At 37.7% G+C, this 134986-nt stretch overlaps 1 long non-coding RNA gene across 1 annotated transcript; it reads left to right on the top strand.

Moving 5' to 3' along the window:
* Window positions 1-43068: 43068 nt before the first annotated feature.
* On the top strand, window positions 43069-111994 carry LOC123951155. Its single transcript, XR_006820356.1, has 4 exons — window positions 43069-43156; window positions 100845-100992; window positions 103327-103444; window positions 111319-111994. It is a non-coding gene; the product is annotated as an uncharacterized LOC123951155 (long non-coding RNA).
* Window positions 111995-134986: the final 22992 nt, after the last annotated feature.

Raw genomic sequence — 134986 nt, 5'->3', positions numbered from 1 at the left:
GGGAAGACAGATCCCATGAATCATTTTGCTCTTCCTCTCATTCTAATGTCAGAGCCAATGGAATTGCCTGAAACAATTTCTGGAACACTCAGATTTGCGGACTTTCCTAAAATATTGCATTAGGGCTGACCACCCTCTATATTTCTACCCTTCAGCCTTTCCACACAACCCCTCCCCCACACCCCCCCCCCCCCGCTCATGTCACAAAGATAGAACTACCACAATTCATACGAGTTCATTGATCTCTAAGTAGAATTTGTTAAGAAGATTCCAACACCAAATCGCCTTGTCCTTTTTATTGTGTATGAAACTGTTGTCAACATGATTGAACACAGACCAAAAGAAAACAATAAATAATTGAGAAATAGGTGAATACAAGGTCTGATTTTACCCTGTTTAGAAAAAGAAGCTTTGTCCCCAAAGCTACAAATTGCCCTAACTCAATATGATCAAAACACAACAGCAATCATTCCCTATGATTCTTTGTTATTTGAAGAATTAATTGGCTATAAAATGGTACACCTATATTTTAAATACAGGAAAAATGCTGCACATCCGATTATGGTTTGTGGTGCTCTTTTCAGCTTAAAAAAAATAGCTTGTTTTTCTTAAAGTAACTGGCCTTTGAAATCATATTTTGCAGGCCACAAATTGGTGTTCGTTTACGTATAAGCCAGACTTCCAATGCTGACTTCAGAGGTTAACTATTGAAGGGTGAGTCAACAGAAGCCTGCATATAAGAACATTGTAATAAAAAGCAAGACACAGAGATCAGATTCTCATTAGGAAAACCTCCGTCTCTTTATAATTTCTGTGAAACATTGTTTTGAGTAACCTTTGAAATCCTGATGGGGAAAAAACAAACCAGGCTTTGGCTGACATTTACAGCAAAATCGGATCCTTCATCGCAACTGGAGGGTGGATCATGAGTGGGCGTTTTAGCGTAGACAATGGAGGGAGTTCTTCAAGTCTGTTTTACATCAGCTAATGTTGGCAGGTAATGCCCTTATTGCTGCCACTGTTTTGTTAAGCAGGAAGAATGTGGTGTAAATCCCCTTAAAATTAAAAATAAGGCACCAGCTCTCCCACCCCACAACATGAGTTCATTCCACTAAAATGACTTCTTTTAGAATGGTTAAGGAAGGTTTCAGACCCACACCTTGCTCCACCCAATTACTGGAAGTCTTTTATTTTTTTTCTCCCCCCCCCCTGTGGGCTTCATGGTGACAACCTCAGAGTGGAATGTGAATGCCTTTTCTATAACCTAAGTAATGAATCATACCAGATTTGTGAATAATGCCTAGGCTCAATTTGAGACAGAGGCAAACAAGCCAGAAAAACCAGTGTCAAGAGAACTTGAACTGAATCAGACAAGGTTATTTACTGTCAACATTTGAATCAAAGGCAGCCAAAAATCCAAGGTGAAAGCATGCCATCCCTAAAGATTACAGTTAGACACTGAATCAAAACCAATTCCTTGTACTTCTAAATCAATGTAGTTGTTATGCTATCTATTTGACTTTTACAAATGTTTGCCCGGCTCCTATCAGGAGAGCATAAGTTTACACTGAAAATAGAAGAGATAATAATCAATAGCTTTTGGACTGAGGAATGAAATCCTCTATACAGCAAGCTGCTGCCATTCTAAAACCACCTCCAAAGAATTCCAAGGACACAACAAGAAAAGCAATTGCCATTCAAAACAAATACAATAGATGCCACCCCGCCAATTTTAAAGAGCTAAGAAAATTTAATAATGATCTCTAAGTAATTCAAATTTTACAAACTTTACACAAGAATATTTTGGTGCTGGGGCGCCTGGGTGGCTCAGTGGGTTAAAGCCTCTGCCTTTCGCTCAGGTCATGATCCCAGGGTCCTGGGATCGAGCCCCGCATCGGGCTCTCTGCTTGGCGGGGAGCCTGCTTCCTCCTCTCTCTCTCTCTGCCTACCTCTCTCCCTACTTGTGATCTCTATCTGTCAAAAAAAAATAAAAAATAAAAAATAAAGAATATTTTGGTGCTAAAGCAAATGGTTACTTGTTTTTAGAAATTTATGCAACAATTGTCTTCGTTTGCAAAATAGCCTTCAAAAGGCAATTCCAACTTTAGACATTGAGCACGTAAAATTTTTTATAATGATCATAAATGAAAAAGCAAATGTATGGAGGTAATCACTAATTGACTTCTGGTTTCTAGTTTTTTCTTCAGACTTTGATGAGTTGATAAATTATTGATTTCCCATCATTGCAGTTACTCTAAAGAACATACAAAGTGGTCAAGAAGCCAAAGGAAGGAACATTAACCATGCCTTCTGCTTTACTCTATGTCCTTGCAGTCATTTTTATTATCCTAAAGTGGGTATTTGTGAGTTAATTTGTCTCAGAGATCCTTGGCTCATGCCACTTAAAAGGATAGAAAAGTCCTCTAAAACAACCATCTCTAACCTAATAATGACTACCATTTACTGGATCCTTCATATCCTTAAAACAAAATTTGCATACATGGTTGCATATATCTCACAAGTGTCCTAAGAGGTGGATCTTATTATTATCTGCAGATGATGAGGAGGAAACAAAATTAAGTAAATTACCCAGAAACAGAAAACAACATGATGAATAAGAGACAAAGTTAGGATCCAAACTCAGGCCCGTCTACTTGAGGGCCCACAGTTTTAACAATTACACTATTGACTGTATATTGCTATAGTATTTCTTTGCTTGGGGTGACCACAAAAATGGTGTATATGAAATGTGTATACTCTAGACACAAGGTATATTTGAGACAATAAGTATAATCTAATTTGATGAGATTGGAAGTAATAGAATATATAGAAGAAAGAGGAAAAAAAGAAAAAAGAAAGGGTTTTGATATCTAAGGTAAGAATGATTAAAGTAATGCATAAGACTATGAAGATCTGACCATGAATCAGCTATCCAATTTTTTCCAACCACAAATAACTGAGCATTTATTAACTCCTGTGTGTTTTATGTCACCATGGAAGATATAAGGACAGGTCTAACAAGGTCACTGCCTAACCTTCAAGCACAAGGGTGTAGGAGATAATTCGCTAATGCTTCAGAGGGGAGTAGTAAAGCACAGTGATAGCAAGAAACCACTTCTGAATGTGAAATGTGGTGTGTGTGGCCTCCACTGAACAGACGTTAGGTAAGAAAGAAGAGACTACAAGCAAAGAGAATCAGTACACTAAGACTGATGAATCCAAGCATGAATGGAATGGAGGACCCAGAAAGAGTTGCTGGCAAGAGAGTCACTTAACATGGAAACATATGTCCGGTACTCAAGTAGTGGGTCTTAGACATGCCGGAAAAAGATAAAGAAGCAATTGTCATTTAGTCATTCCTATACAGGCTTTATAAAGAGCTGCAATCAGAACAGCATAATTTCTGTGCTGTTTTATCTAATTTCCTATTTATGTGAACCAAAATAAGTAAGGCAATGGATTGGAATTAATTGTTCAACAAACACTTCTATTTATTTATTTGTTTGTTTGTTTGTTTATTTATTTATTCGACAGACAGCGATCATAAGTAGGCAGAGAGGCAGGCAGAGAGAGGGGGAAGCAGGCTCCCTGCTGAGCACAGAGCCAGATGTGGGGCTCGATCCCAGGACTTGGGATCATGACCTGAGCCGAAGGCAGAGGCTTTAGCCCACTGAGCCACCCAGGCACCCTCCAACAAACACTTCTTGGCTGAGCATATTTCTAGGCACTGTGGGCCACGCTAAAATGAATGCATTGCACAACGTAGTATCAAAAAACAACCTGATTAAAAAATGAGCAGAGGCCTTGAATAGACACAGTCTGTATCTTCAGGAGGTCCCATTCCTGTAAGAAAGATATGACCAAATAATACAAATCATTCTTCAGGGCATAATGGAGAAAGTGTCACAGACAGGTAGGAAGTATACTGGATGCTCAGAATTATTGGCCAAGACAACCGGAAGGTAACATAAAAGGGCTGATATTTGAGCTGTGCTTGAAAGTAAGGGCAAGATTAAAGAGCCAGAGATGATAAGAGAGTTTCCAGGTAGAAAAAATCAATAAAGTCAGAAACACCAGAAGGAACAGATATTTTGAGTGAAACACAATTCTGAGAACATAAAATACATGTTGGGAAAAAGCAGTCCAAGTTGGAAGAGAATGGTAGAAATTGGTTTGGAAGTGCCTTAAATACTACCCAACTTCCTTTGGCAAATAATTGCCTAAAGTCCTTCCTTAACCTGAGGTGGAAGAGGTAAGTTTAGCAGAGAGTAACAAAATCCAATTTATACTTGCAAATAATTAACGAAGACATGCTTTTCAACTACAGAAGCAATTCTGAATGTTTTGATCTGTGTGACTATGGAAATTTTAAGTGGATCCCAGTTGGTGACAAATAGGTAATGCTAGGCAGCAACTAGATTAGGCTTTTAGGAAATTAAAGTGTGAAAAATACAGTTCTGAAAACTGAAACGTGTTAATTAATACGTACAATGTAGTGTCATGTCATGTGTAGACTCAGAGAATGATGAAAAAATATTCGGTAAGAGATGGCTCTCCCTGCCCCCCTGAAAAAGGTGAAGAAATTTATTTTCAGTCCAGTTCTAGACTACTAGAATCACAGGAATCTCAAAGTGAACACAAGTAAAACTGTAGTCCAAATAGGATTTTCAGTGTATAGTGAAGAAAACAGGCAGCTCTGTTTTAGAAGTATATGGGAGTCTGTAGAGGTGTTTCTACGTGTATATGAATACACCCTCCCACAGCAGTATTTCTCCATATGCTGAAATTGTTTTATTTTGTACTAACCATCTGACTGTGGATAAATAGCATGGAGAGAATGGAAGCCAGATGTTTACATGAAGTCCAGCCAAGAAAAGATGTCCATAACCAATTCTTTTGACTGCTTATATATAAGAAAATATAAATTGTCTTCTGTAAGATAAGACTCACGGTTAATCGATTTAAAAAAATTATCTAACCATGTAATCCTAGAAACTAAACAGATAGTTCCCTTTGTGATTGCCTTAACAAAATCATCTGTATTATAATTTTAAATTTTATGCAAAAGCCATTGTTAGCAAACATTTTAAAGCTATATTCTAGACATAAGATAGTCTTTCAATAACCATTCTGTAAGTTAAGCCTGGGGGTCCTATTATTGAAATTAAAACTAAATTTACCAAACTTCAAATTAGAAGTCTAAATCTTACCAATGCTCAATTGAAAATTAGCTCAATTTTATTCTTCAGGTTTATTTTGAAAGCAAAAGATGACAGTGTGGATTAATTGACATCAGTAATACTTTTTTCTCTAGAGATGTTATACTATCTTCACAATGTTTTTTTTTGGGGGGGGGATTCCTCAAAAGATGTCATATTCAGCCAAAAAGAAAAGCTATTGCGTTAGCGTGGGCATACCATAGCAACAAACACGGGGTATTGTATCATTGCTTTCATTGCTCTTTGATGCTGAATAACATTTGTTGATTCAGAAATTGCAATGAATATGTCTTATGGGCAAAAAGGGGGAATATATTTTTTTTAAAGATTTTATTTATTTATTTGACAGAGAGAGATCACAGGTAGATAGAGAGGCAGGCAGAGAGAGAGAGGGAAGCAGGCTCCCTGCTGAGCAGAGAGCCCAATGCGGAACTCGATCCCAGGACTCCGAGATCATGACCTGAGCCGAAGGCAGCAGCTTAACCCACTGAGCCACCCATTTTGGGAGAATATTTTAATAGCAATGTGTTGGCCCCTCAGTACAACATATATCCTGTCAGATCTTATTTTAAAAAATCATGCTTTGTTTCATATACCAAGTGATGTGTTGGATCACAGCAACGACAACCAAAATTTTTTTAGTTCTTTGTCTCTCTGAACAATGGACCTACAATATGGATGAAACTAGAGGGCATTACACTAAGTGAAATAAGACAGTCACAGAGTCAAACACTGAATGATTCTACTTATACAAAGTATCTAACATAGTCAAACTCATAAAAGAAGAGAATAGAATGGTGGTTGCCAGGATCTGGCAGGGAGGGGAAAATAGGGAATTAAGTCTCAATGGGTATAAAGTTTCAGTTACACAAGATGAATACATTCTAAAGATCTGCTGTACAACAGAATACTTATAGTTAATAATATGGTATTGTGTACTTTAAAATAATTTAAGAGGATTGATTTCATGTCAAATGTTCTTACCACAGGCAAATAAAAGGACACAAGGAAATTTTGGAAGGTGATTGATATGTTTAGTACCTGGTTTGTAGTGATGGAATCATGGTTGTTTGCAATGTCCAAACTCATCAAAATATTAAATATGTGCAATTTTTGTATATTGATCATACTTCAATAAAACTTTTTTAAAAAACAAATTATCTTTTTTTATTTAATTTTTTATTTATTTCTTATTTTTTCTATAAACATATAATGTATTTTTATCTGTGAATTGCCAGGTTTACACACTTCACAGCCCTCACCATAGCACATACCCTCCCCAATGTCCATAACCCCCCTCCCCCTCTCCCAACCCCACCTCCCCCCAGCAACCCCCAGTTTGTTTTGTGAGATTAAGAGTCATTTATGGTTTGTCTCCCTCCCAATTCCAAAAAACAAATTATCTTCTGGATTCTGAGATTTTAGCAAAATTGCAGAAAACATAAAACAAAAAACTACTGTTTTCTTGTCAAATACAAACTAAACTTTGCCAATTTACTGCATATTTGATGGATAGTGTAAATGTAAATTTTGGCCATTTCCATTTAGTCTATAAACTTCTTACTAAAGAGTAAGAAAAAAAGATTTTACTTGCAAATGCCTTTATACCTAGCATACAACATTGCTGGAAAGAGATGTGAGTTGCTTACTGATGATATTTAAGTTTACATAATGAAAGTTTTGGATCACTTTTCAGTTTCTTCAAAATGTGCAGAAGCAATTTTTTAAAAGATTTCATTTATTTATTTGAGAGAGATAGCACCAGAGAGAGAGCACAAGAGGGGGAGGGGCAGAGGGAAAGCAGACTCCCCACAGAGCACAGATCCCAACATGGGGCTTGATCCCAGGTCTCTGAGATCATGACCCGAGCCAAAGGCAGACGTGTAACAAACCAAGCCACCCAGGCACCCTTGTACAAAAGCAATTAATAAAATTTTGACTTTACAGAAATGAAAGAAGATACCTTCCTTAGACATATGCCTAAAAGATGGCTCTCATTGCTAGATATAAAAAGGATGTTTAAATGTGGGCCTGCTGTTGTCAAAATATGGGACAAAAAGTTGTTCTCTAATTTGGAAACATATTGAGAATGAGAATACAGAAAAAGATAATATTAAAACATAAATCAATATGCTGAATCTCCAAAATTGTTTGTTGATCTTCGAAGTGGGCATAAGGAGCTTAGAAAATTATGAACTGATTGCACTTGAGTTGTTCAATATTATCTGGAAGTTGTTGAACTCACATGGCAAAAAGTTACTTGTTTTGAGCAAAAAAGACTGCTTCAAAATTCAAAAAAATAATGTAAGCAGTGCAGGGCAGTCAAAATAAACAGGAGTTTTTCAACTTCTTTGCTCAAACTCCAACTTCATTTCACAAGCTTAAATTATGTATGTAATAAAAATAATAATAAATATTTTCCCTGAGAAAGAAAGTTATAACTTAGGATGACATTCCTGTGCCTCCCAGGATTTAAAAATTATGCACATTTTAGACATTGGGAGCCTACATGATGTATTTGCAAACCCAAAGGCCCCAAATGACAAATGACTGGTCTACCAAAATGAGGTATAGATACAAAGTGGATAGGCATTTTTTGAGATCTAAAAACTAATTTTACACAAATCTCAAATTACCTGCTGTTGCTATGAAGTCAAATGCTAAGTATTCCATGCTCGAATGGTTTTTTCATTGAGAGGTGATTCAGCTTGACATCATCGCATTGGAAGGACACCAGAAATCAGTGTAATCTGGGCTTGATTAGAATAGAAGTGCAAGTCAACACGCATTTTTTTTTACCATGTTCAATTTACCACTACATAAAAGAGAAGAAGAATGTCCTAAAGGTTTCAGGCAATTCAAAGACTATTTTTGGCAGAAGAAATAGAAATAATGGAACTATCCTAACGTACCATGAATATGAAAAAAATATTAAAGTATTGTTACAGTTTTCACACACATATCACTTTTAATAAGTCCTAATACTAATTACTCCTAATTGCCACTGTTTACTAGTCTTACTATAGCTTTGTTTAAACAATAGCATTTACATAAAGGAAGAACAAATAAGAAATAATGCTTAGTTTCAAGTAAATGCCAATTGTAATCATACATATGTGCCCGATTATTTATTACATATTATATTGTTATGTTCTTTCTTGTTTGATATGACTGTGTTCCAGACAGGCTCTCTAACAAGTTAGTTTCCCTAATGCAATTCTAAAGATTTTATTTTTTTTTTTTCTACAGAGATCACAAGTAGGCAGAGAGGCAGACAGAGAGAGAGAGGGAAGCAGGCTCCCTGCTGAGCAGAGAGCCTGATGTGGGGCTTGATCCCAGGACCCAGAGACCATGACCTGAGCCGAAGACAGAAGCTTAACTTACTTAGCCACCCAAGCGCCCCCTCCCTAATGCAATTCTGAATTCTGGTTTAGCTGTTTCTGAGCAATGTAACCATGGGAAAATCATATAACTTTCCTCAGTCAAACATCCCTCATCTTACAAAATTAATAAAACAGTAATAGCCTTTTAGATGTTGTCAAGGTGGTTAGAGATGGTAGATTGTCCTTTAGTAAGTGGTAAATAAATATTAGCTCTTTTTTTCAGTATAATTGTCCCATCTGAAACTATAAATCCATGGGGAGTTCTGCAATCGGGGTTTTGTGTTTTTCCATTATAAAGTTCATCTTTCTTGACTCTGTGGCCTCATGGTATTCAGCTGGCTTCTCATTCAAGTCCTTCTCCTTTGAGGTTCTGTAATGCTTTTTGTGCCGATTTAAATTTGGACATTTCTCTTCCTCTGATTCGTTTTTTTTTTTTTTTTTTTGTCCATTGGCACAGTTTAATCGTCCAAATTTATGTACTTCTTTTTATATTTCTGAGCACCTTCCATTCACATCAGTTCCTTCCAGAAACAAACAAACAAACAAACAAAAAACTATCATCTACTTCTGATTCTATGACTTTGGATACTCAGTTTGCTCTATCCTGTCAACCAAAGTTGAATATAAAGGAAATCTGTACATCATAGGCAGGAAAGCACAAAGTCTGGGAATTACCAAATGGCTTCTCTTCAGGAAAAGTAGTGATTTGGAGGAATATTTTTTTGAAACATGGCTTTTGTTTCTTAAGTGTGCTTGCAAGAAACATTTCTAAGTGGAGAAACAGGAAAACACCAGAAAGAGATTGTCAGTTTGTTTCCTAAAGGGATAATTTTCTAGCGGCATTGTGCCAGCAACTGTTTTTTCCCATAGACCTTTCCCACCCCTTTAACACAGTCACAGACTGTGTGTAGGGTCAGTGCAAACTGTGTCATCAGTCAGAGAAGCCAAACTGGAGAGAAATGTGAGGTTCGGCTTGTGGTTAGTTTGACCATGAGGCCAGACTGGTTGGTGGAGCCAGGGGCTGCAGTGTGGTGTAATCAGAGGAAGACAAGGATATGACCAATGCAACCATTTGCTTTATGACTCGCAGGCTAACACGGGGGTTAGAAGACGAGACACTCTGAAACCTCTCTTAAGGGAGGATGTGGATAAAATTTTTTTAAAAAGTAAACTTTGGAGAGATCAAGTAGAGTACGCTGCACAGTAACAGCATCTCATACAAAAAAAAAATAGAAAGAAAAGAGACCTGAAACAAACAAATATAATGCAAAAAATAGCTAGTAAGAAAAAAAGTATCATGTGAATTACTAACCCATGTCCTCTTGCAATTTTAAGTATGTACAATCAATGGAAAAATACCCAGGACACAGGGAGAAACTTTAGAATGTTAAGTCATTATTCATTAAGAGAAAGTAGGTTCTTCCAGAGGTGTTGCTAGCTTAAGAACTTACAGGGTGTTGGGGGGTGTCCTCCTCTGGGAGTGGGGGTGGGGGGCAGTGGTTACAAGTCTCATTGACCAAAGAATGAATGTATATTGGATACTATGTTTTTGAAGACTTAAATTCCCAGGCCTTGGAATTTGAATTTGGCAGGGATGGGTAGGAAATAAGATAGAGAATCCCAGTCCATGAGAGACTACAGACTTACTTACTGCTCCTCGAACCACCTGCTTCCTTAGGTATTTGGTTGATAGTGGTATAGAAGAGGGTAAATAGAGGGACGTACAATATGTAATCTAAAGGGGTTCAACATTGGCAGTTGGGATTTAAAGAACCCAAGCATGGGACACCTTCGTTAGAAGTTAGTCTGAAAGGAAAGGGATTATACTTGATTTTGAGGAAAGAGAGAGAGGACAAATGAGATCTTGTCTTGTGGGTATCAAACCATGGAAGGCCACCATTGTTGCATCATGCAAGACCAGTTTCTAAAAATGACACCATGTGACAGCAAGAGGCAGATGCAATAATAGATTGAGAGACTGTTACACTAATCTGACTTTGATACAGAAGCCAATTATTACCTCTTTTTCCATTTGGGATTGTGTAATACGATTTGGTTCATGGAAAATCCAGGGGGAGAAGGAACTAGAATTCTTTCTATCAAAGTAAGTATTGAATCCATTGATTACATTGAAAATTAATAGAGACAGGACTATATTCTCATGCCAAGTAGGAGAGCATATATTCAGCCTGCAAAAAGTACAAATTGTTTATTTTTAGAGAAATCTATATTTTTAATGAACTCACTTTTGAAGATATCACTAGATCCCCTAGTGTTTCACTGGAATATGAATTTCATGAACATAAGGAATCCAGTGCTATATTTTCAGAACTTGGGAATATAGTAAGCTGTCAATAAATACTTATCGTGTAAATGAATAAAAGTTCTAGTCATTAAAATATCTTGAGTTTCTTAAATACTAATTAAATATATAGGTTGCTAAAATGAACAGAGAAAAAATACAAACACACAGGTTGATTTTTTTGCATATCAGAGATAATTAAATATTTTAAATTTATTTGGGCTTAAGAAAATAAAATATAACTCAAGTATAACAAATATTTATTGGATATTTATATTATGTGAGATATTATTCTAAAATTTAATGGAAAGAGCATGTTCCTATTTTTAAGCAATTTACTGAAGGAGATGTACAATCCAAAGAGACATTGCAAGTCACTTTAACAGTGGAATATGGACAGTGATTGAATTAGAGCAAACGGAAATGAAAGGGCTTATGACAGGCTCTATGGAAGTGGTGACTGAGCTAACTTTTAAACAATAGAATAAAGAATAGTCAGCAAAGAACAGGAAAAGATCCAGGTACAAAGTATGCTCAAACCATGGATAGAAAGAGCACCTGGTGTTTTAGGAAAGCTAAGAGTAGTTTGATATAGCAAGAGAAAAGTACATAAGTGAGGGTGTATCAGTCAGAAGAAGAACCACTAGGAGGTAGGCAGATGATAGATGATGATAGATGGACAAATGATGGCTCAATGGTAGATTAGATAGATAGATGATAAACATTAGATAGATAATAGATAGACAAATGTAAAATTTAATAGTTACTTGACCTAATGCAAGTGTTGGAACTGATCAAGCAGTTTCTGCCATGCTGAGGTCTTTACTGACAAAGGTTTCCTCCTGCTTCTGCCACTGGTGTACCACCATACTCGTTCATCATATCAGCAGACCTTTGTCAGCAGCTGGGTTTTGCCTCAGCTACAGCCACATGTTCTTTCTCTGATGCTCGTGTCATTTGTCTCAACTCTGTGTCTTCCATCCCCTCCTCTTACTGTTCTACTTTTTCAGACTAAAATGTCACTGCTTTGAATCTGCTGCTGTTTCGGGGGGTGCGGTTCTCATCATTCCCAGCTCTTTCTCATCATTCCCAGCTCTTTATTAAGAGTTACAGTGGTTCCTAAGGAATTTGGAATATATTCTACATGGAACAAAATTTGAAGGAAAATAGGTGAGTGCCTCAAAAGCATTTATTCCCACCAATAATTACTAGTGGATTGATAAAGGCATATGTGTTTCTGGTTTGTCATACAATAGAGGAAATATCCTTTTGTATTAGGATACTTGTCTCCCCATCTAACACTCACTGTCCACCCCACTCCTGCCAGCTCCCCTGGCATTGGAGTAACTACCTATCCCTTTGCTGAGGATGCTACTCCCAATACCAAAAGTCTATGATTTATTCCCCCAATACCTTACAACCTTTTGGTAGGTTCTTTTTGAGTTGTTGGTTCCTGAGGTAAATAGGTATGCAGATTAGCCCAAGTCTTACCACTCACCACCTGCCACCATCAGACATTAAATACACAGATATTTCCATTAGCTCCCTAAATCTTTATTCTTCAAACCAGAGCCACAATATGAAAATAAGAATTACTCTTTTATACATAAAAACTCTAAGTTTTGAAACTTTTGTTTTGTACTTTTAGACCTCTCTTTCAGAATTTCAGTAAAATAACTAGATTTATCCCCTTCCACCATCTAGCTTGTTTGTCCTCAAAGGCCAACTATTCAAGATTAACTTTAAAGAACAAATTAATTGTCCTACTGTTACTCAGTTTTTTGCTGTGGGTTCTTCTTTTTAATTATATTATCATACTGTGTCATTGTGATAAATGTTATTTTTCAGTATTTTGTGGCAAATACAACCTAGCCAGGAAACACAATCTGGTATGGGAAATCTCTGGGAAGTATATTTCAATATCTAGACAACTCTAACAAACTTTTGTTCCAATCTTCTTGTAATGTGACTATTTTCTGCAGTCTTTAGGAGACTATATAAACTAATACCTGAGAAACTCTTAAAATGTTAATACACACTGAGATTTTCCTATTATCAGATAAAAAATGGTGATATTTTAAGAGGGGAGTCAAAATTTGAGTCCTAATTAAAACAAGAGTAAAAAGACAGTTTTATAAATAGTAGTATTATCAAGGAATTTTGGATTGAAGGAAATTTCCATGTATTTCAACTATTCACTACGTGAAAAATTTCCTCTGCAGCATAGAAGATGCTCAATTAATGTTTTGGATGAAAAGACTGGATTGAAAGAGATGAATAACTGAACTTCTAAAACTAATGATACATTATTATGTTAATTAAATGAATTTAAATATAATAATTTTTAAAAAACTATGTTGAAGGTGACCTGAATTATTGATTGATATTTATTAATACAAGTTATTTTTACCCATAAACTCTATTATATTTTATTTCCTGAACAATTTTGTTGAGTCTTATGAGATAAATCAATATGACCAAATACACGCACACACATATACACACACTTCTAGACTTCTGTGTAATAGATAAAATGTGCCTCTTTTTTCCAATAAGTAATCTGTATAAGGATAAAATTCTTAAATCTCCTAACTAAAGTTAAATAAAATTTAGACTGATTTTTCAGAAAAGTAAACATAACCCTAATGTAAAAATATTTTAGATTATAGGAATAAACAATTTCTATTTTTAAAAAAGAGCTAGAGCCCTTTAATTTCTTTAAACATAGCATTTCAAGTATGATCAAATCCAGGTTTTTACCACAAAGAAAAGATATCCAAAGTATAAAACAAATAACTTTTTATATATTCATAGCCATTTTAACAATCTTCCTTTCAACTTTTCAATATATGATTCTTCTGGAATGTAAAGCCAGGAACTCCAAGCCATTTTGACATAAATCCAGGAAGTGCTGTATATTCTAGATTAAAATGGAGTCAAAAGCCTTTGATACATCATCAAAGTATTTCAGAATCATACACTTCTTCTGTGAACATTTATGTCAAACTTAAAGTAGCATGAAAATGGCTCTTTTTCTCAGTACTACCTCAAAGTCAACTGCTACAGAACACAGATTAAAGAAAATTTGAGAAATAATTTCACTTTCGTGTTTGGATATTGCATCATTCTTAGTTCACTTTTTGAAGTGTAGTGCTTATATTCCTTCCAGACATCAGTTTCAGCAGGCACTCTAGAATTGTGAGACACTTGAAAAATTAGCCATAACTACTTCTTATTTTCAATAATTAATAGGATCTTAGGTATGCTTGACAGTTTCTCAGAAAGATCTGAAATTACAGGCTTAATTTACTTACTTCTCTTTTTTTTCCCCCCTAACTTCCTGTTTTTTGACAGCTGGAGCCAGAAACATGGGATGCTTCTCTTCAGCTGTTTTTCAAACTGTACAAGTGAAAAAATAAACGACAAGGGAGGTTTAGCCCCATAAACAGCCTCCATTTCAACTTACTCTTTTAAATCCATTTATTGGATATAGACACACCAAATGGGCCTTCAAGACTGTATAATTTATTTTATGAGTGTAGGCTTGTTTTTTGGATATGTTAACTTTTGCTCCTGGCAGAACATACCATGCCAACTATGTGCAAAAGTAAGTTTGGATCCTAGTACGTTACCAGACAACATGTGGGAAATTTATTTTATTTTCCTTTGGGAAACTCTTTGGGACAGTATCATCACTATGAGAACTTAGGTGAAGTTTGATTTTATATTGGATCATAATATGGTTAAATCTAATCTCTTCTTAGTTGTGCTTACCTATATGGAGATGGATAAAAGTAACAAAATGTTCTTTAAAGCCTGAATATTTAACACAACTCCACTTCTAATCATTTATTTTAAGGACAAAAATATGAATAAGAGTTTTTTCAAGTCAGGTTTATCATAACATCATTAATCATAAAGATAATTCTTAGTAATCCAAATATCCGGCAATGGATCACATAACCGTACTAACGTTTGAGAAGCATGACTCAGGATTCTTAGGAAATCAGGAGGCCCATCTGCTACTGCAGCCTTATTAGTCCCAGTATCTTAGTATTCCATCAGGGAAGAAAAGGAAAATTTTGTTCAATCAAGGAAATAAAATTAACCATTATACCATCCTTCATTTTTATTTTATCAATTCTCCCTCTAGATTTTTACCTTTCCAAATCATGTATCTATTTAATGTCAAACTCAATTCTTCTCTACCTTCTACATCAAGACAAAGGGAAGAAAATTTCGCTTACTGCAGTCTGCATGACCCAAGAGCAGAAAGAATTGTTGATGCTGTTTTTGTTTTACCCAAAAGTCATCAGACAATGCATACAGGCATGAATTCTTTTTTGCTGCAACTTCCTGTCCTAGGAACATTCTGCCATCATGAATCTCTTGGTGGGAACGACATTGCTGCACAAAAGGCCATACATGAAGGCTTTGGACACACACAGTTTCAGTCATAGTTTAAGGATTCCTAATGTGGGCGGTTTTACTTGTCTGAGAACAACTTTTTTGTTGTTGTTTATTTTCAGCGTAACAGTGTTCATTGTTTTTGCACCACACCCAGTGCTCCATGCAATACACGCCCTCCCTACCTCCCTATTACCCACCACCTGGTTCCTCAACCTCCCACCCCCCCCCCCACCCCTTCAAAACCCTTTGGTTGTTTTTCAGAGTCCATAGTCTCTCATGGTTCATCTCCCCTTCCAATTTCCCTCAACTCCCTCTCCTCTCCATCTCCCCATGTCTTCCATGTTCTTTGTTATGCTCCACAAATAAGTGAGACCATATGATACTTGACTCTCTCTGCTTGACTTATTTCGCTCAGCATGATCTCTTCCAGTCCCGTCCACGTTGCTACAAAAGTTGGGTATTCATCCTTTCTGATGGAGGCATAATACTCCATTGTGTATATGTACCACATCTTCCTTATCCATTCATCCGTTGAAGGGCATCTTGGTTCTTTCCACAGTTTGGTGACCGTGGCCATTGCTGCAATAAACATTGGGGTACAGATGGCTCTTCTTTTCACTACATCTGTATCTTTGGGGTAAATACCCAGCAGTGCAATTGCAGGGTCATAGGGAAGCTCTATTTTTAATTTCTTGAGGAATCTCCACACTGTTCTCCAAAGTGGCTGCACCAACTTGCATTCCCACCAACAGTGTAAGAGGGTTCTCCTTTCTCCACATCTTCTCCAACACACGTTGTTTCCTGTCTTGCTAATTTTGGCCATTCTAACTGGTGTCAGGTGGTATCTCAATGTGGTTTTAATTTGAATCTCCCTGATGGCTAGAGATGATGAACATTTTTTCATGTGTCTGATAGCCATTTGTATGTCTTCATTGGAGAAGTGTCTGTTCATATCTTCTGCCCATTTTTTGATATGATTACCTGTTTTGTGTGTGTTGAGTTTGAAGAGTTCTTTATAGATCCTGGATATCAACCTTTTGTCTGTACTGTCATTTGCAAATATCTTCTCCCATTCCGTGGGTTGCCTTTTTGTTTTGTTGACTATTTCCTTTGCTGTGCAGAAGCTTTTGATCTTGATGAAGTCCCAAAAGTTCATTTTCACTTTTGTTTCCTTAGACTTTGGAGACATATCTTGAAAGAAGTTGCTGTGGCTGATATCAAAGAGGTTACTGCCTATGTTCTCCTCTAGGATTCTGATGGATTCCTGTCTCACGTTGAGGTCTTTTATCCATTTCGAGTTTATCTTTGTGTACGGTGTAAGAGAATGGTCGACTTTCATTGAGAACAACTTTTTACCTAAGTTGCTTGCATTCTTCCTTCCTTGTCAATGTCTTCTCAACCCAATGAGAATAGTGACTTTGAGTTGTGAAAGGAGAGAAAAAAACCAACTCTGAGTTCAACTTGTAGCAACCCTAACTTCCAGAACTGAAAAAGATTTCCTCGAAATGCAGAGTCAACTGAAAGATTAATTATTTAATAAATTATTCGAGGAGGGGATTATGCATTTTTTGTTTTTGTACTTGCATAAGAGCTGTTGTCATTTAAAGACTGTTCATGTCAATGACACTAGGAACTGCAAGGAACCAGTACTGGTGGACTGGCTGTAAATTGCTAGCATCTATTTTGATTGGTTGGTATTTGAGCCATTGTGAAATGTTTCAAATCTTACTTTTGCATTTAAACCAAATCCAAATCATATTAAGGATACAGTTTAGCTAAGTCCTTTATGGGACTTCTCTGGAGCAATGTTATGCATTTTTTTCTTCCTGAAATATTGCTACTTAAATTTATTACATGTATATTTTGCTAGCCATGTGACAATTTGATAGTTGTAAATCTATTTTGCTTATACTGCTTCACAATTTAGAAAAGACCCTGCTGAGAAACCCTTATTTTAATTGTGTATTACTTGACAGAGTGGAAAAATAAGAGTTTAAGTACCAATTCAAAGGGTAAGTCTCAGTTTGCTTTTCTAAATGGCATTTAAGTTTGTCTCCCTCATTATAAGGTCAACGGCAATCATTCCTTTATTTTGAGAAATATCCCAATCTATTTGACCTTCTTACCTTATAATACTGTGGTTGTTATGAAGACATAAATTTGTTGCCTAATCTAATTTTTAAAGAGCTTTTATAAATTATAGTACAATCTGTGCATGTTGTAAAACCATCACACACACACACACACACACACACACACACACACGCACACCAGTACTTAATTGTATAAAGTATAAAGTAAAATCTCCCATTCATTTTTTTTGTCCACTATATATTCCCCAGAAGAAGGTCACTGCACTAAAGGGAAAATCTGGTAATGCAATGCTTATAAAAAAATGCTGCTTTACTTGTATTTTTAGGTGACTTTAAAGGTAGCCACATAGGCCATGCAGAAGCTAGTCTTAGCAGGAAATGTTGTGATTCTCCTGGACCACATGAATATAAGAGGCTTGTGAGGAGCTACCAGGAAGCTGTCTCCCACTCATTCCCTCTCTCCCCTGGGAGGTTGTTATGAAATTTCTCATCCCATCCCAGGTTTTGAAGGTGTAAATTGTTCTTGTCCACCCCGCCCCCTCAGAGCATAGCTGCAGGCTGTGACACAGCTTGGCTCAGTCTAGAATTGGCTTCTCAACAGCAGACTATCTCAACAACTTGTATGGCACTCACCTGGCCCTTTTTGTTTGGGTGTCATCCGCTTTGGTTGTTTGGGACAAGGGCCAGTTTGCTGGCACCTTTGGCTACTCTTCCTTTTGCTGTCTATGTAAGTAATAAATGGTCTAAATTTCAAGGTATCTCACTATAACTTTACCAGGTGAATCTGTCTGGTCTTGGACTTGACTTTTGTCTTGCCTTTATCTTTTGTGCTTAGCATATTAACCCATTTAATTCTCAAAATAATTTTAGGAAGTAAGTGCTTTTTATAAGGATAAACTGGGGACTATAGACTGAATGTTTCTGTCCCCCACCCCAAAATTCATATGTTGAAAGGAATTCATATGTAGGAAGTGGGGCCTTTAGTAATTAGGTTTGGATGATGTCATAAGGGTGGAACCTCCATGATGGCATTAGTGTCTTTGTAAGTACTGGAAGGAGAATTAAGAGCTCACTCTCTCTCTCTCTCTCTCTCTCTCTCTCTCTCTCTCTTTCTCTGCAAGCAAAAAGTAAGATGGTGGCTATCTGTAAGTCAAGAACAGAGCCCTAAACTAGGAACCAAATCTGCCAGCACCTTGGTCTTACACTTCCCTCAGGCCTGGGAGAAATAAACGTCTGTTGTTTAAACCACCCAATCTGTGGTATTTTGTTATAGCAGCCTGAGTGATCAAAGACACTGTGATAGAGGTAGCATAGGTCATCCTGGCAAGTGGTAGATTCCCACTTTAAACCAAGATGATTTTGTCATGGAGACTGTACTCTTAACCACTAAGCTGATTTTTATATCATCCAAAACTATAGTCCAAAAAAAAAAAAAAGGAAGAAAGCCAATCAACCAGGATGGCTATAATCAAAGATAAAATTGATAAATATTGATGGGGATGTGGAGAAATTGGAACCATCATGCACTGCTGATAGGAATTTAAAATGGTGCAAGCCACTTGGGCACATGGGTGGCTCAGTCTCTTGAGCATCCAGCTCAGGTCATGATCTCAGGGTCCTGGGATTGAGCCCTGCATCAGGCTCCATGCTCGGGGGAGGGGGAGACGGGGGTGTCTGCTTGGGGGATTCTCTCCCTCTTCCTCTGTTTCTCCTCTCTCTCTCAAATAAATAGATAAATCTTTAAAAAATAAAATAATAAAATTAATTTAATTTAATTTAATTTAAATTGTGCAGCCCCTTTGTAAACAGACACTTTCTCAAAAGGACTTTGCAATTCCACTCATAGGTGTATACCTAAGAGAAATGAAAATATATGTCTTCACAAAACTTATACAGGAACATTCATAGCAATGCATTATCTTTATCCACTCATCCATTGACAAGATTCTTGGGTTGTTTTCATACCTTGGCTATTGTGAATAATGTTGCAATGAACATGGGAATACACGTATCTCCTCAAGATAATGACTTATTTTAGTTTTTGTTTTGGACTCCAATCTATCTGTTATTATTTATTTTCATGGTCTTCCGATAGTTGCTTTATGTATTCTGCCCTGGCTTTTGCATTGTAATCAGTGGTATAAGTTAAAAAGAATGTACTTACTCTAATTTAGCCAGAACTGGAACTGTTTCTGGACAATCCCCACACCCCAAGGAGGGAAGTGAGGTATTCCCCTTTATAATACATAAAATAACCTTTAAAATAACTTCTTACATAACTTCTTATCATAACAGTTACATTGTAATAAGAATTTTGCAATTTTGTTTTCAGTATACCTGTAGAGTGCCACACATAAGAGGCTGCTCGGTGATTATAATTTTTTTTTTTGACTTTTATGATTCTTCATTTTATTTATTTTTTCAGTGTAACAGTATTCATTCTTTTTGCACAACACCCAGTGCTCCATGCAAAACGTGCCCTCCCCATTACCCACCACCTGTTCCCCCAACCTCCCACCCCTGACCCTTCAAAACCCTCAGGTTGCCCCAACCTCCCACCCCTGACCCTTCAAAACCCTCAGGTTGTTTTTCAGAGTCCATAGTCTCTTATGGTTCGCCTCCCCTCCCCAATGTCCATAGCCCACTCCCCCTCTCCCAATCCCACCTCCCCCCAGCAACCCCCAGTTTGTTTTGTGAGATTAAGAGTCATTTATGGTTTGTCTCCCTCCCAATCCCATCTTGTTTCATTTACTCTAGAATCAAGTAATAAGGAGTGAATCCAAGAAAAGAGACAGAGAAATTGTTTTTCTTTAGAAGTTGAAAAAAAAACTCAGTAAGATCTGTGGGGAATTAGGGCAGAGCAGCCATGTACAAGAGACAGAGATGGAAAATGAGAAATCAGGCGTAGTGACTATTCTTTTGACATCCAGTAGAAATGAATCAGCATTCACTATTGTAACTCAGGCAGAATTGGGGTGACTTTAGGGATTAGAAACTTTGGAGAGATGGACCAAGGTTAAGAAAAGAGTAGATTTAGGAAAATAAGCTGGCAATCCGAACCATGTAAATTCTTGTATGTTCCTCTAAACTCTGCCCGCCTAGTTACAATAATGTTTTCTGCTTTAAAGGTAAGTGACTGAGATGCTTCCTCTATTCCAGACATACCATGGTATGCGTGAGGGGGTCAGACTGGGGGAGGAAGTTAGGCTACAATACCAGGAAGCAAGTACTCAAAGAGTGGTGGCTACAGAAGGGACCATAAAGGCAGGGACCCTGGATTTCTTGTACCTGCACCCCTTCCTTCAAATACTTATGAAGAATGAAGCAATAATGGAAGATTCTATAAACACATTATACTTTCATCTTGCTTTCAATGGGTTGCTTCTTGTTTTAGAATTAAAACTCTTTCATATTAACTGGGAGAGGATGATTATAAAACTGGGTAATTTTGGTTATGGCTGTGTTCAGACCACTGTGTTTTCCAAATCATATATTACAAGAAAATAAATGACTGCAAATGGGTTATAGGTAATCTTCTATATATAACACTTTATTGACCCTAAGAGGAATGTTTTCCACTTTGCAATGATGTCAGTCAATATTAAGAATTTGAGGTCTTATTAAAAGATTTTCTAAAAATGAAAGCTCTTAGAGATAACTCTGTAGCCACAAAGTAAAGTAGATCATGTGATATGACAGCCATATAATGGGAAATTCACTATAAATTAGCCACATGAAACAGCACAACTAGGATGATACATTATCTTTTACTATCAAAAATGTGCTTTGTTCGGCATTGCAACGTAGAGTATCTTATTGGCAGGAAAATAAAAGGCTGTTGGGTTTGTCCCAGCTGTGTACTTAACAAAGCCCCACAGCTGCTTTTTTAGATCTTTTGTGGTAAACCATTTAAGAAGAAAGGGAGTGTGTTTTATCATAAACATCCTTAGCCATGTTCTCCCCAATTCTTTCTCCACCTCAGACTTCTTTCAAAATGCAGATCTTGGCCTATTATCAGAAAGTAAAGAAACCAAAGTTTTGCAACTAGAACTTTAATAAATTTTTTTGACTTTTAAGTGTATCAGTGAACCAGAGAGTGAACCAGCAGCCAGTGACCAGGGGAACAGAGGGAAGTAGTTCTCCTCCGGGACACACACCACATCCCCTAGTGGGAAGTTTGGCTGGCAGTGCTGGTAACTGTTGGAGTGGTCACAAGAACCCACCTCCCAGCTCTGGCATTAACTCTAACCATAGTATGGCTACCCAGGTGGATCAAAAGAGCTCAAGTCACATGCCATGAGAATTCACCAAATGGCCTCTGATACATTCCTACACTCTAGCCTTTGACCACATAATATCCAAGGAAAAGAGCACAATATACTAAAAGCTTCAAAACTTTGATGGAGAAACCCACAGAACTTTTGGACAACTGCCTTTCACTGAAACTAAGCTGACTCTATAGGTTTTAGTACAAATCAGAAGCAAGTACTCTCCCAGGGTATTCAAAATGGCACCACCAGTTTTTCTCTATTGACCCTACAAGAAAGGCTCTTGAAGCAGGCTTCCTGTTGCTGCTCCCATTTGTTCCTTGATTAAACTGTAAAATATGAGCTCCGTGATTTCTGGCTCATGATTCTCACTTCATGCTTTTAAATTGAGAGTAAAAATTTCCTGACCCCCTCTTCTTTCATTATTACTCCTTTTTTCTCAAACCAGGCAGTAGAGTGGGAATGAATAAAATGAATCCTCTGGCAAGCCTAGATCTTAGTCTACCCTCAGAAGACTACACTATCAGCTTTGGGGAGGTGTGCAGGACTTTGGCTTCTGTTTTTTAGGAAAAAAAATGCTGGTTACTTCCTGGTTTTCAATCTGTTCTATGGGAAATGTGGGAGAATATATCACCTTGAATTTAGGGTAGGTAGCATATCCTTCCGAGGACTTAGGAACATAGGTAGCGAGATCGTGGGATTACAAAGAAACTTAACTGTTTTTCCCTACAGTTTGGTGGTTTCTTCTGGCCTCTGTGGAGTCTTGTGTCACCCCCAGTAGAAGATAGCCAAGATCTTGGAGAGAGCTGCAACAAATCACCAAACCTCCCTCTTTTTCCTGTGGCAGGCAGTCCTGTTTTGTCAGTGGTTTGGGGTGATGGTAGAGCAGTGAGAGTGGAGAAAGAGAATAGGAGGTAACGGCTGAAATATGTTAGGAGTTATTGATGCACTTCTGCCCCTCACACATTTTAACAATCAAGATTTGGTTCTACAATAATTCTCATTAATCCCAATAGCAACTGTAGAATGACTCAGACCAGATTTAAAATATTTGCTTATGTGGAACTAGATAATTCAGATATCCTACTCTCAGAGACACCCACAGATTAATATCTTTTCAAAAACTCAATATGTGTATATGGGGATTTTTTTTCTTTATTTATATATTTAAAGAGAGAGAGAGAGAGAGACAGTGAGAGAGGGAACACAAACAGAGGGAGTGGAAGGGGGAGAACCAGGCCGCCAAGCAGAGAGCCTGATGCGGGGCTTGATCCTAGAATCCTGAGATCATGACCTGAGCGGAAGACAGATTCTTAACAACTAAGCCATCCAGGTACCCCGTATATGGGGATCTTATCTATGAAATGACACCATAGCCAATGACAGAGATAAATGACTTAAAAATAATATTCTGGGGGCGCCTGGGTGGCTCAGTGGGTTAAACCTCTTCCTTCAGCTCAGGTCATGATCTCAGGGTCCTGGGATCGAGGCCCGCATCGGGCTCTCTGCTCAGCAGGGAGCCTGCTTCCTCCTCTCTCTCTCTTTGCTTGCCTCTCTGCCTACTTGTGATCTCTCTCTGTCAAAAATAATAATAATAATAATAACAATAATAATATTCTGGGGGCACCTGGGTGGCTCTGTGGGTTAAAGCCTCTGCCTTTAGCTCAGGTCATGGTCTCAGGCTCCTGGGATCGAGCCCCGCATTGGGCTATCTGCACAGCAGGGAGCCTGCTTCCTCCTCTCTCTCTTCCTGACTCTCTGCATATTTGTGATCTCTATCTGTTAAATAAATAAATAAAATCTTTAAAATAATAATAATAATATTTTGGATGAATTTTCTGACGAGACTTACAAAAATAGAACATCACTTACTTAGTTTAATTTTTTTCCTAGTATATGCCTTTATAAGGAAAGTTGGAGTGTGTTACCTAATTATCGTTAAAATTATTCCTTAATTTTTCCTTAAAATAATGGAAACTAAATAAAATGTTCTAAATTATTTAACAATATGTTACACATTTTTTTTATCTTCCCAAATATTTCTGTCTCACAAATTTTTTACTTCCTTTGGAAAACTATCTAGCCTTTATGTAGACTTTAAATTGAAGATCTAGTATAATGACAGGTGACACCAATGACTTGTACAATTGATTGACTGAATTGCTTTACTCATAGTTTTTGTAACATTGAGGATCCAGAGTTTTAGGAAATCATGGATAAATCAGGCACATATCCTTACTTCAAGAAGTTAAGTGACTAGGAAGGAAGAAAACATCTGTATAAATAACTATGGTTTAAGGAATAAATGGTGACATGTAGTGGAAAATGATACATGTACTGTTACATGTATGTTGTGTTTTTTGCTAATTTTTACATATGAGTTATTAGAAAAAAGCTACTTTAATAGAGTTATATAGCTAGAAAAGGTGAACTAGTTATGGTCCTCTGTAGGGAGGTAATTTGAAAGACTATATTTTTTAGGCTACATAAAAAATCTCAATAACATACGTGTCCACCTAAAAATTTTTTTCAACTCATATCTATATTTCATAAATTATTCTAAAATTCATAAATAAAACTCCATAAAAAAGAGTTCTAATAAAAGATAGCTTTTAAATATCTGTAAGAGAAATTCTTACTAATTTTGATAAATAAGTATAAGAGGGGAAGATTCTTTGCAAAACTCTGAGTATAAAGAAAGATCTTGGGACACCTGAGTGTCTCAGTTGGTTAAGTGTCTGCCTTCAGCTCAGGTCATGATCCCAGGGTCCTGGGATCGAGTCCCACATCAGACTTCTTGCTCAACAGGAAGCCTGCTTCTGCCTCTGCTTGCCTTTCCCCTTGCTTGTTCTTGTGCAGTCTCTCTCTCTCTCCCTCTCTCTCTCTCTTTCTGACAAATAAATAAATAAAATCTTAAAAAAAAATCCCATCCAGGAGGTATAATATGAGCAGGTGGTAAGAAAGGGTTGATTCTAAGCATAAAAAGATAGAGGACAGGTAGTCTGGAGGAGACTGCAGAGAGACCAGACACATGGAGTGGGGGAGAGTGGGTGTATCTGTGAATGCTGGGTAGGCTTGCTGGTCTCTGAGAGCAGTTCTGATAAATTCAGTAGGGAGGTTGGGATCACGATGTAGTAGAAGGATCGCGTTCTGGGCTATGTGGCACGGCTATTCCTGGATGACAGTGGGAAGACATCGAAGAGAATGAACACATGATATTCAAATTGTTCTTTAGGAAGACTAATTAACTGCAGTGCTGTGAGTGCACTGGAATGAGGAAACTTATTACAATGTTGCTCTCATAGTTCAGGTGAAGACTAACGATGAAATACCGAGTGACTGAGGGAGTGAGGGAATGAAAGTTGTAACAGAAAGAAGGGGATGGTTGCAGATGACCTCATGACAGAATTAATCATACATTAAATGATGTGAAAAACTCTAACTCTCCACTCAGTTGCCCTTGGAATATAAAAATGCCCCTTGCTTTGGAAGACTATTGCATAAACACTGAAAATTTTCAAATAATGGCCCAAGTGAATCTTGAAAACAGCTATGGTTAGCATACTACATCAGTCTGATTTTCTCCCTGTTCCTGCATAAAAAGTTCAGAGTCATGTACTCAGTGTACTTTTCACAGCACTATGCAAGTGTCAAGTTGACTAAAAGCACGTATTTCCATCTGATGTCAAACACACTGCCAAGCTTTAATTTTGCAATGAAGCTGCAGTATGTCAAATAGGAAATCAGAGAACTCTGATCATCTGACTTTCATTGTACCAGCAAACCTATGGATGCATATTGTCCTGGTTTGGGAATTAAAGAGAAGTCTCACCAAGGTCATTTGGCTCACAGGGTAAATAAGCCTGTGTATGTGAGCTGGTATTTTTATGTCAGTGATTTACTTGACTGTCTCTTCAAATTAAGCTTCAACTACCCTACCTTTCTTTATGTCAGTTGTTCTTGCTGAAGTCTAAATAAAGGAAATTTAATCCAGTCAAACTATAGACTGAAAATAAACACTGTAGGGGAAAAGTAAGCAGCCTATGTTATTGGAATTCCAAGAGCTCTTTGAGTTCGGCCAATACTACTCTTACTGGGGACACTCCAGTGGGACCCTTGGTAAGTGCATAAACAAAAAGCCAAGTACTATCAAATAATTATCTGGCAATATCAGAAAAAATTTCCATCTTATTTAAGAAAAAAAAGCACCCTTTGGTGCCAGGGAGCATAACATAATAGTGAGGAAATCCACACTGGCATGTGATGGCTTTTCCCCATTAAGCCATAAAGGGCAGGCTGAGTTATGTTCATGGCTTGCCAAACAAGTTTTAGCTGAAGGCAGGAAAGTGGAAAATGCCTGGGCATTTCATTGTGCAAGGGAGAACACTAGATATATTAAGAGACAAGCAAGAGGTAACAATTTATTGACTGACAAACATGCTCAAATGGAAATAGGGAACCAGAGGACTGGCCATTGAATGGATATTCCTGTAATAGTTTGCAACTGAAATTTCCTGAAAAAGACCACCCTCCTAGGAAATGGAGAACTGCTCATGTGTGCTTGGTACTGGCCATCTGAATGGTTCACATGTTCAAGCCAGACAATTTAGGAAATTATATGGCTGGAATTTTAAAACCTGCATTTCTGCTTCCTATATCCCAAAGCACCACCATATTTCTTATCCTATAATCTTTTAAGCTTGAAATTCCACCAGGAAAACTTTAATGAAAATTTTTCTCTTCTAACCTTTGAAATCTTTTCTTATTAATTTGAAATAACTGTGCATATTGTGATTATTGAACAGTCAAGATCATAGAGTGTTTCTGAAGTGGCTTTTATATTGAAGGAGAGAGTAGAGAGAGAGATGAAGAGGAGAGAGAAAAGAGAGAAAGAGGAGAATAAGAGAGGGGAGAGAGAGACAGAACATGAATGAGAGAATATCCCTCACTTGAGGGGAGGAAAGAGAACTAATTTACCTGACTTTAGCACATGAAATTAATTTACTTCTCAGAATAGTCCACTGTGGTTATTTTGAACCTCATTCTATAATTGAAAGAGAGACTAAGAGATGTTAAATAAGTTGTCCAAAGTCAAACAGGTAAGAGAAACTGAATGGGAAGATTTTTCACTATAAACCTCTGGCTCATAAGTGTATAGCCCTGGTGCTCCCTAGAGCTTCCCTGAGCATGCCAAGAGTTGATAAAGAAAGCTCCTTGAGAATTACTTTAATCACTAAAATTTATTTCTATTTTATCAGTAGTTTTTGTTCAAGGGAATGATTTTTTAAATGTTTTTAAAAAGTGTTTAGGGGCACCTGGGTGGCTCAGTTGGTTGGGCAGCTGCCTTCAGCTCAGGTCGTGATTCCAGGGTCCTGGGATCAAGCCCTGCATGCAGCTCCCTGTCAGCAGAGGGCCTGATTCTCTCTCTCCCTCTGCCTGCTGCTCTGCTTACCTATGTTCTCTCTCTATCTCTCTGTCAAAGAAATAAATAAAATCTTAAAAAAAAAAAAAAAAAGAAGTGTTTCACAATTCACCGTATCATTCTGGGATAAAGACGTCTTTCCAAGTTCTGCCACAGCTTGGCTGGGTGACCTTAGGCAAGTTACTTACACTCCCTGAAGCTCATTTTTTTTCATATGTGAAACAGGAACAATAAAATCACCTTCATAGGTTATTATACTATACGAGATAATCCCTGTAAACATTTAGCACAGTATCTGCCATACAGTGATGATCAGTTAAGTTTAGTAACAATAACCAGGTAGATTATGCCGCTTTAACAAACTACCATCAAAACATCAGTGGTTTTCAAGGATAAAATTAACTTTTCATTCACTTAAGTGTCAGTCCTGGGGCAGCTGAGCTCTAAATTAGGCTCACTCAAGGTCTCAGAATGAAGGGTGTTTCATTTCAGTGTGGCACATGCTTCCTTGGTCACTTCAACGAGAGCAGTGACAGTAGTGACTTGGGCCATGGGTGCTCAAGACCTATCACCTGTGAGGGAAACACAATACTTCTGTTTATATTTCATTAGTCAAAGAGAGTTTCATGACCCAGCCAAATTCACTGGGTTGGGGTAAGGTTGGGGGTAAGGTGGGATGTGTAACTCTATTATGCACCTAGAGCCAATCACAACAACCATTTAAAATAACGTTTACCATTCATTTACAAAAACGAATATAAACTGAAATCCTCTTTATCAAAAAGAATTTAATCAAATCATTGCTAATGAAATTTTATTATATTAGCAAATGCAGATTTCCCTCCCTACCCAAATTTATTCATTTCCAAATTTAACTACCGCAGAATTAGAATTAAGGAATATTGGTACTTGGGAACCAAGTGTGACTCTTCACTAAATGAAGACCTGTTCCTCTTACATAATTTTCACACAAATATCCCATCATCCTAACTGTATTTTTCTACATTTGCTTTATCATTCTCTCTCCTTTCCTATCTCATTCTAACTCTCTCTCAATTTCCTTCTCCCTCTCCCTCTCTCTCCCCCATCTCCCTACTCTGTGTGTGTGTGTGTGTCTCTGTGTGTCTGTGTGTGTGTAACCATTTGAGAGAAAGTCACAGACATGATATTCCATTACCTCCAAGTATCTTGACACACATTTACAACAAAAGGCATGCTCCTATATAATTATAGTACAATCATAAAAATGAGGAAATTAACATTGATTTAATACTACCCTGCAATCCATATGCCCCATTCAGATTTTGTCAATTGCCCCAATGACATCATCTATGAACTCTTTCGCTTGTGGTTCGGAATCCATTCATTTATTTATCATGTCACTGGAGACTCCTAAATTAGAGTAGTTCCCCAGAGTTTTATTTTTCCCTTGTATTTCATGATCTTGACCTTTTTTTTTTTTTGAGGCATGCAGATCAATTACTTCGTAGAAGAGTCCTTATTGTGTGTTTGCCCGATATTTCCTGGATTTAGAGTATGCATTTTTTTGTCAGGAGTACGAAAGGAGATGCTATATTCTTCTCAATGTATCATACCAATAGACACATAATGTTGACTTACCACTTGTTTAACCAAATATCTGTCAGATTTCTCTACTATAAGAATACTTAAGTGAGTGGTGTGAATTGTATAAGACTGATGAATCAGAGACCTGTACCGCTGAAACAAATTATACATTATATGTTAATAAAGAAAAGAATACTTAATAAAGTTTTTGTATTTGAAATTTTTTTAATAAATCATTTAATGGAAAAAATATTTTGTAACAATTTAATTATCATGCTTGTTATCAAACATTCACTCTCCAGTTTCAAAATCTATTGATCATTTTTGTCCAAATCAATTATTACCATGAGGTTGTTAACTGTCCACTTTTAAAGTCCATTATTTCTTAGTAGCTGACATGTTGCTCTAAGATAGAGATTTCACTTTTCTCTTATTTATTTGTTCATTCATCACTTAGATTGGCATGCATTGTTAAGTTCCTATTTTATCCAACATGTCATCTCACATTACTATCATCCTTCTTTCAATGCTCCAGTTTTCCTAGATTTGAAAATTAGAAGTACTGTCAAGCTGACTTCTGTATTCTCTTGACATTTCCCCCATCATTCTTTGAGCAATTCCTATTTTCTTAGGCAAAAAGATATCCAAGGCTCATCGGTATTTTTCCTGCCCTAGTTTTTTTATTTTATTTTATTTTTTTTTATTTATTTGACAGAGAGAAATCGCAACGAGGCAGAGAGGCAGGCAGAGACAGAGGAGAAAGCAGGCTCCCTGCGGAGCATAGAGCCTGATGCGGGGCTCCATCCCAGGACCCTGGGATCATGACCTGAGCCGAAAGCAGAGGCTTTAACCCATTGAGCCACCCAGGCGCCCCCTGCCCTAGTTTTGAAATCAGTCATTTCTGTAAATATCTCTGGTTCTTCTTCGTGGGAACTGATATTTAGAAAGCAAGATCTTGTCACCCATTGTTTCTGCGATGTCATTGCTTTATGGGCCCTCTCAGAAAGAGGGAAATTATGAGTTCATATCAATACCTTCAATTCCAATTCAACTTCATAGGGTTCATTGTGTATCCTTCACCCCAGTCCTTCTGATTTGTTAGAGCCATTGCTCTTGCCACAGGTTCTTGAGGTGTCTGAGGACCCTATTTTTTTTTTATCATAACACTATTTAGAAATTACAGCAAGAATTGAAAAGAAAATGTTCTTTTTTGTGTGTGGTCTCATTTTATTCCCAGCTAAAATATTTCTGAAATGCCCATAGTAAAGACTGGAGAAGGCAGACTACTTTCAGGTTTGAACAATGTTTTTGTGCCCACAAATTTACAAAGTAGGACAAGAAATGATTTTTTTTAAGTATATGTACCTGTGCATATAAGAGACAGAGAGCAATCTACAGTGGCACTTCTGATTCTAGCCAAAATGGAGTACCCTTGTTCCTCCCAGTTTCTCTCTAAAAAGTTATTAAAAACAAAAACAAAACAACAACAATAAAAAACAAACACAACAAAACCCTGTACATAATACACAGAAAAAAGAAGCTTAGGAAGACTACAAAAAGTGGAAGACAGACAGACTGCCTTGGAACCTCAGGACTTAAGGAACGACACAGCTGTGAACCCTCTTGGTTTCCCCAATTGCATCCTATATATCCCAGAGAAAGTACTTCTTTGTGTTCTATATATCCCAGAGAAAGTCCTTCAACCCTCAACTGCCAACAGGTGCAGGAAAAAACAAACAAATGAAAAAAACTTTCAAGAACATCCTATTCCCCCTAGCCAAATGATGGAGAAAGGGTAGTCTATCAACAGAAAGCATTTTTCCTACTACAGCTAAATATTAAGAATGAGAGTAAGAATAAGAAAACCCCATACTCCACTTTGGTTTTAGTGAGGCCAAGCAGCAAAATGTTCTTCCACCCTCCACCCTCCACCCTGTGCATGGGAGCATGGTGTTCTATTTTCTCACTAGGTGGTGTCAATATTTCCAAGCAGCGAACTGAGCCTCCACCCCCACCCAGCATCAACAAGACAAGAAAAGGTGATGAAAAGCAGGGCTAGTCAACCTGCTAGTGTCAGCTGACCCAGGGAGGAGCTGAATGCCTACACCCACCAGCAGCAATGACACTGACTAAAGAGGGGCAGCGCTGGCCTAAGCTAGTCAGGACTTCACTTTCCCTACGCTGGTATCAGCAGGGCACAGTGTGGAGCTGAGCTTTCATCCCAGTCTGGCATCAATAAAACAGGAAAAGATGGTAGAGGGCCCGGTTTGTTGGCACTCCGCATAACTTCTCTACAGCTCCGATGTTACCAGGGTTCGGTGGGGAACTGAACTTCTTTTTCTTTTTTTTTTTAAGATTTTATTTATTTATTTGACAGAGAGAGATCACAAGTAGACAGAGAGGCAGGCAGAGAGAGAGAGAGAGAGAGGGAAGCAGGCTCCCTGCTGAGCAGAGAGCCCGATGCGGGACTCGATCCCAGGACCCCGAGATCATGACCTGAGCCGAAGGCAGCGGCTTAACCCACTGAGCCACCCAGGCGCCCCGGGAACTGAACTTCTAACCCAGCTCTGCCACAGCAAAGCAGTGACACTAAACATAAACACTCGACCTGACTCTCATACCACACATCAACAGCTAACTGCCTCAAAAACAAAACAAAACTAAGGAGATGTCAGAGTCTCATAGTATAATATCCAGCAGACAATTGTGAATCAGAGGAAATTCTCAACCTGCCTGAGAAAAGACAATCAACAGAAATCAACATCCAGATGCACCAGATTGGAATTAAGTGACAAGGATTTTAAAGCAGTCATCAAAATATTTGATTAAGCAATTGTGAACTTTCTTGACACAACTAAGAAAGAAAATCTTAGCAGAAATTAAGTTATACTAAAAGACCCAAATGGATGATACTAGTTGATAACACTGTATTGTATGATTAAAATGTTTGAAGAGAACAGAACTTCAATGTTCTCATCCAAAAAAAAAAAAAAAAAGCTAAAAATGTAAGTATGTGAAGTGATGGGTGTGTTCATTAATTCAGTGGGGAAATCCTTTCACAGTGTATACATATGTCAAATCAACATGTTGTACACTTTAAATGTCTCGTAATTTTATTTGTATTTAAACCTCAATAAAGTTGGGGGAAAAGAACCAAATAGAAATTTTAGAACTGAGAAATACAATAATCGATGATAAAAACTTGCTGGATGGACTTAGTCATAGAATGGAGATAACAGAGACTAGAATCAGTGAGCTGGAAGACAGATATGTAGAATTTACCCAGTCTGAACAACAGAGAGAAAGTAAACCGATAAAAAGAAAATGAAGAGTGTGTCAGGAATCTGTGAGACAGTAACGAACGTACTAATATTTACACCAATGGAGTCACATTAGAAAAGGAAAGAAAGAATGGGATTGGGAACTCTCCAAATTTGGTGGAAAACATAAACATCACATTCAAAAAGCTGAGGAGACCTCAAAGAGGATAAATTCAAAGAATACTAAGCCGAGACTTATCATAATTAAATATGTGAGAACAAAAGGCAAAGAGAAAATTTTGAAAGGAACCAGAGAGAAAAAACCCATTACCTATAGAGAATAACTATTTGAACCTAGCCAGTGTTTCATCTGAAACCACTGGGACTAAAGGGATAAAAGAATTCTGTACCAAGAGAAAAACATCTTTCAAAAACAAGAGGAAGTCAAGATATTCTCAAAAGGATAACTAAAACAATTTCTTGCTAGCATACCTAACCCTAAAAAAAAAAAAAAGTGGTGAATGGAAGTTCTTTAAACAGACAGGTAATCATAATAACTGTTGCAGACCACTTCTTCTTTGTTACCCCTGCAGGCAGTTTCACTGGAGGAGTGAAATATAGATATTTGGTATTGAACAATGGTGTTATCTGGAAACCCTGTCTAAGATCCCAGGACATAGAGCAAAGCCATCTGATACAAGCTGGAAAGTGTGAGCTGGAGCTGTGACCCTGGTTTTCTGTTGCTGGTTTGTGACAGAAATGTGAGTCTCCTTTGGAGCCTTAGCACATCTTTTTGAAGATGGAGAGCCAAAGACAAATGACAGAGCCTTTCAGTATTTGAGTCGAGCCTTGAGCTGACATGGCACCAAGAACGCAACTTTCCCAAACTCCCCCAATGAGAGAAGAGACATTGCTTAGAAATACACCTGGGAGTGCTCTTGTAGGGAAAACACCAGTGATAGAGACCTGAAACTAAGCCCAGGACTATTCTCCTGGCAAGAAAAGAAGAGTTGGATTCTTTAATTTTGTTCAAAAAAAGTAAGGGGTGAGGGTTGAGGAGTAGTATGAAGGTGTGTTTTAAGGTAGAAAAAAATAGTAATAACTTTTCCATTATTCCTCTGCCTGATATTCATAGTCTGGAACATATCAAAAGCAGTTAAAAATAAAGTGGATTGTTTTGCTAATCTGTCATCCCAGTGTGGTTCCCATATTATTTAAAATAGCAAGCTATCTTTGGGTGACATTTGCTTCGGTGATGTGAATTGTAATTTTCTTTATGATGTCAGAACTGAGTTATTTAGTAAGTGGGAGGAAAGCTGTCTAACAGAATGTACCTTAATAGGAAGAAACCCAGTTGAACTGAATAAGCTAGAGTTTACATTCCCTCAGTCTCTATTTTTCACCTAATATTACCCCATGCTACTGGAGCCTCAGCCAAAAATTGAGTTTTATTCTTTCTGGCCCTGTGATTTCCTTTCAGTAAGAAATGTTCAGGCTTAGACACATTAATAAATGCAAATAAATTTAGGTAAAATTTGTTTGGCTGATTCCCAAAGAAGATCAAGAAAGGAAATAGAGAACGCAAATTATAAACCTATTTCAAGGAGCACTTTGAAATTGGCAAGGTGGAAGGAATAGTGTTTTATGGTGGTTCAGATATGTGATATGTTTTATAGAGTGTTCAGAAAAAAAGAAAATGATCAAACCATAGTCTTTTAGACATAGATGGCATGGCAAGGGTTTTATTTGATACCTAGTCAATATTTAAAAATGACTTCAATTCATTTCAAGTATAGTACTGGATGAGATTTGTTGAAGAAAACATCCTTATAAGGCTCCATGGGGAGGTATTTAGAGTAGATTAGTTTTCATTTGTGCTGTAAGGGGAAAGTACTCAATATTCCTTTTATATGTGAAGGAGTTATTCAATTACCAGCAGGTAGACTGCTGCTCTCATCTCTCACAACTGCCAGGCTTCATTAGGCAGAGTAATTACATGTGCTTTATTAAATGACTTGTTAACATTGGTCTTCCCCAAAAAAGGATTTGTGGTGAGAAATGAGTAGACTGGAGGACACCAGTCCTGAAACTCTGTGGCTGTTCTCGAGGACTGCATGGGATTGCTTTACAACAAGCACATTGAGAAAAAAAGGAACACATTCAAACTCAATATTTATTAGTGTGCCAAAAATAAAATACAAGCCTCTATCTAAAATGCATGTAGTAGAGGGAAGTTTCAGAATGACCAGCATTTTGTTTATTAATTTGATATGACCTTTTCATTTTATTTTGCTTGGTTTTAACTCCTTAGGTCTTCTGCCAGTCACAATACTGAAGTCCTAAAGAAGCTAACTGATTTCCAGCTTGCCCAAATAGGAAAATGTGGGGTGCTTACTGAATTTGATTAGGGTAGTTTATTTTCCATATCAAGTAACTTCAGTCAAGGAAACTTCACAAACATGAACTACCAGAATCTTAGAGGAAGTGCGTGCAGTGAACCACTAAATCTCCAGGGTTTGCTTTAACCTCAGAGGTAATTCTATCTTCATAGTTAATCAGTGACATAGCTAAGAATTCAAGAGAAAACATCCTATTTTGCCAGAATTGTCCGTAGATGTTTAAATTCAAATAAGCAAGAAAAGCGAATGACCCAAAGAGAGTAGTCTTCAAGATTCGTTGGAATTCATAAAAATCTTGTCTTTAAATAATGCTGTTTAAGACTAGCTGTATTGCCTTAGACATTGAGTTGATGGGGAAATAGTTGTTTTAAGGGTTCTCCTGTTTTACTGGAGTCTTTGGGAGGTTATGAACTAAAGTAGGAGATGACACTGGACCAGAAATTTCCTCTTTTCTCTGATTGATGTGATACAACAGGTTTAGAGGGAGAGTGACCCTGACTTTAGATGGTCAAGGTGTTTCCATCTACTCACATCATGACCTTGCATGTTCTTGTACCTCTCTGAGCTCATCAACAAAAAGAGGCCTACAGCCCTTCCCCTGTTTACTTCATGTTTGTCATGAGACCATGATGAATGAACAGATAGGAAACTGCATTACATAAAGTAAATTATTATACAAGAAAAATATGCTTTGTTTTCATAACATCAAAGTCACTAAATTAAAACCATCCTACTTACCCAAATTGGTTAAACGTGGCCAGCAGTGATATCTGGTCATGTTTCACACTTACAAATGAGAAACTCATCATTAATATATCAATATCATGACTGAATCAATGGCTCTGAGGTCTTAGAAGCAAATTAGAGATGACAAATTGGCTTGCCCTTGGGATTTAAATAATGTACTCTGTGGAATTAATAATTGTATGAGAAATATTTGCTGAACGAAACAATGAATGAATAAGACTTGTCCACAGAAATAAATCCAACACTATGGATGGATGCCACGGATGCAGGAAAGTTCACTGCCCTTTTTACAGAAAGTGCCATTTAAAAGAGTCTTGAGAGGCAACTGGGTGGCTCAGTCAGTTGAGTGTCTGCCTTCAGGTCATGATCCTGGGATCCTGGGATTGAGTCCCACATCAATTGAGTCCCTGCTTCTCCTTCTGCCTGCCATTCCCCTGCTTGTGTTGTATCCCTATCAAATAAATACATAAAATCTTAAAAAAAAAAAGTCTTGAATTTCCATTATTAGACAACTTTATGTTAAGGCATTACCTCCTTAAAAGCCTATAAAAATACATATTTGATATAAGGTAAGGTCTTAGTTTATTCCTGATGTTTACTTACTATTTAATGTTGCAAACAGGAAACACTGAATGAAATCTTGAAAGAGATCAATCATTCCGATGCCTGGATTTTAATAACTTAGATTGTATGTCCAAGTGTATTTCTGATTGTCATGCAGGAAGAACTACCTTAAACTACCATTTTTTTTCTTTAAAAAACCACCATTTTTTCATAAAAATGAATACTTTAAAATACTTAATCATACACCAGTCAAGACTTGTGTACAAAGAATTCAAAATGAATGTAACTATGCTCTGATCTTATCACTCTTACTAATGGGATACTAAGGAAATCTGTTAAGTAGGAAGATTTAGTAAGAGATTTCACAGTACAATAGTTATAGTAAAATTGGCTTTTTAAATGTGAGTAAACTATTCCAGTAGATGGCTGAAAATAAGAGAAAAGTCTTAGCTGGCGCTCTATACTGCCAGCTCTGCAGAACAGCATACCATTCTGGCTTGAAATCTTTAAGAAAGAAAGGTGAAAGAAAGAAAGAAAAAAAGAAGAAGGAAGGAAGGAGAAAAAACTGGGTCATTTGTAAAGAATATAAACTTGGGTAAAGTTTCTAAAAGTAGAAATTTAGTAAAACTTAGTTCAAAATACTTAGTTGCTTTCTATATTTATCCATATCTAGGCTCAAAGCTCAGTCTTCAAGTTCACTGTCAATGTGACAGTAATCAGTTCAGAGAAGTCTTGAGAAAACGTCTGCTGCTGACTTACTATTTCCTCAGTGTATGTCAAAAAGTCAATTTGTCGATGCCTTTCTTGGCATTATATTGCTGATTAGACTGGGCAGTCCATATTTCTCATAATACAGCCTCAGTATCTAACGTAAGCAACATTCTGGTGATGGTCACTATGCTCCACAAACAAGAACTCTTGGCTGGAAAGAATTCCTTTTTCCTCTCTGTGACTCAAGATTTTACTTTTCTACTGGTCCTTGTTCTATGGGGCTTCTCTTCACCATCTCCATTTGGAGGCCTCTTGACCTCCATGAACAGCCTCTGCTGGTATTTGATATGATTCACAATCTTGGTTGAGACTTGAACACTTCTCTCAGCATGGTGGGAATTATTAAGGGGTTCTTTTCAAACAAATACAACAAAATGTGACATCTCTCTTTATATTAGCCATTGTCTTTGTCTGTCCCAAATGTACCCCTTCTTTTTCTATGATTAGATCTTGGCCTAATTTTAAAGGCAGTCATGTAACTGAGGGTGGAAAACCATTTCTGTCAGCGGTTAGTTCAGATAGAGGCACAGCTAGACTACATAAATGCTTCCTGGAATTTTATATCTGAAGCTTGTGAGAACACTTTTCATCTCTGGGGGTGGAAATCTTGGAGTGTGAAGCCCATACTGCAATATGGTTATGATCTCCATTCACAGTGAAGAAGGGAAGAAAATCCATCTGTAGAAGGAGAGTATGAAGCCAAATGGAAAATACATAAAGAGAGAGAAAGAGAATTCTAATTTTGTTTGGGGCCCCAGGCCAGCTCTTCCACACACTTTTGTGAGCCAATAAATTCCTCCTTTTAACTTAAGTTTTTTAGAGATGATTTCTGTCACTTGTAACCAATGGTATTGACCATTAACCACAAGCTCCCCAAAGATTCAGAAAACCAGTGAAATAAATAAGACAGTTTTTTAATATGACAATAATGAAAGTTTGTCTATATATTAAATTGAAAACTATATTCACCAGGTTTACAAGTTTTTTTTGTTTGTTTGTTTTCTTTTCTTTTTGCTTTTTAACCTTTCTAAATCACTCAGACTTGGGTATTTAATTAGACCGCTCAACATTTGGTCCAAAACTAATTTAGTTTGCCACTTTGAGTAGGTGAACAGGGAGATTCCAAGTAATTTACAGATCTTTCCATTCATTGGTACCTTCACTCATTTATCAAAATCAATGTTCTAGGCACTATGGTTGCAAATAAGCAGCAGAAGAATAGCCCACTCTAGGAGCTCATAGTGTCGTGAGGGCCTAACACCCATGGATGATTATGGGAACTCAGAGGAAGATCCAGCTAGTCCTCTGGATGTGTGGGGAGGTCCAGAAAAGCTTGATATAGGAGGTGACATCTGAGCAACGTCCCAAAGAATGCGTGGATGTTCCCCTGCTGTGCCTTTCCCTAGTTGTCAATTTCTCACCTTTTTCATTTATGCATTTAAAAATGAAGAAACTTAGAGCATTAAAAATGGCCTCAGTACCAATAATTGGGAGTTAAGAAAATTTTGGCTTCACGCATGCACAAACAGGTGAGAAAGACTGCAAGGCTCAAAAACAGATTTTATGCTATAAAAATTGGAATCAGATGAAACAACATGGAAAGTAAGATGAATAGAAGAAAGATCTGTTTTGTATTTCTGGGTAGAATTTGAATTTTTTGTTCCAGGTCCACTTTTTAAACATTATTAATAATTCTGAAGGCCCTGCATAGCTCCAGGAACGATGCCAGCATTTCAGAGCATGAAGCCATGAATCTCTTCACCATGGTTTTTTAATCATTTCAGTTCTGAAATTAACTTTCCACAGGTTGTTCATATTAGTCACTAGTAATTCATACTAGTTGATCAGAAAAGGCAAATTTTTGATGATGGTATTGTTTTGAAGTTTTAGCTCTTCCCAAGGAAGTAATTGCTCACATGCTATCAAAATTGAACCAGCTATCAAAATAATACTCTTAACTGTTAAGAGCTTCAGAGCTTGTATTTTCTTGTTTCTTTTAAACCCAGAAAAATATATCTACATTTTTAAATGAATGGTCTTGCCTTCAATTTTGTTATTGGATTCCACTTTCTTTAGAGCTGAATTTAAATAATTCTTTTGAGTTCATGTACTATCTCTCAGGACTGCATCTTTATAAAATGAAGCCGAGTTTCAAAAGTGACTTGGGTGTCTGTGAATTATTAAGTGTTCATATGCTTCAAGATTTTCTTCATTGTCAAAGATAGGACAATTACTGTGGCTTGTTGCATGAGCTCCAAGAGAAAGTCTTCACGCTCACATCATTTTTATGACATCATTCACATTTAGAATGGGAAGGAAGTGATTCAAATGGAACTGAATACTATTCAGACACACCGAAGAGGTGGAGGGAACATTGCAAAAGGCTGACCAAAATGAAATAACAGTAGACAAAACAGATAACAGAAAGAAAGAAACACACATTTGCATTTAGATTCAAAAACCTAGGAGCAGGTTTTTTTGTGAGGTTTTGTTTTGTTTTTGGTTTTTCTTTTTGAGGAAGGCAAAAGAGGTCCAAAGATTATAATTGACTCCTTCTAAAATTGAAACACTTTCCAATACCACCACCAATTTATCAACTTATTTTGTGACACAAGAATGTATTTTAGAAAAGCATTCCAGCGTAATACTGATTTTGTCTGAATTCATCAGAGTCATCTTTTCCTAGGCTGTAAATCACTTAGATATCCCAAAGGAACTGGTGCTAGTGGAATGGATTCCTTTCACAATCATTTCCCACCCAGTCTCTTATTATCTCTCTTCTCTATTCTAACTGCTTATTTTCTAGAACACTCAGCTCATTGCACAAAGTCAAGGGCTCTGCCAGTGAGTGTTACGGCCAGAATGACCTTGCCCTTTTTCTTCTATCATAGGATTATATGACATGTTTGGCAGATTGTTAAACTAAATAATGTGACCTATGCATATTTTTCAAGTTGTCTACTGTCTGTAGACAAATTACTAAAAATTTGATTTATTGGGTAACTTTCCATCAAGATTAAGCTGAAACACTCTTAATAAAGTATTATGCACAACTGTAGTTCTGGTAAATCTACCAGTTTTTGTCTCTGCTTGATGATTGGTAGGACCATGATTTTTTTTTTCTGAGATTAACTATTTTTTTTTTAATTTAACAGACTCTGCGCCTAATCTCTTCATATTTTTTAGGGTAAGAATAGCTTTAAATATTTCAACATAGACTATACTTAGTTATAGTTTCTAATAGGAATAAAAATAATGATTTGGTATGTATTTGTTTATTGTCTAGATTTAAATATTCAAGTGTAGCCACACGAAATTCAAGCTTAATTAAAGCTTTCATAGTGTTAGTAAATAAGCGTTTGGTAACTTACTCTCAACTTTCAATGTACTCTTGTGTGGATTAAAAAAAAAAATCACTATCCCTCAAGTATACTCATTTTTCCAAAGAACATGAAAATATAATTATGAAAATAAATTGGCCAGGAGAAAGGAGAAGAGCAAATGAATTTTTTAAAGTTCTATTTACTTTAGAGATTCTGAAGATAACTGAGAAATTTATTTAGGATATTTTTCAGTTTCAACAGGATGTCTTAAGTTATCATAAGATTATCACTTCCACATGTATGGCTAGTATTTCTGAACTAATATTTTAGGATGCTTGAAAGAGATTCATTTCAGAAAACAATAGGGATTCTGGGTTAATAAAAGGCTTCACGTGTCAGAAGTTAGGAAACTATTACTCTTCTCTCCAGCTCTACTATTGACTTGATATGCGACCTCCAGGAAATTATTTTATCCTTTTCTCTCTTCACTGGTAAAACCAACTGCTTTAAAGATACTGTAAGACCAAATATTGATTTGATACTACCCAATTAAACAAAATCAGATTGGCAGTTCAAAACATCATGTTCTTATATGCAGTTCCCCGTTTGTTCCATGAGAACAGTTTACATATTGTTACTGGCAATATTTACTGGTAAAGTCGTTTTCCCAATTTCTTCAAAACCATATCTAGAAATGTTGAATATCAGTTCTTCAAAAAGTAGATAATTCTTGTCATCGTGCCAATCCAAACTAATGTTATGTGAGAGAAGCATGGCGATTTCCATACTTCGTTCTTTAAAGGGCACATTACCTTATTTTGGTACCTGATATGTTCTGCACAATGAAAATGAATGTCCGATAACTGGACTCCCACCTCTTCGCTCTCAAGAGCTGTAATGTCATTGCTCTTGGCTGCCACAAAGTGGCAGTGTGCCCACTAACTTCTCCATTACTGAAGCCAACGTTGGCCTTCAGAATCAACCAGGGTATGAGAACTACATCTCAAGTTTAATGTTGCCAGACAAAATACAGGAAGCCTGGTTAAATTTAAATTTCAGATAAACAACAACATACTTACACTAAAAAATTATTCAGTGTTTATCTGAAATTCAAATTTAATTGAGTGTCCAGTATTTTGATTTGCTAAGTCTGACAACTCTACTGGGTAGATTTGACTCTTGCAATCATATAATCTTTTTAAGTTGAAATATATTTATCTTTAAAGTTTTATGTAGTTTTCTCTATCTATTGAATTATAGAAACTCTGTAGTTAAGGGTATCTATATTTCACCTCTTCTACTTGACTTCTCTTTTGTTACGTGGTATAGACTCACATTTTTACTCTCATAAAAATGAATGTGTTTAGGGTTTTGGCACCAAAAAAAAAAGAATGTGTTTAAAGGCATATTTGAAGTATATTTTGAATACTGGCTACATCATTGATATTATATTAACAAGCATTTATTTATCAGACAATACATTAAAAATGTGCACAAAAGAAGTTAGAAAAGACTATTTAAAAAGGGGGCAGAAATTGACCTGAATTTTGGGGGTGGGAGGGAGGAAAAGAATTAAATGGGGAAAATAGATACAAGAACTTTTCAGATGGATGGGCAAGTATTTTTCATAGTAAAATAAATGTTTATGAAAATCTTAAATGTTTCGTCCAAGGAACTAGTTAAAATATTGAACCATTAACATGATTTATTCATTCATTCTGGTGTCCAAACAATCCTTGTATATATCATAGGCACTCCATAATGAATTAATTGAATTATTTCAAAAAATAGGAATGGGCTTGACCATGTTAATTTTTCCATCTTGAATTCACTTGAAATTTTCTCCTCTACTTTGGATGAAATCACTTCAAGCTTTATCAAGTTTCAGCAAAACTCAATCTGGCTTTTATTACATTAGTTCTATGTAAATTTTTATGTATAAAATTATGTATATTAGTTGTTTACTGCAGTAACTGGGTTTAAAATAGAATTTTTCTTTGTCTAATGTATTCAAAAGTCAGTTTAAATTTAAAACTTTCTAATTTAATACAAAGTGTCTCAGAAAACCCTGCCTTCAAACTCATTCTAACAGAGCGTTTGTGTCAAAGATATGGTTTGTGAGTTTTACCTACCATTTCTCAAAGAGCTGAAATTTATATCCTAGATCTGAACTCCAGTAAGACTGTGTTCACTTCTGCTTTCAAATCTCATCAAGTATGATCTGTGTAGGAGGGCTCCATGTTTTCCTATAAATTTACAAGATTAATAAATGATTTATTTCTTACTACAAGGAGGAGATCATGAATGAAAATCTATAAATGTTAAATTTTGCATAGTGAATCAATAACTAGATCTACCTCAAGCTGCACATACTATCTAACACAGCCATAAACAAATGCTTTCTGTTATATGTGTTACAGCTGTATGTACTGTAGCTATTCAATGGCTTTTTGGAAATTTATGCTATATTTCACCATTTCAACAATCCATATTTAGGTAAGACTTTCCTACCTTGAGCAAAGTATTACAGAGAGTTTATTATCAAATCAGTGTCTTGTTTTTTTACTATATGTGCCAGATACTCTGCTGAGTGTAATACCCCTCCAAAAAATCATTTTTTTATATTCCACTTCTTTCTAAAAAATTGTTAAGTGGCTTGTCAAGTCAAAAGAGGTTATAATTGTTAATATAGTTACAATTATAATGAGCTAACGGTCTTCAACAGCTGCTAAAGGGGATTCACTCTCTAGTGAAGAAAACAAACAGGAAACCTGAATGGTTTTAAGAATGGCGGAGAGGTAGAATTATGTTTCCTAGCATGGAACCCAATTTATAAATATTCCAAATTGCCAACTGATGACAAATAGACATTTTGATAACGTAGAGAATAGAATATAAGATTAACATTTTCTTATGGGAATCAAGTATTCTAGGAGTAACAGAGTAAATGACAATCCATTTTGGCATGAAGGAGGATGAAGGCAGAAGACATAGAACAACCATGTTTATATCTCATTCATGAACACTGTAATAGAAAGGCAGGATATTTCAATAGTACAGTAATGGAGAAAGCTTGATAAGAAGCAAATATGTAAGTCCAAACAAGAATAGCCAAGTTAAGAAGGGAAAGACTACTGTGTGGTGGGAAAGAGCATATCTATTAAACTATCTGACTCAAAGAAAGCACAAACGTCTTTATTCATGTAGAGGAGTGTATTCATGCTGGGAAAGGTGTTGCAAACAAAATACTGAATACTTCAGAATTTTAAAAAGTTATTCAATGGCAATGGATCAGCGTTTTACACAGGGCAATGAGTAATTGCTGCTCTTTGTTTATTTTTAGATAAAAGATCAGCAGCTAGAGAACACTTCTCCATGACATTTTCACAGAACACACTATCTAAGATTTACACCATTTCATCACTCAAGGTAATTTATTTCTCAAGAATACCATAAAATCTATTTAAGTCATTTCCTGTCTCCCAGTGAAACGAAAGGCATCTCTAAAGGGATTTCAGTGTATCCTTTCGAGTGTGTGTGTTTTATATTTTTGTATTTTCCCAGGAAGAAATAGAGACAGTGCCTCAATTAATACCTTATGCTTATTCTCTCATTATTCCATTCTTGGTTTCAGTAATCATTTGAAATAGATGGAGGTTGTTTGTTCAACTCTCTTAGGCTGGTTCTTATTCAGTAAAAGCCCTGGTCTGCCCTGCATTGTTTTTGTAGTCCAGTCATGAATAAATAGGATAGCTCTCCTTGCAAGTAACCTTGGGAAATTGCTTTTATTTAATAACAGTAAAGAGAAAGAGAAATTTTTGACAGTGATTAAAAGGTAAAGCCTATGCAGTCTTAATATACTGGAGAAGATCCTTGAGTATTTATTCAAAGTTGAGGGACTGTCAGTTCATCAGAGACAACAGATTGGGACTGAGGATTAAGACTCCCTGACTGAGCATAACAAATAACATGGAGGACATGGGGAGATGGAGAGGAGAAGGGAGTTGAGGGAAATTGGAAGGGGAGGTGAGCCATGAGAGACTATGGACTCTGAAAAACAACCTGAGGGTCTAGAAGGGAGGTTGGGGGAACAAGGTGGTGGGTATTAGTGAGGGCACTGTGTTGCACGGAGCCCTGGGTGTGGTGCAAAAACAATGAACACTGCTATGCTGAAAAGAAAAAAAAGAAAGATACAAAAAAAAAAAAAGACTCCCTGACTGAATTGTTAAGTTAAACATTCTTGACTAAGATATGCAAACAATCCAGGAATTAACACTCCTTGTTTTTGTTGTTGTTGTTGTTGTTGTTAAGGTAATTATGGATTCACATCTAGTTGTAAAAAAATAGTACAAAACGATCATTTAAGTCCTTTACCCAGTTTCCTCCAATGGTATCATTGTACGGTGCTGCAGCATATCATAACCACTGTATTGATATAATCCATTGATCTTATTCATATGTCTCCTTTTTTACTAGTACTTGTTTATGTGTGTATATGTGTATGAGTAGTTATATCGATTCTATCAAATGTTCAAGTTCATGTATCTACATCATAGTCAAATTGCTGGAAATTTCTATCACCAGAAGGATCCTTCACTTGCTCTTTTATAAACACACCCACCTCTCACACCCCCAGCTACTCCTCGATCCCATCCCTAACCCCTAAGAACCACAAATCTGTTCTCCATTTTGACAATTTTGTTATCTTAAAATATCATATTAATAGACTCATAGATTATGTAAACTTTAGAGATTAGCTTTTTTTCCCCCTGGAGATTCAAGCAAGTTGTTCATGTATCAATAGCTTGTTCTTTTTCTTTGCTATGCTTCAGCAGTACCATAGATTCTACAACTGTTCACCTATTGAAGAACATCTGCACTCTTTTCAGTTTGGGGCAACTATGAATAAAGTTGCTATGAACCATCATGTACCAGTTTTTATGTACACATGTCTTTTTTTCTCTGGGATAAATGCCCAGGAGTACAATAGTTTAATAAGGGATACTGGCATGTTTAATTTTAGAATTATCTTCTGACATTTTTTCCATAATAATATACCACTTCACATTTCCATCAGCAATATATGAGTGATCCAGTATATTCTAATGATTGCCAGCATTTGATGTTATCACTATTTTTTTTTTTATTTTGGCCATCCTGCTAGGCTGATAGTGATATATCTTTGCAGTTTTAATTTGCATTTACCTTATGGCTAATGAAACTAACATCTCTTCATATGTTTATTTGCCATATGTATATCCTCCTTGATGAAATGTCTGTTCATGTCTCTTGACAATTTTCTAATTGGACATTTTGCCCTCTTACTGTTGATTTTTTTAAATTACAGTATAAATTAACATATAATATTATATTGGTTTTAGATGTGCAATATAGTGATTGAATAGTTCTATACATCAAGTGTCTCAGAGCTCATCAAGTGACAGTACTCTTAATGCCCTTCACCTGTTTTACCCACTGTCCTACCCACCTCCCCTCTGGTAACCATCAGTTTATTCTCAATAGTTAAGTCTGGGGTTTTTTGTCTCCCTCTCTCTCTCTCTCTCTTTTTTTTCATTTTTTGTTTTGTTCTTAAATTCCACAGGAGTAAAATCATATGGTATTTGTCTTTCTCTGAATAAGTCATTCTCTGAATGACTTATTTCACTTGCCATTATACCCCCTACATTCACCCTTGTTGTTGCGAATGGCAAGATTTCATTCTTTTTTATGGCTGAGTAATATTCCAGTGTGCATTTATACCACTTCTTTATTCATTCATCTATCAGTGTGCACTCAGGTTACTCCCCTATTTAGGGTATTGTAAATAATGCTACAATAAACATAAAGGTGCATATAATCTTTTGAAAAAGTGTTTTGTATTCTCTGAGTAAATAACCAGTAGTAGAATTACTGGATCATAGAGTAATTTTATTTTTAATTTTTCAAGGAATCTCTGTATGTTTTCCACAATGACTGCACCAGTTTGCATTCCCAGCAATAGCACACAAAGATTCCTTTTTGTCCACATCCTCATCAACACTTGTTTCTTGTGTTCTTGATTTTAGCCATTCTGACAGGTGTGAGGTGATATGTCATGTGGTTTTGATTTGCATTTCCCTGATGATTAGTTATGCTGAGCATCTTTTCATGTGTCTGTTGGCCATCTGAAAGTCTTCATTGGAGAAATGTTTGTTCATGTCTTCTGCCCATTTTTGGACTGGATTATTGGGTTTTTTTGGTGTTGAGTTGTATAAGGTCTTTATATATTTTGGATACTAACCCTTTAATGGATAAGTCATTTGCAAATATCTTCTCCCATTCAGTAGACTGTCTTTTAGTTCTTCATTGTTTCTTTTGCTGTGCAGAAGCTTTTTATTTTAATGTAGTCCTGCCCTTGCCTCAAGATAAAACCTAGAACAATGTTGCTACACCGATGTCAGAGAAATTACTACCTCTGTTCTCATCTGGGATTTTTATGGTTTCAGGTCTGATATTTAGGTCTTCAACCCATTTTTAGTATATTTTTGTATATGGTATGAGAAAGAGTCCATTTTCATATTTTGCAGGCAGTTGTCCAGTTTTCCCAACACAATTTGTTAGAGAGACTATCTTTTCCTTTTTGTGTATTCTTGCCTCCCTTGTTGAAAATTAATTGATCATATAACCATAGGTTTATATCTAGTCTCTCAATTCTGTTCCATTGATCCAAGTGTCTATTTTGTGCCAGTATCATATTGTTTTGATGACTACAACTCTGTTGTAGAAATCTTGAAATCTGGGATATAATATTCCAGGTTTGTTCTTCTTTTTCAGGATTAGTTTGACTATTAGGGTCTTTTATGGTTTCACACAAATTTTAGGATTGTTAATTCTAGAGATATGAAAAACACTGATGGTATTTTAATGGGGATTGCCTTAAATGTGTAGATTGCTTTGGGTAGTATGGGCATTTTAACAATATTTGTTCTTCCAATCCATGAGCATGAAATGTCTTTTCATTTGTTTATGTCATCTTTAATTTCTTTCATCAATGTTTTATAGTTTTCAGAATACAGGTCTTTCACCTCCTTGGTTAAGTTTATTCCTAGGTATTTTATTATTGTTGATGCAATTGTAAATAAGATTGTCAATTTCTCTTTCTGCTTCTTCATTATTAATGCATAGAAATGCAACAGATTTCTGTATATTGATTTTGTATCCTGCAAATGCACTGAATTTGTTTATCAGTTCTAGTAGGGTTTTTGGGGGGGGGGGGGTTGGTGGAGTCTTCTGGGTTTTCTATATATAGTACCATGTCATTTGCAAATAGCGAAAATTTTACTTCTTTCTTACCAATTTGGATATCTTTATTTTTTTGTTGTTGTCTGATTGTTGTGTCTAGGACTTTGAATAAACACAGTGAGAGAGAACATTCTTATCTTATTCCTGATTCAATTTCATTGCTGGTAATTGGTCTGTTCAGATTTTCTATTTCTTCCTAATTCAGTTCAAGTAGACTGTATGTTTCTGGAATTTATAGAAAACCATGTTTTCTAGGTTGTCCAATTTTTTGGAATGTAGGTTTTCATAATATTCTCTTATAATACATTGTGTTTCTGTGAGGTCAGTTGTTATTTCTCCTTTTTCACTTCTGGTTTTGTAATTTGAGTCCTTTCTCAATTTGTGTTTTTGATGAATCTGGCTAAAGGTTGTCAGTTCTCTTGATCTCTTCAAAGAACCACCTCCTGGTTTCATTGATCTAATTTTTCTTTTTTTAGTTTCTTTTTTTGTTGTTGTCGTTGTTCTTGCTTTATTATTTCCTTCCTTCTACTGATTTTGAGTTTTGCTTCTTGTTCTTTTTCTAGCTCCTTTAGGTGTAAAGTTACATTGTTTATTTGAAAATTTTCTTTCTTCTTTTTTTAAAATATTTATTTATTTGAAGAGAGAAAGAGAGTAGGGGGAGAAAGGCAGAGGGAGAGAATCTTTCAAGCAGACTCCCCACTGAGTGCAGAGCCTGAAACAGGGCTCAATCCCATGACCCAAGAGATCATGGTCTGAGGTGAAACTGAGAGTCTGAGGCTTAACTGACTGAACCATACAGATGCCTCAAAGATTTTTCTTGCCTCTGAAGGTAGGCCTGTATTGCTATGAACTTCTTTCTTAGAGCAGTTTTTACTGTATCCCAAAGATGTTGGCCGATTGGTTTTTCATTTCTATTTGTCTGCATGTATTTTTTATTTCCTTTTTGATTACTTGGTTGACCCATTCATTGTTTAGTAGCATGTTATTTAATATTAACATATTTGTGGTCTTTCCAGATTTTTTCTTGTGGTTGATTTCTAGTGTTGTGGTCAAAAAAGATGCATGGTAATGCTTCAGTCTTTTCAAAGTTTTGATACTTGCTTTGTGGCCTACCATGTGACTGATTCTGGAGAATGTTCCATGTGTACTTGGAACAATGTGTTTTACTGTTAACAATGTGTTCTGCTGTCTTAAGATGGAATGTTCTGAATATATCTGTTAGACTATCTGGTCCAATGTGTCATTAAAAGCCACTATCTCCTTGTTGATTTTCTGTTGGGATGTTCTCTCCAATGATGGAAGTAAGGTGTTAAAATCCCCTACTATTATTGTACTACTATCTGTTTCTTCCTTTACGTTTGCTAATAGCTGCTTTATGTGTTTGGGTGCTCCCATGTTGGGTGTGTAAATATTTACAATTGTTATTTCTTCTTGTTGGATTGATCTCTCTAAAGTTATACAATGTCCCTATCTCTTGTTAGTCTTGTTTAAACTCTGTTTTTTTTCAATATAAAGTATTGTTACCCCAACTTTCTTTTGATATCCATTTGCCTGATAAATGCTTTTCCATCCTTCACTTTCAATCTGCATGTACCTTAGGTCTGAAATCTGTAGCCAGCATATAGATTGGTCTTGCCTTTTTACCATTCTATCATCCAACGTCTTGACTGGAGCATATAGTCCATTTACATTCAAAGTAATTATTGATAGGTATGTAGTTATTGCCTTTTTGTTACTTGTTCTATGGTTGCTTTCATAGATCTTCTCTGTCCCTTTTTCTCCTGCTCTCTTCCTTCCAGGTTTTTTTGGATTTCTTTTTTTTTTTTTTTTTAAGATTTTATTTATTTATTTGACAGACAGAGATCACAAGTAGAGAGAGAGGCAGGTAGAGAGAGAGAGAGAGAGGAGGAAGCAGGCTCCCCGCCAAGCAGAGAGCCCGATGCGGGGCTCAATCCCAGGACCCTGGGATCATGACCTGAGCGAAAGGCAGAGGCTTTAACCCACTGAGCCACCCAGGCGCCCCTTTTTTGGATTTCTTTAGTGTTAACCTGGATTCTTGCTCTTTATTTTTTTGCATATCTATTACTGGGTTTGGATTTGTGGTTGTTACTAGGTTTATGTATAACATCTTATTCATATAGCAGTCTATATAAAGCTGATGGTTGCTTAAGTTTGAACCGTTCTAAAAACATTAAGTTTTTACTCTTCCCTCCCATATTTTAGTTATATGGTGTCATATTTTACGTCCTTCTATTTTGTGAATCCCTTGACTGATTCTTATAAGCAAACTTAATTTTACTGCTTTTATGTTTCCTACTTTTCTTAGTCTTGTTTATGGTCTTTCCTTTCCACTCACAGAGTTCCCTTTAACTTATCATGTAAGATTGGTTTAGTGGTGGTGAATTCCTTTAACTTTTGCTTGTCTGGGAAATTGTATCTCCGCTTCTATTCTGACTGATAGCCTTGTTGGATAGAGTATTCTTAGATTTTTTCCTTTTAGCACTGTGAATTTACCTTGGCCCTCCCTTCTGTCCTGCAAAGTTCCTGCTGAAAAATCAGTTGATAGCTTTGTAGGGTTTCCCCTATAAGTAACTGTTTTCATTTCTCTTGCTGTTTTTAAAAATTCTTTTTTTATACCTACTTTTTGACATTTTAATTATTATGTGTTTTGCTATGGACCTCCTTGGGTTGATCTTGTTGGGGGCTCTCTGTGTCTCCTCAATTTCGATGTCTTTTTTCCTTCTCCAGATTCAGGAAATTTTCAGCTATTATTCCTTCACATAAATTTTCTGCCCCCTTTTCTCTCTTTTCTTCCATGTAAATGTTATTACACATGATAGTGTCACTGAGTTCCCTTAATCTAGTCTCACTTTTTAATTATTTGTTTTTCTCTCTCCTGTTCAGCTTGGTTGCTTTTTATTCATTTGTCCTCCAGGTCACTGATCCATTTTTCTGTTTCCTCTAGTGTATTTTTCATTTCATTTATTGAGTTTTTTTTTATCTCTAATTGATTCTTTTTTTTTTTTTATTTTTAACTAGGGAAATCAGTTCTTTTTTTTTTCCCATTTTATTTATTTTTTCAGCATAACAGTATTCATTCTTTTTGCACAACACCCAGTGCTCCATGCAAAACGTGCCCTCCCCATTACCCACCATCTGTTCCCCCAACCTCCCACCCCTGACCCTTCAAAACCCAAAACCCTCAGGTTGCCCCAACCTCCCACCCCTGACCCTTCAAAACCCTCAGGTTGTTTTTCAGAGTCCATAGTCTCTTATGGTTCGCCTCCCCTCCCCAATGTCCATAGCCCGCTCCCCCTCTCCCAATCCCACCTCCCCCCAGCAACCCCCAGTTTGTTTTGTGAGATTAAGAGTCATTTATGGAGACAAACCATAAATGACTCTAATTGATTCTTTTTTATGTTTTCTATCTCTTTGTTGAAAGCCTCACTGAGGCCTGCCACTCTTTTCTCAAGTCCAATGAATATCTTTATGATCATTGCTTTAAATTCTCTATCAGGCATATTGCTTATCTCCTCTTTGTTCAGCAATATTGCTGTGATTTTATCCTGTTCTTTCACTTGGAACATATTATTCTGTCTCCTGATTTTCTCTAACTCTCTGCTCTTGAAAGTAGTGGCCTTATGAAGAAGAGGTTCTGTCATGCCCTGAAGTGCAATGTCCCCTGTTCACCAAAACCTGGCACATCAGGGATGTCTTCTATGTGTGTTGCATGTGCCCTCCTGTTGTGACTAGGGTGTATTTGTCTTCAGTTCAATTGTCTGCAATGGCTCTTTTTGCCTGTTGTGGGCAGAGTTTGGTCTCTGTGTTGTTAATGGGCTGGTTTGGGGCTGCCTTGGGTTACAGTTGAGATGAGACCAGGCATTTACCAGAGATGCAGTAGCACCAAATTGTAGGGCACTTTCCCTGTATTGTCTTCTGAAAAGCTTTTGGCAGTGCACAGGCCCCATAGTCTGACCCTGTGTCTATCCTCAGCCCACTGCTAGTGTTGCAGGTAGGATGATGTGTGTGGTTATCATCCCATCTCTTTGGGGCAGGAGTCATTTTGGAGTGGTGCTGGCCCCTGTTGAGGTTACTTGTACCCTGCCAGGCTGATGGTACCACTTTGGATGGACTCTTGTCAAGGGCATGTTGGAGGGTGTGCCTGCAAGAGAATACAGTGATAGGTCATGGGATGCTAGCAAAGTCCACACTGACCCACTCTCAGAGGGAAACTGCAGCTAGCCTGGAAAATTCCTGTCCAGGCCAGGATGGATGGGGCAGGTGCACAGAATAACACGGGGACAGGGCACACCTTTGCAAACTAGGTAGAGAGTGTTAGTACTGTGCTCATTCCTGCACATATCAGTTTACCTAGGCTGGAGGTCAGGGGAGGGAAATGCCCGCCACTTCTTCAAGAAGTCTCTCACAGATTCCTGTCCCTCCAGCACACACTCTGAGATTATTAAATAAATCTTCTTCTTGTATATCCCAGACATTTTTCAAATTACTGCTTCTATGCTGTATCTCAGTGAAACTATTTGTTGAGCTGCCTCTTTAAGGACAAGGAATCAGTTTCCTATCCCTTTGGTTCCCAGAGCCAAACCTCTGATTTTTAAAGTTCCAGGTGTTAAACCCCACTGATTATAAAAACTCTTGAAACCAGGCCTCTCTGGTTTTCAAAGCCAAATATTATGGGAATTCATTTTCCCAGTGTGAGTCCTCTGTGCCTAGGGTGCCTAGTTTGGGGTCTGCTCCCCTCCACTCTCTGAGCTCACAGTGTCCCTCCATTGCAGACAGTCCCATAGGTCCATTTGGCTCTGAACCCTGGCTCTGCCATTCCTATACTCTTTTATGTGGCCTCTTCTCTACAGTTAGCTGTGGAGAGTCTTCCTGGGTAGACTTCAAGTCATTTTCTGGGTTATTTAGACTGATGTAGGCATTATCTAGTTGTGGTCCATGGGATGAGGTGAGCCTAGTGTCCTTCTACTCTGCCACCTCCCCCAGAAGCACCTCTTACTGTTGAGTTCTGAGAGTTCTTTGTATTCTCTGGATACTAGCTGTTAGTGGGATATGTAAATCAGGTGACCAGACAAACTATAGACTGGAGAAAATATTTGAAAACTACATATCCAACCAAGGATAATATCCATAGACTACAAAGAATTCTCATTGGACTAGGTCCAATTTATTATTTGATCCTGGATCAAGTCCAGGAACTCTGGTCCAAAATATTTTTCACTATTTATTTCTATAAAAGTTTTCTAGTTTTACATTTTACATTTAAGCCCATTGTCCATTTTGAGTTAATTTTTGTAAAAATGTAAGCTTATTTAATGAAAAGGCTATCCTACCTCACTGAATGGCTTTTGCACACTTATCAAAATCAGTTGAGCATATTCGTGTGGATTGATTGCTGGTCCTAGATTCTATTTCATGGTTCTAGGTACTTCTCTCATAATACCATGCTGTCTTGATTCCTGCAACTACATAGTAAGCCTTCCTGTCAGGTAGAGTGACACCTCAAAATTTAGTCTTACTTGTCAAGATTGTTTTTTATCTGTGTTAAGATCTGTTTCCTTTCATATAAATTTTAGAGTAAACATATCTATATCACCAACAACGGCAAAAACCCCACAGGGATTTTGATAGGAAAGACATTAAAACTATAAATAAATGTAGGCCAAATTGACCTCTTTATAGTATCTTCTTGTCCATGAACATAGATGTTTTTCTCCTTATTTAGATCTTTTTTATTTCATCAGCATTTAGTAATTTTCAGCACAAAGATACTATATATATTTATTAGACTTAAACCCAAGTATTTCCTTTTCTTGGGAGCAATTATAAGTGATACCATGTTTTTAATTTCAAACTCTACATGTTCATATAGTATTCAGCAACTGATTTTGTTATTTTGAGCTTGTACTATCCTTTGACATTGCTGAACTTACCTAGTAAGTAAATTCTAGGAAGGTTTTTTTGGTTGATTCCTGGGGATTTTCTATGTAAACAATCAGGTCATATGCAAAGAGAAACAATTTTACTTCCTTTTAACCAATCCATATGCCTTATATTTCTTTTCCTGTCTTATTACTAGAACTTTCAAGGCCATGTGGAGTGAGTTTTTATTTGTTGCTTAAATCTTCCCATTAGAACAAAAGCATATGAAACCAGAGACCACCTGTTTTGTTCATTTCCTATACCTAGTGTCTGTTGGAGTACCTGGCACGTAGAGACATATAGAAAGTATTTGTTAAATGAGCAGTTGGTGGATGAATAAATGAATAGGTGACCACATGCATACATGAATGATGTATTAGAAGAAAAAAATCAGAATATATGACAGATTCTACTATTCACTCTCACCAAAGAACTAGTGATAAAACTTGACTGTGCTGCTAACAGTTTGGTCTCTCCCACCTACTCTGTCCTTTACTTTGTTCCAATCATTATCATCCTCCCATTGGGCACTGTTGGAAATCCATATTTCTTTTCAGAACGTTTACTGATAATCACAAAGAGTCTTGACAAATTAATATGCTGAAAGTGATAAATAATTTATTTCCTGTCTAAATTTTCTTTCCTTTTAATTTACGTGGTTCGTACTGGGCTACCTGCTTGATTTCTTAACAGAAATGCATTTATACATTTATTAGACAAATATTATTGAGAATCTATTATGTGCCAGGCAATGTTTTATGTATTTCTCTCTCTCTCTTAAGTTGAATGCTCTATACGGTTCTTCCTTGCAACTGTGCTCTCTACATGGCATCAGTATTCCCTGAAAGATCAGTATTCTCTATATGCTATATGTATGGAAAGCCTTTCAAGATGGGGGAAAAAAATCACTTCCAGCCCTGAGTATATAATGAAAATAGATACTTCATTTTCCAGAAAAAATAACAGCCTAATGCTTCCTGTGTACACCATTAAAACATTTTAAAAAGTTTCTGGAAACATCAAGTGATGTACATTATTGTTTCCTCATATTCAAGAAGACATCAGTTATAGTATCATTAGGTTTGTTTAAGAACAAAAATAAAATTATTAAATAAGCAAAATATTAAGAATGATGGGTTTGGAAATAATGAGAATTAGTGAAGAAAACATTGTTTATGTGGAAATAAATTTGGAAAAGAGACAAAAATAAAAATAGGAGCCTTTTCACAATGGTTGTCTTGTTCTTCAGTCAGACATCTTAGATCATCAGAGTTCTGTTTTCCTAGTGAGGTAGCCTTCAGGTTACCAAGCTACCACTGGTTTCCTGATGCCATAAAATTTAACTGTGCCTACAAAGCAACTTCTGAAGATAAATAGAAATTTTCCCTTACAGGATAAACAGGGATTGTAAATTGGAACTTGTATTCAACTCCACCAACTGGTTGGTCAATAACTAATACACTGTAATTAGTTTAACTTTATATGATCAAGATATATTATGCAATGCTCTTTCCTAGTCTCCTGCAGCAGTAAAAGCTTTTCCTTCTTTATCCATATGCTTGAGTTCAGGTTTAAGTCTGTGGATGGATGCCTTATAGAATGCTGGAGTGGTTCCTGATATTCTTAGTACATGCAATATTGGTGTTTATTCTGCCTTCCTTGATTCTGGACAAATTTATTTCCCATTTGAAGTATAAACAGATTATATGCTTTATGAATAAACCATAATGATGGAATGTCCTCTACATTTCATGTAAATAACATAAGGCTTAGAGAAAAAAATGAATTTATTCATTCATTTATTCATTCATCTAAAAAAATATTACTTGATAGACTTCTATATACAATCTAGGGGGTGGACATGAGATAAAGTCCCCAGCTTCATGCAGCATACATTCCAGAGTTACCAGATCATAAACAAAGCAATAAATAAATGAGATACTCATAGACTGTGATGAGTGTCATGAATGAAATAAGAAGGCAGATATATGGAGTGACCAAAGGAGTATATTTTTGCTTGAATGAACAGAGACCTCTCCAGTGGCCTTTACACAGCATCCCAACAAATAGAGTTCTCCAATCTGCAAGAATATGTCCAGACCCTGAGCAATCTATCTGTCACAAAGCAACTCCCCACTTTTAAACAGCTCTGTCACTTAACTTTAATTTATCAGGCCTTTAATTTAGTGAGAAAAGTGTTATAATTATCAAAAATTATCTTTAAAATGCTAATGGCCAGATTTTTCTGTGCCATTTCAAATAATGTATCCCCTCCTTAATGATTGTGATCCTTCCATCATCATGATATTACATACTCTAGTTTTTTTTAATGGCAATAATATTTAACTCTTTACTTATATAGAATATTATTTTGATGTAATGTAGTGTGTAATTATCTGTTTTCTGTTGTGCACCTTTCTCTCATACTGTTTGGTGATGCCACCTTTGTCACATCTCGAACTTATGAATAATAGTCTAAGTTCTATTGCAAAAATTTTAATTTTTATATTTAGTCTTTAAGTGTCTGCCTTCAGCTCAGGTCATGATCCCAGGGTCCTGGGATCGAGCCCTGCATCAGGCTTCCTGCTCAGTGGGAAGCCTGCTTCTCCCTCTCCCACTCCCCCTGCTTGTGCTCCCTCTCTCACTATGTCTCTCTCTGTCAAATGAATAAAATCTATTTTTTAAAATGTTTATACTTATAAATAAAGTTGTCTACTTTACTGTTCTGGAGTCTCTTTCCTCAGTTTTGATGTCAAGTTTCCACCAACTTCATAAAACACTCTGAATAGAACAGACTTCTTTGTTTTTTTAAATCTTGGAATAATTTACACAACAGAGAAATCTTTTCCTTGCCATTTAAAAAATAAGCTCATCAAAGTCTAACAAGATACTTCCCTGAACAAAGTTATTTTACACACACTTGTTTTACTTCTTCTGTGATTATCAGTCAATTCAGATCTCTAAAGCCAGTTTTGACTAATTTATATTTCTGTATATAATGTCCTATTTCTTCAAGATTTTCAAATATATAACCATAGAATTATCGTCACTGTAGTCAAGTTTCATCTCTTGCTCATCTCATTAAAAAGTTACTCATTTTTGGGGCAGAAGATATGAACAGACACTTCTCCAATGAAGACATACAAATGGCTATCAGACACATGAAAAAATGTTCATCATCTCTAGCCATCAGGGAGATTCAAATTAAAACCACATTGAGATACCACCTGACACCAGTTAGAATGGCCAAAATTAGCAAGACAGGAAACAACGTGTGTTGGAGAGGATGTGGAGAAAGGGGAACCCTCTTACACTGTTGGTGGGAATGCAAGTTAGTGCAGCCACTTTGGAGAACAGTGGGGAGATTCCTGAAGAAATTAAGAATAGAGCTTCCCTATGACCCTGCAATTGCACTGCTAGGTATTTACCCCAAAGATACAGATGTAGTGAAAAGAAGGGCCATCTGTACCCCAATGTTTATTGCAGCAATGGCTACGGTCGCCAAACTGTGGAAAGAACCAAGATGCCCTCCAACAGATGAATGGATAAGGAAGATGTGGTCCATATACACAATGGAGTATTATGCCTCCATCAGAAAGGATGAATACCCAACTTTTGTAGCAACATGGACGGGACTGGAAGAGATTATGCTGAGCAAAATAAGTCAAGCAGAGAGAGTCAAGTATCATATGGTCTCACTTATTTGTGGAGCATAACAAATAACATGGAGGACATGGGGAGAGGGAGAGGAAAGGGAGTTGAGGGAAACTGGAAAGGGAGATGAACCATGAGAGACTATGGACTCTGAAAAACAACCAGAGGGTTTTGAAGGGGCGGAGGGGGTGGGAGGTTGAGGAACCAGGTGGTGGGTAATAGGGAGGGCACGTACTGCATGGAGCACTGGGTGTGATGCCAAAACAATGAACACTGTTATGCTGTAAATAAACAAATTTTAAAAAAAAGTATACTTATCATGATGAGTACTAAGTAATGATGTATAGACATGTTGAATCACACTATATTGTATACCTGAAACTAATATAACACTGTATGTTAGCTATACTGGAATTAAAATTTAAAAATTAAAAAAAAAAGTTACTCATTTTTTATTGAGTTTTTGTCCTCTTTAAAATCAGAAGTTTGTCTTATCTGATTGTTTCTACTACATGACAAGTTCCTGAATATATTTGTAGTTGCTTTCTGTGGCTGCTATAACAAATTGTACAAATTTGGTGTCTGAAAATAACACAAATTTATCATTTCATTGTTGTGTAGGACAGAACTGGTGTAGGTCTTCCTGGACTAAAATACAGTAGTCATGACTGTACTCCTATCTGAAGGTGCCAGGGGTGATTCTGTTTCCTTGTTTTTGCAGCTTCAAGAGGCCACCTCTATTCCTTGTCTTCAGTTCCATTTCTCCTCCTACAATGCTGGACACAGGTGGTCCAGCTCTTCCACATTGCATCACTAGACCTTCTGTAGTTACATCTGCCTCTGATGCTGTCTTTTCTTCTCTTCCACTGTAAGGACCCTTGTGATTCCATTGAGTCCATCTGGATTAGCTTGGATAACCTTCCTATTTTAAAACCAACTAATGAGTCACCTTATTTCTCTCACAACATAATTCCCCTTTGCTGTGTAACATAACATATTTATAGGTTCCAGGGATCAGGGCATGGATATCTGGGAGGGATGGGGAAACATGTTATTCTGCTTACCAATATATCAATTACACTATTGATGTTTTACATCATCTTTCTGCTTTCATTTTATTGTTTCTTCTTGCTTCCTTGATGTAATTTTACTGCCATTTAAAATGCTTCAGTAGAGTGGTTAGCTTATTTATTTTCATTTTCTAACAAAAGGTTTTAAATCAATGAATTTCCCTTTAAGAGCTGCTTTAGCTGCATCCCTGAGGTTTTAAAAATCGTGTCTAGATAGTTTCTAAGTATTAGAAATGGTAGATTTAAATTTACATGTGTTTGTGTTATCTTTAAATAAATTTTATTTATTTTTATTTTTATTAGAAAATGGTTGATTCATTTTTTCTTTGAAGTTTTCTTTGTCATATAATATGAGAGCTATATTTAGGAACATTCCACCAAGTGAGTAGTTTCTACTCATGGCAGACCAAATTTTTCTTACTGATAACAATAATAATAATAGCATTTTTAAGAGTTTATCTGGTACTATGCTATGCAATTATAAATATTATCTTATTTAATCTACATAATCATACCGTGACTAGACATTGTTAACATCTTCCATTTACAAAGGGAGAAAGGAAGTCACATAGCTAGTAAACAAGAAAAACAACACAAATTTCGTTATATGCATTATTCAATTTTAAAGAAATACGTTCCTACAATATTTTTTCTTTTTTTTTAAATCTGTTTTAATTTTTTAAATCTCAGGGCTGAGTAAAGTAGCAAAAATTCTCATAATTCTGTTTTTATTTATTTCTTTGGACTTATATAATTTTTGTTTTATGTAGTTTGATGTTAGTTTGATCAGCATGTGCTATCTCAGAATTACATTTTTAATTGTAAAGATAAGCTTTTTTGTAAGATTTTTCCTCTAATTACAAATGATCCCTTTAATTTAATACCTTTTCTAGTTTGCCTACAGTTAATATTATACCCATACTTCCCTCATATTCTTTCTTTGTTTTTCACTGATAGTTCTGCCTTTTTTTTTTAAAGATTTTATTTATTTATTTGACAGAGAGAGAAAAAGAGGTCACAAGGAGACAGAGACGCAAGCAGAGAGAGAGGGGGAAGCAGGCTCCCTGCTGAGCAGTGTGCCCAGATGTGGGGCTTGATCCCAGGACCCAGAGACCATGACCTGAGCCAAAGGCAGAGGCTTAACCCACTGAGCCACCCATGTGCCCCTGCCCATTTGTTTTTAATATTTTGCTTCACTTTGTTAGATTTATAATGTATGCATGATTTTTAGCTGGATTTTGTTTAGTAAGCTAATCCAAGAGTCTTCATTTTTAGAAGTTTTAAAATGATTTTTGTTTACTTCCATAACTGATTATTTCAGCTTCGCTTTTATCAGCTTATTTTATACATCTGTCTTACTTGTTTTACATTTTCTGCTTTGTGAAATACTACAGAATATGCTCTTAGCTTTTGTCTTCTCTACTGTTTTAAAAAGTAATCAATATATTTTTAACAGTACTAGTGGTTATCATGACTTTTCAAAGACATTCTTGAGGCATAATTCTTTAATTATCCAAGTTTTATACAAATATAATATCTTTAGACTGTTCTATATGTGAGTTGAGGATTTGATTGGCTTTTACTTACTATTTTCTCTATTCTACTTACCAGTCTTATTTTAAAAATCTAAGCAGATTTAATCTCAAATTATTAATCATTTTCTATTCTTGCATTTATATATATTATTCTGGATTAAATGTGAAAATATGGATAAACCTCATGCAACGCTTTCCTTTTTACCACTTTCCTCTCTTAGCTAAAAAGTAAGCATTCTGAGAAAACTGAACAGGAGTTTAAAAAAAAAAAAGAAAGAAAGAAAAATAACAACTAACCATCTGCAGATTTCCCACTTCTTGATTTTCGACTGGATTTCATTCACTAGAGCCTCTTCCCTGAATTTATTCCCAACGGAACTGTCTGAGTGCTGAGCACCCAGAGCTACCCCATTATTTCTCTATGGTTCCACTATCTGCACCATTTCAGGGTCAGCACATTCTGTATGGAATTCCTTTTCCACCCACCCCATCACTTAGATAACTTTTTTTCACTTCATATCTCAGGTCTTAAACAGCTCAAATATAGTATCCTCAAGGATACTTTCCCCATCTCTTAAATAAGTCAGGTTCAGGTTTGTCTGAGGTTTATAATTATACATTTGTTTGTCTATTTTTTCTATATATATTAATGACATGTTAAACTAACTTGTAAATTCTGAAGGGGAGCAGAATATGCCACCCAAAATATGACTCTCTGGAATAAGATTAGTTTGAACTAGTCATTTAAAAAAAGAAGAAGAAGAGAAAAGCAGACAGGAGAAGTCTGAAAACCCAGTATAAATTTCCTCTTTACATTTATAAGGGAAATCTCTGTTTGTAAATGTGTCTCCTTCCCCCCAGAAAAAGAGGGAAATAACTAAATCTCCAGAAACTCTTATCAATGGAGAAGGCCAAAACTAATATCTGCATAACAACTACACCCTCCTTTACTGTGCTTTGCCTGAAAACCTCCCATAACTGGCTTCTCACCCCTCTATACACTTTTGTCATTAGCTGGAGATGGTATTCAAGGTGATGGCTTGGGCCGTTTTGGGGAGTTACTCAGTTTTTCTGGGTATCTACCATGTTTACAGAAGGTATATATAGTATTCAAGTTCTGCTTTTTTTTTTTCCTGTTAATCTTTTTATTACAGGGAAGTCTCAACAAAGAACCCAGAAGGGTAAATTGTTTTTTCTCCCCTGCAGTTCCAGACATACATGGAAGATGTCTATGTTTCTGATCATCATATTCTTAATTCCCAATAGTATAGCACAAAGTAGAGGCTCAATAAATGTATTCATTTATTCAACACATTATTTTTTTAAATTTTTTATTTATTTCTTATTTTTTTTATAAACATATAATGTATTTTTATCCCCAGGGGTACAGGTCTGTGAATCGCCAGGTTTACACACTTCACAGCACTCTCCATAGCACATACCCTCCCCAATGTCCATAACCCCCCTCCCCCTCTCCCAACCCCACCTCCCCCCAGCAGCCCCCAGTTTGTTTTGTGAGATTAAGAGTCACTTATGGTTTGTCTCCCTCCCAATCCCATCTTGTTTCATTTATTCTTCTCCTATCCCCCTAACCCCCCATGTTGCATCTCCACTTCCTCATATCAGGGAAATCATATGATATTTGTCCTTCTCCGATTGACTTATTTCACTAAGCATGATACCCTCTAGTTCCATCCATGTTGTCGCAAATGGCAAGATTTCATTTCTTTTGATGGTTGCATAGTATTCCATTGTGTATATATACCACATCTTCTTTATCCATTCATCTGTTGATGGACATCTAGGTTCTTTCCATAGTTTGGCTATTGTAGACATTGCTGCTATAAACATTCAGGTGCACGTGCCCCTTTGGATCAGTACGTTTGTATCTTTAGGGTAAATACCCAGTAGTGCAATTGCTGGGTCATAGGGTAGTTCTATTTTCAACATTTTGAGGAACCTCCATGCTGTTTTCCAGAGTGGTTGGACCAGCTTGCATTCCCACCAACAGTGGAGGAGGGTTCCCCTTTCTCCACATCCTCTCCAGCATCTGTCATTTCCTGACTTGTTAATTTTAACCATTCTGACTGGTGTGAGGTGATATCTCATTGTGGTTTTGATTTGTATTTCCCTGATGCCGAGTGATGTGGAGCACTTTTTCATGTGTCTGATGGCCATCTGGATGTCTTCTTTGCATTATTTTAACATTAACTCCATGTCATACACTATTTTATGTACTCCAGCATTTTAGATGTTGGAGTTCCAGAAATGGTCTCATGGAGCTCATATTCCAATGAAGAGAGATAGAAAATAAATATAAAAATCAATGCAAGTTAATAAGAAGCTCTATGAATACAATTAAAATGAGGAAATGCCAACAGCTGGAAACCTGAAAGCTACTGGTGTTGTTCGGGAAAAGTCTAATAGAGGATGTGATATGAAAATGAAACCAAACCAACAATTTTCATGTAGAAAATTGCTACATGAAGATCAGAGGAAAACCTGCCCAGGGAGCAGAAAAAGCAAAAGAAAATGTCCTAAGACATAAGTAAGCTTTACTTTTTTTTTTTTTTCTCATTTTATTTATTTTTTCAGCGTAACAGTATTCATTCTTTTTGCACAACACCCAGTGCTCCATGCAAAACGTGCCCTCTCCATTACCCACCACCTGTTCCCCCAACCTCCCACCCCTGACCCTTCAAAACCCTCAGGTTGCCCCAACCTCCCACCCCTGACCCTTCAAAACCCTCAGGTTGTTTTTCAGAGTCCATAGTCTCTTATGGTTCGCTTCCCCTCCCCAATGTCCATAGCCCGCTCCCCCTCCCCCAATCCCACCTCCCCGCAGCAACCCCCAGTTTGTTTTGTGAGATTAAGAGTCATTTATGGTTTGTCTCCCTCCCAATCCCATCTTGTTTCATTTATTCTTCTCCTATCTCCTACCCCCCCATGTTGCTTCTCCATGTCCTCACATCAGGGAGATCATATGATAGTTGTCTTTCTCCGATTGACTTATTTCACTAAGCATGATACGCTCTAGTTCCATCCACGTCGTCGCAAATGGCAAGATTTCATTTCTTTTGATGGCTGCATAGTATTCCATTGTGTATATATACCACATCTTCTTGATCCATTCATCTGTTGATGGACATCTAGGTTCTTTCCATAGTCTGGCTATTGTAGACATTGCTGCTATAAACATTCGGGTACACATGCCCCTTCGGATCACTATGTTTGTATCTTTAGGGTAAATACCCAGTAGTGCAATTGCTGGGTCATAGGGTAGTTCTATTTTCAACATTTTGAGGAACCTCCAGTAAGCTTTACTTTTTAAAAACCAGGAAGGATAGGGAAGTGACTCTGTAATCCTGGACAAAACTGACCACAGATAAAAGATCAGAGTAGGAAATGAGAATGAGCCTAGGGAGCCAAGGAGAGAAAGAAGGGGACTAGAACTGACCTTAGCACAGTGGCACAGAGAGTGGGTGGTAGGAGATCAGAGTCTCCTCCAAGTCTTGATTCTTCTAATAAGTGATGGGTATTCTGGAAAGCATTTTACCTGCTTTGGCTCATTGAACTCTCAGCTATGGGGATTCTTGTCCAACTTAGTGGATAAGGGACTGGAAATTCCAAGAGCTTAACAATTTGCCAAACATTCAACAAATCACATGTAGCAAAGCTAAGATGGAATCCCATACCTTCCTTACTCTAAAACCTGTGCCCTTAACCACAATCCCAACTCAAGCAGCCCTCAGGCTGAAAGACCAGTTTACAGCAGCTGGAATAAAGCACATGAAAAGGGAAGGGCCATAAGAGTCAAACTCTGTTTTGCCTCCCTAGAAAAATGTCTCAATATTTCCTTCCTGACTTTGCTCATTAGTTTTCATCCTAACAGGTGCCTAGTCCTTTCACCTCGCATTCAAGCAAGCAAATGAACCATATTTAACTAGTAAGTGAATGCAGGAAGCCATACCTTGTACCACTCCACAAGCCTCTACTCAAGCTCTAGTGGCCATCTCTACAGCTGCCTGTAGTCAAGCACAGTTTGCTGTGTCTGCCAATATCCTTCATTTCCAAAAATGCACTACTTAATGGAAATGCCACCTGAAAGTCTTGGTAATCTTCTCAAGTTTTAACAAGATATATTAGTTTGTTCACAGGTGTTAGTAAAATCTTCTAAGCCACTCAACATATAAAACCAGAATACATACAAAGAGAATGACCAGTGATCCAAATTTCCTTTTACTTCTTTCTACTTCTTTTATTTGTTTGTCACTAAAATGCCTCCCATCCTATAGCTTAAACACTATTTTCTTTGTGAGTGGTTTGCTTTGTGGTAACTAAGGGAAATAGATAATTATACTGAGTGATGAGAGACAATGTGTCTATACTCACTCAGGCTTCAGTTGTAAAGTTATGTTATTTGTTTATTTAAAAAAAGCTGAACAAAGTTAATCAGACCTTATGGAAGTGATAATAATCTTAGATAACAGTTAATTATTTATTATGTCCTCAACACTATCTTTTTATATTGTCCCTTGAGACACTGCATATTTTGAGTATTTTTATTAAAGAGGAAAGACCAGATTTCTCAAGGCCCATTGTTTATTTTAAAATGAAATAAATTGGGGCGCCTGGGTGGCTCAGTGGGTTAAGGCCTCTGCCTTCGGCTCAGGTCATGATCCCAGGGTTCTGGGATTGAGCCCCGCATCGGGCTCTCTGCTCTGCGGACAGCCTGCTTCCTCCTCTCTCTCTCTGCCTGCCTCTCTGCCTACTTGTGATCTCTGTCTGTCAAATAAATAAATAAATAAAAATCTTAAAATGAAATAAATTACTAAGCATTTTGTTGTAGAATACAAGAAATGTATTTAACTGGTTGCGAAAAATTCCATCTCCAAAACAAAGACATAAATCAGTCCAGTTTGTGCTCTGTCAATGAAATATCACACAAACTCATTTTGGTTTTAACACAGTCCCATGTAAATTTCATGTGGGGGGGATATCGTCAATATTGGCAAGTTTTTACATGTGATGTCTCCTGAATCCCACTGAACCTAGAACTAGCCCAAAAATGATGGAGTACTGAGAAAGAATGGAAAAGGAGAAAAACAGTACTCCTTAGGGCTCTAAAGACCCTCGTTTGTAATGTCATTCTTTTTTTTTTTTTAAGATTTTATTTATTTATTTGACAGAGAGGGAGATCACAAGTAGGCAGAGAGGCAGGCAGAGAGAGAGAGGAGGAAGCAGGCTCCCCGTGGAGCAGAGAGCCCGATGCGGGGCTCGATCCCAGGACCCTGAGATCATGACCTGAGCCGAAGGCAGTGGCTTAATCCACTGAGCCACCCAGGCGCCCCCTGTAATGTCATTCTTAAAATCCCTTGCCTTAGCATTTATTGTCCACACCCATATTCCAGCAGACCATGTGTTCCCACTTAAAATGGCATGTTAGCACTTTTATTTCCAGTTGCCTGCTTGCTCTTCATTTTTAATAGCTTATATGTTTCACTCAGTATATCATTTCTGGAAGACTTTGAAAGAAACTATAGGCATGTTGTAATCAGTACCATTCATTTCAGCAGACTGATTAGGTATAGGGTCTCTCTGACTCACATATTTTATGTGGTCCCTGTTTTTGGTGATACTTCATTGAAACATCTCTTTCTGGTCATGATGACAGCATCAAGGGAAACAGCTCTGTTCCTTGCAATATCAAGTTCTTAATCAATTATTCTACTGTAACAAGAATCTATAAAAGCAGAATGTGTGTGTGTGTATTAACATGGCTATTTAGGCCATGTTAACCATTCTACTTAAAGATGAAGTTGCTCTGTTTTATCTGTAAAAACCTAAATGAAGAGTACCTGGGTGGCTCAGTTGGTTAAGAGTCTGCCTTCTGCTCAGGTCATAATTCCAGTCTGCTGGGATCGAGTCCCACATCGAGCTCCCTATTTAGCTGGGAGTCTGCTTCCCCTTCTGTCCCTCCCCCCACTCATGCTCTTTCTCATTCTCTCTCTCTTTCAAAAATAAATAAATAAAATCTTAAAAAGAAAATCTGAGTGAAACCAGTGAGGTGCTTTTCTCCTCCAAGGAAATCATAAAGATAAGTCCTGATCAAATCAGGATTTTTAGCGTTTGAATAGCTCCTTAGCTTCTCTCCCGCCATGTCACCTCATCTTAGGAACCCAGCAAACTAGAGACATACACTGACTTAGCATTATATCTGTGAGCATTTCTGTTTGAGAGTATCAGGTAGAACTGAAAGGAAAATTGATTTGAATCCCCAGCTACATCACTCCTAGTCTGGCAAGAAGACTCAGAAGTGTCTCTTCTGCTACTCTGAAATAATTATCATGAGTTTGGGAGGATAACCCACAACTTTCTGGCCCATAGCACTACAATGTGTTCATAAAGATCACATCAAAATGGGAACTTTCATTTCTTTATCTAGACTGGACTTGAGGTTAGTACTTGGAAGCAGTAGCTTCAAAGCAGAAAACAAGGTCAGAGAATAAAACCAATTGTTGCTTTTATGTAAGAAAGTCATGGGGGTCCCTTAGTCCCTGGTATTCTCCTCTCCATCTCTTTACCCATTGCCCTCCACAGGTGCTGCTTGGTTGAAATGCCCAGTAGAATCTAACCAGTCATGCTAATGGACTGGCAAGTGTTAAAAACTATTTATAAGTAATGGAGTCTTTCTTATACAAACACTGAGATTTGAAAGAGGTAGAAATTTTGAAGAGACAGAGAATAAATGTCTGAAGCATTTATAACTGTCAGAATTGCTTCACCAGGATCCCTAGAGCCTATCCCATGAATGAAGGTCTATAAAAGTTCTGTGGGTTAGGGAGAAAAGGACTTTGCTTAGGGTTGGTCTTTTGAAACGTGCAGATAGTAAGTCATCAGGAATGTCCTCCTCAATTACAAGAGGCAGCAATGCATGTGTAAGCAAGTGAAAACAGACACCAGCCTCACCCTCAAGGGATTTTAGATTTCCCTCAGTACATTTATAAGATGGATTCAATGTAATTTTCCCATAAAATGAGTATATGGGAAGTGATTTTTCCAAGAACACACAGTGAGACAGTAGACAAGGAGTCTAAGAACTAGACCAGATGTCATAAAACATGAAATCTGTTCTCAACTCTTTCACTAACTCACTGATGTGGCTTAGATTAATTTACTCAGTTTCTAATCCCTTTATAAAAACAATACTTCCAGTTTATTTTTAGAATGATCCACTCAAACATTTTAGCTGTTCTTCTTGTCCATTTTAAATTATAGTATAAGAAAAGTTAGAACTGTATTTCAGGCTATCATGATAGTCAACACAGAGGGAAGAAAAGCAATCAGATTGAAATTACTATTGTACCAGTACAAATGTTAGCACAGAGTAAGGGTGTTCAATACATGCTATCTCACCTGATTTCTAGAGACACAGATGGGGACACCATAACACTGGTCTCCATCCACTAGAAGGCAACTATCTATAATAAATATCTACATGAACCAAGGCAAATTTCAGACTTGTGCCTTTAGATATGTTTGCTAATGGTGCTGAGTCTACAGCAGCTTAAGTCTGGGTGCAGACTCCTGAAAAACACAATTCACTAAGAAGCCAGAACTCTCTAGATATGGACACCTATAGTGAAGGCAGCTTCTGATATATTAAGAATATATCTTAAAATTATATTCTCAATTTAATTTCTCACTGACTTTCAATCGAGTGACAAGGGAAGGTGCTGTCAACTTTAGATCAGTTGATAGCCTGTGTTAACAAAGGGAGGAAATGTAACATCCCTGAGACATCTTCATCATGATTTCCCTAATCATCGACACTGACATTAGAGTCTTTTGATAATATGGATACTTGACCTAACTGAATTGTGCCAAGGGTCTGATGGACCTGGACACATCAGGCTGAAGTCATCAGAACAGTTCTGAAGGCAGAATCATGCCCAAGATTAAGCTAGAGTTAAACTTAAAAGCAGTGAGTTCTAAGACATGGTGGTAAATAAGACAGGAAAACTAGAAACCCAGGACACCTAATTTTAAGGTCAAGGACATATGTTTGTTAAGAAGGAAATAAAGATGAAGAAAGGCAGGCACTACATCCAACTACAAAATCCCTTTCTTGTGACAATATGGCAACTTCATGCAGGGCCCAGAGCAGGGTAATAAAGAATCAGTTGCCTTGATTATATATCTCTACTTTTTGCTAACATTAATAGGCACATTATCTATCATAAAACTCTTCCCCTGTTTCTCATGACCAATATGTTTACAAATTCAAAACAACAACAGCTATATTATGATCTCCACGTGTTTTCACCACTGGCTTATCAGAGTCAGATTCAAACATTCATTAGGCTTCATTGTGATCTTTCTTGGGAATCTTCTAGTTAGGGAAAGGTAATTTAAGATCCAAAAGTGTGAAAAGATGAAAATTGCAGTGGCTGAAAGCGATATTCAAAAGTTGCTCACAAAGGAAGAAAAAGCAAGCATACATGTGTCTGGGAAGGGAAGGGATTTGTAACCACCAGTCTTTAAAGTAAGAGAAGAATCTGTACTATAAAACAAAGAGCAAATCACACAAACCCTCCAAACTTTACTCAGAACCAAATGTGGTTTTCATAATAAAAGTATTTGAGTACTTGTAACCAGATGTCTATATTTCAGAACCATTCAGACTGATTTTCCTTTTTGTTGTTTTCATTTTGGGAGATGCTCTTCCTATTCCAAAACAAAAAACAAAAACCTACCTGAATTGAGTAAAAGGAATTTTCCAGATGTGTTTTTTGGGACTTAGACTCATCAGTGAATAGGAATGACTCACAATGTCCTTCGTTTTCACCTCATTTTCAGACTGTTAGAATTTAGCATTAATGACTAGTTACCAAATATTTTGTCATATTTAATATTCATTACTTGGAATATTTTTCTCACTGAATTGGCACATTTTGATAGCTAAATATAATAAACATCTGTTTACTGAGTTGAGAGTAAATAATGAACATCTGATTAACAGATGGATAATTCTTTTAATTGCTAGAAGATTGACAGTTTCTCCTGGTAGCTATGAGAAAGATAAAGAAAAGATAAAGAAAGCAATGTGAAATTTAAATTTCATTTATCATAACAGATATAATATGGAGATATTTACTATTATATAATACAGAATATTATTTAGACTAAATTTTCCTTTTTCATGTACATTTGAAAATAAATTCATGTCGATTTCAAACATGAGAACTTTATTTTGAATAAATGTGCTTTCTACAAAATTTTCTTTAATTATTCCATTTCCTAAAGATGGTGTAAAGAAAAGTTTTCAGAAGGCTCGCTGGTTAGTGTAGTCTAGTACTCATTCTGATAAATATATTATGGAATACAAAGCCAAAGAATATTTTCCTAAGTGATTTTTTTTACCCTCCATCTTTTGATCCTTCATTGTCATTTGAATGTTCAGCAGCATTTACAACATTTTTGAGGTTTTTTTCTTCCTTACTTAATGAAAAATAGGTACTTCCTCTTCATTCATTTAAACCTAACACATCTCCCATTTGTAATACTTATTTTCGTTGATAGGTCCTGAAAAGAAGATCAGGGCCAGGCAGCAAATATTTTTGGTTAAAAATTTGCCTTATAGACTGAATCATTCGGGTATAACTTGGGAAATGCAGTAGCATGACAAGAATACTATCACATATTAATCTTTTAAAATCAGGATGATGTATACCTTTGTTTAGCTACAAAATATCTCTTTGTTTTCTTCTTTAGGTGTTCATGCATCAGATATAACTTTCAAATAAAAGCAGGGCTCACTAAGAAAAGGGACATGCTCAAATTACCCTAGGATATAGGGTAACTTATCATCCTCCCTCTACCCCAAATCTGTTCTTTTCTTCCTAGGCACATGGCTGCCCTGCTAAAGACAAAATTTTCCAGCCTCCCTTGTGAATTGGAGTGATCATGTGACTAAGTTCTCACCATTATGATATGATACTTTTCTTTCCTTTCCTTTTCTGACTGGAATGGAAATTACTAGAACAGCACCAGAAGTCTCATGTTAAAGTTAGTAAAGATGCCTCCACTCTGTGGAGGAAAGCCTACCTATCTATCCTGGAATGTTACATATGCAGGATATAATTGTCTTTCTTCTAAGGTGCTCTATTTTTAAATTTATTTGTTAGAAGAGTTTAGCCTTTTACCTAATTAAAGCAAAGAGACTATTTAAAGACACAGAAAATGAGAGATACAGGAATGTTCTTCTTTTAAGAAAGATCCAGAATGGGAAAGTCAATTGTAATATAATAAGCTCTAGAAACCAGAATATCTTGTTTTTCTTCACTGTAAGTTTTCCAATACTCCCTTCTCTAGTTTTGTGCTAATGATGATAGAACAAATCCTTGCCTTGCTGGTACCAACTAACTTCACTCTCGAGTCTTATTTCATGACTTCTACTTAGGCACACCCTCTCCTATCTTGTGGTTTTTGCTGATTGCCTTCTCTTTGTGTGCTTTTCAGCTTATAGAACCCCAAGTAAACTGTTCTGTCTGTATGAATCACATTTTAGCTTTTTAAGAGAAAATGTCTGATTGGTTTCCATTGTAATTGTTATCCCTGTTGGGCACAACACTCATTCCAGACCACTTTATGGGCTTCTAGGGATCCAAGTGTTGGGTAGCCCTTAGGCCAAGTATTGTAAGAAAGTTTGCCAACGTTGGCTGCCCTGCATCCAACCTCCTTCTTATTTGTTTAGACTTTCCATTGAGCATGTTTTTGGAAGCAGCCACAAGAAGCCAGGAATTTCTTCTTGTTCCTTGGCTCAAAGGACAGTCATATGACCTAGGCTCAGAAAACCAGGTGCTTCCATCTGGTATTCAGATCCGGACAAAGTGACATAAATTCCCAGTTAAAGACCATATGCAATGGTGGCAGTATGGTCAAGAGTCCAACAGCCTTGAGCAGTGTTATTTTAAGTAGACTGTATCTGGGACATTCTCTTGGCAATGTCCCTAGCTGCTCCTATCCCTGTTTTCTAAGAATGATTTTTCAAACTTTATGAATTTTATAAGCCTTCCCCCCCAGAAATTTTGTCTTCCCTTCAGAAATCTTGTATAGTAAAGTAACAATTTACCTTGCCTGGACTCCGGGTCTCAATGATGGGTATTGACACCCACCTGTGATCCCGTCCGTTGTTATGGAGCTGGCAGGCCACGTGATTGGCTTTCCTCAGAAAAGGTTGCATAAGTAAGGCAGGTAACCTAAGGATATTAGGCTACATGAATGTAAAATTATTAAAAGATAAAAGAATAAAGTAGAAAGGAAGCCTTTTTGCATGCACCAGTTTATTCCCTATAAACAGAAAGCAAAGATGCAATAACTTTGAAAAGATAATGAATTCATTCTATGATCAAAGGCTTTCTCCTAGTGTTGGCTGAATCCAGGACAGGAAGAAAAGCCAGACTCTCTTCGGCTTATACTCAGCAAGCCTTCTGTCTACTCACCAGTGACTACTGGACGCAAGCACAGAGAAAGTTAAACTCTAGTCATGGCTTTATTTCTAAACAGTGTTCAGAAATCCACTGTCTGGAAAAGCCACATTAACGTCCTTCAGTATTATTCTTTGCAAATTCCATAGCCTACATCAAGTCATATATACTGTCTCAATTAGAAGCACTAAATCTATTCTCTGGAAAATAAACATAGTTAGGTACTAAAATAAAATATTCTGCTTTTAAAAATAAGCATAATGGCCATTTAAAAACACCCTTCTTCCTGAGATTCTTGTGAATCATTGCTATAAAATCATGGGGCTTTAATTAGGCAAGTGATGGATATAGCTCTTTTTAAAAGCTTTTAAATGAATGACATGGTGTCTGTAAAGAATTTTAATGGCTGCCCTTCCTAAGTCCTACTATTACACAAGGTAATGGAGCTAACATCCTCACTGATCAATCAAGATTTTCCTTTCTTTTTTCTTTATGGAGCCTTTTATTTTTCACTTTTAAAGTTTACAACAGTATTCACTAAGCAATGAAAAATAGATACCTATTCATGATAACGTAAGCCCCATTGACTTTTGGTTTTCAGAATCAACCTACACATAAAGCACATATGAGATCGGCCCGTGGTTACCAAACAGAATTTAAGAGTGTTGATGATCATGAGGCAGGCAGACTGTGAGAGACGAACACTGTTTTGAGACACTGAAGGAAGCTGATGGGCTAGAAGTAGAGGTTTAATTTGATCCTAGTTACAAAGTTTACCAAAGATGGAACAAAACAATAGCAGAGGAAGGGAGAGTCCAGTATTCCAAGGAAACGAAATTCTCATATTTCATTGATGAGTAAGTAACAAGCAGTATCCAGAGTAGATAAATCTAAATTTGCTTTTACTTTTTATTTCAACATGACTTGGCAATAGATTCTGAAATGTGGATGTTGCACAAATTGTCCAGAAGATCCTACAATAAGTTAGGATCTACAGTAGGTTGTGCTCCGCTGCACTAGGCCTGTGTTGAAATAATGCAAGCTACTATTCGACTACTGACAGTACTTTCTTTGGCATTATTGATAATTTCTCTTCTCTTGTTTTTCTCTCTGTTTTACTGCCTGTTGTACCTGCAGCAAGCATGTTGGTAAGAAATGGCTTACACCTCCCCTGGGGTAGAGGATGGCCGAGAGCAGGCTCTGAGAAGCTACTGAGGTCCGAGTGTACTGCTTTACTCTGTGTCTTTGTCTTCTTGACCATCTCATTGCCACCTCTTTTCCATTCCTAGGATAGTGATCTCAAGGACAATTGAAGTACAGATGGTTTTTCACAGGTGTCTTCATTTCATTTCTCTCTTCCCTTATTGTCACTGGCCATCTTCTCATTCTCCCCTGGCCATGTCCAAAAGCTGTCGCTGCTGTATCTTGATTCTTTCCGTCTTTGTCTTCTTTTTTCTTCTCTCTCCTGAGTCTCCATTTACTTCTCTCAGTTTTCCTGTAAGAAGGCTGCTGATGATATGTGTGTGTGTAAGTGGATATACATGTGTGTATACACACATTCATGTATTGCCCTTACTCCTTCAAATACAGCAAATATAGTGCACATCTCCAAAACGTATTCCCATTCTTGTTAGTTTCAACTTTGTCATTTTCAGTATTGTTGGATAATCAGAGTGAGCTTCCTTACAATCAGAGGCTTTGGACTGCAGTTTTAGAAACTGTCCCCAGCTTTTGAACTTCTGTGAATGTTTGAGGGTGCTCTGCTGCAAGTTCAAGAAAGCAGTAGAGTCGAACATGTAGGTGAGGGTTGCCTTTTTCTTCCGAAGTGAAAATTGAGTATGTTACCATGTAATGCACACATTCTTACATAAGGAACGTGTGTTCACATGTTTATTTTCCATCTGTATGTCTTCTTTTGAGAGGTATCTATTCAGCCCTATTACCAATAGGGCCTTTTCATGGTTATTAGTTAAAGATTTGTGGTATTTCCACAAAGGTAGAGACATTGCCAAAAAAATACATAAGATTGGATTGTAGATTTATTTCTTTTTAAGATTTTATTGTTTATTTGAGAGAGAGACAGAGAGAGAGAGAGAGAGAGAGAGGCAGGCTCCCTGCTGAGCAAGGAGCCGGAGGATGTAGGGCTCCATCCCAGGTCCTGGGATCATGACCTGAGCCGAATGCAGACACTTGACTGACTGAGCCACCCAGGTACACAGTAGATGTATGTTAAAGTGAGATCAGGACAGAAAAATGTAAGCTGATTCATCTGGCAAAACAAAGCTGTAAATATAGATATTTCATGAAAGGGAGAAACTTGGAAAAATATTCAAAATAGGCTTTAAATGTAATCATTTGATGAAATGTATTAAGAAACTCTGATGTCAGCTTTCAATGAAGTATGTTAAAACCCAGATATAGACTACATGACTCTGGATTCCACATCACAAAATAATGCTTTTACTGCTAATGTGTTAAGTTAGAATTATTCAGTAAAATCATAAAGATGAGCTAATGGTCATCTAAATGATTTTAGCAATGGTTTTAAGTTGTACACTCCTAGAAGGCAGAATTCAATTAACTCACTGTGGGATGCTTAGCATTGTAATCTGTGTGTCTTGGGCCTTTACTGATGCTTTTTTTTTTTAAGATTTTATTTATTTATATGAGTGACAGAGAAAGTGAGAGAGAAAGAGAGAGAGCATGAGCGGGGTGAGGGGCAGAAGGAGAAGCAGACTCCTCTGAGCAAGGAGCCCGATGTGGGTCTCAGTCCCAGGACCCTGGGATCATGATCTGAGCCAAAGGCAGACACTTAACAGACCGAGCAACCCAGGTGCCCCTTAAGTAAGAATTATATCTAATATTAGAAATGTTGCCTTTATTGTGTTGGCAGGAAGATCCACCAGAATATTTCCTCAAAGAAGGATCATTTCTCACCATGGCTTTAAGGGCCTTCAAAGCCAGACAGTGCTGCTGTCATAAATTTGAAGAAAGTTAACAAGTACAGGCAAGGAAATGAGTGGAAGAAATATTTTGAGAGAAAAAGAACAAGTGTGGCAATTATTTACTTGAAAGCAAATGCTACATGTTTAATCGGCATGAGAAGAAACCAAAGCAAAGCAAAACAAAACAAAACAAAAAACAAAAACATTTTTTAATTCTCTTTTTTAGAATCTGCTATGTGAGAAGAGAGTCCTTGGCCCATCAGGGATGGGAGGGATGGGGGACAGTGGCAGAGCCATCTCCCATCCCCCCCCCACCTCCTCCCATTCCCCTCCCACCCTCCAAGGGCAGTAACTTTTGCACACTTGCGAACTTGACATATGTATTCGAAGTTTTCACACCATTGCTTCCTCATTTAAATACAGAAAGACATGGGGGCCTGGGTGGCTCAGTGGGTTAAGCCTCTTCCTTTGGCTCAGGTCATGATCCCAGGGTCCTGGGATGGAGCCCCGAGTAGGGCTCTCTGCTCAGCGGGGAGCCTGCTTCCCTTCCTCTCTCTCTGCCTGCATCTCTGCCTACTTGTGATCTCTGTTAAATAAATAAATAAAATCTTTAAAAAATAAATAAATAAATAAATAAATAATAAATACAGACAGACACCACTTTATCTTCTTCAGTAGGATTGATTGTTAGTTAATTTTTACAGAATGGCTTTATTCAGTGTTTGAAGCTTCTTCTCTAACCACCATAGAGCAGCCCCTCAAGGCCATCACTCCAAGCCTAAAGAAAAGAGCAGGCATGTACTTTCTTACTTATCATCTACATTTCCCCCTTCTCTCAAGCAGTAGATCACCATTTATTTATTATCTGAAGCTCTTCCTACCGATCTACATCACTGAATGAGCATCCAATGCCATCAAAATGTGAGAACTATCAATTCTACCAGATTTTCACTCCCCAGCTAGGGCAAAGATCTTTCGAGTCAAAGTACACTGCATTTTATATATTCTTGAGCTATTACAGTGAAAAAAAAAAAAAAGATGCTGGGCATTCCATAGACACTATTGTAACATACCCCCAATAAATTAATAGAATCTCATAGATTTATTCCATTAAATTTATGGGTCTCTCAGCATATCTAACATCTACAACTGGTCCCAACACCTAGAAGAGTTTGTGGAACTTTAAGAGTGCTCAATACATACTTGTTGAAATAAGGAACGATATACGTATTTTTTTCAAATATTTTTATTGTCTTAAGAAAGATGCATTTTTAACATGGAAAATCTCCTTTTCCTTTGCCTGGTCACCTTCTCCTTTCCAGACAGATGGTAAGGATCTCTCTCAAAGAGAGTTCTTTCTACATTTTATATCTTAGAGTCTGATTCTTTTTCTCTCAATTCAGATTTAATTTTATGGTGGGATTTGGACATGATTCTTTTGGCACTTGCCCTAAGCACTTAGCACTCTGGATTCAAGTGCAAAGTGATAAGGGTTTCACTTTATATATCCTTTTTTTCTGTTGAAAACAGTATCAAAAACTATTTCTTTGGAGGCTATAGCTCACAAGCCTTTGCTATGAAACACATAGCATTCCATCTTTACAATCAGATTTTTTTTGGAACCCCTCATGAGAGTTTAAAAAGCATGTAATATCAAATCAGAGTTGACATAACCTTGTGGTAGTTTCCCTACACTAGATTTTACAACTTTAATGAGCTCAAAAAATAACTGATTTCTGAAAACTCCTTCTCCCTGGAAGTGAGAAAAAAAATTACTTCATACTAAAAACACAATTAAGTTCATTATCCTTTACCTTTTATTGTAACACCTAACTGGCCTTAGATAATATATAAAGCTGTGGTTTGATGGGGTAACCGCTTTACATCCTACTGGTAATTAGACTCTAGGATATCCATTTACCCCTCTGGAACCTATGTAAATATTTTGGTTGCATACCAGAGACTGCTTAACATGTGCTTAGCTAACTACCCATTGTGAGGCCATAAAGATAAACCCAATTTGCACCAATTATGAATTTTAGTGAATAATTTCTGCTGTTGGGTTGGAAAGATTTGTTTGACTAAGATATAAATTGTCCAGCAATAACAGTCTTCAGGCTGTTTATGTGGCTATCTGATAGTTTGGAGGAGAAAATAAAGAGATAAATTAGACACTTGTCGTATTCACTGAGACTTTTGTTCAACACCCGTTCAGTGTGGGCCAAATGCTTCAGAGGATTTTAAGGAGATAGGAAAACAGCTCATCATAACAGCACCTGAGACCCAGAACACAAGACTGGTTTGCTCAAGGTCACACTGAAGGGAATGGCCAAGTTCCTGGCCAAGTCCCAGGCCAAGTTCGAGAAGACCAACACACTGAGTTCTGGGGCAGTGTTCTTGGGCCTCTGCACCATGCTGCCTCCAACCAGGGAAAGCCAATGTGCTAAGTTTCATGCTCCTGAAAACCTTGTTTAACATCAGCCCTCATCTCCGTCCTCACTTCCTCCCTGCTCAACAGAGTGCAGTTTGTTCTCCCCTGGCTATAGGACCACCCACATTCCCACACAAATGTACCAAAAGACCAGGGCCAGAAGAATTCAGCCACCGGGCATCAGCCTTTTGGTCCTGCATGACTTTTAGCAGGATTTCCACACCAAGGTTTAAGGTTGATGACCTTCAGGAAGCCACTGCTAAAACAACCCCAAGCGGGAGGAAAGGAAATTAGGATATCCTGGACATGGGACTTTGCTTGTTCTTCTCAGCAGAAACAAGGTAGCCCTTGATATTTTTAATTCAGTAAACACTCACTGAATATATAATATATGCCCAATCCCATCCTAGTAAAATGAAAATATTCTCACCCCCCTCCGCCCTGGAGCCTGTGGCCATGACTGAGGGTATGCTACCGTGGCCGCTCAAACAGGGCCTTCTTGGCAGCATTTGGATGTCAGCCCTCATACCTAGCTCTCTAGGCCCTTTGCTCTGCATAGAGATCTGCGGAAGCTACCCCCTCATCCCTGCACAGCCCTCCCTGACATTACTTTCTCCCATTACTATAAAGCCCACTTTAACACCACCCCATTCAGACATCCTCCAGTAACTTCTTACCACATTTTTTTTTAAAGATTTTATTTATTTATTTGATGGACAGAGATCACAAGTAGGCAGAGAGGCAGGCAGAGATGGGGAGGAATCAGGCTCCCTGCTGAGCAGAGAGCTGGCTGCAGGGCTCCATCCCAGGACCCTGAGATCATGACCTGAGCTGAAGGCAGAGGCTTTACCCACTGAGTCCCGGGCCCCCTTCCTACCACATTTCTAGGAGGATTCTCAATTTTGCCCTAGCTGAAAATGTCCTACATAATCTGGCCCCTGCCTTCCCATCTGAGTGACGTCTGTCACAGCTCCTTTGCCTGCTAGGCTCAAGGCTGACCTGCTTGCTTTCACTCAAAGGCAGTGCACTGGTTACTGCTGCCTTAGGGTCCCACAGTAATGGTCCCTCTGCCTAGTACATTCATCCATCATTCAAATAAATTCTTCTTATCTCAGCCCCGTATCCCAATCTCTATCAACAACCTGGGGGCCTAGTGGTTAGGATTCTGTGCTCTCACCACTGTGGCCTGGGTTCAATTCCTGATCAGGGAATACCTTTCAATGAGTAGAAAGGGACTAATCAATGAACAGAGCTAACCAATGAGTAGAAAGTGTCAGTTATGCAAGATGAGTGAGTCCTAGAAATCCAGTGTGCAACATAGACTGTCAATACTGTATTATGCACTTAAAAGTCAGTTATGGGGGCAGGTCTCATGTTAAGTATTCTTAGCATGATAAATAAAATTAAATTAGTTACTCAATATTATATCATCCATCACTCTGTTCTATTTTGTATCACAACTACCACTCTAATGGAATAGGCTCTACAAAAAACACAATGGAGATCACAGAGATAATTTTGAAGTTTCTAGTAGTCACCTTTTTTAAGTCAAAAGAAGCAGAAATTAACAAAATTAATTTTAAGAATCTATTTTATTTAATCCAATACATTCAAAATGTTATCATTGCAACATATAATCAATATAAAAATTGTTAATGAGCTGTTTTACATTCTTTACTTCTGACTCCTTCTTTGAGATCTGGGGCATATTTTACACAGACAGCCCATCTCCATATAAACACTACCTTTTCATAGGAAATGGTGGATCTATATTTAGATTTCATAAAATTTACATTTGAAAAACTTGATTCACAAACCCAAGTTATTCCAAAGGTACTTAAAAGCTCCCCCAATAACTGAATTGAGTATCCACTCTAAATTTTAAATTTAAATTAATTTAACTATAGTTAAATTTAAAAAACAGTTCTCTAGTCACACATGTCTCTAGTGCCTATCATATCTGATAGCACAGCTCTCATTTTTTTTTTATTGCTTATTTGCTCTTTTTTCCTTCCAATTTCTGTCCTCAGTTTTATTTACACAGGGATCTCATTTATCTGTCCACTACTGTATTCCTGGCACTAAACACAGCGGTTAGCACAGAGTCTAATAGATACTTATCAAATGACTACACAGACCTGCAGGCCAGATATTCTTATTTCTCAGACAACATAGCACTGTGGTTCAAAGCACAGTCTCGAGCCAGATACCTGGCTTTGAATGTGACCTTGCTACCTACTAGCTACAGAACCTGTGTATCTGAGGCTTTCTGAGGTTCAGTCTCCTCTGCTGCTGTCAAAAGGGATTAGCAGTAGCCAGTGCCCTGGAGTTGGTGTGAGGATGAAATGAGTTGACATTTCTAAAATTTTTACAACAGGCCGTGGCCTCAGAAATGCAATATGGTTGTTACATAAATTCTAGTGTCCTGTCCTGCTCCTTGTTAAAGATGTTTGAATCTTTAACATGAAGTCATGTTAAAGATTCTGAATCAAGCCCCCATCATCTCCAGATCCCCACCATGTTTGAGCCTTGCCAATATTGGAATTATGGAGAATTACAGAATTATGGAGCCTAAAAAGTCCCAATTTCCTGTGTGGAAACCCAGGAAATCCATTGGTGTCATTCTAGTCTGAATCTGAAGGCCTAAGAACCAGGAACATCAATGGTATAAGTTCTAGTTTAAGGGTAGGAGAAGACTGATACTATAGCTCTAACAGTCAGGTACACAATTCTACATTCCTCTTCCTTTTCATTCTATCTAGTCAGGACCTCACTGGATTGGATGATGCCCCCACATCCAGGAGAGACATCTGTTTTACTCAGTCAATCAGTTCAAATGCTAATCTCTTCCAGAGACACCTTCATGGACACACCTAGGAAATAATGCTTAAAACAAGTATCTGAGTATCCCATGGGACTGTCAGTTTGACACATAAAATTAACTATCACACGCCCATGTTTGTATATGCCTGAATTTTGATTGTTGACATTTTCTAAATTCTTTTTATGGGAGGAGGGTTCTTGGCAGTTGGGACTAGGTTAAGCAATCACTGTGAAGCATTCAACACACTACCTGACATATAATAGGCACTCAGACATTTGTGGATTGAAGGAATTGATGAACAGATGATATTCCTTAGGCGTTGTATAAACCAACTGGAAGAGGGGACCAGGAGTTGCCCTACTCTGTCATCTCTTAGGTTCAGCCTTATCCTAATACATACACTATCATTAGCATTACAAAAATAAGCACAGTAAAGTCCTTGCCTTCAATTAGATTCTAGTTGGTAGAGGTGACAAGCAAAGATTCCTATCACATGCCAAGGCTCAGAGGGAGGAACAACATGGCCCATTTAAATGCTGGGAGTGTGGTGAAGCAGAAAGGACACAGAGGTTGTAGTTATACAGAGTGGGGTTCAAATCCTATCTCCATGGCTGGGTAACTAGAGACAAAGTGTGAGTTACCCTCACTCTCTCTTCATCTACAAAGATGAACTTTCCTGTTGGGATTAGTTCCCTCGGTCTCCCAACTGTCTGGTCATTCCCAGCGCTCCTATATTGGAATGCACAGGCTAATTCTCAAGCATAGAACTATCCCTTCCCTGTACCCTCCATAACAGTTCAGAGAAGGATGTTTTTACAGGTGTTACCTTTAAACATCTCACCATAAAGGAAAGCTATTTTAGTGAGGTTTCTATGGGGATTTCTTTGTTTATAAGCTGAAATAGTTCTGAAAAAGAAACTGTCTATCTGGTTTGAGAATGATTTACTCTGCAGCTGATTTAATAGCAGAAAATGTATATTTGCATTACACAATAAAAATGTCTCTTTATGTTTGTAAGAATATGAAATTTTAAAATAAACCTTTTTCTTATATTTTATTCTTTTGCTCTATTAGCAAAAAGCAATTTCAGTACGAGGAAGTATATGCTGTTTGGCTAGGCCATGCTTTCCCTTGGAAGAGTGGTATTTTTGTCCTCTAGCAGGAAAGTGAAGTTATTAAAATTGACTTAAAATAAAAACTAAACCAATAAAAACAAAAACCAACAAAAAAGCTAAAACAACAAACACACCTGTATCTGTCATATTATATAGTCTGTGGTGACCAAATTGACAGAGAGCTCTTAAATTTGTGAATGCAGCTATTAAATGGACCCTCAGAGCTGCCAGGGAATCCTACTTCTTGACTCACACTCCTCTCCAAGCCAACTATTTCACATTTTCCTATTATGGGTTGAATTGTATCCCCATAAAAATTATGCTCCCCCACCCCCTTACTCAGAATGTGACCTTATTCAGAAATAGGATTATGGTGGATGTAGTTAGTGGAGATGAGGTCATACTGGAGAACGATGGGCCTCTAATCCACATGATATGACTGGTGTCCCTATAATACAGGGGGAGAGGCACACACAGAGGGAAGACCATGTGATGACCTGGATCAGAGGAAGAATGTACAAGCCAAAGAATGCCAAGCATTGCCAGAAAACCACCAGAAGCTAGAAAGAGACAAGGAAGGATTCCCTTCTAGGTTTCAGAGGGAGCATGGCTCTGCTGACAGCTTGATTTGGGACTTCTTACTTCCAGAACTGTGAGACAATACATTTCTATTGTTTTTAAGCCACCCGGTTGGTGGTATTCAGTTACAGCAATCCTAGGAAACAAATACACTTCCCCTTCACTCTTCAAACATCCGTCATTCCTTTAAGTTCTCACCACTCATTATAATCAGCTTATGCGCTTCAGTGAGAACATGGGAGTAATTATAAAAGATACCCACATGACCCTTCCTCCTCACCAACCAACTGAGCTGTCTGGGTGCCTTCCCTCCTGTTCCAAGGAATGCACATGTCCCTGCATGAAGCTGGTCTGCCCCACCCCAGCCTTGCTCCAGACCTCTCTCTCACCTGCTCAAGGACTTGGCTTTTGCAATTACAGTTGACTGTTGAACAACACAGGTTTGAACTGCATCTGTCCATTCATATGTGGACTTTTTTGATAAATACAATACAGTACTGTAAATGTATTTTCTTTTCCTTATGATTTTTTAATTACGTTTTCTTTTCCCTAGCTTACATTATTGTAAGAATGCAGTCTAGGATGCAAATAGCATACAAAATATGTGTTAATCAACTGTTCAGGTTACCTGTAAGGCTTCTGGTCAATGGTAGGCCATTAGTAGTTAGGTTTTCAGAGGGTCAAAATTTATGCACAGATTTTCAATTTCATAGAGGGTCAGCATCACTAATCTCCATACTGTTCAAGGTAATGGTATATCCATCTGCTCCTACATCACCAAGATTTCCTCCCAGCTGCATAATTCTATCGGCAAACAGATATGTTTTAATTACCCAAGTATTAAAGAAAGAATGAAAGGGGAAGGAAGGGCCTTTTCTTGATCCACATTCCCTCAAACAACCCCTCATTTTTTTTCTCCCTTTTCTGGAAAAACACTCAGAATAATTGTATATCCTCACAGACTCCATTTTCCCAACACCCATTATCCAGTAAAATGATTCTTAACAAAGTTAAAAAAGACCTTCACCATGGCTCCTCAGTCATCCTGCTTGACTTCTAAAGTAGTTGCCATAGTTGATCACTCTCTCTCTTTTTTTTTTAAGATTTTGTTTACTTATTTGAGAGATAGAGAACATGAGCAAGGGGAGGCACAAAGGGAGAAGGAGAAGCAGACTTCCCTGCTAGGCAGAGAGCCTGACATGGGGTTCAATCCCAGGACCCTGAGATCATAACCTGAGCCAAAGGCAGATGCTTAACCAACTGAATCTCCCAGATATTCTAATAATTCAAAAATTCATACCTCCAGCCAAACCTCTCCTCTTAGCTACAGATTCCTATATTCAGTCACCTACTTCACATTTCCACTTGGATAGCTAATAGACATCGCAAATATGGCACACCCAAACCTAAACCCTATTAACCCCCAAAGTGTTACTCTCTCAGCATTTTCCATCTTGTCGATGGCATTCTATTAACCCACTTGCTCAGATAAATGCTTACCTTAGCATTGACTCTTTTCTTTCTTTCTCATCTCACATTCAATTTAAAAGAAAAACCTTGTTGGCTTTACCATAAAAATGTACACTAAGTTTGTCACCTCTCAGCATCTGTGCTACTTACGCCACCAGGCCATCATCTTTTGCCTGGTTTGTTGAGAAAGTCTTCTAGATGGCTTCCCCATTTCTCTTGTAGTATCTTTAAACTACCTTTTTTTTTAATAACTTATATTCCATCTCTCTCCTGGTCTCAATGGCCTTCTAGCACATTGCAAAGAAAACCCATAACTGTTGTAACCATTCAACACACACACACACACACACACACACACACATCATAGTTTAGAGGCTACTAAACCCAGATAACTGGACTCAGATGTTTTCCCCTTTTTCCTTTAGACACTGTATTAAGTTCATTGGATGGCTTGGCAGTCAAAGGCATGATTGCCACCTTAATTATATAATCCTAATATTGGTGGGAAAAGATACAAACTTAATAGTATTTATGTGATTGTCAAAGATGTTTGCTTTGTTGTTAGAGAAAGACAAGAATTAAAAACAATTTTCTTTGTTTCTATGGTCATTTTCTACATTAAAGTGTCATGAAAAAAAAGGAAATATGAAGTTTGAACACATTGAAAATCCTCACCTTAAGCTATTTTTTTGGTTTGTATTGATGCTTGCTTCAGTTCTGACCTACTCAAAACTGTAACGGAGCCATTCTCATCACATTTTAATGGTGACTGTTTAGCATAGCATTCATCACCACCCTCTACACACAAAAAGTCCCTATTTCATTGAGGAGCACCTGAGTGGCACAATTAAAACCTGACTCTTGGTTTCGGCTCAAATCCGGATCATAAGGTGGTGAGATCAAACTTCTCCAGGCAGGGTCTGCTTAACATTTTCTCTCCTTCTACTTCTACCCCTTCCCCACCTTACCATGCTCTCTCACTCTCACTCCCTCTCTCTAAAATAAAATAAACAAATCTTTTTTAAAAAGTTCCTATTGCATTTAAAGATACCAGGTGCAGGTACCTGAGAGGCTTAGTTAAGCCTCTGGCTCTTGATTTTCAGCTCAGCTCATGATCTCAGGGCCATGGGATGGAGCCCTGGATCAGGCTCCATGCTCAACGCAGAGTCTGCTTGTCCCTCTTCCTCTGCTCCTTCCCACTGCTCTCTCTCTAATTAATTAAATAATTAATTAATTAAATCTTTTAAAAATTAAAATAAAAAAACCAGTAAGTAAAATTATCAAGTGCTATATTACCATGGATCTAAACTGGAAATCAGACTCCAAATGGAATATGTTTTCATTACTGTTTATGCAAGATTCCATTACTGCTAATGCTACTTCAAGAGTGCATGTTAAGAAAGAATATAGCCCTAAGTTTTCATTTATGAAAGATCTCTTTTCTGAAAAAAAGACACTTTTTTAATTAATGCATTTTTAGTACATAGACAACATTAAACATAACCATCATTGGTAATTATCTTATCATTTTTACAAAATAGTTAAGTCTGGATTAAATAAAAGTCATTATTTTGATGGTACCGCACTATTGGCTACATATTGTTTCTATGCTCATTCCTTAGGTATTTGTAAAGAATCTCTGATATGATAAACATTTCGGATGCATAGTACTTTATAAAAAATTTGTTTTAACTTCCCATCTTGCTTTTTCTTGTCTCAGCTCATGTCTTTTTAAAAATCAGAAATGCATTTATTTAATGAAATAAACCATAAGCATGTTTTAATAATTTTCGATAACTCCATAAGGGTAACATCTGGGTGTTTACATCAAAAGGCAAAATCTGGTATTCATAAGAGTTTATAAATAATATATATTTTAGATCACATGAGTTCTCTATCTATGAAGTTTTCACTCTGCCACCTACAGTGAACACATAAACTTGAAAGGTTAATCGAATATTCTCTAACCATGAATAAGTAAATTCTTATTACAGCCATAATGTTTCCAAATTAATTTTCACTTTGCACTGCAATTTTGTGGAATTTCATCTCTATTATGCTAATGAATATACCTTTATTTTGTATGGGGTCTCTTCATGATCAAAACTACTTTCCAGGGTAAAGTAGGAATATAGACACTAAAACAGTCACCAAAAGATTGGTTGGTGGTCAAAACCAATGACTTCGTGTTTTAAACACAATTGTCTTATTTCCGGGAGTGTTCTATCCCTCCTAGAGGAGAAGTCCAACCAATTTGGATTTTGAATCCATGCTTTTTAATCCTCTTTCCTCTTATTCTGTTTATGCTGAAGATCTATTATGGTTATGCCATTATGCAAGTATATTTATTAAAACCAGGTAGTGAATTGGTGTATATTTATTTGTATCTTTTTGGTAATTACAGAAGTCAAAAATCTGACTCAAATATTTCTAACTGAAATTACTGAACACTTCCTACAATTATTGATTCTACATTGGTTGCCTAAAACCCCTACCATGACACTCTGCCAAGCCTGCTCCCCATCACTATCCTCTCCCCTCACTCATGGAACCTGCTTTACTTTAATTGGGCCACTCTTATTCAGGCAGAAAGAAGAAAATCCACAAAACCAATTCATAGAAATGTAAGCACAGGGTAGCCCTCCACTGAAACCTGGCCCCCAAACAGAGAATGTGATCAACAAATACTTATTGAATATACAAACCCCCTGTGATTTTATTTTCTTTTTAATCAAAATGAATAATTCGGTAAACTATTGGGACACACACACACACATTTGTCAAGGACGAATTTTAGGAACTCCTCTGACATTGTGGATCTGACTCAGTTTTTCTTTCATAAATGGGATAGTAATATCAACCTCACAAGTAGTTGTGAGTATTAAGTAAGATACTACATTTAAAGCATGTAGACTATTGCCTGGCACACATTAAACACTTTATGCACAATTAACAGTTGTTATGATAATTCTGGTCAATGGCTCATTTGGCGGTAGTATTCAGTGAGTACATATATATCGTTTACCAGAGATACAGACTGGAGGAGAGTGAATTGTACTCTAAAGCTGAACTGCTTGCCCCCCTGCAAAGCTTCCCCTTCTCAGTTTGGTCAAGCAGAATACCAGCCCATGTATCTAGAGAAATGATGCTTTCCCAAGCAGGGGCTAAGAAGAGAGGAAAGAGGAGAGGGTAAGAACAGCAGCAATGCAGCGGTATATTCCCATGTGTCCTCTGACATCCCAGTTTCTATTTCTCAGTAGCTGTTGATGCTTCCTTCTTCTTTTCTAGAACCCAAGTGCTGGAGAACCTCGGGGATGAGCCTCATGCCTCTTGACTCATCTCCCAGATGTCAATAGTTAACCATGGATTTAAATGTTATTGTAATGCTCACAATTTACAAATTTATGTATTACCTGAGTTCCAAATAGGCATATCCAGTTTCCTGTTTTATATCTGTGCTTGATTCTGTCACCAAAATTTCAAAATTAATGTGTCTGAATGGAGTTGTTAGCTTTTTCCCTGAATGAGTCTTGCCCATAAGTCTTTCCCACTACAGAATATGAAGCTTTCATCCACCCAAGTACTCAAGCCTGAAATTTGGACACTCTTATTGATGCTTCTGTAATCATTACTCCCATCCTTAATCTTTCAGCAAATCCTGCTAACTCATAACTAAAATATTATTCATCTCCTGAATAAGCTTCCTTCTTTCGATTCCGCTGTAATCACCTGAGTTCTGGTGACTGTCACCTCTCACCTGGATCACCACAATGGCCTAGTACCCTCCAATCTATTTTCCAAAAAGCAGCAAAATTCATCTTCTTCCTAGTAAGTTCAAGAAATTTGGTCTCACAAATCTATGGTTTATTGAGCAAAATTAGCAACCAAGGAATAAGATTTTTCTACACCACCTGGTCTCTTGTTCTGGGTAGCGAGGACCCATCTTTCTGCAAATGGGCCAGGCTAGCAGTGGTAGCAGTTTGGAGTCCAGAGTCAAAGATGTTCTGTAAACTACAGCAACTCAGTCAAATATCTCCATTTGTGACCCATATAGAAATGTGCCCATTACAGCGTACAAAGGGTAATGACATAATGTCTAGACTATTTACTGAAAGAGGCAGAATTTAATCCCACCCAAGTGCTAGACTTTCCCTCAGGTCAGATATGTTCAGCAAGCAAGAGCATTATTGTACTGGATGGTTGTGTGCTTTAAGTAACTCCAAGCTGGGTAGCGACGCTTGAAGTGTCTCTGTGTACAACCCAGGTAGACAGAATTAATGTCGATGTCACAGGATGGCCACGCAAAGCCAAGTTGAAGGGTAGTCCATCTTTTAGTTTCCTTCATACACGCAGCAATAGCTGGTCCTGAGAAATCATGTGTACCATTGGGCTCCAGTAACAGTCTCGACACTGACATAACCACACATTTGCTTCTGTTCACAGATATGTTTGCCTGGAGAATTCACCTCTGGGTTTTTTTTTTTTTTTATTCCCATAAGTAATGCAAAAGAACATTAATGGCAATCTGATGCCAAACCTTCTGGACATGGCCTAAATAAAATGGTGGACACATAAAAATATCCTTTTCATTGGCTTCTAAAAGCAAGATGCAGAACGACACCAACACGTTTATTTCTATTTCAACGTTCACAGCGCAAACTTAAAGCAAACTAAACTGCCAATTTTAGAGGAAGTTTCTGACCCTATTTCTGAATTGTGATCAAGCCAATGTGTAGAGTAGTATAGACATTGAGCACTTGGCCACTTCCACATCTGGTGACAAAGGACAGAGCAGCTCTGAATGGGAATTGGGCCAGCGCCTGCAACAGTAGACCATGCATGTCTCAGCTATGGAGACATGCCCTTAACTTTGGATGCCCCATTTCATGGAAAAGCCCTTCCCTGTGGCCTTGCTCCTCTTCCACAGTGCTTTGTAATTCTGCCTTTACTTCACTCCCGAGAAACTCAAGGGATTTCTTATCTATTCCCTTAAGCATTAAGAGACCCAGGGACTGAGGTCTCAGCTCCTTGCTAGGGGATGGAACAACAGATGCTTGAACACTGAAGAAGAATTAGGGAAAAGGAGGTATAGCAGAACAGTGCAGTCCATACATGCATATTTGTAACTTGCTTCTATTTATTCAGCATAGCACACATTTTCAATATTAGGGCCACGGACTAATGTTTATGTCCCTCCCAAATTCATGTTGAAACCCTAAGCTCCAGGGTGATTGTATTTGGAGATGGGACCCATGGGGGATAATTAAGTTTCCATGAGTCATGAGTGTGGGGCCTCCCTATAGGGTTTAGTGTCCTTATAAGAAGAAGAAGAGACACTAAAGCCCTCTCAATCTCTCTCTCTCCCTCTCCCCCTCTTTCTACCATGTGAGAAACTCCAAGAAAAGTTTATCTGTTAACTCTCACCAGGAATCAAATCTGCCAGCACCTTGATCTTAGACCTCAGCCTCCAGAACTGTGAGAAATGAATATCTGTGTTTTAAACAACTCAGTCTATGATATTTTGTTATAGCAGGCCAAGCTAAGACAGTTATAATGCAATAGTTATAAAAATAATTATTAAATCATCCTAATATTCTGCTGAGACTTAATTGTTTTTCTTTTGGGGGCACATGTATGTTGTTTTTAATTTTTCATAAATATGATTCCATGATGAACATTCTTATACATTAAACTCTTACCATATTTAGTAATATTTCCTTTGAGTTCATTCACAGAATCAGAATTTCTATATGAAGATGTGAGACCCTTAAGTCATATTGCCTTGCTTCCCTAAAAGTTTCAATAAATTGTCTTTCTGTTAACAATGTAACAGGAGGCCTTCCTACCACCATTTCTATTATTGTTTTAAGTTTTTTTTTAAATAATGTGTTAGGTGAAAAGTGTTACAAATTTTAATGAAGTTATTTTCTTAATTATTGACAAATATAAACATCCTTCAGAGTCGTATCTTACAATAGCCTAACTATATTCTTTTTTTTTAATTTATTTATTTTTTCAGCGTAACAGTATTCATTGTTTTTGCACAATACCCAGTGCTCCATGCAATACGTGCCCTCCCTATTACCCACCACCTGTTCCCCCAACCTCCCACCCCTGACCCTTCAAAACCCTCAGGTCGTTTTTCAGAGTCCATAGTCTCTTATGGTTTGTCTCCCCTTCCAATTTTTTTTTTATAAACATATAATGTATTTTTATCCCCAGGGGTACAGGTCTGTGAATCGCCAGGTTTACACACTTCACAGCACTCACGATAGCACATACCCTCCCCAATGTCCATAACCCCCTCCCCCTCTCCCAACCCCACCTCCCCCCAGCAACCCGCAGTTTGTTTTGTGAGATTAAGAGTCATTTATGGTTTGTCTCCCTCCCAATCCCATCTTGTTTCATTTATTCTTCTTCTATCCCCCTAACCCTCCATGTTGCTTCTCCATGTCCTCATATCAGGGAGATCATATGATAGTTGTCTTTCTCCGATTGACTTATTTCACTAAGCATGATACCCTCTAGTTCCATCCACGTTGTCGCAAATGGCAAGATTTCATTTCTTTTGATGGCTGCATAGTATTCCATTGTGTATATATACCACATCTTCTTTATCCATTCATCTGTTGATGGACATCTAGGTTCTTTCCATAGTTTGGCTACAATAGCCTAACTATATTCTTATGAGAATTTATTTGAAAAAACTTCAATCAGTGTCAAATCATTGAACACCAGTTTCAATTGACACACTATTCCAGGTACGTAGGACATATAAATAGAGAGCTATGCCCAGCCTGATCACCATGATGAAAAGTGTAGTCACTCGGAATGACGCAAGTGATACTTCAGGGCACAGAGAGCCTTTTGGGAAGAGGGAATACTTGAGGGGTTGCTCAGATGAAGGACAGTTTGAGCCAACTAAGAGACTAAAGGGCAGCAAGAGACATTGGGCTATTCAGGGTGCAGGGGAAGAGATAGGCTATGGCACAGACTGTTGGGGTTTTTTAAAGTTTTTATTTGAATTCTAGTTAGTTAACATAAGTGTAATACTAGTTTCAGGTGTACAGTATAGTGATTCATACATGATTCCATACATCACCCGGTGCTCATCAACAAGGCACAGATTTTTTTTTTTAAGATTTTATTTTATTTATTTATTTATTTATTTATTTATTTGAGAGAGAGAGACGGAACAGGAGCAGGGGAGACGAGGGAGAGGAATAAGCAGGCTCATCGGTGAGCAGGAAGCCCCACGTAGGACTCAATCCCAGGATTCTGGGATCATGATCTGAGCCAAAGGCAGATGCTTAACTGACTGAGCCACCCATGTGTGCTGGCACAGACCTTTTAAATAGTGTATTGAAGGGTGAAAAACTGTAAATGGTCAATATTGCTGGAGAAACAGAGAGAAAAAGAGGTCTGGAGAGACTGGTAGAGGCCAGATCAGGAAAGGCCAAGTCAAGCATTTTTAGCTTTACATGTTTCTCCTTCTATTGATCACTCTGCCTTTCTCTCTGCCTGGCCTGTGCTTCCAAGCTTTATTCTTTGGCTAATTCGTCTGTATCTCCTTATACCTACTCACATTTCCACCTTCTCCTGGTTAAGAGCTTCAAGACCTTCTTGGTTCTGCCCACCTCATTCTACCAGCAGAATTAGTTGGTTCTTCTTCTGGGCTCTTGGGACACACATGGCTTTATCATAGGCATTGAAATTACCTGCTCAAATTTCCAGAATATACACTTCATAAAAATCAATATATTTAAAAGAAATCTGAAATACAGTGAAATCTGAAAGACATCTTCTATCTTAAAGGCAACACCTTCAGAAGAAACTAAACCAAAACATTATTTTAAAGAAAGTAGTAGTCTTTGGCTTTCTCTAAGAAATCATTAATAACCAGTAACAGAATCATTTAGCTTGACCATTCTTTGATAGACTATTGCAATATTAGGGTTTAGGTTCATTCTGTTGACTTTGTATAAATTTTTTTTTTGTTCTTCAGGAGACAGAAACTTTTATTTAGAAAAATTTATTTAGGTTTAGAATATAGCTGAGGAAAAAAAGATACCTGTATATACATAACATCCTAAAAGTTCTTCTGTTTGAAAATTAATACTAAAGTGAAAGCAGCTCTGTATAATAGAACTTTCTGCCATAGTGGAAACGTTCTGTATGTATGTGTCCCATACAGTAGTTATATGTGCCTACTGAGCACCTGAAATGTGGAACTAAATTTTTAATCGTGTATTTGAACACTTGAAGTCTCCTTGAAATGGCTAATTTTTTACCCATTAAATTGATATGTGTTGAGGGCCTACTGCGTATAAAGCTGTGTGTTAGATTTAAACAGGATATTGTTAAAAAGAGCCAACAAATTTCACTGGAGATTTAATACACATCAAAATAATGGTTTACATTTAACCCATGTAGCATTGTTTGGAAAGAGAGAATATTCCACTCCCCCTGGGATGATCTGTGAAGGTGCCTGGAGGAGGGGACAGCAGAGCTGGGCCTGGAAAGAGGAGTAGGATTTCAGCTGGGACTGAGGTGTATTATATTCAGATTCATGAACATAAATAGGCCAAAAGGTGGCTTGTTTAGATATCATATACGTTGTGCAGAAGTAGAGGGAAATAAGTGTTAACCGAAGTGTGTTAGGGACAGATGAGTGGCTACCAAAGAGCGATTTAGTGTTAGGTCCTCATTTGGACAGAAAATGAGGAAACCTGATAGCATTGGATGGGAATATTGACATTACCAAACTTGGTCTTTGGAGTGATTCACTTTGGCATTGTTGTGAGTTTGGACTTAAGAGAGGGAGGAAGGGCGCCTGCTTGGATCAGTTGGTTGAAGGACTTTTGATTTTGGCTCAGATTGTGAACTTAGGGTCTAGAAATCAAGCCCCGTGACAGGACCTACACTTAGAGGGGGATCTGCCTCTGACTCCTGATTTCTGCTCGGGTTATGATCTCAGTGTTCTAGGATCAAGCCCTACCTACATGGGCTCCGCTCTCGACAGGGAGTCTGCTTGAGGATTCTCTCTCTTTCCCCCTGCTCACATGCTCGCTCTCGTTCTCTCTCTCTTTCTCAAATAAATAAATAAATCTTTTAAACAAAACTATAAAATAGTCTAAGCACAAAATAAGGAGACTAAAATAGTGACAACGGGATTGAAAAATAATTCACAGATAAAAGAGAATTCTGAAAAATCCACCAAGAACTCTAAAAGTCTTTTTATTTTATTAATGGTAAACTGTTATTCTTGTTCTTTCGTGTGATAGTTTTTCTTTCTTTCTACATGTACTAGTCATATGACCATATAGCACCCAGATGATTCCAGAAGCACTCAATTAGTGCCAGAAAATGACCCATTCCTCATTAAAATCCTAGAGAATTATAAGACCAATGTGCTTCTTTCAAAGGGGCTATTCTCATTCCTAAAGTTGTCATGAGGTCCCCATGGAGGAGTAGTCTTGGGAAAAAATAGGACATCCAAACATATTTAGTTATTTTATTCCATTTTTAAGCTCCTATGCTTTAAAAGTGTAAGTTAGATTATATTAAGAAGAATCTTGCATATGCAAAAAAAAAAAGTCTTCATCAAACTACTGCCTTATGAGAATAGATCTTTCTAGCAGCCTGTACTTCCACCTAAAACTATGTGAATGAATTTCAGTCAGTTAAACCACTTGTTTAAAAAAAAATGTATTCCCCACAGTATACAACAAAGGACTTCTTTTGAAATTATAATACATACACATGAACGTGCATTTAACATAACTATACAGTTAGTCAGAGTTTCCTAAACTGAACACACCTGCATAATAGCGCCCAGATCAAGAAACAGAGCATGACCATGCTGCTAAGCCCTCCTCACGAGGTTGTGTAGTCACTATCTCCCCTCCAAAAGAAACCACATTCCTGACTTCTAACACCTTAAGTTAGTATGACCCATCTTTGCACTGTGATATAAATAGGATAAAAAATATGTACTCATTAATATGGCTTCTTTCACTCTGTCTTTTGTGAGATCCATCCATTTTGCTACACATGGTTTTAGGTCACTTATTCTCTTTGTTGTATAGCATCTCATTGTGCAAATATATAATTATTTTATTTAGGCACTGATGTATATCCGGGGTCAGCAAACTATGGTCCATTAGACTTCCTATTTTTGTGAGTAAAGTTTTATTGGAACAGAGTCACTTTCGTTCATCTACATATTGTCTATAGCTGCTTTCATGTTACAATGGCAGAGTTTAGCAGTTGCAACAGAGACTGTATAGCCTATTAACCTAAAATATTTACCATCTGGCTCTATAGAAAAAGTCTACCAGTCCCTGCTAATACTATTCTATTGTGTGAATATGCTATTGTATTTGAGTATTTTCTATTTTGAACTATTACGAATATTGCACCCATGAACATTCTAGCTCATGGCTTTCCTGGGCATATGTGGAGTGGAATTACTGTGTCACAGGACATATGTGTATCTGGCTTAAGTAAATACTGCCAAACAATTTCCCAAAGTAGTTTTACCAATTTATCCACCCACTAGCAATACATCAGTTCCAATAACCTTGCCTATACTTGGCATCTTTCTCAACTTTCTAATTTCATCCATCCTGGTGGGTGTGTAGTGATATCTCATGGTGGATTTAATTTTTATTTCCCTGGTTACTAATGAAGTTCAGCTTCTTTTCATATGTCTATTGTCCATTTGGATATCCTTTTTTGTAAAATTTCTATTCAAGTTGTGACCTTTTTTAATGACTTGACTGCCTTTTTTCTCACTTATTTGGAGTCACTCTTTTTACATTCCAGATATGATTCCTTTGTTGAACACATGCGTTGTGAAGACCTCTCCCAATGTATGGTTCACATTTCACTCTCTTAATTGGTGTCTTAGTGTTTCTTACATTTAAGAATTCTTATTATTCCAGAAACATGAAGCTGTTTTCCTTTGAAGAGTCTAATTGCTTACTCTCCGCATTTATGTCTTTAATCCGTCTGGAATTTATTTTGTGTGTATGATGTGAGGTAGAAGTCCAGATACATTTTTCCCCATATGAATATCCAGTTGAATCAGCACAAAATAGAATCTCCTCATCAATTGTGCGTGCATGTGCACACACACACACACATAAACCAACTGAGATTTCCATTAAGAACACATTGAATGTAAGGACGCCTGAATGGCTCAGTTGGTTAAGCATCTGCCTTTGGCTCAGGTCATGATCCCAGGGTCCTGAGATTGAACCCCGGGTCTCCCTGCATAACAGGGAGTCTGCTCCTCCTTTCCACCCGCATGCCCTGCTCATGCACCTCTCACTTTCTTTCTCAAATAAATAAAATCTTAAAAAAAAAGAATGCATTGAATATATAGGTAAACTTGAAGAAAACAGACTTTCTTTACAATCACAGAGAGTACTTTGGGTTACTTTGACAGAAACCAAGGAAACCTGTATTTATTCAATCTTCATTTATTCATTCAAACATGCTCATGTGGATATTGTTGTGACAATTATTGCACAATATATGTAAGTAAAATTATTATGCTGTACATTTTAAACTTACACAGTGCTATATATCAATTAGATTTCAAAAAAACTGGAAAGTTAATTAAATATTTGGGTTTTTTTGAAACTATAGAGTATCTCTTAGTTAAGTAGCAACTGGTAGATTCAGAGGTTCGAGCAAAAATTAAGAAAATTGAGAATAGTCACCAAAGATCACTTAGTAGGAAAGCCTAGAAGGATTGATAGAAATGAAGACCATACAATTTTAGTGGTAAAATCCTAAATAAATTGCCAATAATTAAGAAGAAAGTAGGGGTGCCTGGATAGGTAGGTCAGTTAAGCAGCCAACTCTTGATTTAGCTCAGGTCATGATCCCAGGGTTGTGAGATTGAGCTGAGCATCAGTCTGCTTGAGATTCTCTCTCTCCCTCTCCCTCCTTTTCTTCCCACACTCATGCACCCTTATGCTCTCCCTCTAAAATAAATAAATAAAATCTTAAAAAGAAGAAGAAGAAGAACAAGAAGGGGAAGAAGAAGAGGAAGAAGAGGAGGAAGGAGGAAGAGGATGAGAAGGGGAGGAGGAAGAGGATGAGGAGGGAGAGGAGGAGGAGGAAGAGGAAGAGAAAGAGTAAGAAGAAGAAGAAGGTTGACTGATAGGTTCCCATGTGGGTAGGGGTTTCACCAGCAAAATGCTATAGTAAACAATGGAGTGAAGGATTATAGGATGCTGGGTAAAAAACGGTTGACATACAGACTATAAAATCTAACCTGGATAGGAAATTAAGACATAAGTGATACATGGAGACAACAGGAGGTCTTAAAGCCCAAGACAAGTACAGTGAGGGGGTGTAGCCAAATGAAATAGCTGGAGTGGTCTGAAAGTGGGATGTTGGAATCGGATTTCCATGGTAGACAATTCCAGGAACTGGCACATTCTAAAACAGTAACAGAGTTGAAGTAAAGGATATTAATGATAAGCAGTCCAAGGAAATAAGAAACTAGGAAATTGAAGGTTACTGTAACCCAACATGATGGAGAGCTGAGCAGGAAGAAAGACAAGTACATGAGCATTCAATAAATGGAGAGAGTGGCTTAACGATGGATAGGCAGTGGTAATGAGGAAGGGAATGAATGAATGACATGTCCTCTCATGAATGGCATGATCTGAAAGAGCAGTGGTTTGCAGGAGTGTTGGAGAGTAATGGTTTGCTGGAAGACCAGCTGGTGAGGAGCATCTGACACTCCCTTGACCCTGCTGCATAACAGACAACCTGCTTTTACTGAAGAGAGATGGAGTCCTTCTTGCAGGAGGGAGCCAAGGCTCAGCTACAAGGATAAGGAATGCAAGAGCATAAAGGGAAGCATTTGAGGGTGTAAGAGATGGTGATAACCATGGGAGAAATGTGCCAGGGGGACACAGTGGGAAGATTGTTGATGGAGACAATTTAGATAGGGAAGAGGCCACAGCAGCTTGACCAGAACCATACAAATGAGCAGATAGATGTAGGCATTCATCGATTTGCCTCAGTGTTACAGTTAGAATTGCTTTGGAAGCTGTTCTGCTGCCATTTACGTAGTGCTTCATGGTCTACAAAGGGAACCCTGTTTATTTTACCTTATATGAATCTCTAAACAGGAGAAGCGTAAATCCCAGGCAGATGATTTTTTGAAATACGTAAATGGCATTTTTCAGTATTTGCATCTTGTGAAAATATACTAGTTTGCATGTGATGTTTATAAAATGCACATAGGCAGAAATCTTCATCAACTTCTGAATATCTTAATGCCCGGGCACCTGTTTACTTCCACCACGTATAAGCCATTTGTGCCTTCTGTTCCTCAAGTACACCTTTAAGGAAATACACAAATTGATGTGCCTACATACTAGTAGTTCTATCAGTAATAATCTTTAATAATTGGGTTTTATCTGACTCCTTAAGGAGTTCTAAGTCTCTAATGAGCCCTTCCAAGACTTGTTACTTGGAAATATATATTTGAAATAACTGAAGAAGTAGGAATGAGGACTTCCAAAGTCCTTCTAGTATTAAGGATTGGCGTTTCCCTGACAAAATTCAAAGAATCCAGTATTATTTCCACAGAAGAGTAGTTCAACAGTGGCTCAGAAAGGAAATAGAACTATACAAATCAAATTTCATCAACAATGAGAAGGCCCATAACAAATTTATGTGTATCTTGGTGCTTGCTTTTTGCTCATTATAGAGCTGGCCCTTCCCCTTTTCCTAATGTACCATAATAATAATAATAATAGTGGTCAGAAAGTTCTGTTTCTTGCAAAAAAAAATGAGTCACAATGACAGACTATCAGAATTGTCATTGTTCTCTTCATCAAAAATCAATTGATCCGTTTATGTTTAGCACACCTTATTTGGTATGGTCCTGGGCTTTCTGTGTTATGAAACGTAATGAGTGCAGAAAGTTTTTATTTTCTTTTGGTTTTTTAACTTTGGCTATAAAGTTAGGAAAAGCAATACAAGTGTCTACTATGTGAGTCAAAATTATCTTTGCCACATATTAGATTTGGGTTTTTTTCTTCCCGCACTGAAAAAAATAACAAACTATGCAGGGCTGGTGGGCGTGCTCACCATACAGGAGGGGGCCAGGGGCCAGGGGCAGCAGCGGCTGGGAGAATGAGCTTTTGTTAGCTATCCCTTTTTTGTTTTCTTACAGGCTGGTCTTGACTATTACTTCCTTCTTTGTGTCTTATCTGTGGGCGAAATAATCCTCTGGAAAAATGAAGGGTAGCTTGACCCCTCATTTATCTCTGTCCAGACCCCACTGTCATCAGACTGATGAAAAGTCGGGAAAAGTGTTCCGTCAGCAGAGCCTGCTAATTCGAAGTTCTCTGTCTGACTGGATTTGTTTTGGGAGTATAGACTTTCTTTCTGTTAAGTGAACAAATTATTTTCTTTCTGCCCAGCTCTGGCTATAGAATGATTAGGGCCCCTGAAGAGTAAATTAGACTCTGACGACTGTGGTAACAGAGAAGTTGGAAAGTCAACAGGGCTGTTAAAATAAGACTTTCTTTCCAAGTGTCATTTTGTGTGCCAGAGCCAAATGTTCATGACAGCACTGAGAAACAACTGGATTGATAAGTCTCCCATTAGATTTATCCAAATCAAGGGCGGGGAGAAGGGGAAGACTAGCGGAGATATGGACAAACCAGACGGTAGAGGTCCGTGGAGACAATCAAAGCTGGTTTTCAAGTGGAATGCATAAAGTATACTTTTGCCAGTAATTGAATTTCTTTCTGAAGTCCTCTTTGCTTTTCTCCAGAGGTATTTTATGTGTTGATAACCTACACCATTTTCCAACATTCTCCTTCCTTCCCCTTAGACAGCAAACTCTGAATATTTGTGCACTCACACAGATAATAGAGGAAATTAAACATGTAGCTGTTATCTTAGAATATGTTCCTAGAAACTCTCTTTTTTAGGCCACATATGATAAGAGTGGAGATTGTGTTGAAGTCATTGAGGGAAGACTCCAGCAGTTGGTGTTCATCTCACCTTGAAAGTTTAGGTGATGTATGGTGTGGGAGAAGGATGAAAAATATGAGCACAGTCCAAAATGACAATAAAAAAAAAAACTCTAATAACTGAAATAAGAAAGAAGACATACAATATGTTATTCTTTGGGGAGAGAAGAGGTGTCTTAAAATAGTTATGATCCTAATTTGGAATACACATTATAATACCACACCAAATGAAAAAAGTGGCGATTTCTGAGTGGCAGGATTTAGTAGATTTTTTATTTGTATGTGTTTATCTTTAAATTTTATAACACAGTTAACAATATAACTGGCATCAGTTACCTGTAGGTTATGATTCTGGGGGGCAAGTCCCCACACAGTTTCCCACCTGCAAAAATGGAAAGACCTATTGGTTGAATTGTTGTGAAAACTAAATGGGGGTGAACATAGATATTATTAACCAGGATTCTAGCGAGTGTGGGGACAGCAGATGGACCAAGAAAAGGGACTAGCTGAGAAAGAAGGAGAAAGTGCCAGAGAGTAGATGAAGAAAGCTTGAACTCTGACAATAGTGCGGGGAGGATGTGGGCAAATTAGATGGGAGAAGAGCCTGAGATTTGCTACCACAGTTCCTCAGGACCACAGAACTCTTCCAATCTCTTGTTATGGGGCAAATGAGTTCAATGGCTGCCTGTGGCACCCTCTCTGGTCACTGAGGTCTACATGTATTACCCATCATGTGACGAACTCTGGAAAGTCAGAGAGTACCACCTCAGGCCTTGATCTGTACCTCCTCTCATTCTCATCAGCTCTAGCTTTCTACATTTGTGCTTTCAAACGCAATCTTCATGTCCATGAACTTGAGAATGCCTCCCCTCACCTGTCCTTTTGTGTAAAGATGTTCGAGTGTTGGCTCATGGCCCGTCACCCTGGGCCAGGCCATCACTCACATCCCCCCCCCCCTCCCCGCACCAACCCCAAACACAGTTTGCACAAAAATGGATTAAACAACACTCAGTACTTGAAACAGATTAAAATTCTGATGTGTCTGTCACTTTAAAATGTGAAACTTTTTCTCTACATTACATCTCCTTGTTTTGATAGAATACTTAGATACAGAGTTGTTATTAAAAGTCTTATAGAAGTAGTTTGATAATTACTATTTTTGGTAGCATGTGAAAGAAAAGTAAAATGAGACATGAAAGATAAAAGCCACATAGATATGTTTGCTCTATAATTTACTTTTCCTGAATTATTTATAGCTATGATGTCTCTTACATAAGTATTTTCACAAACATACATATAAATAATAAGAACAGAAAAGTTCATTATAATATTCTCAATACATGTTTGTTCATGCCTTCATCTTCTTGAAGGTATATTTTTAAACTTTGGTTTTGGTATGCATTTATGACAAGAACATTATTGCCAGGTTCAAGGTTTATAATAATTCTCAATTTTAAAATATTTTAGAAGTATATTCATGATTTTCTAACATGCAAAGACATTTTTACATTTACTTGATGAAAACAAATTAAGTGTTTTTAAACTTTAAAATGAGAATAAAAAGAAAAATCAGTAGCAGTTTATGTCTCTTAAACATAGCTCTAAGAGTCTGTTTCCAAGAAACAATTTTCTCTTTAGTGACCACTGTGAAAGAATAAAAAATTCTGTCATAAAAATATTGTACTTTGTGAGTCCCTAGGGCAATTAGTTGAGTCATTGCCTCAAGAAAGAGAAGACCAGGATTCTCTTAAAAGTACAGGGTTGGCTCACCTAACACCAGTTAGAATGGCCAAAATTAGCAAGACAGGAAACAACGTGTGCTGGAGAGGATGTGGAGAAAGGGGAACCCTCTTACACTGTTGGTGGGAATGCAAGTTAGTGCAGCCACTTTGGAGAACAGTGTGGAGATTCCTCAAGAAATTAAAAATAGAGCTTCCCTATGACCCTGCAATTGCACTGCTAGGTATTTACCCCAAAGATACAGATGTAGTGAAAAGAAGGGCCATCTGTACCCCAATGTTTATTGCAGCAATGGCTACGGTCGCCAAACTGTGGAAAGAACCAAGATGCCCTCCAACGGATGAATGGATAAGGAAGATGTGGTCCATATACACAATGGAGTATATGCCTCCATCAGAAAGGACGAATACCCAACTTTTGTAGCAACATGGACGGGACTGGAAGAAATTATGCTGAGCGAAATAAGTCAAGCAGAGAGAGTCAAGTATCATATGGTCTCACTTATTTGTGGAGCATAACAAATAACATGGAGGACATGGGGAGATGGAGAGGAGAGGGAGTTGAGGGAAACTGGAAGGGGAGATGAACCATGAGAGACTATGGACTCTGAAAAACAACCAGAGGGTTATGAAGGGGCGGTGGGAGGGGGTGGGGTGGGTGGGAGGTTGAGGAACCAGGTGGTGGGTAATAGGGAGGGCACGTACTGCATGGAGCACCGGGTGTGATGCCAAAACAATGAACACTGTTATGCTGTAAATAAGCAAATAAAAATAAATTAATTAATTAAAAAAAAAAAAAGTACAGGGTTGGCTCAGTAAGTGTTTATGGCTGGGCCCTTTGCGTGTGCACTTTCCTTAAGAAAAAGAGAAACTCTCATACTCATCTCCTCCATTTCTAATTGATAGAAAACAGGCCATTTCAGTATCTTTACATCTGAAAAAAAAATGCCTCTTTGAAACTATAGTGATGTAATATCCATTTTGAAATACAGAGTTTTAGCGTAAATCTTTGGTTTGGTCTGTTTTCTAAGGCATAGTTCTTAGATCGTTTGTCCAATTTTCACATCCAAAACAATCATTTTCCACAGAAGTATTTGTAGGAAACACCTAATGAATTTTTGTCTTTTTTTTTTAATGTCTGTCTTCTTGCCACAAGCTAAAAACAATTAAACTTCAAAAAAAACTATATCTTTGTTGAATTACATATATTTCACAGATTTGCAAAGATAATTCCTTCAGAAATTAGCAATTGCCTGAGTGCCTGTGGTGTATCATGCATTGTATTAGACATCAGAGTTGTGCAAAAGAATATTTGATGTGGTCTCTGAACTCAAGGAAGTTCAAAGTTAATTGGGAGCCGAAGAAACAATACCCATTAAATTAATTAAAGGACATTGCAATAAACTACACGTAACCTCTGATAAACTCTCCAGGCATTGAGAAGAAGGAACAGTCTATATAATTTGGAGTTGTACTTTTCAAAGCATGTTCTAGCATGGTCCAGTAATTTCAAATTTTTTTTTACTTTATTTAACATGTTAATATGCTTTATGGATCCAAAAAAATGTAATATTATATTAATCTATCTATTCAAAACATATTTCTTGGGTGCCCATTATGTGTCATGCCCTGGGAATTCAACAGTAAAAAAAATAAGGCTGCCCTTCAAATGGAGTTTTAATGTAAGGCCAGCAGAGAGGCCTTTACCAATAATGTCACATCTGAGCAAAAGCCTGAGCAAAGTGAGACAGCAAGCAGAGTGGTTAAGTGGGGGAAAGGCTTTCAGGGCAGAGAAAACCAAAAAAGGCCAAGACAGGATCACATGAGGCATGTTGTAGGAACAGGAAGGAGGTCCTAGGACAAGAGAAAAGGTAGGGAGAGGAATCACTATGACCAAAAATGAGGTCACCACATGGATTTCACCACTGAACCCTTAACTCTTTCTTGAGAGAAACTTATGGGGTTAAAACGAAGCACAATAATATGCCCAATATGGCCAAGAATAATTAATAATTGGATGTACTCTAGGCATTGGAACGGGGCTTGGAGTTTCTGATTGACCATGTTGACAAAGGACATTCTGGAAAACAGGGACAGCATGGACAAAGACCAAGAAGAAGGAAGCAAAGAAAAGCAGGAGCTAAGACAAGAATGCTGGCATGAGACCTGAGACCAGGTACTTATTTGGTCTAGTTTATTTATTCAGACTAAATGTCTGGAACATTGAGGGAATTACTTGTATATTTTAAGCCAAAAATATATTTTGCTAAAGTTAATGTGCGGCTTGAGTTGGCCAGAAACTTGTTTCATTTCTGACTTTGAATGAGTATGCGTCATTTTCATTGAGTAGGACAATTTTAAGTCATGATGTCTGCTCCTTGGGAAAGAAATGCCCAGCATTGTTCACAGTGATTTATATGGAATTATTTATTTAATGACTTCAACAAATCTTTCCTTTATTCATTCAATCATTTAGTCAGTGAGTCAGTCAGCTAAGATTTATTAAGCACCTACTGTTGAAAATGTATTTTGTCAAGGACTGTGTGGGTTACAAAACAGTTGGAGACCCAGTTGCTGCCCTCAAAGATCATATGACTTTCCGTGGAGTCTAATAAGACTGACATTTGCTTTGGAGAACAAATGATGTATTACTACAGAAGCTAATAGCAGGCTGGCTATTATTCTAGAATTCTCAAGGAAATGTGTCCAAATGAAAAATCCAGAATTGTCAAGCAACTCATAATGCATATTAAATTACTGCCCTGGGATGAATGTAAGATGAGCCTGAAGACAAACTGAAGACTGGATGGTGAGCTGAGGTTTGTCTACCAAGGTCTTGTAATAACATTTGATTTGATGAAAAGGAAAAAAAAAGTGGAAATTATGAGCATTTGATGTTGACAAAAGTTGGAAAATAAACTTATTTATGCACTTGGCAGCATGTACTCTGCAATTCTGCTGTCAGGTCTTGCTCGTTCAGGAAGGCTTGTTTTTAGGAATACAAATTGCTAAAATCAAAGCCACTGATGAGGCAGCTTCAATTCCTTTCTTCCACATTTTCCACAATTAAAAACACAGAAACACATGAGACTCGCTCATTTCACTTTGTGTGGGCTGTTCATTGGTCCTTTTTAACTTCTTCACCAGACAATACCTTTTACTTGCCTTGTACTTTTGGAATGTTGTCTCTGACATGAAGAACCTCCTGCCATTTCCCTTGACGTAACATTCTCTGCTGAAACAAAACAAACACATGGAGAGGAGTAAATGAATCTTGTCTGGAAGAAGGATTCGAAGCCCCCCTTACCCACTAAGGTGCACAGAGAAAGGAGAACCTGATAATAGCCAACTGACTGAATATTTTCTCTGCCCTCCTGCCCTACAGAGTTCTGATTTCTGCCAGCACTGATACATGTGGAAACAGCACAGGGTTCATTTCTTAGGAAGAGGATTTAGTAATACAACAGTTTTTGCATACACTATGTCTTTCCGCAACTATTGTCAACATTGCTTACTTAATATGAACTATTTGCTGCCTGATGGTTTTAAAATTTTAGTTCTCAGCTCTTGTGTCTCCTCAATTATACTGTGATCATTACGACGGGCTATAGCGACAAAAGTGGACATGAGCAGGGACAGAGGGAGAGGTGCGTCTTTCCCGAGTGTAGCACAGGGCTTTGAACGCATCGGATGCTTGTTTCCTATCTAGGGATCTGTTGCTGATTGCAGCAAAGCAACATGCAACTGAGATTGTGCCTGTGACATTCATTGACAAAGAACCCAGGCTCTCTTCCCAGCTCTGCATTTAGTGGGGAGGTGACTTGACAGCATTTGCCTCGGTTTCCTCGTTTATAAAAGTTACAAAAAAAAAAGATTAAGTCAACTTTAATATTGCTTCCATAATTGTTGAAGTTCTATAATTCCATAGTAATTCTGTGATTCCACAATAGTTCAAAATAAGAACCACTAGCACATTCATTTGGCTTTAGGCGGGCAAAGTGCTTAGCACAGTGACTAGTTTTTCTATTGAGCTGATGGGGTCTTTTCTTTTTTTTACTTTTTTAACTTTTTTTTTACTTCTCTTTTTACTTTGAAGTAATCTTAGCTTACAAGAGTTACAAAGATCATACAGAGAGTTCCCGTATACTCATCATCTAGCTTTCCGTAATGTTAACAGCACACGGGATCACAGTAGAATTATCAACATCAAGAAATTAGCATTGTACAAGACTATTAACCAGATGAAGAATTTATTCCGCTTTCACTAGTTTTTCCACTAGTGTCCTTTTTTTGTTCCAGGATCCAGTCTAGGATTCCACATTCCATCTGGTTGTCATTTTCCCTTGGTCCTCTCCCTAATTAGGTCTTTAGGCTGTTTGGAAGGGATACTTGTGGATTGTGCTAGTTCTGAAATGGTGCCATGGCTGCACATGGAGAAGGCCCTCATCTGGTTCTTACCCTTTCACGAGGTTGTTATTTTTACCTTTTGGCAATTCGTCTTCTCACACAGGGTCGCTCTTGAATCTTCCTCAAGATTTCAGAAGGTGAACCTGAATCTGCAAAATGGAAGTTTCTTCTTTTCCCCCTACAATCAGCCCTAGCCGGAAACCATCCACGTGGTAAACAAAGTAAGTCATGGTAGAGAACTGGTTTTGTGTATTCTGATTTTTGATGGGGTTAGGAAGCGTAATGAACTGAAGTGGGCCCCGAGAAAGCAATCCTTATCTGCAGGAAACATTGATCTGTGGCATTATGTGATTTTTATTCTTCTGTTATCAGTAGCACTGTGTTAAGATCTTTGGCTCATGACTGAACCCGGACTCATTTCCCAGTAGCTTTTCCACCTTGAACTTGAAGCAAGATTATCATCTCAGAAGTGTATGTGCATAAGGTTAGGTCCGGTGACACATAGCTGCTCACCACCAAGGCTTGCCAAACATTAAAGCTGAAGCGCGGGGATTGGCTCCTATTCTAACAATCGGCCACTCCAAAGCCAATAATAATTGTGAGGCACCCCTCTGGTCGCCCGTGTGCCAGGTTTTCATGGCGAACTGCTAAGCCGATGTCTCAGTGAGACAGTCAGCCTGGAGAATAATTGGGAACTGCTGAAAGCCTCCTCCTTTGGGGGAAATTTTGGAAGACATGCCTTTCCCTCCTACTGTTTAGGCATTACAGATTGTCAAATTATACATGGCAGATGGATTATAGTTTGTCCTTTTAGTGACAGGAAAAACTGTTTCCATACCCTGGCAGAGGCATCTACTTACACCCAGATATGATTCCACCGCTCCTCGGCTATATTTGGGAAAATGATTTTTGGTCCGTTTTAACAAATGACTATAAAAGCTTCTCATTTTATTATGCCATAATTAAATAACCAGCTTTCATTAATATATTGTACTAGAAACCCTATAGGCATCCTATAATTACATGTAAGACTTTGGCTAGTATTAGCTCAACTGTGTTGTCTTTGCAGTGTATAGGAAAATTACAAGATGCATCAAATGCACGTTGTGAGTCATCTTGGCATTATTGGGAAAATGTTCTCGTTATTTAAAAGCAAAAAGCAAATGTAGCTTTTCTTTCCCTGTTGGAGCCATTAGAGAAACTCAGTGCTTATTTTTCACTTCCCATGCCTCGTTTCTTCTTAATTTTTTTTTTTTTTTGCCCTTACGTCTTTCTTACATTTTGTCCCTTGCCTTTCATATTTTCCATCTCTTTGGTCTTTCTGAAGATGTCATGGTTATCTTCCCCAGAAGTCACTCTTAGGGAGTCTTAAGCTTGGATAGATAAACTTCAAAGAATGACTGCCATTAAATTTTGTCATCTGTTGAATGAATAAATGGAAGAGAGTGGTGGCATCCAATAGAAAAATCATGTTTTATAATTTTGAAAGAAGCACCTGAATATTCTCATCTCCTGGTTAATTTGCCCCTTATAATCTAATCTATCCTGAAAAAATATTATTTCCAGGGTGAGAAGGAAATTCTCTAAATCCACCTGCTCTTCCCTTCAGGGCCCAATCTTTAATCTCCTACTATCCTTCAGGTATTTCCTATTATGTTTCTGCTGTTTTCCTCCAATGCAAAACATCCAAGCCCCAAGCAATTTTTCTCCCCTACATCCCAGTCATTCATCTTGTCCTGGTCAGTGCTCCAAGGTACCAACTTCAGCATAACCAATAACCCTCCATCACTTTTGTGTCATGGGAAAGAAAGCTACTGAGTGTTGCCAGTCTTGTCTTCCACCAAATGATCTCTGGAGTCCATCCCTTCTACTCCTTCATTTCTCTCATTGCTCAGTTCATGCTAATCCCCAGACAGCTAGATCCTAGCAACACTGCTTAATGGTACTACCAGCCCCTGATCTCTTCCTTATGCCTGCACCCCTCCACCTAAATTATAATCTTAAATTCCTGCTTTTATCATGGTACTTCCCTGCTCAAAAGCTATTATTACTCTCCAGAAACCCCGGTTCAACCCCTATTTTTTTTTCTAATTTATTAGGGAATACAAGAAATCTTCTGCTGATTAAATAAGAGGTCCATTTCTCTGATCTACACTACCTCCCAATAACCTCAACTTCAGTTCTCCACTGCATCTCATAGCTCCTACTATCTATTCATGTCCCCTTGTCCCATCCCATCATCCATTGGATAATATCTAATTGTCATCTTTTTAGAGCTCCTTCAACTTGTTGTCCCCCAATGCAAGCTGGTCTGGTCACTCTGGAAAACAGCATGGAGGTTCCTCAAAAAGTTGAAAATAGAGCTGACCCATGACCCAGCAATTGCACTACTGGGTATTTACCCCAAAGGAATAAATTTAGTGATCCGAAGAGGCACCTATGCCCCTATGTTTATAACAGTGATGTCCACAATAGCCAAGCTTTGGAAAGAGCTCAGATGTCCATCAACAGATGAATGGATAAAGAAGATGTGGTATTATATATATATTCATATTATATATATGAATATATATATTATATATATTTATATTATATATATGTGTGTGTATAGATAAAACATACATATATAATATAGTAATTATATATGTGTGTGTATATCTACATATATACAATTATATATGTGTATATATATAATGGAATATCACTCAGCCATCAAAAAAACCCAAATCTTGCCATTTGTAATGACATGGATGGAATTAGAAGGTATTATGCTCAGCGAAATTAAGTCATTCAGAGAAAGACAATTATCATATGGTCTCACTCATATGTGGGATTTAAGAAACAAAACCGAGGATCATAGGGGAAGAGAAGAAAAAATAAAACAAGACAAAATCAGAGAGGGAGAGAAACCATAAGAAACTCTCAATCATAGGAAAGAAACTGGGGGCTGCTGGAGGGGAGATGGTTGGGAGAATGCGTAACTAGGTGATGGACATTAAAGAAGGAAAAAAGAATTAATTTTACTCTATGTAAATTATACCCCAATAAACTCAACTTTTAAAAAATAAATAAATAAAATAAACTTGTTGTTCCCCTAAGTTGAAGACTATTTTTCTTTCAAAATTGAACTTCGTATCCTCATAGGAAAAATAATGAGTAATAAAATTAGAATTAGGTATAAGAATATCTAGCATTATTTTAGAGAGTTCTTAATATTTTTCCTCATATCTCACTCCTCCCTACCTCCATCAGGATGCAGACACTTTGTTTTTTTTTCCACTATGTTATAACATGGTCATGACCTAGGAGACTTTAAGAGCTGCATATTTTGGAGTGTCACATCTTAGGGAAATTCCAGATAATGTCACCTCTTTCCTTCTGGTTATTTTGCATAGCAAAGTCACTTTTGGTTATTCACTAAGAATACTCTGACTTAAATTATCTTTTCCAGCATGCCTACCAATAATGCCAGTGCAATCCCTTGAAATGTACTTTCCTTCTAGCTCTGCTAGTCTCCTCATAGGCTTACCACCTACATTTTTGCTTCCTATTAAGAATGCTCTCTTGCCTCCTCTTTGCCTACTTTATCTTTATTCATTTTGCAGGACTCAGTTCCAATCCCAATCTCCTCTGCCAAATTTTCTTACCTGCACTAATTTATGGTGGTCTACTGTAAATCCTACCACCTTTATTGTTTATTGTACCTCTCATTTGCTGCCTACTCATCATTGTATGATACTTTAATTGACATAGATCAATAAGTTTCTCATATCTACATCTTATTTCCGTAGTACACTATAAAATCTTGAAGGGTTAATCATGGAAACTAATGTTTTTCAACCTGTTAGTCTTGGAGCCAGAATGAGGTTGGGGAATCCCAAGATTTGGAGGGAGCCAGAATGAGGTTGGGGAATCCCAAGATTTTTCAGAGTCCAAGAATCCATAAAAACATCAAGAATTCCCTAAAGACTAAATAGATGGTATATGGCTTACAAATATACGTATTGGTATTTTATGCACATATGGATGGTGTGATTATTATGCATGTATGGATGTCATATTAATATAAAAATAATTTCTTTAAAGTCTTGCTGAATTCATCTTAATTTTAGTCATTTTTTTCATATGCTAAATATAAAGCTGCCATGAAGGACTCTCCAAATCCTTTTTACATTAAACTATGACCTTTCATACTTAAAAAAGTTTGTCATCAGTCAACCACATGAACTAACATAAAATACTTTTTCCCTGATTACTTCAACATTAGCTTATTCTCTACAACTTGGTGGGGAGTTTTCTTTTGCAGCTAAAATGGTTTACCAACTTTGGGTATTACCACAGTATCAACAACTTGACAGGTAGGACCAACTAATTGTTGAATAAATTACCTCACATTAACTGCTCTCAGCATGAGGTGAACCCCCGCAGAGCTTGCAGATTAGAAGGAAGATGTGCCTATGGGGCAAATATGTTCGCTCCATTTCTCTAAGGACAAGGAACAAATGGCACCAGGATCCTTCTTCACAACTTCATTTTAGCAACAAACATTTTGAATTTTCCTGATCTTCCTTTCTAATCTCTTCTTAGAGAATTGGTGTGCTCAAAAGGTAGAAACTTAATCACAGTTGTAAGACATCCTAGAGAGTGGCGCATTATTGCCAAACAGTTTATTCTGATTGCCAAAGACCCATGAACTCTTAAGAAATAGCATGGAGACACTTTAAGGATTATAAAGTTAACAAATGAAGAATGAACCATGTTAAAAAGGCAAGACAGGAAGATGTCAAGGATTTACAATTCAAAGTGCTCCCTTATCTACAGGTCTACAGGTTAATAAAACCCTTTTTTCTGATCTTAGGCTTATGTTGTGTGACTCGTGCTAAACATTAAGAGTGCCCAGCTTCCTCTAAGAATGATTTTCTATGTGCAGTAAAGCAGAGATATTAACCATTAGAGATCAGTGTTTCTCCATTAAGAATCTAAATGTATTGGAACTAAGACTGCATTAACTATTATTGAATTAACAAAACATTTCTGTTGCTGACACCTTAATTAGCTCATTAATTATACTTTAATTATCCATTGTCCATAATCTACAACTGCCAACAACCAAATTTTCAGTGGTTGACGTTAACTGTGTATTCTGTAATGATTCTGGAATCAGTCTGGAGGGCTCATACAAATCACCCAATATAACAAGCCAGTGCTTTACAACCAATTCACGCTCATGAGGATGACAATAGTGACTACAACTTACATGCTTATAGTAATTACTTCAGTGAGTAGTTTAGAAAGTGGATTTCAGTTAAACTTAGCATTCATTCTTTTAAAAAACAAAACAAAACAAAAAAAACCTCAGTTTTTAATTATGGAGCTCTAATACCAAAATAGCTTCATGAGAAATTCTGAGGGGCACCTGGGTGGCTCAGTAAATTAAATGTCTGACTCTTGATTATGGCTCAGGTCATGATCTCAGGGTAGTGGGATCAAGCCCTGCATCAGGCTCCGGACTCAGTGGGAAGTCTGCATAAGACGGTCTCTCTCGGAGCACCTGGGTGACTCAGTGGTTTAAGCCTCTGCCTTCGGCTCGGGTCATGATCTCAGGGTCCTAGGATCAAGCCCCGCATTGGGCTCTCTGCTCAGTGGGGAGCCTGTTTCTCCCTCTCTCTCTGCCTGCCTCTCTGCCTACTTGTGACTTCTCTCTCTGTCAAATTAAAAAAAAAAAAAAAATTCTAAAAAAAGACGGTCTCTCTCCCTTGGCTCCCTCCCACATTAAAATAAATATATATATATATATATATACACACACATAGATATATATATACACACACACACACATATATATATATATATATATACTTTCCCCCCCCAAAATTTTATTTATTTGATAGAGAGAGACCACAAGTAGGCAGAGAGGCAGGCAGAGAGAGAGAGAGAGGAGGAAGCAGGCTCCCTGCCTAGCAGACAGCCCGACATGGGACTCGATCCCAGGACTCCGAGATCATGACCTGAGCCGAAGGCAGAGGCTCAACCCAATGAGCCACTCAGGCGCCCCTCTATATATATATATATATATATATATATATATATTTTTTTTTTTAAATATACTTTGACTATGGGTATCTCATGACTTAAAAAAAAAAAAAAACTTTAAATGTAATATATCTCCCACTTTAAGTGGAATCTTTGACAACCAAAAAATAATTAGAGAATCTATTGGCAAATGTCTAGAGGGCTAAACCTCTCCTGGACCCCGATGCATGTGATTTGAGAAGGTCCAGGAACCCTCTTTCCAAAAATATCTGTAAAAGTAACTGTCTGCTCCAACTACCTGCACTTTATTTCTTAGCCAACCCAGAAGAAGAGTCTGACAATGGATTTTTTTGATTTGCTTATTTATATATTTCAGGACTTGCAAATGCAGTAAAATTAAATTACATTTAGAAGAGTTTTAATGAGTCCTTTTTGTTGAAAAGATAAAACCCTCATAATATTTGGACTAAGCTACAAAATGTAGGACATGTGGTTTTTCAGACAGAATGCTTTCAATTTCTGCATTAGAGTTTTATCTCTTAGACCTCTGAAGGCTTTGAGATCCTTAACAGGCCCCTATTAAGGTGCAAATCCTCTCAGGACCAGTAACATCTTTAGCATTTATCAGTGAACACCTTAGTGAAAAACAGGCTAAAGCCAGTGAGAATTGGTGGGATTTTCAAGACTGACAGCATGGGGCACACCAAAGCTATAATTTCATTCTTTTTTTCTGGAGCTAAGAAGGAGGTGAAGTAAAGAAATCAGAAAGATGTGCCAGTCACCTACTAAATTAACTACGGTTTTGTGTAATCTGCATGTTTAAGAAATACATACATTCTTTTGGTTTTGAGACAGACCCTAAAAAAGTTTGCTTCAGGGAAGATCAAAGGTAGAACTCTGTGAAATGCCAGAAGAAGCCCCTTCATCACTGGTTAGTTGATAAAAATCCATCCAAAGAGGGTCTCATTTCTCCAACTTGTCCAGAAGGAAGGAATAAGAAGCTTAATCCATTATCTCCCTGCCTAGACAGAATATACTTGGTTATTCCTGGAGCACAGTCGCAACATAAGCAGATCAGTGGGGGTCCAGACTAGGAACAGGTAGTTAATCTGGGTCATATCCTACTGGGCTCAAGCTGCCAACTTAGAAAGAAGATGTTCTTGCTAATGGAGGTCTTCTAAACTCTTGGAATGTAAACAATATCTCTAAATATTTAAAAAAAAAAAAAAACTCAGAAAAAAATAATACCTAATCCTTTTTTTTTTTTTAAGCTTTCATTTATTTCCTTATCAAAGAGAGCATTTACAAGCAGGGGAACTTGCAGAAGGCAGAGGGAGAAGCAGGCTCCCCGCTGAACAGGAAGCCCAATGCAGGACTTAATCCCAGGATCCCGGGATCATGACCTGAGCCAAAGGCAGATGCTTAACCTACTGAGCCACCTAGGGGTCCCAATAACACCTATTTCTCAAATGTTGCCTTATAAAACACACACACATACACACAAACATAAATGAACATATATATGGCTTCATATGCTTTTTCTTACTTAAATAAAAACCTGCTGGCTTTCCATGGTCTCTAACCAGCCTTCGCGTTGTCTGCCAACATAAAAATAAGACTGTGTTGTACAAAAATGATTCAGATCCATTACATCCCCCAATTATTTTAAGCCCCATCTTCTGTTGGGGAAATGTTCAGACCAAATCATGTAATACATTTGTCAATAAAAGCACAGAAGAGAAATTGTTAACAATCAGGGCATATACATATAATGTAGAGAAGGCAACCGATGAAAGGCAAGTGGCTGATAACAACTTCTCAGAAATGGGCTGCATACCAAGTATCACACCTAAATTTTGAAAATGCACTCAGTACATTTGGGATATAAATTCCCTTTTTCCTACCAATACTTCTATTAAAATGGATGTTTTCTGTTTCCCTTTGGTAGGCAGTTCTGAAGGCTAAAACATGTATCAATATTTATAGTTTCTTTTTTTCTCGACTTTTGTTCTGCTTTTTATAAATGGCTAACCTCGAATGTTTGATAACCTCTACTTTTCAGCAGTCTGTAGCTCCACTGATGAAGAGATTAGATGGTGGGATGCCAGAACTGTGTGATGCACCATTCACTGGAGAATATTCTACATGTTTGGAGAGCCCTGGTCCGAAAGGGCCGTGGAGAGCGGGAGCATGGAAACCAGCATCAAAACCTCCTGGGATACAGTCCTTTACAGATCAGATCACACACCTGAGCCCTCCCAGCGTGCTTAGTTTTCTAATGTTCCCTAGGGCGTACGTGTTGGAGCTCCAGCTTGAACAGAAATTTCTTGCTTCCTAGGAAAATGTTGCATGCACTCCTGATGCCCCCTTTCAGTTGTAAAGGGTCGCTACTTTTTCAAGCTTTAGAAATTTGTTTTTGTTTTTCCTGTTGTTGCAGCTGTTTTGTTTTACCCACTGGGCTTCCTGTATTAGTACACCCACAACTGAGTCATCTTGTAATGAGCCTTGAGTGGGTACAGATTTAGTTACCAACAAATCAGAGCTTTAAGTTTTGGGGATCAAGTCCCCTTCTAAAATGCCCATGCTTGAGGGGGGTGATAACGAAAATTATAATCATGACTTCTTGGGTGAAAGCAGAATTTATGAGTCATTTTATTTCATATTAGTCTCTAAATAAAGTTACATTAACCCTGATTATTTGGTGACTTGACAATTGTCTGCTGGAAGCAAGAAATTCAGGAAGGAAAATTAAATCTCAGCAAGGGTATTGTGTGACTACCCTATTGTTTTCTCATGGACAAAACTCATTTTATTATTTTATTTTATTGTAGTCTGTCCAAAAGCTATGGGGGAGACAACTGCATCTGCGGTCCCCCTTTTCCAACAACCCATGAGAAAGCAAACAACAAAGCAGACACACTCAATAATTAGTTCGTGCTGAACTATCACTGGTAGATTTGAGTTTCTCATTTCACGCTCCCAAGTCTGCTCCATCATCCGGCCGTGTCCAATCTGCTCTTTTCCTCTTCCTCCCCCTCTATCAAGTTAACACACACAGAATAAGTAGGTGGTGCTTCTTGGACTCTGGGACTGTTGAAATACACACACTTCAGTCATTCAAGCTTGGCTTATCACATTTTCCTGGAGGGTACGTAGTAGAAGAGATACTCCAAAGATATTCCTCTCCCCTTTCTCAATTTTTCCTCTGAACAGCATGTTATGCTGGGTTATATAATGCTTTGATACTCAATCACTAAAAGTACTCTGTGCCTGAAGACACTTTTCCAAAATCATTTGATGACTGTTAGTGTATGGGCAGGCTGCCCCAACATGGGCCACTTTGGCATTAAAATCATGTTGAGTTATAAGTAATCAAAATCCAGCAGGTGCATAAAACTTTATCTGCATCACAAGGCAACCTTGTTTTTTTCCCAACATCTTTCACCTTCTTGCTAAGAAATTTGTCCCCCTTGCATCCTCAGATCCTACCCCACTCCTTAGCTCATATAAGCTTCATGTTGCTTCCTTGTCATTGGAAGTCCATGTCTGTGTGGAATTCCATGTCTGTAGGTATTCCTCTTAGATTTGATTGTCTCCTGTTAATCTGCGTCCTGTCAAGTTGATTCTAAGTTCACCTAGAAGGACCACAGGGCAGAGGAAGGTCTTCCTCCCCAACATTAGAAAGACACTAATACCTGATAAATTTCAGTTTTTCAGCTTGGCCAGCTGTGGTCTTTGGAAGGAAATGATTCATAAAAGCAAGTGTAAAGTAGGACACCTGGGTGGCACAGTCAGTTAAGTGTCTGACTTTAGCTCAGCTCACGATCTCAGGGTCTTGGGATCAAGCCCCTCGGTGAGCTTTCCGGTCAGCAGAGAGTCCGCTTCTCCTTCTCCCTTGCCCATTCCCCTGCTTGTTCTCTCTCTCTATCTCAAATAAATAAATACAATCTTTTTTTTTTTAAGGCAAGTAAACTAATCCTAGAATCCTGATAAAATGTGTCTCAGTTGCTATAACCTGCCTGTATTCATTTCAACCTGGCATCTACACGAATTTAGTAGTTCCATTTTACTTTCTTAAAAGGAGAGTGGTATAAACAATGCCAACTGCAATTGTAAAATGATTGATTTTTTAAAGCAGAGATCGTTTTGCGTTTCCTTATCCCAAACTGATACTAAAAAATCTGACGTTTAAGAGAATAAAGCATACCAGTGCCTTTTCAAAATCTATTAAGGATTAATTAGCTACAAACATCAGAAGTCTAATACTAAAGTTACTTCCATGGCCTTAATTTGATACATTTTTGTAGTACACACAAAATTTCATTTAGATCCTAGCTTTACATATGGAAATGCTAACCCTGGCAGGGCTCTGTAATCTTGGACTAGAATTAGACACTTCATTCTCCTAAATCTTTCCTTTAAAGGAAGATTTTTTTTTTTAATTGGTTAAAAGCTCCTGGTATATTAGATGAACTCTGAAACAGAGTGACAATTTGGCTGGAGTGCTCTCGCTGAGCTGATGAATGGAAATCGCTTATTCACCACCTGTTGGAAAATGTTAGTGTTCATGTTCAATCATGTGCCTAATTTAGTGTGTAATTGGAAATGTAGTGCTCGCAAGGCAAGCAAATCTTTCTGAAGATTTAGCTATTTACATTGAGCGTATTAATTACATTGAAATAGAAGGGAACACAAAGCTATCAGGAGAACAGAGACTACTTTCCAAATAACCGCTGAACAGGACACACACTGGTTACTTTGAGAGATACAAGCACTGTGTTGTCTGAAAAGTGTGAAATACTTCTGGGCTGCCATATTGTCACCGTCACAAATTACCAGCAGATGTTCTTCATCTCAAATGGGCACTGGTTCTTACCACTATAAAAAATATGTGCACCAGTGGCTTTCAAAATCCTTCTGTGTTTTTCTGCCCTATGTTAACATTAACATCTTCCTGCTGAGTTTATTTGTAAACATAATGGGAAATGCTACACATACCAGGTACATTGCAACTTTCCCTGTGTTCTTCGGTTTTCTGCCCAAGTCCAAACATTCAACAGGATAATCCCGAGAACTCCTCTGCGTGGAATTTGTATTTAACGTGGTGTGCTTGCCAGCATCACCGCGAGGATGGGTCCCCTCACGCATCAGCTTCAACGGTTCTGTCCATGGCAAGAAGAGGTTGATCCTTAATGTTAAGTCACATTTAAGGGCTTGACATGCAGCCAGTCAAGTTCTGATGCAGTGGGGGGAGAAATTCACCATCTTAGAAGAAACTGGGGCTAAGAGGATTCCCGAGTGGCGATGATATGACAAAGGGAGGGGGGGGTAGGAGAGGAGGAGATCAGGGAAGGTAGCAAAAATGCTAAATGATATCCTGGACAATGTGTACAAGAAAGATTGGTGGCCAGTTATTTTACAAGATCTTCTGGTGCTGTAGTCAAAGCCGAGAAACCCACGGTAAATCCATGCCTCCCCAAGAAAACCAAGTATTAAAAAAGAAAAAGAAGAAAAGAAAACCGAGTATTCTTGCTGACAAATCAGCTCATCGCTCAGACCCACTCAACCATCCCCAACCATGACTCCAAAATATTTGAAGAGTAATGAAACGTCAGTTTTTCATGAGAAAAGATGCCTGTGATGGGGAGCAGAGGAGTGAAGGAGGTAAAACTTGAAGAAAAAAAAATTTCTCTTTCCCAATTCTCTTTACTCTCCCAAATTTCTCTTCCCTGATTTTTTTCTAACCACACCAGCCTGTAATAAACCTCCTCCTCTCATCTGTCTTACCCCCTTGTCCTTTAGAATACTGGGGGGAGGAGCAGGTAAACTCCATGTCCCATCACACACAACATTAACTTCCTTCAGCTTCTTCTAGGGCTCTTCTCTGCCCAACATCCCCAGTCAGCTCCTGAGACACCAAAACCAAGAATGATGAGAGTGGGAAAGATCACGAATACTTACGCTGACCTGTGTGTTTCGCTTGTTGCACTTATATTTGATATAATTATCTTGTTTCTAGTTTTTTATGCTTTAGTTATCTCAATATTCTCACATTTTCTTTGAACATAAATAGGCTAAAATTTTCTCGAGAAAATTATTCAGAGAAAAATATATATACTTATGATGTGGGAAGCAAAGGCAAAAGAAAAGCTAAATTTCTTACTGCTTACAGCCCATTGATAAGTCCTTGAAACAGGCAGAGTGGCATTCCTCGAGGAACTTAGCTGACTCAATGTTAATACTTTGCTAAGGGCAAAAGGCCAAACTTAGCTTAACATTATGCCACCCTTCAGGATCCTGTTAAGTCTACTTTAACATATAAAAATTCCTTTGGAAACTTCTTTTATTTCTACCTTCCAAGGTATATGTTGGCAATCATCCCCCCATGCATATGGCCCACCGATACACATCTGAAGGGTCTCATGACCAAAGTTTTCTTAGACAGTAATAAATGACCTTTTCCTAACAATAGCTAGCCCCCTTAAGGTCCTGGAAATCTTGCTTTCAAAATTCCTTAGAGACTTACACTATCCCTAACCCCCTCCCAACTTGAAAGTATATAATTGGGGAAGCCTGGGTGCTTTCCTCAGTTAAGCATCTGCCTTCAGCACCGGTCGTGATCCCAGGGTGTTGGGATCGAGCACCCTGTCAGGATGCCTGCTGAGAGGGGAGTCTCTTTCTGCCTCTCCCTCACTGGGTTGTGTTCTCTCTCTCTCCCTCTCTCTGTCAAATAAATAAAATCTTTAAAAAAAAATAAAGTGGTCCCTGAGGTTTAAAAAAAAAAAGAAAGAAAGAAAGAGAAAGTACATAATGGATTACTCCTCATATAATCTAGCTCCCCAGTGCAGCTCTTTTCTGCTCCTGGGTCCTGTCCCTGGTCTTAATACCATCTTTTTGCACTTGAAGATGTCTCATGAATTCTTTCCTGGCCATCAGCTCCAAACCCCAATATTTCTTAGATCATGAATATATGGAGAAGCCTGGCTAGACTCCAAAGAATAACAATGAAAAATGGAAGAAAATATATCAGATAAGGTTCACCTCATTTCACCACTATATGTTGGTGATGGTGATGTGTACTAAGCATTCTGCAGTATAATTTGATTCACACTACCCTAAATGAAAAGAGTGGGACTTGGAAAGTGATAATGTTAGAAAGCTAGGAAACTATAAAATTTAGTTTATAATTAATTCCCTCTCCAAAAGAATTATTATGTTTTAAAATTGCTTTGAAAAAAAAAACCACCCTATACCGCATTAGCTAATTAGAAAAAAATGAACTATATATACACATATGTATAAATTTTATATTGTTTATGTAGAGTTTAATTTTTTTATAGCTAGCTAATATTTATTAAAAGCATCCTTCTTAAATAGAAATCTCACTTCTGGACATTCTGTCCTCTGCAGATTGTTACCAGAAAGATCTTCTAAAGCACAGTTATGAATCATGCCAGGCCATGTATCAAAACCGTCAATGACTCCCCATTTCTTTCAGAACAAAATCCAAACTCCTCAGCCTGGCCTTCACATTGTCCTGTGATCTGATGCCAGTAGGCAGTCCTAATCTATCTCCCACCATTTCTGCTTCTGTGCCCTATGCTCCAAGCAATCCAGACTTGCTCACTCTTACCCAAATAAGCCATACACCAAGTCGCTTTTTTCTGAAATGTAACCCTCAGCTGCAACCCGTGCAGGCTGAACTTCTACTATGTATTCAAGCCCAGATCCAATGTTGCCCGCTCTGAGAGGATTTCCTGAGACTTTGGCACTGGATACCCATCACTATCCTTATTTCTCTCACATAGTATGTCTTCTCCCTTATATAGCAGATTTTGTCTGATGATAATTTGAATAGCCTTAAGTCTGTTATTTGGTCCAGGTTGGACTAGAGCTTTCTAGTCCGGACATCCTCCACAACAAAAACAGGGACTTACTCATAGAAGATAGTCAGTAAGTATGTGTTTGAATAATTCTCCTTGACAACCTAGTTGCTCAGATAATTGGAACGAGTCCTGTCATCCACCCATAAATTTTCTACAGCAACAATAATGAATTACAGTTTCTTTATTAAGAAACTGCAGAAATCTGACACCTGAAAAGTGATATAATCGATAAATTCACACTAAATAAAATATAATAGGATGCTTTTGGAGACTTAAACTGAAAGGCATATGGCCCAATTTGACCAAATACATTAAGACAGAGCTGTTAGTTGCTCATGTTTAGAATGGGTTTTTGCTATTTTTCTCCCCTTCATGGAGAGACGTAAGAAGCATAGAATTTCTACAAAACACAAGGAGACTACACTAATAACTTCTAAGCAAATAAGTATTCCAGGGTTCTTTATTCTATACAGCTGTTTCCATTTAGGAAAACATTAACTTAATGGGATCCTCTGCAGTTGACAGCTAGTCCAACAATCAAAATTAAGAATAATAACCAAATTACACAGATATAGAATTTAGTTATTAAATTGAATTTTTTTCCCTAATGGTATATACAAATAATCTTCCATTCAAAGAAATATATCCCATAATGTATTTCTTAGAATCGTTAGTGTTACACTTTGTCATTTATGAAACAGAAGGCAGTGTTCAGGTTCTCACTGAATTAATAGAAGAGCAAAATAGGAAAATCCACAACTATTACCAGGACTTTTGCCTTCTCTGGGGTAATTTTCTATTTTTTTCTGATTGATTAATAGCCCTTTTTCTTTTTCCAAATGTATGTCTCTTGTTTAGACATGCTGCTTTGAAAGCAGTTATCCACCCTAATGACAGAAGTCTGTAATCATAACCATTTGAAAATGCATCATGTATGTCAATCATTCAAAGGATATTTTCTCCTTGACGTGAGCCTGATCAGAGAGGTATGTGTATTTGTGGATGCCTAGCCTAACGTCTTAAGTAAAATAGGCACTGAGGAGACATTTACTGAATAAATGAATGAAGAAAGAATGAATGAGGGACTAAAAATGGAATCTCTATGACCTTGAACTGAAACACTGGCTGGATAATTATTCGCTTCTGTGATAAAAGGCTGACTAACTTAGAAAAACAGAAGAAAGTTCTTAAGTATGAATTTCCCAAGGATGGGCATTATCAAGGCTTTATTTATAGTACTTAATTTTTTTTATAGTTTTAGGAAATTTTATAGTCTTAGGATATATATCAGGGAATAGAACAGGCAAAATTATTTCTGCCTCCAAAGAATTTACATTTTAGTAGTTTCCAGAATTAAGTGAAATAACAAATACAAAGCATCTAAAAAACTTTTTAGTATGAAATCAGAGTTCAATAAATATATTCTGTTATAATTCTTTTATTAGTGTTCTCTCTTCTTAAACTATTTGTAGTTCATTCTAATATAATACGAACAAAGAGTAATCTAGAAAAAATATATAAGAACTTTTCAACCTAGTCTTTTCTTTTACATTATAAAATTCATTTCGATATTGTTTCTGAATTGCTCTTTGGGTTCATGGAAATCTCCCACCCAAGTACTAACCAGGCCCGACCCTGCTTAGCTTCCGAGATCAGACGAGATCGGGCACGTGTGTTCATGGAAATCTAACAATTAAATAAATCTAAAGAATATGTAGGTTTTGTTGTTAAATAGCATCTTCTCCCTCACTTGATTAAAATTTATCAATGAATAATACTAAGACAAAATTATACAATTATTTACTGATAAAGTATATTAAGGGTTTTAGACTATTTTTGATTGACTGCAAAAAATTCTTATTTTTGAAAGTTATCAAACTTTTCCACTTTGTTTTTTAATCTCTGAAGTCCTTTCACTTTACATAGATATGGATAAGGATATACCACCCAGAAGAGTAGATCAATCAAAGGGCAAAAGTGTTTTTTAGGTACAGAGGAGTCCTATCTATAATCTAGAGCACTGATGCATTTTAAAAACTCCACAGAGGTTAGAGGGAATTACCTGTCATCTTAAATTACATATATTTTATTTAAAGTCACTACCTCCAAAAGATATTTCATCCTGTCACAACCTTCTTTGTTTTTTGTTTTTCTTTTTAGTTAAATATCTTCCCCCTAATTTATTGTATCTGAGAGATGCTGTTACTTCTTGGATGTAGATATAGAATCGGAAACAAGTAAATGTCCTTTCTTTGGCATCTAACAGTTGGGCATGCTGGGGTCAAAAGGACTTAGTTGATTTGGGAGCATTTCAGAACACTCCAGAGGAGACTTTCATTTCCCTCTCTCTTCCACTTAATGGAATTCCCGGAGTCCAAGATGATTAGGTAATTAACTCTACCTCAGTAGGTGGTTTCTAACATACTTAGTATGTTCTTAATAATTAGCTTAGTTTTGGAAAATTGAAGGGATAAGTTTTTTATGATTACCTCAGGAGACATTTTCTTTATTGCTCATATCAAGAAAGAATAAACAATCATAGACACAGACACATACCAATAGACGTTAAAGAAATTTAAAAGACAGTATTAGTTATGCATTTTTCTATAGGCTTGAATGAGGGAGAATTCTGAGGTTCTAAAAGCCAATTTTTTATTTACAAATATGAAATTTAAAATTGGCTGAAAGGGCTCCTGTGTGGCTCAATCAGTTAAGCATCCAACTTTTGATTTCAGCTCAGGTCATGATCTCCGGGTCAGGGGTTGAGTCAGCTTGAGATTTTTCTCCCTCTGTCCCCCCCCGTCCCCAAGCAAATTTCTTTTGCTCTTTTGTCTCTCTTTCTCTAAAAATAAGTAAAATAAAATAAAATAAAATAAAATAAAAATTGGTTGAAATTTTTTTAAAAATTCTGATTCAACCTCCATAACCGCAACCTCAGAGACATAGTAATAAGAAGGACTTTTTCTTTTTAACCTCAATAGCTCTAGAAACATCAACTCCTTTCTATCCACCATCAACTCTTTCCAGGTTACTTCAGCAGCCCCTGAACTGTCCTCCATGTCTTGATGTCTTGCACATGGTCTTGGCCACCTTAAGTCTGCTCTCTACTATTTCTTTTTTAAAGATTTTATTTGTTTATTTTGAGAGAGACAGAGATAGCGACAGAGAGCATGAGTGGGGAGGAGAAGGAGAAGCAGGGACCCTACTGAGCAGGGAGCCTGATGTGGGGCTTGATCCCAGAACTCTAGGATCATGACCTGAGCTGAAGACAGATGTTTAATTGACAGAGCCAACCGGGAACCCCAAGTCTGCTCTCTACTATTAAAGAACAAATCAGATCGATTCAGTTAGTCAACCCTCTGGCACAAATCTGATCATTGCATTCTCCTGCCATGGCTTTCTGTTACTCTATAAAGTTTAAGCACTTTGCCACAGCCTTTCATGATATGGTACCTGCTTACTTTTCATCTCATCTCTCATCCATTACTTCATCTCCTTTTCCAGTCTAGGCAACACACAATCATTTATCTCCAGACTCTTGTATATGCTGTTCTTTCCCCCTGGACCGTTTTTGCCAGGCTAACTCCTAATCTTCCAAAAGGAATCAGCTAAAATCTCCTCTAAGAGAATCTCCTCTAAGAAGTCTCTCACGATGGCCCACCCACCCTACTTTAAGACTTGGGTTAAAAGTCTCTTCACTGTGCTAAAACTGGAACACCAATTACCCATTAGAGTGTTCACTGAAAGCACTATTTTTAAAAATCACCTGTACATTTTCCTCCCTCATCAGGATCTGAACGTTGCCTGTGAGGTTTGCTACCTACAGTGAAATAGTGTAGCAATGACAGAGAATAATTTTGACCTGGATTTGGAATAGAGAGATTGGAGATTTCTTCCTGGGGTGGTTCACTGTATGTGTTAATTTGACTGGGACTTGGGGTGTACAGATATTTGGTTAAATATGGTTCTGAATCTGTCTGGAGGGTGTTTCCAGGAGAGACTAGCATTTGAACTGGTGAACTGAGTGAAGATGATTGCTCTCCTCAAGACGGGTGGGCTCCATCCAATCTGCTGGAGGCCTGACTAGAACGAAAGGTGAGGCAAGGGAAAAAAGCAATCTTTGCTAGTTTCTTGGTCTTGTCCTGAGCTCTGCCTGGAACCCATACTCCCTGCTCTCCTGGTTCTCAGGCCTTCATCACCAGACCCACTGGGTCTCCAGGGGGCAAACAGCAGATCCTGAGCTCTGCCTGGAACCCGTACTCCCTGCTCTCCCGGTTCTCAGACCTTCAGGTTCAGACTGGAACTACATCACCAGACCCACTGGCTCTCCAGGGGGCAAACAGCAGATCATGGGACTTCTCAGGCTCCATAACCACACAAGCCAATTTCTTATAATAAATCCCTTTTTCTATAAATCTCCTATGGCTTTTCTTTCTCTGGAGGACCCTGACTCATACACTTCCTCTGCAAAAGTTAAATTTGTTTCTAACTAGAATTAGGTGGGGCAGAAGTTTTTTTCCCCTAAATGATGTAATGACTAAAAGGAGAAAAGAGGCTCACTATGCTTTCCTAAACTCACCATTATGTAGACTTTTCAGCAAGTTCTTTGCCCTTCAGGTGCCTTCACCCAGTGAAATATGTAAGTTGTTTCAGCGGAGAGAGATAAAGACTTTACTATGAGGTCAAACTCAAATTCAGTTACCAGAAAGCCACCATATAGTGAGTGTGGTACAGGAATCCACCAACTTTTTGCTGCCAAGGGCCTGTTAGTGAATATGCTTGGCTTTGCAGGCCACAACACCTCTGCCACTACTACTCAACGAGAAAGCGAGCACTGACACTATGGAAATAAATACGCATGGCTCTGTTCACGAAGACTTTATTTGCAGAAATAAGTGGCAGGCCAATTTTTGCCTACAGGCCATAGATGCTGACACTTGGGATAGTGGTTTAGACAGAGCATAGAGAGGAAAGTCATACAACTTGGGTGAGTTCTGACTCCACCAGTTTTCTCCCTGTAACCATGTCCAGGTCACTTAAACTCTATTAAAAAAAAAAAAGAATAAAAACAAAAACAAACAAACAAACAGAAAACCACTTCCAAGGTGTGTCATGAAAATGTCATGAATAATGTGACTTAATTGCTTCAGAAAGCATCTGAATACAGAGTTAGTGCTATGGAAGGTTAGTCATTATTCTTTTCAGCTCATTTTCTCCGGCACTTGAAGGTTTGGGGTTTTATATATACCACCAATTTTCAGAAAAGAATATAAGAGGCCCAAAATGAAGTTCTGGTAAGTTCTGCGGAAGAAAATTTTTGGTACAATTATTGATGCCGTCTGGAGCCTTGGAACATGTTACTACAAATATTATTTAGTTAACCCACTCTCAGTTACGTATCCTCTTTAGCAACAAAGAACATCTTATTGCAGTGAAGGCTGAGAAGTTGTCTTGAGGGAAAAAAAAAAAACAGATAAGACTTGGGGGAAGAGAAATTTTTAACTGTTTCATCTGCTATGCTTTCTTGCATAACTTCTCAAGGACTGGACATTTTGTTTTCCTCAATTACCCAATTTTGTCTTTTCCAGTTGTCTAAACTGTTAGGAAATAACCCAGTAAAAACATAGCCATCCCCATTTCTCCTTCGGATTGGTCATAAATATTTCACCAAAAATTATCTTTTCTTTGCACCACTTTGATCATTTTACACTCATCCTGAAGGGAAAAAAAAAAAAAAAAAAAAAAAAAAAAAAACACCGAAGCAGCTCTTAGTTCTCCTATATACATCATGAATAAGTGCTTCATCTTGGAGTTCACAGCTCCCTTTCTCAGGACACTCCCTCACTACCCCTCACTCCCCCACCTTCCCCCAGATAGGGAAGAACGTCAGCCCTTTCATCTGTGCATTCCCAGGACTTGAGCTATGTCTGGAATGTCTTCGCCCTCCCGTCTTGATGGGTTCCCTCCCTTCTATCATTTATGGCGCTTATCAGATCACACTTTCTTCTCAACCTTCCCCAAATGGAAATGTAGAACTAGTTCCCTGCCCCCCAACTCTGTCTTTGGAAAACAAGAAATTCTGCCTGTAAGTGCAAGATCTCATGCACTGTACAATATTTTACACTTTTTTTTATTGTGATGCTCTAATGTCTGCATTTTATATGATTTAAATGTCATTCTTCAAAGTAGCAATCTCCATTATCAATTCCTAATTCCAGTAAGATAGGTTAGGAATCTTGCTGTGTCCCCTGGTGGAAGGGTTTGCCTTCTGGGAATTTGTCCTATAGACTCACCAAGATGAAGGACAGGAGGCACAGATTCCCCAAGAAGGTCATTGAGAATAAAAATTAGTGTGTGTGTATGTGTGTGTGTGGTAAGCAGAAAGGCCCCAAAGATGTCCACATCCTAATCCCTCAAAACTTTGAATATATCACATAGCAAAAGAGACTTTGCAAATGTCACTAAAGTTACATCTTTAAGATTAGAGAATTACCCTGGATTATTTGTGTGCATCTAATCTGTGATTACATGTAATCATATCATTACATGAGCTCTTAAAAGCGGAGAATTTTCTCTGACTTGAGTAAGAAAGATACAGCAAAAGGAGAAGTCAGAGATTCAAAGTATGAAAGGGACTCAGCCTGCCATTGCTGGAGAAAAGCCACATGGGAAGCTTGAGAAAAAAATGTAGGTATCTTCTAGGAGCAAAGACAAGACCAGCCCCAATTAACAGGTAGCAAAGAAATGGACTTCAGTCCTAGGCGTGAAGATTTCAGTCCTCAAGGAACTGAATTTAGCCAAAAAACTACATAAGCTTGGAATGGATTCATTCCTGGAGCTTCCAGAAAGTTGTACAGTCTTGCCAATACCTAGATGTTGGCCTTGGGAGACTCTACAGAGACCAAATCTATGGAACTGTGAGATAATAAATTTATTTTTCTGTAAGCCACTAAGTTCTTGATAATTTGCTGTGGAAGGAATAGAAAACATACACGGGGCCAGTCCTATTCTAAAGCTTTGGTTTCCCAACTTGTGTGTTACACCCATTATAAACAGAGCACCATAAAATGGTTGATTGAAGGTATGTATTGTGATCTAGAGGATGGCTTTTAATTCTCACAGAATATTATCACTAAACTATTTCTCACTGTGCCTTCAGCCTTCTAAATACCTTCTCAGTTTAGCAGTATCTGGGAATGTAGCACGTGATAGAACTAATGGGTCTGATATTCATATGGTCATGGTCTCACCATAAGCCTTCAGACAGTATTGACGGCTAAGATCCTATGAGAAGGAGAGGAAAACATAGTTATCAATATAATTAATTAAGATAATTTAAAGCTCCTTTTAGAGTACAAGAGGCCCAATGCAATAAACTTGCCTCAATGTGACTGTTTGGTTTCCTTAAGGGATGGGCTTTAGGGGATCAGTGTTTTACTTATGTTGTTAGGCTTATGTTATGTTATGTTATGTTATGTTATGTTATGTTGTTTACTTATGTTGTTATGACATCAGCTGCCTAAGTAGCTAAATCAGTCTTGGTGATGGAAGCCCATGCTGGTGGGCCCACATGTAGCACTCACCTCTGCCACCATAGCTAAAATGCATTGATTAACTCATTGTACCAGTCCTAAAGTAGCTAATGACAAAGGTTACCTATGTCAAATGGCAGGTTATTATATCTACTTAGTTACTTAGGCCCCTTCTTTTGTAGGTTATCTTTTGTGGGTATTAATACCTAATACAAAGATATTTTCACTTTGCAGATGACATGGATCTTTCTAGAACCTAGAGGTCTGATTGTCTTAGTTATTCTCTTGGGGAATGTCAAAGTTCACCTGGCATTTTTTCTCAGCACAGATACTCTCATAGCTTAGGGTCTGCTGGTTATTTAGCTACTTGTATCACTGCCTGGACGTGCTACAGACTTTTCTGCTATGGTCCTCACCCAAGGCTGGCTGCCTTTCTTGTCACACGATATATGTATTAAAGTAGTGTTCTCAAGTGTGGAACTGTTTCAAAAACCCAGAAAGGCCCTCTAAGGCATTGTACTCCCTTCTTATTTGTGGAAATATAAGTTGTAGTTTTTGTCCTCTACTTTGGGGACGAAATCTTGGCAGGCCCTGATCATTGACCTCCTAAAAACTTTATTCTTATAATTGAATCCATAATATTCATTGAGTTTCTCTCCCATCTTCTGGAGTGTGTGTTTCACCAAATCTTCCAAAGTACTCACCATTCTTGCTCATCTATTGCTATTAGCATGATGTCATCATTAGACTGGAAAACCATGATGTTCTGAAGAATTCCCAGACAGTGCATATCCCTTTGAACTATGTATGACAAAGGAGAGAGTTAATATAGCCCTGGTGTAAGATTATAAATACATGCAGTGGTAGACACTAAGAGGTCAACTAAATAGGGATTATAGTTGCTTTGAATATTATAAGCCATCGGAAGCTTCTAGCACCTTCCCTTTCATCTATTACTGCCTTTTGTGTGCCCTACATGAAAACATCAGCCCTCAGTGGTGAGTGTAGCAAAAGATAATGTCTGAGGCTGATTTCCTAAGCAGGAGATTTCTGCCTAAAGTGACTTCTTTCTATCTTCCATTGTGAAATAGATGCTTTTGGGGATTCCCTCTAAAATTTGTGGGTGTAGGACTGCTTTTAGAGGAGGTACTTTATATACCTTGAGTTTTATTCTTTGGCTGTCTTCTTCTCTAATGTATCATGAATATAAGGAGAAGAGCTCTACTGCTATACCAGCGCCCTAGGACGTTCCCTGGGATGTGGTCTACATAGGAGGATGGGAAGAAAGGAGATGGTTTCTTCTTCTTCGAATAGAAATAGAGGACTGCCCCTCAAGGCTGAAAGGAAGCAGGAGAAGAACCTAAATGGGAATGGATGCCTACAGGAGATGTTAGAGCTGCATTTTCAGTTTGGATATATGATTCATTACAGGGGCTCTGGTAGCTGTTGGGATAATGTAAAAACAAAAATTGGTTGGTATATAGGTGAGAGCAATGTATTTTAGGAGGAAAATATTTTAAAAAGAATAATAATTGTTAATACTTAGTGAGTGGTGTCATAAATATTGCCAAGGACTTAAAAAGTGGTTTCCTGCATTATCTCATTGAGTCCTCACAACCCTATAAAATAAATCCTAGAATTTCCACTTTAACAATCAAAGAAGGCAAGAGATGTGACAATTTTGCATTATACAAGTTTACACAGCTAGTAAGTGTTAGCAACAGGTTTCAGGAAAGGCTGACTGTGATTATAGTCTGTTTTAGATTAACAAAAACATAGCTAAAGCCCCTGCACTCTCAGAAATATTCAGAGAAGTTATTGTTCCTCATCAAATAAGACATCAAAAAGAAAAACAAATTATTTCATCTGAACCTAAGGCAATAGTATAACTACACTTAGAATGTGCAGACCTGTCCCTGGTCTGCTCCATTATTTACTTAATTAAATATAAACTTCTCGGGGCACCTGGATGGCTCAGTGGGTTAAGCCTCTGCCTTCAGCTCAGGTCATGATCTCAGGGTCCTGGGATCAAGCCCTGCATCGGGCTCTCTGCTCCTTGGGGAGCCTGCTTCCCCCACTCTCTGTCTGCCTCTCTGCCTACTGGTGATCTCTCTCTGTGTCTGTGTCAAATAAATAAATAAAAATCTTTTAAAAAAATATATAAACTTCTCAATCTGGACTTCAAGTCCCTGTACAATGTGTCTTGAACCTGCCTGTAAAACTATGTTTTTTATTTTCTGTATTTTGATGCTTTGACATCTGGGGCCTTGCTGACCCTGGGGAGACTACCCTTCCCAGGATTATCCAATCCCTAGAGAGAGTAAACAGCTCAATTCCAAGTGCAATTTTCCAATGCAAACTAACCAATCCAGAGCCCACACATCAGCCACCTCCTTTATCAGGCCACACCCGAGGCCACTATTCTACCCTAATCACCCCAGTGTCAGGTGCCAGACAACCAGGAACAGCCTGTATGTCCCAGAACCCACTAAACCTACTTATCCTGACTCCCCTATACTTGTCTACCGAAATCACAATGAAGACTGTGACCCACATTTCCCTCCCACTCCCTTCCTGCCTTCTGATGGACTCTGATGCACCCCCTGTGCTCTCTTCTCCATAGCATGCCAAGCCTCCTGTTTCCAGTTGCCTTTTCTGACTTAACCTTCCCCCTTATTTAAAGAAACATCCTTTCTGGCTCCTGTTATCTGTTCCTTTGTTCGTGTTATTCATCTGTGTCAATTGCATATGTTCTATCCTCACCACGACCCTAACACCTTTTCCAGTATAGACACTCATCTCTCACCTGTCTTTTTTTTTTCACACCTGTCTTAAGGAAATGGAAATTAAACATGAACATGGAAGTAAAATTTTATGGTATATCTTATACTCTTTCTTATAATACACTATAATTTCCCACTATTGGCAAGGCAGGGATTATATCTTATCCACTCTGTGATCTACTGAAGCATTTAGCAAAAGGTCATTGCTCATTCATCATGTAGTGTTTACTGATGACCTACTAAAGTAGGTAGTAGTAGTAGTCGTTCTCTACTAGAAGTAGTCATTCTTTATTAAAGAGAATGACTAAATAAGACAAGATTCTGAAAGGATTTCAGAGGAACCACATGAGTAGAGTCCTAAAGGAGGAGTGGGAGTCCCCAGAGAAAGAAGTGAAAGGTATATCACGAGGTTAAGCAATATAAACAGCATGAATGAAATATACAGCAATATAGCAGTCATTAATGTTTGGGGACTATAGTGAGTCTAGTATGCCTGAATCAATGATTCACAGTCAGGAATGTTCATGAGATTCATCTATGAAATTTTTTGAAACATCTATGTCCAGATTCTGACACTAGGAATACTAAGTTAGTAGGCCTATCAATCAGGATCCCAACAGAAAAAGATTGGCAAAATAAAATGGTATCATTTAAAGAGAAACTAATATAGGTACTCCTTCCAGAGGTGTGGTCAAGGTTACACCAACAAGGAAGAAATAATGCAGTATGCCAGCATCTTAGGACTACATGAGAGGGAAAAGGACCTTAAAGGGGAAAGGAAGAGTTTTTACCAGAACCCACATTGGTTAGCTTTATAGAAGGGGCTGCCTAATCTTCAGCAAATGGCTTTAGTCAATGCAGAGTAACATCATAGGAAGAGAGACTGAGGAATAATGACCAAATCTCAGTCTCTTCATGGTTTTTTCCAGCCATCCATTGAGAAAATCCAGCCAGAAGCTAGAGGTCCAGGAAATCTGTTTTTACAATCTGTTAATTATCAACTCCCCGTGGTGCAGGGCATGGTGCAGAAAAGTGGACAGTGGATCTGGATGAGGATAAGGAAGTTTATTGGAGTTTTTTTGTTGTTGCTGCTGTCACTTGTTTGTTTTTGAGAGCGAGAGTGCACACGCATGCATGTGCTTGGGAGAGTGGTAGGGAGGGGCAGAGGAAGAGGAATGAATATTAAGTAGGCCCCATGCCCACATATCTCACAACCCTGAGATCATGATCTGAGCAAAAATCAAGTCGAATGCTTTGCCAACTGAGCCACCCATATGCCCCCAATAAGAAAGATCTTTAACACAAGTGTGGGAAGGAGCCTGGGTATATATGTTTTGAAATAAATCCTAGATGATGGTCGACTTTTGTGACCCCATGGACAGTTGACTCTATCATTCCTTTATTCATTCAAGAAATATAGTTGGAATGCCTACTATTTGTATGACCTAATGCTGGTTTCTGGGGAAACAAGTTCAATAAAACAGATAAAACACTTTTTTCCACCATTTCATAATTCCCTGGTGATTTGACCGTTGCATAGCCTTAGATATTGCATAGGTATGTTCCTATGATTGTTCCTGCACAGCTGATATTTGCTTCCAGGCTGGCACAGACCATACCGCCATCATGCCTTTAGACCACATTCTTCTACGTGGGTCATTGTCACCAATGACTCTGCTATTGTCACACCATCATTCTGCTCACAACAACCCCAACTCAAAATGGACAAAGAAACTCTCCTTCTCTGTTGTTAAGCTCTTTTAGAAAAGACTGATAACAAGACTACTTAGAACTCAAGTTGTTCAATTTCTGTAAGCAGGCTTCATGTCCAGCACAGAGCCCAACTCACAACTGAGATCAAGACCTTAGCTGAGATCAAGAGTCAGACACTTAGCCAACTGAGCCACCAGGTGCCTCGGGTTCTTTCAACTTTTTAAAGTAAGTTTCCTTCCCTCAGGACATACCCTTGTCAGAATGGCAAGATGATGGGAAGTTCAAGTAACAGCCATAACACTCTACCTGAAATTACCACTGAATCTGTGGCTGACCCTAGCTATTTATGCCAATCCCTGTTTCTCTAGGCTAGATTTTCTACCAGGCACCAAATACCCATCATCTTTCTCCTGGAAACAATCTAAATGTAATTCAGTTCATAAAATAAATACATCAAAATCAGATAAGGAGGGGCACCTGGGTGGCTTAGCCACCAACTCTTGGTTTCAGCTCAAGATGTGATTTCAGAGTGGTAAGACTGGGCCTCACATTCAGCCCCGTATCGGACTCCACACTTAGCACAGAGTGTGCTTAAGACTCTTTCCCTCTCCTTCTGCCCTTTCCCCCCATGTTTGCCCTCTTTCTCTCTCTCTCGCAAGCAAATAAATAAATCTTAAAAAAAAAAAAAGAGAGAGAAAGAGAGAGAGAGAGAGATAAAGAGAGGCCAACAATTTCCTTGGCCTCAGCTGGGGCACCAGGTGACTTAAATCATGCTAGGTAATTTGACTTTATCCCATAGAAAGTGAGGAGCCATAAGTTAGGGTCAGAGAGAAAAATCTTTCAAAGAAATTTGCAAGCATTCATGTTCTACCATTTAGTGATTGAGTAAATTGCCTCCTGGAAAATATTGGCACTAACTATACTGTGACACACACACACAAAAATAGTCTAAAATTACTAACCCTATTTTCCCCCCCAGGAGAAATGCAAAAATCATCAGTTTTGGTTATAGTTAGGGTACATCAGGCTCATGAAAGAGAATTTGTCCAAGGGACCCCCAGGTTCAAGGTTTAAGTTATGGAAGCAACCACAACTTGATTCTCTTTCAGTAAGTACCAAACTGGAGTAGAGTTCCAGGCCTTAAAGTGATCAATGGGATGTTTACCCTGGAAGCACATTAAAGTCTACTGAGGATGGTCTTTGGGAGAAAAATCTTTAAAACAATCATTATCAAACAACAGGTTTGAGATGCAAGTAGTAGGTTTGAACAACAGGACGAACAATGGTAAGTTAAAATGAGGAAGTCTGAATATAGTGAGATCACATTGCTTCAAGTTTGTGTTTATGAATTCTTACCAAAACATGTTATTCCATGCCATTGGATGGGCCTTCAGTTTTAAACTAACATGTCAATCCTAAGTCACCACTATGGCAATTCCTTCCAATTGTGATCACAGAGCCCTCTTTTAATCTTAAAGTGTACATTTCTGGGGTGCCTGGGTGACTCAGCCATAAAGCGTCTGCCTTTGGCTCAGGTCATTGTCCCGGGTTCCTGTGATCGAGCCCCGCATGGGGCTCCTTGCTCAGCAGAAAGCCTTCTTCTTCTCCTTCTCCCACTCCCCCTGTTGTGTTCCCTCTCTCACTGTCTCTCTCTCTCTGTCAAACAAATAAATAAAATCTTTTTTAAAATAAATAAATAAATAAAGTGTGCATTTTCTTCATGTATATCTGATGCTCACCTCCTTTTATCCATTCAAGGCCTGGTTTGTCTGTATATTTTCTTATGTGTTTTTACATGCAAAATTCTCCCAGAAAGCAGTCTCCATGTGCTGTATCTGATTTATTGACAATTGTAATTAGGAGTTCAATAAGTGACTTGTGATAGAAGATGAACACAGAGCCCCCAAGGGCATCCATTTTCCCATTTTGGAGAGTCCATCTTGTCCAAGACCTGCAACAATATGGGCTCTTCGTCTACCTTGACTCATTTATATCTAGTCCATGCTTGATGTCCCCCTGATATTACAATCAGCACTTTTTTCTGTTAGTTTTCAGATTAGTTAACACATATACCAGTCCCCAAAATATTGGTACACAAAATCCTGATAAGCATTTATGATCCTGAGGTTTTAGGGATCATTTTATTTCCCTCAATAATATTGGTCTAACATTAATGTCTAAAGTTACAAGTTTTTATCTTCTGCAATTCGGTAATTCTCGGAATCCATTATCGAAGGCTATGAGATTAGAATGTTTTTCTAATAAAGTATTAAGGAAATAGATCAAGATTCATTTTTTCTGTTAAAATGACAGCTAGCACTATTCCCAAGGAGTTTAATCCATAAATACCATGCCTTTTGGTTGAAATGAAAAGCTAAAGGAAAAATAAATGATCATCATATTTTATGTTGCAAGTGTAGGGCCTCAGGGCAGGCTGCCCCCCAAAAGTGCCACTTTGGCATAAAGATTATTTTGTGTTAAATATGATAAAAATCCTGCATATGCAGGAAAGGCCCTCTGCCTTCCCCCATAACTGTCTAAATTTACATAGGAAAGGAAAGCCTGCAACAGGAAGAGACGTATTAACAGAGTGCCCCCTTTATCAAAGGAACTCATAATAGAACAATTTTGTTTTCCCAAACATCTCTGTTCACCTTCTTACTAACGGTTTTTTTCTCCTCTGTGTCCTCAGACCCTACCCCTCTCTTTGGTTCTATACGCATCATGTTGCATGCCTGTCTTTGGAATTTCCGTATCCGTGTGGATTCTCCATACATATGCCTCCTAAATTTGATTTTCTCCTGTTCATCTGTCTCATGTTAAGTTGATTCTAAGTCCAGCTAGAAGGACAGGGCCAAGGAAGGTCTTCCTCCCTGACACAAGGATTATAAACTTTTCACTGACACGTTTATTTATCAGCACTTTCAGCGTGAAAAATATTTTGCAATTGAAATTATATCAAAGAAGGTTAACAGCAAAAGCAAAAAGATGTAACAACTGAGGTTTAGTTTCCTTAAAAACCAAGCATAGAGTTGCTCCTAAGTTCTGTTTTCCCCCACCCCTTTAAAAAAATTTTATTTTCTTCCTCACCAATGACTCATAATACCAGCTTTGTCTGCCCTCTGAATTCTTCCTTGTCATTTAATGCCAGCTGGAGTCTTGAGGAGCCCTGGCTTCACTTCTAGCTTTTAACTTCTCCAGACTATAGGTCATTAATTGTTCAGCAAAAGGAGCTGAAGATCAGATAAAGTTGCTTAACCCCTCCCAGGCCAATGGCCCTTGTACCCGCAATCTGGTCTTTGCAAGTCATTCTGCTTCCCTCAGAGATATTACAGGGTCAGCTCTGCAGGGTTTCCAACAGTACCTTCTAGTGAACTCAATCTTCCTTCTCTAGGGTATGAAAAGGGTTAAGGAACATTAAAATCACAATTTATTTGTCCTTTACCCTTGCCTTCAGTTGTGCTCTGGTCTGGATGGATATAGACTCCCTCTTTCTTGGTTTTCCCTCTCTGAGCTTCACGTTTATGGTTAATGGATTTGTTATAGAGGAGGGTGAATAAGGAGTAGGGTGTTACAGACTTAGGCTGTAATTTTATATAGTGCTTGTGTTTAGTTAATTAATTAACTCATTAATTGCTTCTTTCCCCAAAATTGTTCATGGTGGCTTCTAAGAATATATGCTACAGAGTACTGGGTGTTCTACGTAAACAATGAATCTTGGAACACTACATCAAAAACTAATGATACACTGTATGGTGACTAACATAACACAATAAAAAAAATTTTAATTTAAAAAAGAATATATGTTATGGAAAATATGGTAGAGTGTGCGTGCGTGTGTGTGTGTGTAATACACACTACAGGAAAAAAATGTAAATATGCAATAATGCATACTATAGAAAGTAGGAGACAGAAATATATACATTTATATATGGAACTCTGTGTAATTAAATAATAATGTTAGTAGATAATAGAATATTAATTATATAACTGATTATATAAAATATTTACACATGTAATTAAGAACATGTTAACTAGACAAAGTGTAAGAAATTATAACAAAACTTGTACAAAACCAAATCTCACATGAGAAATTAAAAATCAAATTTCTGTTCTATCTCAAGTAGATTTTGATAGTGCATTAGTGTTACTTTTTGAACAAAACACTCGGGAAAACCTATCCTGGGCCATGCAAAATGATAGACATGCAAAGCTGTCAGATTCTTTGCCCCAGTTTCCCCTCACCTACTCACATTTAATTTCCTTAACAGTTCTACTTTTTTAACAAAGTTAAAGGACTTTGCAAAGATAAGGGTACATTAGAGCCCATTAACACCATTAGGGCAAGTGTCTTAAAGCAAATCTGTTAAATAAAACAAAAGTGCTGAATTTCTCCTCTCTCAGGCACAAGTTATTTTCATGTAGCTAACTTAGGACTACAGTCAGGTGGGGTACATTTCAAAGTACCTTAATACCATTTGTATTTTACTTGTAGGACATCACCACCACAGATAAACCTCGGGAAGACAGAACCGTTTAGTTAAATCTTGCATCAGACCACCGGATGTAAACTGCACACAGACAGTTTCCAGCTGGGAAAACACTTAACTTCCATTTACAGCTGTAAACTGTGATCCTGTCTCTGAAAGCCTCACCAGACCATCAGCCCAATTCTTGGTGGGTTACCTACCAGAAGACTACAGGAGATGACACCTTTCCTTTTCTTTCCAGAAAATGGCATGGAGTCTTAACAATTTTGTTGTAGTCACAAGACTATTGTCACAACGCCTTAAATTTAATATAACTGAAAAAGGAAAATACAATGACACAAAGTGAACTATTGTAGTGGAACTCTTACTTCTATTTCTGCCACTTCTTTACTTGTTAAAAACCCTAGACAGAAAAGTTTTATGGCAACCTCTAAGAACTTAGAAGCCTATAAAATGACTATTTCATATCTATGAGAATCAGATGCTCAAGAGTAAGAAAGACAATTTTAAGAAGAGAAAGGAGAATTTTATTCTCCAATGCCAGGAAAAAAATTTAAAAAAAAAAAGCCCATGTGGTTATTATTTCAGTACCTCGTTAAGTCAATAAGAACCTGCTCAGATTTATTTGAACCTCAGCACCTGACAATGTGTCTTCTGTTGTTTGCTTAGGTTGCTCTTCTTGTATTCTTACCTTTTTTTATTGGTTATTCTCTCACCTATAAATTTATTATTAATCATTCATAACACAGTTTACAGTCATTGTTATGACCATTTTCCAGACGTCACTCATAAAAGATGAAGTTTATGTGCAGAAGAAATTTCTATGTGACCACCATTGACTTTTAGACATAACATTACTCCTTGCATGCCCTTCAAAAATATATCAAATACAAATTAAGGAAAATAAGAGAGAGATCACCTTGACTATAGCCTGCAGTTAGTGTGAATCATTTATAAATTTATTTCTTTCACTTGTAAGACATGCCCAAGGCAATAAGACAAACCCACTATATCATGACAGGACAGATTCAAAGTGTAGCTTAGTATCAGGCAGGGCTGGGTCTGAGATCCACCTGTGCCATTTACTAACTGTGGGACCTTGGGAATTTTTAACTTCTCCTGTTTTTTAGTCTATAAACTGGGATAAAGAATAGTGTGTACATGAAAAGATTCTTGAGAAAGTCAAAAGACATAACACATAAAACATGTTAAGCACAGTCTCTGGCACATATGAAATAAATGCTCTGTTAAGATCCTTTGGTTGAGAGAAGTTCTAACATTAAAAACTTTAGTTCAAAAGCATCAGTTCAGGCATTGAAAAGCTTT

This window comes from Meles meles, chromosome 1 (genome assembly GCF_922984935.1).
Source record: "Meles meles chromosome 1, mMelMel3.1 paternal haplotype, whole genome shotgun sequence".
NCBI classification, from domain to species: Eukaryota; Metazoa; Chordata; class Mammalia; order Carnivora; family Mustelidae; genus Meles; species Meles meles.
Note: the sequence above shows the minus strand (reverse complement) of the source record. Positions and strands in the feature narration are given on the sequence as shown.